Source organism: Acanthochromis polyacanthus, chromosome 8 (genome assembly GCF_021347895.1).
Source record: "Acanthochromis polyacanthus isolate Apoly-LR-REF ecotype Palm Island chromosome 8, KAUST_Apoly_ChrSc, whole genome shotgun sequence".
In the NCBI taxonomy this organism is placed as follows: Eukaryota; Metazoa; Chordata; class Actinopteri; family Pomacentridae; genus Acanthochromis; species Acanthochromis polyacanthus.
The window spans coordinates 39999791-40139072 of NC_067120.1; the positions used below are offsets into that span (position 1 = coordinate 39999791).

The window sequence follows — 139282 nt, forward strand, 5'->3', positions numbered from 1 at the left end:
CATACAGTCTATGGACCTCCCCAGTTTTCCTGTTGGACATTAAAATCTGAGCAGCTAATGAGCCTAAAGATGTCTAACTGCACCTTTTTGTTCTTGTTTTAAAGTAGGGCTGGCCCGAATAGTGGTTTCTGGCCTCCGAATATTCGGGCCTTTTTAAAGATGAATATCTGAATATTTGTTACACCCCATAATATCCGACGGGGGTGGGGGGGTGGGGGGGTGGGGGCGGTTGTGGCGAAGACGGCCCGAATATTCGGATCCGTTCGTCTGGTCTCCCGGGTCCAAATTTTGCCTTCGTTTTGTCTTCAGTTAAACTGAAGAATTCCCAAACAGTGGAGGTCTTCAGCATCTTGTCTTTTGTTTATCCAAGGAAGTGAAGCGTGACGTCAGAGTCGGCAGCAACCCGGCCATTCGGGTGGTGGTAACAAACACGAACGGAGGAGCCGAGATGAGCCGAAGGCGACGGGAAGAGACGAGCTCCGAATATTTTCGTCTGTGGGGAGGAAGGGGTGATCACATAGACGTGTGTATATGTCTATGTGATCACACGACGGGATGAGCCGGATACCGCTGTAGCGAACGAATATTCGGATATTCGGAATATTTGAGTCCAGCCCTATTTTAAAGTTCCACCTTTATTGAGGTTGTTAGAAAGCAGGACTATAGATAAACAGCACAAAACTTCACCGTCAACAACTGGAAAATACCTGAAATAACCATAATTTGCTTTCTGAGGCATCTAAATTTCTTGAGATTCAACATTTTTTGAAGGCAGTATCAGTATCCTCTACATTTCTATGCCCTGCTGTGTTCTGGTGTCGGGTTATGAGCTGAATTTAACCATGAGCGTTAAGGGATCGCCTTGTTTTTTGGTGACAATCGCCTGCATCATTCCCCTCGGCGTGTGGAGATACCTCGAGCCTTTGAAGAAGTTCTCGATCAAAGCTCTGTTGATCTTGTCGCACTTCCCGATGGCAGCATCAAAGTTATTGCTCAGGACGCCATAGATGTTCTCCTTGTCGTTCTTCTTCCCGAAGAACAAGAACAAGGCGTAGCAGTCCTTCCCGACGGAGCTGCAGAAGTCCACCATCCTCTCGTAGACGTTCCTGTTGCTGGACTCCTTCTGGGCTATCTGGACCGACTCGCTGCAGGACTCCGGGTTCTCCTCGGCTTCATCCCGCTCAGGAAGGTGTAGAACCTGAACTGCGATCTCCACTTTGGGGTTCTTGGTGGGTTTCTCCAGAACGGCCCAGACCCAGTCGGCGCCCAGCAGGATGCGCTGTTCGGGCGTCATGGCCCTGCAGTTGAAGGAGTCTGTAATTTTCAGGTTGACGCTCTGGGTGATGTAGGTCATCAGGAACACCTGGTGGACGACGAGATGTTTGAAGAGTGTGAGTTTGTATCGCAGACTGCAGTGTGTTGCTTCAGGTGTAGTACTAAAGGTAAATTGTCTGTTCTTAAAGTTACTTTTCCAGTCTTTTGTCCAATCTCATCCAAAAAATGAAGGATAAACTTCACACGCATAGCTAAGGGGTTGTATTTTAACCCAAACTATACTATTTTCCTACATTGAACCATGTATTTCTGGTATCTAAACTCAACCAAGCTTCTAATATCTAGTTATTGTTGTGAAAGTATCAACTAATATATGGTATTTCCTGAAACTAAGTCTAATGACCTTTTTAAAGACTTTCTTCATGTCCTTTAGAATATCCTGTAATTATTTACCCACTATGATCAAATTCACGCTAAATTATTAATGCTAATGTTCTGTTTAATCAACTCAAAGCTCAAGAGCTGAGCTTTTAAGTCATTTCCAAAGCATTTATTTTCTACTTTTAGTTTGTTTGTTTTTTTGCTTTACTCTTTACTTTTTTGGGACTCTTCATCCTGGCAACCCAGAAATTGGAGGAGAAGCTTCAGACATTTTGTAAAAGGTTGTATCTGAACCCAAACCCGAATTTCTCCTCCAAATATTACCAGCCTGGTGTCATTCATGCCATCATATGTATACATCTGAAAGTAGATTTAGATTTTTCTCTTCTTCCCTAAGCTGATAGGGTCACTTATGATAACACATTCCTATAAACAGTGCTATACATACAAATAATTTGCACTAATGATAGAAAATATTGTCGTTGTGTTAAAGCCCAACAAACACAAGTTCACAAAAATTTCAATAGAGATCTCACAAAACACCAATAATGTCCTGGTTTGGTCCACTGGAGAACAGCTAAACAAGAAATAAATACTAAAATATTACCACCTTACAAAGTTGATGTACAAAGTAATCAGCGAAAAACTTGCTGTGTAAACATCCAAGAGATGTGCAGAAATGTTAGCAATGATTTGGAGGGAAATTATTTCCAATGTTTTATCCCATTTCTAAGGTAAATATGTCTCGTTAGCTGCTAAATGCACCAAGTAGCTGCAGATTTCACCTGTTTAGCAGTGGCTTTATCGGTCAATTTCGTTTTTTTAAATCTAAATAACAGCTTTCTGCTGAAATTTGGCAAAAATCAATGTCAATGACAGCAATAAAAATGAAACTAGTAAAGTTTTCATATGTAAAACCAAAGAAATGAATTAAAAGATGCTAAAATGCTCTGAAGAGTTGAATGGAACTGTAATAATAAACCAAACCTTTTAGTATCTCTATCAATAACTTGTCTTTTTTCAACATACTGTTTGTGTAGAAGAACAAATCTCATTATTTGTGTTTGCTGTCTTGCTGCTGTTTTTTTCCTTGGATTTCATTTTTGCTTGTTGGCATTTTGCTGCTGAACAAGTTCAGTGCAGTTCTTGAGTATCGATCATGAATTCTGATGATGGAGGTTCCTACCTGAGTGAGCACCTCGGGACTCGGGTGGAACTTGTCCTCGGGGTCTTTGAAGAGGAGGAACTCCTGGGTTCTGGTCGAGGCGATGGAGATGCATTCGCTGAACAGAGCTATGAATTCGTTGGGTTTGTCGGCTGGAGGTCTCTTCGGTGTGGCAAAGATGCTCTGGGAGTGGAAGTTAGACGAGTTCAGGTCAAAGTAGGGACGTCTGGGTGGGGGGCGTTTAAAAGAGCGGAACAGTTTGGAGTTCTGTAAGGGGTTAGAGGCGGGTTTACTGAACTGCTGGCCCATCATGGACAGATGGTGGAGGGCAGAAGGTCAGATGTTTGTCTCCCTGATCACCTGGAAAGAGAATTTGTACCAAGTAAATATCATAATAATAATAGTGGATTAGATTTATATAATGCTTTTCAATGCACTCAAAGCGCTTCACAATGGATCCATTATTCATTCGCTCACACATTCTCTCTCTGGTGGTGGTAAGCTACATTTGTAGCCACAGCTGCCCTGGGGCAGACTGATGGAAGCGTGGCTGCCAATCTGCGCCTACGGCCCCTCCGACCACCACCAACATTCACACACCAGTGTGAGAGCAGCACTGGAGGCAAGAAGGGTTAAGGACACAACAGCACATGACTCGGACAGAGTGGGAATCGAACTGCCAACTCTTTGATCATTGGACGACCCGCTCTACCACCGGAGCCACAGCCCCATATAGCCAGCGTTATCCAAAAATTAGCATTCTCACCATACAGCTTTGGAAATAATTCTTAGTCAGCTGTGAGCACCTTTTCTTGTGGTTCTTGTTGGAGCCATGTTGGTTTTTGTTGTAAAGCTGTAATGAACATCTGTTCTACTGATTCTAAGCTGGTTGGTGACGGCTCTGTTGCTGAATTCTTCCTCATTAAGCACCAAGATGGAGCCCAGGATCACAGAAAACAGCAGCTTGACTTCTCTGTTAGGTTCTAGAAGATGTTTCACCTTCATCCGAGCAACAGAGAGAACTGAAGACATAGATTTTATACTTCTTTAGCTTCCAGAACCACATGGTTAGTTTAAGTACTAGACACTGTTCCAGCAATAACTAGATAGCAGAAGTTTGGTTCAGTTTTAGTCCCAATATTTAGACATTTACAACTAAAGTGAAACTTCATTAGATCTTCAAAACTGAAGAAACTTCTTGGATGGTGTGATATGTCTTCAAGAACTTAAAAGAGAATGTGAGTTGCTTCTTACGGAAGCTTCTACGATGACTTTGACCTAAATGATGTAGAGAAAGACCAGCGTGGTTAATGAGAACGTAGTTTAGTTGTAAAGGAACTATAAAATGAGCATATGGTTGGTAACAGTTACATCCAGTGTTCTGATAGTTGAGTTCTTGAGGGACAAAAACCAAGACTCCGTTGGTGTTGCTCCTGTTCCACCAATTGGAACCATGTTTTCTGTCCTTTCTTTAGTTTAACTTTGAATAAACAACTTTGGCATATTAAACCAATCCAACACTCTCGTACAGCTGGAACTCAGTTGGTCTGATCTCTATAAAAGTCTCTAAAGATACTCACCAGGACGGGTCTGGAACTCTCTGAACCTCCAGGACCACCACCTGTCCTCCTCACCTGCCGAGAAAGAAAACGTCCGGATGGGTGTTGGTGTTAGACGGTGCTTTAAGTGAAGCTCGGGAGAAGTAAAATGAACTGGATTTCTGGTCCGGTAGCATCAGGGTGTGGTGTTTGGAGCTAGTCAAATGTTAGGAAAGTCAACAGCAGCTCCAAGCCTGAAGGGTTTGATGAGTAAACGGAAGCTTTAACCGTCTTTTTAGAGGGAATGTAGGTTGGTTGGATCGCTATTTATGAGGTCGTTTTAGCAGATTAAACAGGTGTTTCCCTTCATAAAGGAGGAGAAAATCTAGAAGTTGGTCTTTTATGAAGTTATATAACTGAATTCAGGTGTAGTACAAACAGCAGTATATTTCTGTTCTTGTAGTATCCTGAAGTTGGCCTTCTGATTCATTTACCACTCAAAGGACTGTTTTTATCAGTTTTATTTTCTAAACCAAACATCACAACTTATCGTACCAATCTGGTGTCATTTATGCCATCATGTGTTTAATTTACAAAAGTAGATTTTTCTTATCTTTCCTAAGCTTGTCATACTAAAACAGGAATGAAAACGGTTCTGGACAAACAAAAAGAGGAGAGAAAGGGTCAAATGAACCATCATGAACACAAAATATTCAGTAAAGATCTCAGAAAGCAGCAATGATATCCTGTTTTTCACCATTTGAAGCAGCTGAACAGGATGTAAACACTGAAATATTATCGTCTTATTCAGTTGATTTGGTGTACCAATAAACATCTAGCAGACATGAACACGTTAGCATTTATTTGGAGCAGATTTCCAAAATAGTTACCATATTTTTTCAAATTTGTGAAGGTAACATGTCTCATTAGCTGTTGAATTGAGTTTATCTGAGTTTTTCTTTGTTTTATTGAAAAAGAAAACCCTACTTCCTGCTGTGGCTAAAATCAATAAGTCTGATTAGAGCTGTGAAGATGAACCCAATCAGTGAATTAATCTTCTGTAAACCTCCTCAAAAAATGAAGTTAAAAGACACTAAAACTCTCTGTAGAGTTAATTCTATTGATTGATCTGATTGGTTTTTGATATTTATACATTAATCAGAGCACCTTGAAATGTATTTTAAAGAGCTACATATGTACTAAACAGAACATTTTGCAGGTTAATAAAACCCGTCAGTGTCTCTGGGGAGGTTTTTTATATAAATTACCTCAAACATCTACAAACTTTTCTGTATTAAAACATTAATATCAGCAAAAAAACCCAACATGCAGATACAGATCCATGTCTGCAACAGTTTTAGAGACTTCATATGATTCACAAAAACGTTTATTTAGAGTTTACATTGGCAAAAAATTCAAAAATTTATCACAAAGTTTTTATAAAGTGTTGAAGTACTGGACTGTTTTCAGTCTGAGGAAACTTAATTGGCTTTAAAAAAACAAAACCTGCAGATTTGCTTCATTTAGAAATGAGAACTGCTGCTGTTTGGTTGCACCAAATACTGTTTTTTATTTATTTATTGTTCTCTTTTCTGCACTTTGTATGAATTTAATTGATAATCCGTTTAATAATTTGCATGTATTTCTAAAGCATACTCGTTTCACAACATTTTTTCTTACATGCAGCCAAAAAAAACACACAATTCTGTACATCTGTTTCTGTATTATGTATAATTCTATCCATAATATCAGTCATAGCATCCTCTTTCCTGCGCTAAAGAGCAAAAACTCTTCTTGAACACAAACCTCATGTCACCTAAACTGACCGATCACCTTTCTTCTTTCATGTTTGCACAAAACAAACTCTCTAAGTATCACTAACGGCTCTAATAACTTATTTCAACATGCTGATAAATTTAGCTGCTGTTGTCTTTTAAAAAATGGCTAAATCTTCATTTGTAGAAGATTTTATACCTTAAACTTCATGTGTACTACTTAGCTTTTACTGTTCAACAAGGTTCATCGGACTCTGTTCTCCCTCTTTAAATATCAGCACCATCCACAGTAGTCAGTAGGATCAGTAAAGGGTCATTGCAGAGAAACAAGGGAAGCTGTAAAAAACAAGAAAGTCAGTAATGGCTCTATTTGTTCAGTTTGTTGTTATAGAAACTAAAAATGAGAAGTTTTACTGTTCTCAACATTGTGTTAAGTCTGTTTGTGTTTCAGAGTCCTCTGTAGGTGTTAACGAGGCATCAGCAGCTCCAGGTGTTAGCCGGCTCCAGGTGTCAGTCGGCTCCAGGTGTTAGCCGGCTCCAGGTGTTAGCCGGCTACAGATATTAACCGGCTCCAAGTCTTAGCTTGCTGTAAATGTTAGCCAGCTCCAGGTGTTAGCCAGCTCCAGGTGTTAGCCAGCCCCAGCTGTTAGCTGACTCCATTTGTTAGCTGACTCGAGGTGTTAGCCGGCTCCAGGTGTTTCTGCAGGTCTCTGGTCAATCGACAACATCAGCAAGTCGTCGTCTTCAAACTAGCGCCGTCTGAGCTCGTCTCATCTCCTTCCTCAGTTCGTCGTGCCCGAGCAGGTACTGGAGGCAAAGCATCATGGGAGTTGTAGTGGGTTAGCATTAGCTCAGCAGTTAGCTCAGTGTTTGCTACTGAGCTGGGATCAGAATATTCATTCTAGGGTCCATTTAGCCTCCTCATAATCATCTGGTTCTTCTTCTCCTGTAACTTGATTAATGACCAGAGTTCTACCTTCAGACTGAGAATATTTCCAGTGTTCCATAGAAGTGGGTCCAGATGTATCACTTTTTAATGGACTTTTTCCATCATTTTCACCTACCTCTATGGACTTCAAGTACCTGGGTGTCTCTAGTTCTGAATGTTCTAAGTGAGACTAAACTTAAAGACTGGAAGCAGGAAAGGAGGACGTCCCTTGGAGAAAGTTCTAGAGTAGACCTACCGACAACTGGAGAAAGTTCTAGAGTAGACCTACCGACAGCTGGAGAAAGTTCTAGAGTAGACCTACCGACAGCTGGAGAAAGTTCTAGAGTAGACATACCGACAGCTGGAAAAAGTTCCAGAGGAGACCTACCGACAGCTGGAGAAAGTTCTAGAGTAGACCAACCAATACCTGGAGAAAGTTCTAGAGTAGACCTACCGACAACGGTAGGTTTACTCTGGAACTTTCTACAGGGGATGTTCTCCTCTATGAACTTCAAGGACCTGGAACTCTGGAAATGTCCACAGTATGAAGGTAGAACTGTGATCATTAATAAAGCTACTGGAGATGAAGAATAAAATAGTTCTGAGGAGGTTTTTGATTAATGATACAAGGGGCCTAGACTTTAATGAAGCAACATCCAGATTGTGGCCAAAATTTATAGAGAATGTGATTTTTGAATTCAGCACCATAAGAAAAGATGTCTACAGACAGAAAACAACATGAAGGATGTACAGAAATGATCCCAAGTCAGAGCAAAGCTGTTTCAATGCAGAATGGGCAACAAAAAACAACAAAAATCAGCAGACGTTGTGATTGGTCACAGAGGGAAAAGCACAGGTTGAGAATTTTAATTTAGTTCTTGTTGGGTCTGAAATGAAGGAAAGTCTTTAAATTCATCCCATAGGAGGAAGATCTCATATAACTGAGTTGCTTGTAGGTAGATTTATCAATAGACAGAACCAGGCTAGCTGTTTCTTGGTATTTATGCTAAGCTAAGCTGCAACTGTTGGTTTCTCTTGCCACTGTTAACGAGCTCATCTCTGCATACATCCTCATGATTACTGTTAATAATAACACCTGTGCTTTTCATGCTGTGACATCTCTGAAGGTCTGCTTTATTACTTTCAGTCAGCTTCATTAATTAGTGACAAATTATTTCTGCAATTTTAAATGAGCAGTTTAATTCTCAGTGTTAGGCCCTATACAGTTAAAATCATGTTTAAATCTTAAATGTTTTACATTGAAATCAAACTTTTCAAATAATAATAGTAAAACAGCACCTTTTAAAAGTATTTATCAGTCCTTCCAGGATTTTGTGGGTGTTTTTCGTGATTGTTGCGGCCGAAAATGCCTGAATTCGCAGCAGTTTTTCTAAAAAATTGTGATAAAAGTTGCAATGTTTTAAGCTTATTTGTTGTGATTAAATTGTGGGAGACAGTGACAATTGCTAAAAAGCTGCATTTTTCCAGCTTGTAGAACATGTTTCAACACTGTAATTGACAATATTTATTCTGAAATTAATTATTTAACGTTCCAACCCATTTCCACAAAAGCTGGCACCACGGTGGGAAATTAGCAGCAGCCAGATACCGGTTTAACATGAAGTGGTTGGTAGATTTGCGGCACAAAATGATCATTTACTATTGAATGAATCATATTTGTACATATCTGTTAGTGGCTCCAAAAGTTAATTTCACATCCTGGCACACACATGTTCACACACACACGCTCACGGCTTGTCACGTCAACTAACAAGAACAGCACTGAGAGAGTGCAGTCCTCCACCAAGACTGGTGTGTGTTCTGCATGTGTACATACCGAATCGCGTGACCTAAATATGTAGCCAGCGACAGGAATTGATGGAACTCAGAAACACCCCCACAATTTAATCAACTGTTCCTTGTGTCATTTCCAATACGTCCACAGACGTAGATTTGTTGTAGGATAACAATCATGTGATCGTCAGCAGGCCGCTGAGGTAACGTTCATTTGTTGCCATGGTTACCGTGCTGCTATGAGACGCTGTGCCGCTACCTCAATGGGAAATCCTTCACAAATCCGTGGATCCAAACTTTAAGCCGTATCACTGCTGAAGTCTAATCATTTGGTCCTTGTGTCATTTCTGACCGACCCTGAAAACTTCCTTTAAATCCCTGAGTCTGTTTCTGAGTGATGTTGGTAACAGAGGAAGGATTCACACACGCTGATCGTCACATAACTCTTCTTCTTAGGTGGAATAAATAATCTAATTTACCTTCATTCTTTCAGTGCTCTAACGGATCTGGATGCAACAGTTTCCATCATGGTGATTTGTCTGGTCTGTTGTCTGATCATTTCAGCCGTTCTAATATGTTTCATGGTTTAAAAAAAAGTTTATAAATCGATTATTTTTTCTTTTCTTTTGTGTTCCACCACAGCATTGCACGGGTGTAAAACAGTTTAGCTCTGCTTTGGTGAAGAACATCAGTGAATTCATTGTTTTTTAAGGTCTAAAGCAGTAATTTTTGTTGATAAATGGGACATGTCTGCATCTACAAACCATAAACAAGGAAGTGAATTCAAACTCTTTCAATAAAACCGTTATAAACTCTCTAAAAAGTATTTACTCCTCTAAAAAGCTGATTTTGACTTTTGAAGGCTCCACCAAGGAACGGCGTAAGTTTGTAAATCTGTCTGTCTGTCCGTCTGCAACATTACTCATTATGGATTTGGATGAAATTTTCAGGGAAGGTCAGAAATGACACAAGGACCAAGTGATTAGATATTGGCATTGATGCGGCTCATAGTCTGGATCCACGGAGTTGTTAAAGATTTCCCATTTTTTGTCCTGCCTTTTTGGTTCCCTGTCTGTCACCTCTCCCTCATGTCTCTCTCTCTCCCTGCAACTTGCAGAGAGGAAGAGAACTGACATTTGGTTGTCAGTTCCCCCATAGTCTGAGTACCTCTACTTGGCTATGTTGTGTTAAAGCTGTTTTATATCGTAGACTACCGTTCTTGCAATCCCAGAGTTAATTCATAGAATTTAGTGTAGCCCCAGTTCAGCTCTCCGTTTATGTATTATTTTGGTTTCTTGTTTAATAAAACCCCTTCAATTAATCATTTATGCCAGTCTCTTTGTCTGCGCCTGGGTTCTACAGAGCCCCCCGTAACAATGTCACCAAAAACGTCACAGTTAAATATGTCGTCCAAAATATGACAAAACGTCACAGTGTAGTATGTTGTCCAAAATGTCATCAATAATGTCATAGTTTAGTATGTCATCCAAAATGTCATCAATAATGTCATAGTTTAGTATGTCATCCAAAATGTCATCAATAATGTCATAGTTTAGTATGTCGTCCATAATGACACCAAAAATGTCGTAGTTTAGTATGTCTTCCAATAAAAGACAAAAATGTCATAGTTTAGTATGTCGTCCACAACATGACAAAAATGTCATAGTTTAGTATGTCGTCCACAACATGACAAAAATGTCATAGTTTAGTATGTCGTCCACAACATGACAAAAATGTCATAGTTTAGTATGGCACCAAAAATGTCACAGTTAAATATGTCCTACAAAATATGACAATGTCACAGTGTAGTATGCTGTCCAAAATTTCACCCAAAAATGTCATAGTTTAATACGTCATCCAAAATGTCATAGTTGAGGATGTGATCCAAAATAGCATAGTTCAGTATGTTGTCCAACAAGAGAAACTGATGTGCCAGGGTAGCTCAACTGGTTAAGAAGGCGACTCAAAAGCAGTATAGTGTCAAAGACACAGGTTCGATTCCAGTGAATTGCCCTTTCCAAAATGGGGAGATTTAACATATCGTCCAAGATGTGACAAATGCCATAGTCCAGTATGGTACCAAAAACATCAGTTAAATATGGTGTAGTAGGTTGTCAAATTTCACCAAAAACGTCATAGTTTAGTATGTCGTCCAAAATGCTACCAGGGGGCGCCCGTATAGCTCAAAAGACTAAGTGGGCGACCCATGTGCAGCAGCCCGAGTTCAATTCCTGCCCTTTGCTGCATGTCTTCCCACTACTCTTCTACCCTGTTTCCTGTTAGCCTTCACCACAATAATCCAAATAAAGACAAAATGGCAAAAACAAGATATATTTTTTAAAAAAGTCGCCAAAAACGTCAGTTTAGTATGTCGTCCAATTATGACAAACGTCATAGTTTAGTATGTCGTCCTTGATGACACCAAAAACATAACAGTTTGATATGTGGCCAAAAACGTCATAGTTTAGTATGTCATCCAATAAAAGACAAAAACATCATAGTTTAGTATGTCATCCAAAATGTTACCAAAAATGTCATAGTTTAGGATGTCATCCAAAATGTCACCAATAACGTCAAAGTTTAGTATGTCGTCCATAATGACACCAAAAATGTCGTAGTTTAGTATGTCGTCCATAATGACACCAAAAATGTCGTAGTTTAGTATGTCGTCCATAATGACACCAAAAATGTCGTAGTTTAGTATGTCTTCCAATAAAAGACAAAAACGTCATAGTTTAGTATGTCGTCCACAACATGAAAAAAATGTCATAGTTTAGTATGGCACCAAAAACGTCACAGTAAAATATGTCCTACAAACTATGACAAAATGTCACAGTGTAGTATGCTGTCCAAAATTTCATAGTTCAGTATGTTGTCCAACTAGAGAAACTGATGTGCCAGGGTAGCTCAACTGGTTAAGAAGGCGACTCAAAAACAATGTAGTGTCAAAGACACAGGTTCGATTCCAGTGAAGGACCCTTTCCAAAATGGGGAAATTTAACATATCGTCCAAAATGTGATAAATGTCAGTTAAATATGTCGTCCAAAATATGATAAATGTCATGGTGTAGTAGGTTGTCAAATTTCACCAAAAGTGTCATACTTTAGTGTGTCACCAAAAACGTAATCGTGTAAATGGTTGTATTTATATAGCGCTTTTATCCAAAGTGCTTTACATGATACATGACATTCACCCATTCACACACTGGTGGTGGAAGCTGCCATGCAAGGCGCTAACCACAACCCATCAGGAGCAATTAGGGTTCGGTGTCTTGCTCAGGGACACCTTGACGTGAGCTCAACGGGCTGAGGATCGAACCAGCAACCTTCCAGTTATAAGACGGCCACTCTACCCACTGATCCATGCCGCCTCCTATGTGTAGTATGTCATCCAAAGTGTCACAAGAAACATCACAGTTTAGTATGTCGTCCAAAATACCACCAAAGGGCGCCCATATAGCTCAACAGGTTAAGTGGGCGACCCGTGTACAGGGGCTGGTCTCCGACGCAGCAGCCCGGGTTTAATTCCTGCCCTTTGCTGCATGTCTTCCAACTACTCTTCTACCCGTTTCCTGTCTGCCTTCACCACAATTATCCAAACAAAGACGAAATGGCAAAAACAAAATTTTATTTTTTTAAAAGTCGCCAAAAACGTCAGTTTAGTATGTCGTCCAATTATGACAAACGTCATAGTTTAGTATGTCGTCCTTGATGACACCAAAACATAATGGTTTGGTATGTGGCCAAAAACGTCATAGTTTAGTATGTCGTCCAATAAAAGACAAAAACGTCACAGTTGAATATCCATCCATCCTCTATACACCGCTTTATCCTCACTAGGGTCGCGGGGGGTGCTGGAGCCTATCCCAGCTGACTCGGGTGAAGGCAGGGGACACCCTGGACAGGTCACCAGTCTGTCACAGGGCTACATATACAGACAGACAGTCACACTCACATTCACACCTACAGGCAATTTAGAGTACTCAATTAACCTCAGCATATTTTTGGACTGTGGGAGGAAGCCGGAGTGCCCGTAGAAAACCCACGCACGCTCAGGGAGAACATGCAAACTCCATGCAGAAAGATCCCAGGCCCACCCCGGGATTCAAACCAGGGATCTTCTTGCTGGAAGGTGAAAGTGCTAACCACTACTCCACTGAGCAACCCACAGTTAAATATGTCATCCAAAATGTTACCAAAAACGTCATAGTTTAGTATGTCGTCCAAAGTGTCACCAAAAACGTCATAGTTTAGTATGTCTACCAAAACGTTGCCAAAAACGTCAGTTTAGTATGTTGTCCAAAATGTGGCAAAAAATGTCATAGTTTAATATGTCATACAAAATGTAATCAAAAATGTCAGTTTAGTATGTTGTCCAAAATATGAGAAAAATGTCGTAGTTTAGTATGTCGTTCAATAAAAGACAAAAACGTTATAGTTGTCCAAAATAAGACAAAAACGTCATTGTTGAGCATGTCATCGAAAATGTCACAAAAAATATCATAGTTTAGTATGTGGTCAAAAATGTCGCCAAAAACATCATAGTTTAGTATGTCGTCCGAAATGTCACCAAAAACGTCATAGTTTAGTATGTCGTCCGAAATGTCACCAAAAACGTCATAGTTTAGTATGTCGTCCAAAATGTGACAAAAACGTCATAGTTTAGTATGTCGTCCGAAATGTCACCAAAAACGTCATAGTTTAGTATGTCGTCCGAAATGTCACCAAAAACGTCATAGTTTAGTATGTCGTCCAAAATGTGACAAAAACGTCATAGTTTAGTATGTCGTCCAACAAAAGACAAAAACGTCATAGTTTAGTATGTCGTCCAAAATGTGACAAAAACGTCATAGTTTAGTATGTCGTCCAAAATGTGACAAAAACGTCATAGTTTAGTATGTCGTCCAACAAAAGACAAAAACGTCATAGTTTAGTATGTCGTCCAACAAAAGACAAAAACGTCATAGTTTAGTATGTCGTCCAAAATGTGACAAAAACGTCATAGTTTAGCATGTCGTCCAAAATGTCGCAAAAAACGCCATAGTTTAGTATGTCGTCCAATAAAAGACAAAAACATCATAGTTTAGTATGTCGTCCAATAAAAGACAAAAACGTCATAGTTTAGCATGTCGTCCAAAATATGACGAAAACGTGACATTTTAGTATGTCGTCCAATAAAAGACAAAAACGTCATAGTTGTCCAAAATAAGAGAAAAACGTCATTGTTGAGTATGCCGTCCAAAATGTCACCAATAACGTCAAAGTTTAGTATGTTGTTCAAAATGTCACCAAAAATGTCATAGTTGAGGATGTCATCCATAACGACACCAAAAACGGCATACTTTAGTATGTGGTCCAAAATGTCGTTAAAAACGTCATAGGTTAGAATGTTGTTCAAAATGTGGCCAAAAACGTCATAGTGTAGTATGTCAACCAAAATATGAGAAAAACGTCATAGTTCAGTATGTCAATCAAAAAATACAAAAACTTCAATTTAGAATGTCATCCAAAATGTCACCAAAAATGTCATAGTTGAGGATGTCGTCCATAATGACACCAGAAACGGCATAGTTTAGTATGTGGTCCAAAATGTTGCCAAAAACATCATAATTTAGTATGTCATCCAAAATGTGACCAAAAATGTCATAGTTTTGTATGTTATTCAAATGTCACCAAAAATGTCATAGTGTAGTATCTGGTCCATAATGACACCAAAAACGGCATAGTTTCCTCTGTCATCCAAAATGTTGTCAAAAAGGTCATAGGTTAGAATGTCATTCAAGATGTGACCAAAAACGTCAGTTTAGTATGTCGTCCAAAATGTGAGAAAAACGTCATAGTTTAGTATGTCGTCCAAAATGTCACCAAGAACATCATAGTATGTCGTCCAAAATATGACAAACGTCATAGTTTAGTATGTCATTTTGAAATGCAATTACAGAGAACTTTCAAAGAGGGATGAATACTATTTATAGTCAGTGAAATTTTGAATGTTTTTAATGATATTTATTCTAATTTCTTCCTAAAGGGTTCAGTTACTAACACCATGTCAGCAGGAAAACCAGCTGTGGCTTCTGCTACCGATAAAAACCGGAAGCATCAGATTCAACATCGGTGTTTGTTTCTCAGATCAGCGTTGTTCTAATGAGGTTTCTTTCTCAGATTCTCTCCGACTGAGCAACTCAAAGTCGTGACAAAACGGGCAGAAACCCGGAGAGACTCGGCTTCACGAGTCGTTGAGCAGCAGCTTACTGTGAGGTTGTTGATGCTTTCTGACAGAGCTTCTATCTGCAGGACGGTTCCCTCGGCGGTCGCAATCTGTAATGAACATGAACACGGAACACGTATGAAGCAGCTAAAGTCACATCATGTTTGGACTTAACCTTCTAAAAACATGATTAAATGAACCAATGCATGTTTGTGGCTGCGCACGAGGTCTGAACCTGCAGCTGCACACTGAGCAACATGCATCTCCAACGGGTTACCATGGTGATGACGGTCGGCCATCTTGGAGGAGGGGGGGAAGCCGGTGTCATAAGCAGCCATGATGATGAGGATGATGATGATGGAAGCAGGTTAGTGATGATGAAGGTTATTTATATCCTCCACGTGTCTGTTTATTTATTTAATCAGAGAAAAACAGCATCTATTGTACGTCTTCTCATTAAAAACACATTTAACTTTTTGGATAAAAAGGAGTCGACTTTACACTCATATAATTTTGTTTATTAAATGGTTTGATAGATCTTTACATTTACATAACCACATGTAGTTTCTGTCATCAGATAGTCTTTGCTATAAAAATACTATTACAGTCAAAATATGAAAATAACAAGTACAAAATCACCACCTCAGGTCTCCAGGCGTAACATGCTGTTTTATGATTGCAGTGACATAAATATTAAATAAAATAACCCTCCATAATGTTATGCAAATATTGCACAAGTTCATCTCAGACCTGAATTCAAACTGTTAGAAAATTAGGAGTTAAAGATGCTGATACACACCGATCAGGCACAACATTCTGACCACCTGCCTAACGCCATGGAGGTCCCTCAAAAATGTTCTGAACCATTGAGCCTGGACCAGAGGACTTCTCAGGGCGTCCAATGGGGTCTGGACCAGTGGATCTTTGGGTACTCTGGGTTGCAGTGGTTCCTCTGGGAATCAAACGTGTTCCACTGCATCCTGTTGAAGCTTGATCAGAATGGAGTCTAGCAGGTTTGGAGGTCAAATCAACATCCTGGGCAACTGTCATGTTCCTCATGATGTTCCTGATTGATGTTTTTGTGAAGTGGCGGGGTGCATTTTCCTGTGGGGGTAGGCCAGGGACATTCAGAAAACCCATTTGCATGGAGGAGTGTGTTTGTTCAGGGACGTTTATTTGGATGTCTAAGTGTCATCAATATGGACGCCAAAATCCAACGTTTTGCAGCAGAACACCCCCATAGAACCAGGATGATCAATGCTGTTCACTTCACCTGTCAGTGGTCAGAATGCTGATGCTTATCGGTGTATATAAAACCATGTGGCTGTTAGAACAGAGGAGTAATACTGGACAGGAGGTTCTGGAGGTGGGTCGGGTCATGGCACAGGCTGGAGGTCGGGTTAGTTGGTTCAGGCATCGGACTGGAAAACTTCAAGTGATTGTGGAGTCGGTCGCCCTGCAGCATGGCGGGTTTATCGGGCGTCTCTGAGTTAAGGCACCGGGTCGGGAGGGTTTAGAGGGGTGGGGAGGGTCTGAGGTATTATGGGCTGCAAGCAGAGGAAGCAGTAGCGGAGACGGCTGATTGGCTGACGGAAAGCGACATCACAGTCCATGTCGTTGCCGTCGTCATGGAGACGGGTCAGCCCTGCCGTCCTGGAGCCCCACCTGGTCCCTGGACCGGTCCGGCTCTCGGTCCAGAATCGGGCTGAGGCCCCTGAAGCCGGCGTAAGGTCGCATCTGTACGCCGTTCAGCGCCGACTGAGGCGACGACGACTCGATGGGACAAACGTAATCCGTGGATTCGTCTGGACGGCGCCGCCTCAGGTGGGTCAGGTTGGAGAAACCCAACTTCTTTGGCTGCAGGAAACAAGAGATAAAAAGTATTTTAACACAGTGTTGTTTATGGGTTGAATATGTGTTGCAGGAGCACTGGGAGCAGAGTGAAGCTGCACAAGAGGACCGCTTTAGTGGACAAATTTAATTAGCTATGGTTTCTGATTTTAGTACATATGTCTCAGAACCTTTTAATCGCTCTTCATCCTATAAAATATCATGTACAGATGTGATGTTTGGAGGGAATAATACTCCCTGGAAGTCCCGTTCTGTTAGCATGTCAACAGTCTTCTGCAATGTGAACTGAATCTCCTCAATTGTGTCAAAACAGTTTAGGTTGATTCTCCATTAAATCAAAGAAAAGTTTTTAGGTTTTTGAGGACGACATGCTGTTAGCTAGCTGTCTACCTGTGAAATACGTTCAACTTAGAGCAAGGACAACAAAATACGACTTCCAGGGGGCGCTACAACTTAAGAAATCTAACGAACTAACTGGATTCAAAGTTAGTTGCTAAAGTGCCTCACTTGTGCAGCTTTACTCTGCTCCAAGAGCTCATCCCACACTTGTAACCACCCTGGCAGGCCTGTTCTGTACCTTTAAAAATCAAAAATTGCACCTTATTTAATGGTACAAAACAGGGCTTCTATTGAGGTTACAAGTGTTGCATAAGTTCAGGGAGCAGAGCAAAGCTGGACAAGGGGACTACTTTAGAGGCTAACTTAAATAAGGTACAGTTTTTGTTTTTTAAAGGTACAAACCAGGACTTCCATCAAAGTTACAAGTGTTGCAGGAGCACCGGTAGCAGAGTAAAGCTATACAAAGTGACTACTTTAGCAGCTAATTTTAAATCTGGTGTGGTTTTCATTTTTAAAGGTAAAAAACAAGATTTCCAGGGAGGTTAAAAAGTGTTACAAGAGCACTGGGAGCAGAGTAAGGCTGCACAAGGAAGGCATTTTAGTGGCTAACTTTAAATCTGGTACAATTTTTGATTTTTAAACGTATAAAACAGGACTTCCACTGAGGTTACAAGTGCTGCAGGAGCACTAGGAGCAGAGAAAAGTTGCACAAGATGACTATTTTAGTGGCTAACTTTAAATATAGTGTAGTTTTAGATTTTTAAAGGAACACGACTTTCATCAAGGTTACAAGTGTTGGAGGAGCTCTGGGAGCAGATTAAAATTGCACAAAGGGACTGCTTTAGCGGCTAACTTTAAATCTAGTACAATTTTAGATTTTTAAAGGTACAAAATAGGACTTCCAGGGAATGTTGTAAGTCTTGCATGAGCACTGGGAGCAGAGCAAAACTGCACATAGTGATCACTTTATCGGCTAACTTTAAATCTAGTACGCATTTTAATTTTTAGAGGCAAAATTTTTTGATTGTACTTCATATTTGGGAACAAAACAGAGATGAAAGTAGAGTAAATAGCCTTTCACCCTGCAGTAACACCCACGCTGTGAGGTGTACATGACAATGATTGCCTGCTCTCAACACATTCGAGCATTTCCTCTGCCTTTGCTGCAGAAGTGAAACCAGGCGGCTGCTTCTATAAATGTTTCCTTTAAGCTTCCTCTTGCTGACAAAAGCCACTTTGATAATATCACAGAGCACTTTATCACTCGGTGGCTGCTGCCCTCAGGCAGGAAATCCACAAATGCTCATAAACAAACCTTTTTCTGTTTTTTAGATCCACAGTCTACTTTGCATAGCAGCTTAAATTACAAAACCATAAATGTTGGCGGAGTTTCTTAAGAAATTTAAGATGTGAGTGTCCCGGGTCATAAATGGGTCAGCTGTGAGTTTGAATTGTGTTTCTTCTGGTGGATTATTCTTCAGTTTTTTTCTTCAGCAGAAGGACTTAGAGATGAGGCTGAGTCTTAAAGCAGTGAGGAGGAGCAAAGCGGTCCGGCTTTACTCTGCTCCCAGAGATTAAACCGAGCCGACGCACCGAGGCCTCACCACGGATTAAGGTGCTTTCTATCCCACATGAAGGTTAACCGAGCGTGTGCTCCCATAAAGCAGCATTATTTATTACATAATGGATCTATTTTCTCCTGTTTTCCTACCTTGACTTTGGCAGTGATGCTGAGGGGGGTGTATCCCGCCGCCTCCATGTACTCCCTCTTCTCCTGCTGAGCCTGAACTCCCACCAGACTGTTGAAGTTGGTGTTCAGGTGGCGTCTCAGCAGCGTTTTCTGAGGCGAGATGTTCAGCAGCATCGCCAGCGTCTCTGAGTTAAACCGAGGCTCCAGCATCTGGCAGAGCACAAACCATACATGGCACAAAATGAGACACAAAATGGCCAAAATGAGACAAGTTGGCAAAAACAAGACATGACACAAACAAGACAAAAATGAGACAGCACTGGGAAAACTGAGGCAAAATGACACAAATGAGACAAAGCGGCAAAAATGAGACATGAAATGACGAGCGACACAATATGATAAAACAAGACACAAACTGGCACAAAAATGACAAACTGTACACAAAATGACACGCATGGCAAAAATGAGACATCGTAAAAATGAGACAAAATGTCACAAACGAGACACAAAATTACATATATGAGAGACAAAATAATATAAATGAGACAAAAATGAGACATGAAATGACAAGAGCGACACAACATGAGACACAAAACAACGACAACACAAAATGAGACATGGCAAAAATTAAACAAAACAACACAAATGAGACACACAAAGCCAGAATAATGTCTTTTTTTTGGTTCCATAAACTCCGTGCTGACATGAACTCACTATCAGGCCTCCGTGGACGCCGCTGCCCCTCAGGTTGGGAGCGTATTCTGCCAGATCCACGGACCTCAGCCACTCCATGACTCTGTGGTTGGACCACTGGACCACCTCACTGGGACTGAACTGGTTCTGAAACACACAAACACAACGTACTCTAAATACTAAAAACAACTCCTGTGTTCTTCTACTTTCTGTGGCATTTATCACAGCTTTAACCTACAGAACCACACATCATGTGTGATTAGTTCAAAGACCGTTGTAAAGCTGAATACCTGGCAGTTCCTCCTGCTTGCTGTTGTGATTGTATAAAAAACATTTACATCCTTTTCAAACCTGCCAGCAGGTAAAGCAAAATTACAAAAACAAACAGGAAGGAATCACCAGATTTTCAGCTTTACAGCGGTCCTTGAACTGGTTCCTCTGAGTGCTGCAGGAGCACTGGGAGCAGAGCGAAGCTGCACAAAGGGACCACTTTAGCAGCAACTTTAAACTTGGTGTGGTTTTGGTTTTTAAAGGTACAAAATGGCATTTCCACTGAGGTTACTAGTGTTGCAGGAGCACTGGGAGCAGAGTAAAGCTGCACAAGCTGATGGCTTTAGCGACTAGAGTGTAGTTCTTCTAAAAACTTGTCCGTGAACTAATCACGCATGATGTGTGGTTCTGTAGCTTAACATTGTAATATTGCAGTTATTTGTTGTCAGATGTAAAACATGATCTAAAGTTTGGAGATACCAAGCATCGTAAGTTTAGGAACGATGACAGGAGAATAAAAACGGTGAGCAGTACCTCGTTTCCAGGTCTTCGTTTCAGACAGTTGGGGTTGAACTTGTTGACGTGCAGGACGTGGATGGCACATTTGATGCTGAGGTGATGCAGCTGGCTGGTCACTTTGAGGAACAACAAGTCGTTCTGATGTGGAGAGAACACCGAGGAGATGTTTCAGCACTTTAAATCCTCAGGAACTTAATGCAGAAAAGGCTTTAAATGATGCAATAACCCTGATTTAGGTCTGATGCATGTTATAGTTTACAACAAGAAGACAGCTGATTATAGAGACAAAAAGGTATGAAACAGATGGAAAGTGATCACAAAGAGACACAAGATGACACACACAATGACTCGAAAGAGATTCAGAACGATGACGAAGAGAAATAATGAATATAGAAAGACACAATAACACATTGTAGGTTTTAAAATGACCAAAAATACTAGCAAAATATTTGTGAAAAGAAGCTAGACAACCACAAAGAGACATAAAAAACTGAAAAAAGACACCAAGTGATTACAAAGAGACACAAGACAACCATAGAGAAGAAACAGAATGACCACCAGAGCACACAAAACAACTGCAAACAGAACCCAAACAAGTCCAAAAGATGCTCCAGAAAAAAACACAAGGCTCCTACAAAGAGACTTAAGAAGGAACTACAGACAGATGCAAAAATAACTTGACACAAAAACTGACCAAAAAAAAATCTGAACTAATGCAAAGATACACAAAATACTACAAATAAACAAAACAACCACAGAGACATGAAATAACCATGTTGAGAAGCAGAAGACAACAAAAACAAGCAAAACAACCGCACAAAGATGTCAACCACAAAAAGACGTCAAACAACCACAAAGGAAAGTGAAATGACCATGAAGACGCACAAAATAATTGCAATTTTAGCAGCTACAAAAAGCTACGAAAGGATGGAAATGGAAATGGGGACAAAAAATGGCCCTAAACAAGGAAAAAAATACATTTTGAGATGTTAAAGGAACTAAACCACTCCAAAAAAGACTGCTCCGAAGAATAATACAACAAAATGACCATTTCAGTCTCAGTTTTTCTGATCTTGTTGCTTCTGATTTGGTCCTGAACCCTCTCTAAAAACCCTAAAACCTCGGCATCACCGGATCAGCTCACCACGGTCAGGTACTGCAGCATGTGTCCGTCCACTCGGCCTTCGTTGAACTGGTCTTTGTACTGAGGGAGGCCGATGTCGTCGAGCCAACCTGAAACACACAACAGCAGCGTTTGGACCTGAAGGACCTTCAGAACAGGATCGGGTTCTGGTTCTGTCTCGGTACGTACGAGTCACCCAGATGTAGTCCAGTTCTGAAGACTTCTCTGGATGTTTGCTGCTGAACGTCTTGATGCTCAGCTGCAGCTTCTTCCTGTGGAGAGGATTCTTCATCGCCAGCTCCTGTAGACACACAAACACAGAAACAGCTCATCCTGGTCCGGTCCGGTCCGGTTCCCCTGAGGAGGGACTGGATCATCTGATTAAATCACCCTGATGGCAGAGACTCGGAGGTTCAGGGAGGTTTGAGGTGAACAAAGCGACAGACTGAAGGCGAAACTAAAGAGGCGACGGATCGGCAGCGACAAGCGAAACTAAAAGCCGAGGAGACGGACGGAAAGAATCATCGATTAGACAAGAAGAACGGAGGGAAGAGCAGCTGGTGGAGGTGAAGCCATCAGGTAGAAACGGTTCAGAAAACCTGATTTATCTGAAACATCCCACAGAAAATCTAAGAAATCTGGCAAACCTCCACCAGAACCTCCTCAGAACATCTGGTTCTTCATCTAAAGTATCAGAGTTCTACCTTCAGACTGGGAATATTCCCAGACTTCCAGGTCCTTGAAGTCCATAGAGGAGGGTCCAGATTTATCACTTTTTAATGGACTTTTTCCATCATTTCTGAGCCTCAGAACTTCATCAGTCCAGCAGATAAACCATGACATTTAGGAGGAGAAACACATCTGAGTTCTGGGGAAAACATTGCAACTAAAATAGCTTAAAAAAAGCTGGAAAATCACCTCAAAAAGATCCTAAACTACCATGTAAGATTCAAATATGCCAGGAAAAATGCCCAGGATAACCACAAAAAAGACCAACCCACAAAACAACCACAAAACAGGTGAAATTGTGACAAAAATTCAAATTTGGCACAAGAAACATGCAAAATAACCACAAAAAGACACAAAATCACTCCAAAAAGAGCCGAAACTAAAGACTAAACTTAAAGACAGGATGCAAGAAAGGAGAACGTCCCCTGGAGAAAGTTCTAGAGTTGTTGGTAGGTCGACTCTAGAACTTCCTCCAGGGGATGCTCTCATCTATGGACTTCAAAGACCTGAAACTCTGGAAATATGAAGGTAAAACTCTGATCATTGATGAAGTTACTGGAGATGAAGAACCAGATGTTCTGAGGAGGTTCTGGTTGGTTTCCCAAACATATATCAGAAGTTTACCTTCTCCAAGTCTTGAGGACTCGCCGACAGCAGCGTCTGTCCGGTGCTGATCCACTGTCGACCCAGAATCCCGTACTGACCCAGCCCGACGTCCTCCAGCCAATCACAGACCTGCTCGGAACTCCACTTGGAGAACGGCGTCTTCAGATCCCTGAAACAGGAGAACAGGAGAACATCAGAACATCGTTGGTCTCCATGTTTGGTGGTTGAGGTAAAGTTCTGTCCGGTGTTTTAGCGTGTTCCGGTACCGTGTTCTCCCGGACCGGGCCAGTCGAGGTCCAGCTGTAGCTCTGAAGCCTCCTCTCTTGAAGTCTCCCATGTCGGCATCGTGGACCTGGACCGGACTGCCGGACTGACTGCGACGGATCCTGAGGAAACAGTCAGAGTTTCAGGAAGGATTCAGTCTGAGATGATTTCTGCAGATCTTCTGGACTTACTTCCCCCAGAGCTTCTTGATGCCTCGGTGGGTTTTCCTGTTCTCTGGAGAAACCGGACTCTGCTGTCCAGAATCCACTCCGGAGGACACTGGAGACTGATCCGACAGAACCGACTCCTCCGGCTTCTCTGACTGTCCTGAGAGTCCCAAAAAAAACACAAGAATGACTGAAGAGAAGTGGACCAGAACACAGGAGAACCATCCGCCTCCAGTTCAAGAACATTTAGAAGTTATTAATGATTTTTAACATTAAACTGCTTCTTAAAGATCCTCCAAAGTTTCCTCAAAGTGCACCAAACAGTCAAGATCTGAAATTACTGCTAATTTGTTTGGAATTACACAAATTACAGAAAACGTTTGTCCAAAGTTTTTCAAAAATTGTCCAAAATGACTTAAATGTGTTCAGAAAGAACTAAAAATCGTTAAAAAAAATGACAGAAAATTTTGCAGCATGACATAAAATTTGACCACAATGATTAAAAAATGATTCAAAATTTGTCTAAAATTGCAGAGAATTTGTTCAGAATTGAACAAAAATTGTCAGAAATTACTAAAATCTCAGAATGACTCAAAAATCGACCAAAGAAAGTTGTAAAGACACACAATGACTACAAAGAGACACAACTACTGCAAAAAGAAGTGAAAAAATGACTACAAAGATGCACAAAATACTGCTTAAAAGTGTAAACACAAGGAGATATTAAAAACTTCAAAAGGACATAAAACAACCACATAAATGGAATTTAAAAAATATTCACAAAACCTGAGAAAAAAATCTCAACTTCCACAAAGAAACACAAAACAATGGTACAAAGATGCAAAATGGCCACAAAACATTTTCAAAAAGAAGCCAAACACCAAAGACACACAGAACAATGAAAAACAGACAGAATGGCTGCAAACATGCACTGAAATATACACAAAGAAAAAAGAAACAGATTGACTACAATGAGACAGAACTCCTGCAAAAAGAAGCTAAGAAATGAAAAATGACTGTAAAGATTCACAGAAATATCAAACAACTGTGAAACAACCACAAAGACACACGGAAAACTGGAACAAGACACAAAACTATAGCAAAAGCAACTTTAAAAAAAACAGCAAAACAACTACAAAGCTGTAAAATTACTACAAAAAGACAGAAACTAACTGCACAGATACACAAAAATACTATAAATGAATATAAACAACCTCAAAGACACGTAAAACTACGGCCAGAAGAAACCAAAATGAGTTTGAGACAAAAAAACAAAACACTGAAAATCTCCTGAATCTGATCCGGTTTTTCCTCTAAACGATGAATAAGAACCAAAGATGAGCCTCGATACTAAATATTAAAGATGTAAGGAACATATTTAATCTCTCAACTGAGTAACACTCGAAGTACTTCCACCAGAAGTACGCAGTAGAAGTTTTTACCCACCGACTCCATACAGGTCGTGTTTTCCAGGAGATCCTGAAGCATTTAATGGAAACAGAAGAAATCCAGCAATTAGTCAGAGCCGCTTGTAGATTAGAGCAGGAAACTGATGTGATGGTTTCCAGGAAGCTAGAATTATTCTGATTCAGTCTTTGTTTGGAGTCAGTCTGTGAGAAATCCATCAGTTCCTCCAGAACCTCCTCAGAACCAGAAGATTCTTCAGTAGATTTAATGAATCCAAATCTAACCACTGAGTCCGTCTTCTTCTGTAGTTGTAGACAAATGTTGACTCTGTTTTGTTACGTTGCTCATCTTGGACACATTTTTATTTGACATTGGATTAATTTTCAGTTCTTGAGGATAATTTCTATGGAATTATGGACACATTTTTGGTAATTTTGGATAATTTCCAAGTCATCTGGGACCACTATTGAGTAATTTCAGCGATGTTTAAACCATCCTGGAATAATTTTGCATCATTCCCCGAGTTTTCTGTCAATCAGGATCTTTTTTTGAGTCATTTTGGATCATTTTCATGTCATTCTGAATAAATTCTCTGTCAATTTAAGTATTTTAAAGCATTTTGCACATTTTTTTGTAATTTGGACAATTTTCATGTCATTCTTAAGAAACTGAAGTCACACTGGACCATGTTCAGCCATTTTTGTGTCATTGGAACAAACTGCATGCTGGTCATCTTGGGCACATTCTGCAAGTTTTCAGTCAATTTGAATCTTTTTTTTTTTTAGTCATTTTGGATCATTTTCAGGTCATTTTGAACAAATTTTCAGCCAATTTCTGGTGTTTTTGAGTCATTTGGGACCAATTTTGCATCATTCTACAAATTTTCAGTCAATCTGGATCTTTTCGTGAGTCATTTTGGATCATTTTTATGTCATTCTGAAGACATTTTCTGTCAATTTACGTCAAGTTGTGTCATACCTCGGAGACTGAAGTCATATTGGAGCACTTTTAAGACATTTTACACCATTTTTGAGACATTTTGGATAATTTTTGTGTCATTTAGAACAAACTGAAGTCATTCTGGTCATTTTGGACAATCCCTGAAGAATCTTGGATACATTTTTGGGTCGTTTTGAATCATTATGTCATTCTGAACAAATTGTCAGTCAATATAAGTCATTTTGAGCCATTTTTGTGTCATTTAGAACACATTTAACTAATTCTGAACAAGTTTTCAGTCAATTTGCATCATTTTTTTAAGCATTCTGAATAATCTTGGAGTCCTTTTTGAAAAATTTTGTGCCATTTTAAACTATTTTTTTGTCATTTTGGATAATTTTGATGTTGTGCTGATTTTGAGGAGGTCGGGGGGGAACTTTTTTGCATATTTGTTTGATTTCATAGCATTTTGATACAACTCTTGCCCTGATGTTCAGCTTTAAAACCAGAATCTCTCTTGTTTTGAGGAGGTGATGCTACAAACTTCACTACATTTTTCGTCTTGAGTGTTTGAAGTGTTCGACCTTTTCATTTTCCTGCTGTTTACGGACGTTGAGCTGCATCCTGTTTACTCTGAACGTCTTCACCAAACCTCCTCTGAATCCTCTGCTGCTCTAATCTCTGTAGGAGCGTATATCTGCCTATTAGCTTCCGGTGCGTTAGCGTCGCTAAACGCTGATGCCGGAGAGCCGAGTATTATCTCCGACAGCTCCCTGAGTCAGAAGGGAGTCCTAATAATCCGGCCTTAAAGCTGCCTGATCCTGAAAACACCCGGACGGAGCTCCCCTCTCAGGCTTTACTGCCACGATCTGCTCTTATTCTCCGTTTGTGCGACTTTAAAATGAGAACATTAGTGTGGTTTTTCAGTGTTTCTGAGTGTGATACCTAAAGCCGGAGCGCTGGCACTCCTGCAGCGAACTGAAGCCAAACGGGGGAAAAGAAAAGCAGAAAAAAAGAAGAAAAAGAGCAAAGAGAAGGAAGCAGGTGGCGCAAAGTTAGTCGACAGTTAATCAACATTCACAAGTTACTGCATTAGTGGGTTTAGTGTGATAACCCTACGAACTGCAAGAAATGTGTTTGTTTATTAATATAGCACTGCATGGAGGTGGCAGTATTATTATGATACTGCCACCGCCGTGCTTGACGGTAGCTTGGGGGTTCTTGCGGTTAAAGACCTCTGCTGGGTCATAAATATACATACAGCAACTTAAATGATCAGTTTGATGATGTAGAAAGCCGTTTTAATCAAATTTTCTAACTTTCATGGCCTCTTAACTTCTCCTGATCGACTACAGCTGCTGACTCTGACCCGGTTTAAATAGAACCATTAGATCCACTCATTAGACTCAAACGCTGCAGTGGGAAAGTCTGAGGAGCTCCACATTATACAATAAAACAAATTCTGGGATCAAAAGTAAACTGTGTGACCAAAAACGGTCTGAAAATCTTATCACTCAGGAGAAGAAACTATACGAAAAGGAGATGAAAGGAAGAAAATCGAACTACACAACGTTCTACATCAACAAAACTCAATTTAAGCTGCTTTAAGTATATTTATGACCCAGAAGATTTAGTCTGATCTATGAAAGAACCAAAATTCATGATTACTTTTAGTGACAAAGCTTCAGAGGAGTCAGCAGCTGTAGTCGACTGTAAAGACTCACAAGAAGTTCAGAGGCCACGAAACTACGACGGTTTGATTAAAACGGCGTTGTCTTCACCCGAACTGATCATTTAAGCTGATGTTTGCATGTTTTTGACCCAAAACACCTTTAATAACTCTATAAAAGAACTAAAATGCTTCATTGTTCTTGTGACAAAGATTAATGTTCCAATGATTCCATGACAAGCCCTCTGAGGTAAATATTGGATTTTATAGCATAAAACTCACTCAGGCTGTAGTCCTGGTCGTGGCTTCGGACCGGAGAAAGCTGGACGGGAGATAAATATTCTCCGTCTCCGTTCATTTCCGCCCTCAGTTCGCTCTTTTTACTCAGTTTCATCGGCAGCGTTTGGTATTTGCTCAGCTCCATGTGAGGACTCTGCAGACAAACAAGAAACAAACAGCGAGTTAACTTCACAGCACCTAAATTCATCCATAATCCACGACGACAGCGTGGAACCAGAACACTGATTCACATGTAAAACTTCCTGTTTCTGTGTTTTTGTTGCCAGCTGATGCTCTCTTAGCGTTAAACCTCAGATGCTTTCATAAGACGACACCGAGGTCAGGGGATGGTTTCTCTTCTTTCTGCTCTGTTGCGTAATAATTTGTCCTTTGGGAGGTTTGAAGAGTCGGACAGAGGAAAGGCCAGCGGAGGGAAACGGCTGGGAGGCAGCGGTGACGGCGAACGCTACCGACAGCGACTCCAGGTGGGTCTTGAACCTTTGTGTGATCGTGTGTTTTACGGAGAATGTGTGGACGTGACGCTCAGCATCAGTATCTGCAGTAAAACTGATCTGGGAACAAGAGGTCGAAGGTTTGCAGCAGCGTTACATCACCGAGAGCTGCACAACAAACCGCCATGTTCACTTCAGACGCTTTAATGTGGTTCTTCAGTGGACAAAAACCATCAGCTGCTAACCGGGTTTTTATAGAAATCTCTCTTAATTCATTGTTTTCCATTACTTTCCCCTCAAAAATCACCTGATATTAAATTTTGGATAGATATTTTACCTCGTACATTCCAGTTTCTCACTCTGCCAGAAAGATGTTTCACCGTGCCATATGTATCTGTAAACAACTAGCCGACAATTTGCTCCTTTGCAAATAATTTTCAAATCATTTATTGTGGAATTTCAGAATTTATTGTGGCTTGTTTTTGCCATTTTGTGTCGGTTTTGTCATTTTGTGTCTCGTTTTTGCCATTTTGTGTCTCGTTTTAGAACATTTTTGTCTCGGTTGTGTCTCATTTTTGTCATTTTGTGCCTAATTTTTGTCATTTTTCTCTCATTTTTTTAATTTTGTGTCTTGTTTCACAAAATTTTTGTCTCGTTTGCATCTCATTTCTGCCATTTTGTGTCTCATTTTTGTCATTTTGTGTCTCGTTTTTGTCATTTTTGTCATTTTGTGTCTCATTTTAGAAAATTTTTGTCTGGGTTGTGTCTCATTTTTGTCTTGTTTACGTCTCATTTTTTCCATTTTGTGTCTCGTTTTTGCCATTTTGTCCTCATTTTGTCTCCACATACTGTAGATATTTCTATATCTCCATGTTTTTTCTCCAGACCTGTTTAAATATGAGGAATCCAGGGAGTGTTGCTGGAGCGCTGGGAGCAGAGTGGCGCTGCACAAGACCAACTTTAATCAACAAATCTAACCAGGCTTTTGATTTGATGAAGTTTTTGATTGCATAAGTTTTTTTCCCACAGAAGTTACATAAAAACAATGTGTAAATATGAAGTGTGCAGTTTTTATGCATGGACAGACTCGGTGTGTAGCTTCATGGAGATCAGTACCTCTGAAACTACGTCTGATTCAGTTTCAACTGGCTGGAACTCTACAGCCTAAAGCCGACAGACAGGAGAGACCAACACATAAACCAAGAGTTAGCATGTTAGCATCGGTCAACAGAACATCACTGCTCAGTTAGTCTACTATGAAGCAGAAGTAGTGGCTCGGATTAGATGATTTAGTTGATTAACTGGACGAGAATTAAGGGTTAGTCAGACCTTTCGTAAAGATCCACTCTGCAGCTCTTCAAGGCTGCTGGACATCAGCCGGCGCTGGTGCCTGGGAGAAGAAAACGACCTGAATCATCGAGTCATTAACGAGGAAACACGCTAAATCTCTGAATGAGACGAATCATAACTCACCAGGATCCATTAAAGAAACTCATATCTCCAGCTGAAACCAACGACGTGTCCATAGAGTTCTGGAAACTGCAGGAAACGGAACTCAAAGTTAATCCTAAGATGATTAAAAACAGACCAGAACCTCCTCAGAACATCTGGTTCGTCATCTCCAGTAACTTTATCAACGATCAGAGTTCTACCTTCAGACTGGGAATGTTTACGTCTCAACATAGAACTCTGAACATTAATAAAATCACTGGAGATGAAGTGAAAGCTGATCTTTAAATATAACAAAGTTCCTGTAGACATTCGTACCTGGAGTCCAGATCTCTCTGATAAGGAGACGAGGAGAGCATCAGAGGAGAAGATCCTCTGGATGACATCTATAAAGAGATAAACCATCAGAGATCATGTGTGGATGAACATGAATAAATGAGGATGAGACGAAGCCTCACCTCTGATCTGAGGATGTCTGAATGAGCTTTGTGTGTGATCGCTCTGAGCTTCAAACTACTCAGTTCTTCTTCACTGCTTCCTGGAACAGCAGAAAGAATAAAACATCACAGAGAGCTTTCATTTGCTCTTTAAAATCTGGTTAGAAGATGATTATTTACCCTGAGTTAGCACCATCATCTCCCTCATCTTCCTGTACTGACCCAGCAGGATGGTCAGCTCCTCGATCCGGCGATCCTATTGTCAAAAACACGACAGCTAAAGACGGATTTCTAACAAATGTCTAAAAATCTTCTCACTATGCATCAGTTTTGGACATTTTTCTTTGCTCCCATCTCATTTTTCACTGCAATACGACAAAGATATAAATCAGAAAAAAATCCTCACTCATTTTTCTGTCTCACTTTTGTCATTTTGTCATTTTCTTCTAATTATTTTGTTGTCCTGTGTGTTTCATTTTGTTTCTTTTTTTCTCATTTTGTCTAATTTTTCTCATGTTTTGTCTCGTTTTGCTAATTTTTCTAATTTTTTGGTCTTGTTTTTTCTCATTTTGTCTAATTTTTTCATGTTTTTAATTTTTAAAATTTTTCTCTTTTTTTGGCCTTGCTCTTAGTTTGTTAAATATTTTATAAATTTTATCTAGTTTTTCTTATTTTGTTTCCCATTTTTCCTCATTTTGTCTCATTTTCGTAATATGTCTCGTCTTGTTTGTTTCATTTTGTATTATTTTTCTTATTGTCTCATTTGTCTTGTTTTTGTCTGATTATTTCAATTTTTTGTCTTTTTTTCTCATTTTGTTTTATTTTCTCATTTCCTCTTGTATTTCTCTAATTTTTCTCATTTTCTTTCCAATTTTTCTTCATTTTGCCCAAACAGTTCCTTTTATTTTTCTCATTTTGTATTGTTTTCATTATTTTGCTTTTTGTATTGAATGTTTTACATCTCGTTTCTGATTTTGTCTCATTTTACTTATTTTTGCTTTTCTCATTTTTATCATTTTATCTAAATTTTCTCATTGTTTCCCGTTTTTTCTCATTTTGTCTAATTTTTTGTCTTTTTTCTCATTCCATTTTATTTGTCTCATTTTGCATCTTGTTTTTGTATTGTGTGCTTTGTTTCAGTGGTTTTGTCTTGTTTTTCTCATTTTTCATCTTGTTTTTCACATTTTGTTTCTCAGTTTTTCATTTTGCTTCAGTTTTCGTCTTAGTTTTCTCATTTTGCATCTCCTTTTGGTTATTTTGCTCCTCTTTTAGATATTTTGTGTCTTGTTTCTCTCATTTAATGCAATTTTTCACAATTTGTGCCCTGTTTTTTCATTTTGTGTTCTTGTTTTCTCATTTTATCTATTTTTGTCAGATTTCTCATTTTATTACTTTTTCTCATTTTGTTTCCAGTTTTTCCTCAGTTTGTCTAATTTCTTATTTTTTCCTCTCTTTTTTACTCATGTTTCTCATTTTGTCTATTTTTTTCTCATTTATGTCTCGTTTTACTCATTTGTGACTAATTTAAATGCAGGACTTTGTTTACTTGCATCATCAGCAGGTTTTGGTCCAAATCAGTCTTTTTATTGAGTTTTTTAATAAAATTTGATTCCAGGTGTCAGGTCAGATTTGGTTAATTTTCCGGACAAACTGTAAATCAAACTTCGTTAATTCAAGGACTATTGGAAATTTGACAATTCTTTCTGTATTCAAGTAGAAATTTAAATGATTAAAGTCGTGTGTTTAAAATGAACTAAATTCACCTTTTCATCGTTTGACGCCAGCAGAGTTTCCATCCCGACCTTCAGCCGCTGGTATTCCTGATCTAACGGAGAAAAACAGGAAGTTAAATCTGATCTTTACGCTCGTCAGTCCTGAGGAAACAACACGATGACCGGTAAACACGAATAAACAGGCGGAACAAACAAACAACGACAGCAAACAACAACAACAACACCTGGACACTCTGCAGACACACAAACTGAAGAAAAACACACAAAGCTGCACCAGATTTCATCCAACATCCTTTAAAACACAAACTTTAACCAGTTTCCTGTTCAGTAGAACGACACAAACTCTGGAATGAGCTGGAATTCATTCATTTGTAGAATTTATCAGGTGTGATAATAAAACAATGCTTTTGAAATGCATTATGTTGTTTTTTTTTAAAAACAGGTTTTAATTGTAGTTATTTCATAAATTTTTCCTATTTTGTCAAATTTCAAATAATATCTAGTAAAACTACTCATGAAAAGCATTAATTTACACGCTGACCCACAGCCAAATTTAAATAATCCCTAAATGAAAAAGCTACATTTTAACAAATAGTCATTTGTACTTTTGTTCATACAGGTTTTGACCATTAAATTACAGTATTTTTTAAACAGAAAATATTTTATTTTACAGATATTTGCCATTATTTCAAAGAACAATTACATACGTAAAGGTTTGTAGATAATTATTTTACTTATTTTTCTTATTTTGTTAAATTATATCTCATAAAAATTTACATGACCTCTAAAAAAGAAAAAAAGGGCAAATAGTCAGAAATCTGTATTTTAAAGAATAAAAATTTGTTTTTTTACCAATAAATTCAACTATTTTCAACATAAAATATTTTTATTTTACAAATATTTCTAGTTATTTAAAACAACATTTATGTCTTTGAAGGTTTGTAAATAGGAATGATCTTTTTAAACTGTCATTTTATATATTTTTCTTATTTTTTAAATTACAGATAACTAGTAAAAATCACAAAGTGTTACTGTACATGTGACCTGTAAAAATCAAAACAAACAAACAAACAAACACACACAACAAGAATTATTATTATTATTATTTAAGCGGCACAAATCCCTGCAGGTTTGTACAGAAAACGATCTGAAAGGACGTTGGACGAACGCTGAAGGTTCAGTTTCAAACCAAAACACCAGATCAGGACACAAAGAGGTCGCTGGTGTTTTTTTAGTGTCACGTTTGAGCAAAAACTCAGAACAGAAAACTACATTTTGGTTGTAAACTGAAGCCAGCAGCATCGTTTGTTCTTACATTTGTTAATGAGCTGCTTGATATACAGCTCCTCTACAGCAGAGGGCGGCGGTGAGGCAAACAGGAAACAGAAGAAACATGGGTTATTAGTCGCTACGGTAACCACGGGTCAAAGGTGAGCGGCTAGAGGTGTTGCCGCGCTGTGATTGGCCGGTTACCTCGCTCTGCGTCATCACTGCTGCTGCCCCCTCTGGCCAAAAGCTGCGTCTGCAGACACTCGATCTCTGCATCTTTGGAGGATAAAAGCTGCTGCAGCTCCGAGATTTCAGCCTGAAGATGCAGAAAAAGAGAAATCTGAGAAGAGAGATGGTCTGAAAGGTCAGCGAGGGCCACAGGTTTGAGGAGACGGAGCGGAGAAATTAATTAAAAGAAAAGGTGTTTTTTTAACTGTAATAATAATAATAATAATAACTAATTATTATCTGTTATTGTGCAGATTTGCCCAGTTTGGATAAAATCACTGAAAAAAGGGTGTGAATAAAATCAAATTTTTGAAAGAAATGTTCTTTATATTAAAGAATTAAAAATGTTTTCTTAAAAAGTCCAAAAAAACACAGTTTGATTAAATTACAGACAATATCTAGTAAAATCATAGCAAAGGCATTAATTTAAATGATTTAAAGAAACAGAGAACTGTAATTGTATTTTTTTTTATATTTGGCAGTAAAATTATGCATGTTTAATTAATTCAACTGTTTTTAACTAAATATGAACTATTTTATAATTGAAATTAACTACTTTATTTGATAAATTCATTAACAATAATTTTATTTAACAATTTTATTTAGCTATTTCAATAATAATTTTACAGATATTTGTCATTATTTGAAAGAAAAATCCTGTTATTTAACAAATTTTCTCTATTTTGTTAGCTCACAGATAAAATTGAGTAAAATCACAGTAAAAAAAATGTGTGAAAAATGTGTTTATATCAAAGAATTTAAAACAGAAATAGAAACAAAAGCAACAACAAAAATCCCTGCTTGGTTAAATTGCAGATAAAATCTAGTCAAATTCGTTAATTTAAAAAAAATATGAAAATCCACAAAAGGCCAAAACTGCAGATAATAGTCTTTTCTTTAATGTTTGACAGTAAAATTATATGTATTTAATTAATTTAAATCAGAAAAATCCCTTGTTTTCCAGATATTTGCAAATATTTGAAAGAAAAATTGTTTATTAAGAAGTGAAAATGCAAAACTTAGTGATTATGCTGGGATTAAAAAAATCTGTACTTTTCTAAATGATAATTTGTTCTTTTACAGCATGTGACAGTAAAATTTGACAGGAAGTACAGTTTTACAGTAAAAGTATTTTATTAATGTTCGAAAGTCTTTCTGCTAACAGATCAAACACAAAGAATATCATAAAATAAATGGTTCATGGATGTTTAACAGCTGCAGTTTATTCTCCTCCGTCTGTTTTTTATTTTTCTTTGAGTTTCAGATTAAAAGAGCAGAAATAAAAGGTGACAGATGTGAACAGCTGTGTTCAGATTAACACCTGCTCAGCTGCTTGCCAATAAAACAAACAAAAAAAATGACAACAGATGCTGAAAACGGAAGAGAAGCTGCAGAAAAACAGTTCAGCAGCTGAAACTGATTCATGTTTGTTCTTCATAAAGCTGTTTTTATACCTTCTGATTAGAGTTGGACAGTTTCTAACGCTACAGAGAGAAAGAAATGACGTACAAATGAAAGACAGCAGCTAGAAAGTCTGTTAAACCTCCAAGAAGACACACAACTGACGTTACAACCACACAGACCTACAGCATCCATGCAAACACTCACAAAGAAAAGACAGAAATGGAAAGAGACAGACAGGAAATGATGGATTCTCCTTTTTCTGCTTCTGCACGTCGATGCACAAACTTCTTTCATCTAAATCTGGAAGTTTTACTGAGTTTTCTGACAACAAAAAACTACAACAACCAGGATCAAGGAAAACAAAAGCAGCAAGCCGATGAATGAGGACGTTCGGAAGAAGAAGAAGAGGAAGAAGAGCTGCAGGAAAATCATAGAAACGAACACAAGGAGGCAATGGATGATGAGGAAGAGGAACAGGAAGTAAAAGAAGAGGAGCAAGTAGTGGAAGAAGAGGAACAGGAAGTGGAATAAGAAGAATAGGAAATAGATCAAGAGGAACAGAAAGTACAATAAGACGGACATGAAGAAAAAGAAGAGGAACAGGAAGTAGAAGAAGAGGAGCAAGTAGTGGAAGAAGAGGAACAGAAAGTAGAATAAGATGAACATGAAGAAAAAGAAGAGACACAGGAAGAAGAAGAAAAGGAATAGGAAGTGGAATAAGAGAAACCAGAAACAGATGAAGAGGGACAGAAACTAGAATAAGACAAGCATGAAGTAGAATAAGAGGAACAGGAAGTGGAGAGAAAGTGGAGGAAGAAAAGGAAGAAGAGATGGAAGCTCAACTGCAGAAAAATCAGAGACATGAACACGGGGGTGAGGAAGAGGAACAGGAAGTGGAATAAGAGGAACAAGAAATAGATGAAGGGGAACAGGAAGTGGAAGGGGAATAAGAGAAGGAAGCAGCGCTGCAGGAAAATCATAAAAACGAACACAGGGAGGTGAGGAAGAGGAACAGGAAGTGGAATAAGAGGAACAGGAAGTAGAAATAAGAGGAACAGGAAATAGAAATAAGAGGAACAGGAAGTAGAAATAAGAGGAACAGGAAGTGGAAGAGGACGTGGAGGCACCTGTGCGCTCCGCCAGCGCTCCTCCCACTGCTGCTTCTCCAGCTGAGTTTGATCCACGGTCAGTTTGAGGCTGGACAGCTGAGTCATGAGCGACTGGTAACAAACATGGAGAGAGTAAGAGATGGAGAGCTGGAGGAAGCAGAGGATGAAGGAGGAAGAGGGAAGCAGAGAGGGTTAATAGAAGGAGGAGGGAGAGGAAGGAAGCAGCGTGAGCACAGAGAAAGCAATGACCGCCTTCACATTATTAGACAAGCTGTTAGCAGAAGAAATTAGTCTGGGTACACTTTCACAGCCAGACTCTTCAGGTGTTTGTCCCCAGTCAGATCCAGATAACGGAATATTTAGCATCTGCTGCTATGGATTCCCAAATTGATATCATTTTCCTCGATAAAACATATCTCAAGTACATTAATGTTATTAAAGTCAATCCAGAAATTGTGTTTCTGCATCTAAAATATGTTGCAGATTAGTTATACTACCTGGTTCTAGTACTTCCCATTGTTTAATATAGCGACCACTACAGGCAGAGGGCATTGTGGGAATTTAGCTATCGATGGGCACCATGACAAAGACTTATGTGGTAGTTAATGACTGGGATTGACTTGATTAATAACATGGGTCATTAGTAGTTGAGAAAATATTACAAATTGACAACTCTAGCATCTTAATTCAAATTGTGTTTTCCCTTTATGACACCTGTGTGACAACAGGTGGAACAAAGAATCAGGTTTGTGCCGATACTGATCAGATTGTAAATTGGATGTGCATCTGCTGTTGCTGAGTCACAAGGGGATGACATTTTCCTCAATAAAACACAGCTGAAGCACATTAAAGTGATTAAAATCAATCCAAAAATATCATGTATGCATCCAAAATGTACTATAGACCAGCTGTAGTACCTGGTTGTTCCACCAGGTGGAGACTCTTCCTGTTTAATACTGTAGAGACCAGAGGAGGCGTCGCTCAGACTACAGTTCATGTTAAAGCAGAGAGCATTGTGGGAGTTTAGCAGCAATGGGGCACCATGACAAAGACTAATGTGGTCTCTAATGACCTCCAGTCAGAGCTCATGGATTTCAGACAAACTGGGATTGAGTTGATTAATAATGCTGTCCATGTGTTTGGCACAGTGGGCGGACACAGGACAGGATTTCAGGAGAATAAAGAACTTTATACTGTTTGGACTTTGTCAATAGAAAGCAAATCAAAACTTCTCAAAGTCTGCAGCTTTTCGAACGCTTCATTAAATACAGCAAAGTTATCGCAGATGAAGAATGAACTGATTTTTCCATCCATACCAGTTGGATATGTAACACTAATGCAAACTGAATCTGTTTCTTTTTCGGCAGCTGTTCTTGATAAAACATATCGTATGACTTGTGTACTTCCATGTCAGCTTACAGACGGTTTAACTAAGTACCTTCGTAGCTCTGAGTTTCCTCTCATACTGGCTCTTCTCTCCCTCCAGTTCCTCCACTTTGTTCTTCAGCTGCTTCACTTCTTCAAGCAAATCCTGCCGAAAGACAACAGGAACACAAAACACAGCACCTATGAGTCCGTTTAAATCCAGATTCCAGAGTCTAACTCTATGAAATTTTGCTGGAAGTTTCCCGGAAATGTGAGAATCAACGGGAAGTTTGTCGACGTTTCTGGGTCATGCCAACACATAAAGGGGTTCAGACACAAGGTGGACATTCAGTGCAGTTATGAAGGTCTCCAGAGCTGCACAGCACAGTGGTTAATACAGGAAACAGCTCCTGAACAGACCCACAGCGTGCAGTTATCAACCATCTGCTGCCGTCTGAGGGAAACTTGTCACCAAACACCTGGTCAGAGCAGGACAAAGCCCGCCAGCGTTTGTTAGTAAATGAAGGAACCACCGTCATGCAAGCAAACCACCTCAAATCAAATGAAAGAAACACAAATTCTGGTCCAAACCCCGATTTAGAAGGAGCTACTCTACGTTCCAGATGTTTCCAGTACTTGAGGAGTTAAACAAAGAAGGATTCCTGCTGCTGTTTTCAAGGTTTTCAGTAACTCCTCAAACGTATGGAAGCATCTGGAGAAACCAACCGAAACCTCTGCAAGAACCAGAAGCCAACATCCTGCATCCAGACACACTAAAGAGAGGAGGTTAGTTTGATTCGGTGGAGGATTCCAAATACCGGGTGGTGTGTTCTGGTTAGAAGGGAGGAGAGAAGAGGAGAAGGAATGATGGGGAGGAGGAGGAGGGTAAGTTCATCCATCAAGTCTCCCTACGTGAACAGTCTTTCCTCCACTCTGGTTCTGGGCGTCAGAACCGGTCGAGCCGAGCTCGGAGCCGGTCGACCCAACCTGAGGGCCTCGGCCCTGGGCTCGGGGCTCTGCCTGCTGGGCCTCCTCCAGGGCCCGTTTCTCCTGGATGCGAGAGCTGATCTCCTCCTGAAACCTGCACATCTGCTCCTGGAGCTCACTGATGAGGTTTACAACACACTGGGAGGGACGGTGAGGAAAAGAAAGGAGGGATGGAGGAAAGTCAGAACTTTATGGTTAATCAAGTCAGTTCTGGGAATGGATGCTGCCTGGAAACTCAAAGAATACCAACAAAACATCTGAAAACACAAAAAAACACATCATCAGAGACGTCTTCATCAAGTTTTCTGCTCCATATCCTTTCTCAGTTATTCGGTATTTAATATCTTCAGATACTGAGTCCTAATCTGACACCATTTCCCCCAATAATACACACTTCAAGTACATTAAAGTTATTAAAAACAATCCAAGTCAAGCAATTTGCATAGATCAGGTTTAGGTTCATGATACCAGTCACAGTAAAAATGTTTGGCCCCCAATTCTGATGTTTTTTTAAAACAGATCCGGATATCCCTGACTAGTAACTTGCCTAAAAATAACTTCTGGATTAATAATGTTTTCTCATACATTTTATAATCTATCAGAGAAGCAAATGGGTGCACAGTCATATATCCATTAATCAAAAATAGAGAGAGCATTGTGGGGGTTTAGCTAGCAGTGGGCACCATGACAAAGACTTCTGAGATGGTTAATGACCTCCGAACTCGGCTTGGTTGTAGCAATGTTCTAAAGGCTGATACAGCAGGTCCTTGGTTTTCAATGTCCTCGACCTACAGCGTTTCGTGGTTACGTCTCCATCTCCCATGAATCTATTTAGAAAGCCTTGTTCCATCATTCCGACATACGGCGTTTGCGATGTTAAATTTAGTGCGGGAACAGGTTGGCGAGTGGAGTGGAGGAATACAGTTTTGTTTCCATTCTCTGGTTGTACACCACCTTGGAGTGCTGCATTCACTGACTTTTTACCCTAAGTCAGACTCTTCTGATGGCAGTGACTGATATGTTAGCTCAGGTGAGTGACATAGGTACATATGTGAGTTCCGACTTTCGGCAAAAATCGTGTTAACTTTTTGTCATTTTGGGTCTCATTTTTATCATTGTGTGTCTCCGTTTTGTAATTGGGTTTCATTTTGCCATTTTTGATTTTCTCATTTTGTGTCTTATTTTGCAATTTGTCTAATTTTCTTAATTTTGTCTTGCCTTTACCATTTTGTCTCATTTTTGTCATGTCTCGTTTTTGTCATTTTGTGTCTCCGTTTTTTAAATTGTGTCTCATTTTTGCCATTTTGTGTCTCATTCAGTTACAAATCCGTGCCGTAGGAATGGAATTCCTAACGTAAGTCTCGACCCCCGTGTATACAATGAAGCTGACTTTGTGTTCCAGACCATGAGTCAGTTGATGATAAACTGTGCTACGATTGGCAAATGATTGATTACTGATTGATAATGCAGCCGATAACTGAAGAAGCAAACTATTCAAAATTTACATCTTTAGCATCCAGAGGTAAATTTTGCTCTCCCTTTCTAACACCTGCGTGACAGCAGACGTAAACAAAGGATCAGGCTTTGGTTCACGTCGACACCCAGATGTTAAAGTCCATTCCAACATTCAACATAAACAGCAAAATGTGGAGCAGACACAATAAATGGCTGCTGAGTTACACAAACACACTATTTTTTGTAGTTTTATTTATATTTTTTTAGCTCATGCTGTTGGAATGAGTCAGTGCTGAGATGCAGGAGAAGCGTGACGTCTCCTCATGTTACACCGAGTGAAAACTATCCAGAGGAACTGTCAGTGTTTCTGCTCCACTTCTCCTCAGGTGTGATGATGATGAAGTTCACTCTCAGGTTACTGAGAGGTCAGTGGAGATCAGACAGTAAACTGAGGAGGAAACACCTTCTGTCAGCTCACATGGAGGTCAGGTAGCAACACCGGAATAAATGTGGCTGTAAATACTGAACTATTCATCTGTAGAAAGATGTTTCACCATGCTGAATGTATCTTCAACAACCTGATCCTCTGTTCACTCTTTCTGAGCCATTTGTTGTGCGTTTCTTGTGGTATCACTGCATATTTTTTACTTTTGTATCTAATTTTTGTCATTTTGTATCTAATTTTTGTCATTTTGTGTCTCATTTTTGCCATTTTGTGTCTCACTTTTGCCATTTTGTGTCTTATTTTCTTAATTTTATCTCGTTTTTGTCATTTTATGTCTCATTTTTGTCATTTTGTGTCTTATTTTTGATGTTTTGTGTCTCATTTTGGTCATTTCATGCATCTTATAGACAGTTTTATCTCTGTGTGTTCACTATGTGCCATTTATTTGGGTGTATTGTGTCTTAATTTGTCATTTTGTGTCTCTTTGTGGCTGTGTTGTCTCCATATATTATAGATATAACAGTAGAAAGATGTTTCACCATGCTGAATGTATTTCCAACAACGTGCTCCTCTGTTCACTGTTTCTGAGCCATGCTGCATTTATTTTATTCATCCAGTAGCTTAGATTTTCCTGTCAGTCTCTCTGTGGAAACACTGCCTGCAGTTCAACCTGAAAACTCCCTGAATGTTTCACAGCTGAATCAGTCGTGAATTTATTATTTATTAGATATTTTATAAGAATTGAGAAACTCTGAGGTCAACATTGTGCATCATGTTTCTGAGCGGCCACCACAGGCTCCAGAGATTTACAAATGTTTGGCTTTTAGGAGTAATGTCCCCACCCTGAGCCCCACGGTTATTATGGGATGCCTGAACTCTGGCCAAGTCTGGTTCCTGCAGAAACGAAGACATCATGCAGACCAACGTAAAGACACATCTGACTTTCCTGTTGGTTTTTATCCTACTTAAGGACTCTCTCAACCTCACGGCATCGTTTCATCGTTGAACCACATCATTCCTGAAGAGTTGTCATTTCAGCGTCTGGCGTGGTTTCCTGAGGTGAAAGTGTTCGGCCTCCAGGAATGTTTGGAGAAGATTCCTGCCATTCCTGAAGCCGTCCGACCGGAGCCTCGCAGCTGTTGCCGACCACAAACACAAACCCGACAGAAACGCAGCTGAACGCCTCAGAAACACCACAGCTGAGGATCTAATTACTAAAACAACGAAACAGCAACCTGTCAGGGTTCAAACAGACTGAAAAACCTGACACCAGATCAGTTTTACATCCAGCCTGGTGCCATAATTAAATACTAAATCAGGTTCTTTTCCTTCTATCTTGTTAAACCACAGAGTGAATCCTGTCTGCAGATAATTCTGGTTTCTTCTGGAGGTAAAAATGCTCCTATCATTGTCCCAAGATAATAAAAGGAGCAACTTGTTCAACACGCTGATATGAGCCTTAAAGTTTACCCAGAATGCACTTTTTAAAGCTGTTTCCAACTTTAGACAGATTTATTCAAAAATTGTTATAAACACTTGTTCCAAATGACAGGAAAGTCATCCAAAATCACATTAAAACTTGTCCAAAATTACTCAGAATTGTTCAGATTAACTGGACAGTTGTCAGTAAGTCTACTCTAGAACTTTCTCCAGTTGTCGGTAAGTCTACTCTAGAACTTTCTCCAGCTGTCGGTAGGTCTACTCTAGAACTTTCTCCAGTTGTCGGTAAGTCTACTCTAGAACTTTCTCCAGTTGTCGGTAGGTCTACTCTAGAGCTTTCTCCAGCTGTCGGTAGGTCTACTCTAGAACTTTCTCCGGTTGTCGGTAGGTCTACTCTAGAGCTTTCTCCAGCTGTCGGTAGGTCTACTCTAGAACTTTCTCCGGTTGTCGGTAGGTCTACTCTAGAACTTTCTCCGGTTGTCGGTAGGTCTACTCTAGAACTTTCTCCAGCTGTCGGTAGGTCTACTCTAGAACTTTCTCCAGTTGTCGGTAGGTCTACTCTAGAGCTTTCTCTAGCTGTCGGTAGGTCTACTCTAGAACTTTCTCCGGTTGTCGGTAGGTCTACTCTAGAGCTTTCTCCAGCTGTCGGTAGGTCTACTCTAGAACTTTCTCCGGTTGTCGGTAGGTCTACTCTAGAGCTTTCTCCAGTTGTCGGTAGGTCTACTCTAGAACTTTCTCCAGTTGTCGGTAGGTCTGCTCTGGAACTTTCTCCAGGTGTCGGTAGGTCTACTCTGGAACTTTCTCTAGTTGTCGGTAGGTCTACTCTAGAACTTTCTCCAGGGGATGCTCTCCTTTATGGACTTCAAGGACCTGGAATTCTGGAGATAATTACAGTTTGAGGGTAAAATTCAGATGGGGGGGGGCACTTCAGCTGCTCTGGATTTAAGTTTTATCTTTGAATAAAAGCCTCTTCCACCGTCCATCTGACTCCTTTATTTAGTAAAACCTGTCTCATTGGTATTAAAGACTTCAGAATCGTGCTTCCTGTTGGCCGCTGTTGAGCTGAACCAGGAGACAGATCACTCTGATGGTGCTGCAGGGTTTCCAGTGTGTTCACTTTGTGCTCGCTGGGCAGCAAACAATACTTTGACTGTTCACCCCGTCGCCTTCCATCTTCCAATCTGTCCGTCACCGTCGTTCACGTCTTCCCGTCTTCCGCTGATGTTTATCACGCTCGGCTGGCCCACTGTGGGCCTCGGCGTGTCGGAAATGCTGTTTATTCGATCCGACGCCCGGCCATAACTTTACAAATCCACACATGCAGCCGACCGAACCACACGAGCCTCAGCTTCGGTGTCCGCCGGTGCCGGCGGCAGCAGCTGGATGTCACAATGAACAAAGTCGGCACAAAGAAACCAGTGAAGACAAGAAATGACTGCTCAGCTGGACTCAGCAGCAGTGGAGGAGTGTGGGCGGTATTATCTGTGTGTTCTGGAGGTCGGATTGCTTCTACGAGGAATGCATCGATTTTCACTTTGAACCCATAACTGATTCTTTGTTAAAATGAATAAAATACAATGTTTCCATATGTTGATGTTTTTAACACAAACTATGTAGCACTAAGAACAGTGTACTGCAAGACTTAGACTTGTCTTATGTATTGTTTAGTCAGAGGCACAAGAGGCAAGAGACACAAAAATACCCCAAAGAGACACAAAATGACCACAGAGATACACAAAATGATCAGACACAAAATGACCACAAAGAGACACAAAATGACTAGAAAACAACTATAAAGAAACACAAAATGACCACAAAGAGACACAAAATGATCACAGAGACACAAAATGACCACAAAACAAATATAAAGAAACACAAAATGACCACAAAGATGCACAAATTGATCACAGACACAAAATGACCACAAATAGACACAAAATGACTAGAAAACAACTATAAAGAAACACAATATGACCACAAAGAGACACAGAATAACCACAGAGAGACACAAAATGACCACAAATAGACACAAAATGACTAGAAAACAACTATAAAGAAACACAATATGACCACAAAGAGACACAGAATAACCACAGAGAGACACAAAATGACCACAATATAGCCACAAATTTAGACAAAATAACCACAAAGAAACCAGTGAAGAGTGAAAGCAACGCCAGGTTTTCAAAAGTCTCCATTCTAAACATCCTAAAATAAAAGCTGGTCTTCTGCTCGACTGTCTGAATGAGGCTTTGAGGTGGCTCTTTTTTATTGCAGGGTTTTCTTGGCAGTTTCTGTGTGGCAACATCTACAGAAGTGTTGTTGAAACTGTGTGGAAACGCTCTGATGTGTCCCAGCTTGTTTCAGATCCAGACACTTCTCTTTATTCGCTCTGCCAGGCAGCTGATGCTGGGTTTGTCTTTTTATGATCTGGTGACAGAGCGACCAAGACAGCAGGACCATCCTTCATCCACTCAACGCTGCCACAGTTCTGTGGGAAACTCTCCCACTGTTGATTGTTTCAGTTGGAAAACCAAACCTGAAAGACGACAACTGAAACAACCGACTGTGGTTTTGAAGTTTCTGCTGAAAAGTGAAACCGTTTGTCACAAGCAGTTAAGAGAAGCAGATTGTTTAGACTTGTTTTGAACCCTTATAACCTCAAAATTCAGTTTCTGTTTCATGTTTTCAAGGTAATAGGCTCTCAGATTCTTAACCTCTGAATCCTGTTGGTGAGTTTAAAAGACCGACTATGTTTAAAGAAACAACAAAACGACACTATTTATCAGAGTCAGAAACTGTAAAAACAATTTGTCTATAACTATTGCTACCACAGTGTTTGGTTCTGTAATGAAAATAAATCAAATCTAAGCCTTAAAATGTAATATTTAATGACGAAAATTAGACACAAAATGACAAAACAGACAAAATGGCAAAACCAAAGCTTTCTTGAGCGGCATTTTAGGTCGTTTTCATTATTAATTCCTCTACTTTTTGTGAAATGTAGTTTTTCTCTGATGTGTCCTTTAACTGTCTTTAAATTAGAGTTTTCTGCATGTCTTGTACAGTTTTTATCCCATAGTAGGTTCTCCAAAAATAAATGTACATATGAGCTGATCTATGTATAAAACACATCAACAGTCCAGGTTTTGTCCTCCCTGTGTGAACCCCCAGTGCCTCTACAACGACCTCCAGCTGATAACAGATCTGAGCATCAAACACGCCTTCCACCAATCAGTGGATCAGCTGTAAACGGCCGACAGGTGAGTTCACACAAACAGCAGATCAAACAAATCCAACAGTCCTTTCTCTGTTCATTTTCAAACTGTATCTAATTTTAGAAATGTATTTATACCAGTACAGTAAACTTGGATTAAACAGTTTTATATGCTATTATTATTCACAGTTACAAGTTTTTAATGTTGTTTAATCCTCCTGTTGTCCTCATTTACAGGCACCAAAAAATATTGTTCACTTGTCTGACAAAAAATTAAAAATTCAGAAAAAAATTCCCCAAATGTATAAAAATTAGCAAAATCTTCAGGTAGAAATTTCCAAAAAAATTCCTTAAAAGTTTTTGTTTTAAAAAAATATCCCCAAATTTGGCAAGAAATAAAAACTTAAAAAAATAAGAATACTAAAAAAATAATAAAAATAATATATAAATTGTAAATATTTTCAAAAAAATTTATACAAATCTTCCAAAAAAAAAACCTAAAACTGTGATTACATATAAATTAAGTTCTAAACTTTTCTTTAAGAACATTCAGAAAAAATAAACCACAATCCGGATTTGCCGGATTTTGGCTGATTTTTATGTGAATACTTTTTTTTCCCACCAAAAAATGTTCAAAAATTTCCCAAACATGTTGAAAATGTGGAAGTTTTCTCCACACTTTAAAACGGGTCAGTTTGACCTGCAGGGCGACATTAAGGTTAACATTACAGGAGTAAATTCACATTTTCCTTTTTGTAATTTTCCTCAGACTTTTACTTCAGAAATACAGGAAAACCCTGCAAAATAAGAAGGTAAAATTCTGTGACTCTGCAGATTTCCTTTACAGTCCACCTTAAAGTGAACATTAGTGTTTTTTTCTAGTAGCTCTGTCTCTACCACACGAAGGTCATCTGTTTTCCTTCAGTATGGTGTAAAAATGGTAGAAAACCCAGAGGAAAAGGACACACAGCTCCACTGTTTAACCTCTAACAAACTCAGTTTACAACCACAGTGAGAGTTAAAGAGTGGATCTGACCGATGACGGCAATTTAAACCAGAATCATTTGGAATACTTCATCTCTCTGCAATTTCTCTTCCCAAACATTCTAACGGGGACACTTCGGTCTGGGAAAGCATCTATTTTGGTTAGTGTTGTGGAGGCTTACCGACCACAGCGGCCAGTAGTGAATGTTGTTAGCGTTCCTCGTTGACTCAGAGAAAACCAGATAAACAACTGAAATGAATCCTCACATGGCAGGTCTCAATGTTCCTGATGGAACATGATCAGTTTAAAGCAAGAGAGACATAAAATAACAACTACTTTAGCTTATGTGTAGTTACAGTACAGATATGGGTAGAATAAGGACCGCCTGACTATGAATTATTGCAATAATACTGATAAAATATCTGGATTGTCTGATGGATTTGCATTTTGGAGTTGTGAGAAGTATTGGTGGAGAATGCGGGCATTTTTTACGCGACAGTCTGAGTCGAGGTTTATCTTTTCATGACATTTGGTTTAGTTGTTTCTGTTCTTACTTTGGACTTACAGTATATATCTGGGATGCAATTAAGACAGCCTGACTATGAATTATTGAAATAATATTGCTAAAATATTTGTATTGTCTGACAAATTTGCATTTTTAAGTTGCGCTAAGTGTTGGTGGAGATTGCGGGCGTTTTTGCACCGGCTGGTCCAAGCTGAGGTTTATCTTTTCATGACATTTGATTTAGTTGTTCCTGTTTTTACTTTGCAGTTATTAAAACCTCACATAACAAACCTATATTCTGTTGCTATGACCTTCGTAGGCTGTAACTCCCTGTACTTGACATTGATTGGTTGGTAGAAGACTGAAAACATTGTCATCCAGGTCATTGTTAAAAGCAAAGTCTGATTGGTCAATGCACCGTGTTTTTTATATTATTAAATGTAAGGCTTTGTTTACAACTGTGGCAGTTTATTTATCTCCATTAACATTCTCTCTGAACATACATGGAGAGTTTTTTTTGACTTCATATAACATCTTCGCACAATATTTCAATTAAAAACTCCTCTCTCAGTATGGCTAAACAGCTTATTTTAATTTCTTTTTTATAATGAAAACAAAAGCCCAATGCTGTTTCTGTCTAATCCACTTCATTAGGTGTGATCACAGTGATGTGAGCATGTTGAGTGGCTGCCAGTAAGAGCAGAGATATTAAAGGGGAGCTATAATAAATACCCTTAATCTGTGCTCTGGTGTTGGCTTAGGCCCGCTGCCCTGTGTGTTGTGGTTTGCATTTATCCTGCTTGAATTCAACACGACAGCATGTGAGGAGGGAAACTTGTTGTTAATCCCCACACCACAGATTCAGCACTTTTTCTCTTTTGCAGCATCAGCTCAGCAAAAACACACAGAAACTCTGAGGTTTTTTGGCTTTTCCTACCTCTGCTTTGTTCTGGTTGCTGTCAGCGGCGTCGGCGTCCTGCTGCCGAACGTCCTGCTGCCGAACGTCCTGCTGCCGAACGTCCTGCTGCCGAACGTCCGGCTGCTTCTCCTCCATACCGACCAGCTTCAGCTTCAGGTAGGACACCTCGTCCATCAGGTCCAGCTTCTGGCTCTCCAGAGAAGTTCTGCTAATCAGCTCCTGGTTAAAAACAACACATGTTCTGTGTGAGTCTGAAGCTGCTTTCACAGTCGACAGTGTTAGAACAACGTCACCCACAGATATCAGCAGGGAGGAAGCATGTTGGTCCACTGGGCTCAGCGTTGTTCCCACAGTAAGACCGGCCGGCGGGGCCCACAGAGCTAAATATACTCAGACACAGGCCTGCTACGACTCTATTAATATAACGCTGGGCTTCTTTGGTATGAGAGAGAAGAAGAAAGCATCGAGGACAAGCCCTGAACTGGACGTGACGTCTGTTTCTATCAGCTACTTTCAATTCCTCATCCTCATTCCTCTTTCCAAACTCAAACTTGAGTCACTGGATCGTTGTTGTTGAAGCCTCGGACGTCCAGATAAAACATTTCAGAGGAAAACCAACAAGTTTGATCAACCAGGTTCAGGTGGGTCATTCTAATCTGAAAAGGAAATCCTCCCTCACCTCCTCAGAACATCTGGTTCTTCATCTCCAGTAACTTTATTACTGATCAGAGTTCTACCTTCAGACTGTGGAGTCCATAGAGGTGGGTCCAGATTTATCACTTTTTAATGGACTTTTTCCATCATTTCTGAGCCTCAGAACTTCATCAGTCCAGCAGAGAGAACCATGACATTTAGGAGGAGAAACACATCTGAGTTCTGGTAAAAACTGACACTTGATCAGTTTAAATCCATCCAGGTCTCTCAGTCTAAACACACAATCTGGTTTTGTTCATTTTTTCTGCCACCAACTCTGAGCATCAAAACCCTGAAACAACTAAAATGTGGTGCAATATGACCAAAACTGATGCACAATGAATGCAAAAAGATGCAAAACAACCAAAATGTCACACAAAGTGACCAAAATATGACAGAAAATAACTGAATGTGAGAGAAAAACACCACAAAAAGACAGAAAACAACTAGGATGTGACGCAAAATGACCAAAAAGTGACGTAAAATGAACACGAAAAGATCACTACAAAACAATCACATCCATACAGATGTCAAAGGTTAGACTAAATCTATTTTTTCAAATTTTTTAGTAATTTTGGACAACTCAAACAACATCTTGAACAATAGTGAGTAACTTTAAAAGTAATTAAACTTTAAAAAGTGTATTCTGGGCAAACTTTCATGGCTCATAGCAGCATGTTGGTAGGTGTTGGTCAGAACAAGTTTTAGCAAAATAAAAACTAACTGTGATTTTTCTTTCATTTTGGACAGATTTTCGTATGATTTTGAACAAACACTGAGTCCATTTGGACAAATTTTGGACATATTTGGGTGATTTTGGGTAATTATTGTGTCCCTTTGAAGATGTTTTTAAATCATTTGGGACAGCTTTTGAGTCAAACGATTTTCAAGTCATTTTGGGTGATTTAAATGACATTTTGAACAATATTGACTACCTTTAAACGTAATTAAACTTGAAAAAGCGCATTCTTGGTAAACTTTAAAGGGGGACTTCGGTTTTTTTCAACCTGGGGTCTGTTTTCATGTCATTTCATACATGTGAGTGATGGAGAAATGAATTTTTGACATAGCTCCAGTATTTAGCCAGGCAGGCAGCTTAGCAGCTCAGCTAGCAGCTCAGCTAGCAGCTCAGCTAGTGAAAAGTATGGGGCAACTTGTCAAAGTCCGCCCTAACGTGCTTTTTTCCCCACACTGACCGGCTCAGATAGTCTCAATGAGTGTCCCACAACATACTAGAGATGAGAAGTGAACAAAAACCTCCACATTACCTGGTGATCACTCTTTGTTGTGGTCTGTATCCAAATCTCAGGACGCTAGAAAGCAAATCTTGTTCCGAAATCGCGCGATAGCTCGGTGGGGGATAACAGACTTACAGCTGTTTCTGTTTCCCCCACCGGTGTTTTGGCGCGAGCTATCGTGCGATTTTGGACTTTGACACGGGGGGGGGTCATACTTTTCGCTAGCCGAGCTGCTAGCTGAGCTGCTAAGCTGCCTGCCTGGCTAAATACTGGAGCTATGTCGAAAATTCATTTCTCCATCACTCACATGTATGAAATGACATGAAAACAGACCCCAGGTTGAAAAAAACCGAAGTCCCCCTCGAAGGCTCATATCAGCATGTTGATGGCTGGTTGTCTGTTTTCAGTGACTGGATGGAACTTGTTTTAGGAAAAAGGTCAGTTTCCTGTCTGAGTCTGAGTCAGACCAACTGACTCATTAACAGGAATGTAAGTCGTAGATTGTTGTGTCAGACTTTGGTGATGTTGAAGGTGGAGTAAAACCAAACTCAACACCTTCCAGTTCCTCCCTTCAGCCTACACAGTTTCAAAACTTTAACTGGAACAAACGCAGAGAAAATGATCACTGGTGGATGTTTCTGTCAAAGCAACAGACCTCTTATGTGTGAAAAATAGTGTATATTTACAGAAAATTGATTAAAATATTAAAATGAACAACTTAAAGCTTGGTTTTTGGTGGATTTTTACGACTTTATAGAGGTTTTTTTTCTCCCTGACACTGATTTAGGGACAGAATCAGATCTATTTTTAACAAAGCTGCTGATAATTCTACTACTAAACGATTAAAAGAGATCATCAAACTATTTCCTCTGTTGTTTTCTGAGACTAACTTGCTGGAAAATCGCTCTCAATGTGACCTCGATGTAACATAACTCAGCATTAAAGCAGAATTATCGCCTGCTGGTCGAGTTTCTCTGCCAAACATTAAAGCTGCAGTCCACGTCTGACTAGATTTATAGTAAATGCAGTGAAGACGGTGAAGGAGTTCTTAAGTCTCTTTTGTACTGTAAATTTCTAAAACAATTTATAGTTTATTTGTAAACTTTTGCTTCATTTTATTATGGATAACAACAACTTTAAATGACAGAAAAATGTGTGTATTTTACATTAAATTGTTAAAAAAGGTAAATAAATGATAGTTCATATTTTACACAGTAAAATGACATATTTTATTGTATATAAATCAGCAAACAATTTATTTGTTTTACAGATATTTGGCATTATTAGAAAGAACAGTGTATTTTTATCAATGAATAAATTATAATTTTACAGGTGATAGCGAGTAAAAAGGCAGAAAAAATGTAAATAATGTTAAAAATCTTTCTAAAAACCCTTTGACCATGAATCTATGCAATTTATTAAAATGTATTAAAATCCGTGAAAAAACCCACAGTTTTACAGATATTTGTTTTCTGAAAGTAATCTAATGTAAATTAAGGATTTTAAAATATCAAATAATTGAATCATTTTTAAAATGTTTTTTTCACATTTTCCACATGGACAGTAACAATTTAAAATTATATTTTTTTTCATTAATTTCTATGTTAACTTTAAACTTTACATTAAATTGTAAAAAAAGGTATTTTTATAAATGATATTTTATTCTTTTGCTGTGCAAAATTACACTATATTTTACTGTATTTAAATCAGCAAAAAATATCACTATTTAACAGGTAATTGACATTATTTGAAAGAAAAACAGTAATTTTATTAATGAATAAAAATTACTTGCAGGCAGTAGTGAGAAAAATAAAAAAAACGGGAAGCATTCGTATTAATTTACATGTTGACCATAAAAAAACAGGGCAAAGCTGTAAATAATGTTAAAGCTCTGTATTTTTCTAAACAGTATTTTCTTCTTTTAGAACCTTTTGATTATGGATGTGTTCATATTTAAAAAATGTATTCAAATTAAAAAAATATATTTTTCAGATATTTACTATTTTCTGAAAGCAACATGTATATTAAATATTTAAAAGTGGTAAATAATTATTACTCATTGTACAAATTTCCCCTGTTTTATTCTGAAAATATCTAGTAAAATCACACTAAACAAGCATTATTTTAATTTTTAAAAAAGTCTTGGTTATAGTTTTAGAGTGAGCTCAAACTGAGGGCAAAGATCGCTCGAAGATTTTTACATTTCTAAACATGGTTTTAAAGCCAATGCTGCAGTTTCTCTCTCTCTGAGTTTCAGCATTAAATTAATTAAATCAGTTTTGTCCTCACTGAGTTGTAGAAATCAAAAATACGGTCAAAAAAGAGCATCGACTGGTTGTAAAAAACACTGATGTAAAGCTGAGTGTTGTCGGTGTAAATGATGATGTTTCCGATTGGCAGAATGCAAAGTTTAAAAACTTTAAAAAGCGTAGGACCTAAAATAAAACCCTGAGGAACACCATCATTCATTTTAGAGCTCTTAGATGAGCAGTCCTTCGTGTTTACTAAAAAAAAACCTTCATCTGTGAGTGGATTTCAACCAGAAAAACTGGACCAGAGGCTGAACAAACTGCCTAAAAGAGCAGAGTTTTTGGTATTAGCCACACAGTTTGACCACAGAGTGACACCAAACACAACAAACCATGTCAGCAGCTCAGACAGACACTTTAAAGCCTTTAATCGCTGCAGCTCAGCAGCCTCTCTCACAAAATCTGCTTAGTCCTGGCAGCCGACCGTCACTCTGCAATCCAACACCAGCATCGTTACGGCGGGACGCTTTATCAGGACGCCGCCTCACATTTGCTTTCCTTTAATTACGACGAGCAACACGAGACAAATTATCGTCTCAGCAGCGTTTATGAGGAGGCCGAAGCTCCACGAGTTGGACAGCAGAACTCAGATCTGGATTTAGAGAGTTTAGAGTCTGAAGAAAGATGTCTAGAAATGAAAATAACTGACAGAAGGAATCCGTTGTATGATGTTGTTTTTGTTTGTAACACCTCCCTGAGTCATGAGATGAAGCTTGTCATCGGGTTTATCCTCAAATTACACTTTGATAAGACAAAAGGAAAACAACCCTCAGCCTAAACAACTAAAATGTGATGCAAAATGACCCAAACTGATGCAAAATGGACACGAAAAGATGCAAAACAACTAATATATGACAGAGAAAATAATTAATGTGAGTGAAAATGACCACATAAAGACACAAAACAGTCAAAATATTACACAAAATGATCAAATTATTACACAAAAACCCCCAAATGTTACACAAAACGAGCAAAATGTGACAAAACTAAATGTGATGCAAAATCAGCACGAAAAGACACAAAACATAATTCCATCCATCCAGATGTCACAGTTTAGACTGAATCATTTTCTCTATAACTAACTGTGAGCATCAGTATTATGGGATGTATTCTAGTGTGAAGAGCAAAATACCATAACTTTAAAACGGTCAAACTGCAGCAGTTTAACAGTGTGTGTGTGTGTGTGTGTGTGTGTGTGTGTGTGTGTGTCTAACACTGTGTAACCAGAACTGTGTAAACACACAAACGTCTGACTACAGATGATTTATGAGTCTAAATAAAGATGCCGCAGGACGTTCAGTCACAAGAGGAAAAGTACAACAACATGCTACACTGTACCACATTATACAGCTTTGTGCTTTGTGTATCAGCATGTTTTTGTGCATACTAGTCTGTATTAGTGTGTATTAGTGTGTACTTGTGTGTGACTCAGTGACTATTGTTGGTTCTAACAGGAAACAGTTCTCTCTGGTCAGATTTATTCCCTCCGGTCTTGTTTGTTTTTAGATCCACAAACTGCAAAAACATCAGATTTTCATGTTTCCTGCAGTCATTGAGCCAAATCTGAGCTTATAATGGTGATATTTACATTTAAAAAATCTCAAAAAATAAAATGTTTGGTCTAGCTGGATTCTGTGAAAAATGTAAAATTCTGCAGTGTCTGATGAAAGCATGAAGCTGTTAGTAACTCAGCTCAGACCAACAGAGATGGCACAAAAACTGAGACATTTCTGTGTTAGAATTAAATGTTATTTTTGTCCAATATAGCCAGCTATTTGGGTGATTCTCTCTCTCTCTATGTGTTTGTTTTAATACATTTCTTTAAAGAGGCTCCTTTTTATTACGCTGCTTTCAAGTAATCACTCATAATACTTAAATTTACTTAATTTCAAACAACTTTTCTCTGTTTTATTCTCCACTTTATCATTTTTCTTATCCGTTTGTTTTCTGCTGTTTTAATAAATCAGTTTTCTGTAATTTTATCCATCAGGTTTGTGCTGTTTTTATTAATTTAATCTCAATCTGCTGGATTTTATCTTTTACCTTTGTCCTGTCAGAGGAATAAACTTTTGCTTCTGAAATCCTCCTTGAGCCTTTTTTTGGGGCCACAAATGTCTGAGTTTGTCCAAAAATGTCGACAGGACTCAGTGAAGATGTGGTTCAGATGGAAACGTGATTAATCTGATGTCAGAACAGCTTCAGTTAGCTGGTGGTGTTTCTGTGTGGATCCTGCTGCAGCTTTAAATCTCTGGTTTTATGGTCACACTGAGACACCAGACGGCTGTTATCTGCTCTGAACGCCTCCAACAAGCAGCTTCTATCAGCTGCATGTTTAACCAGCAGCTACACACAATAAACTGGTTCTAATACAGAATCAAAAGAACCTGTTGATCAGCTGGAAACAAACCGCTGCTGGTTTCTGTTTTTCTCCTCCAACAGTTTCAGTATTTCGGCTGCAGACATGTTAATTATCTGCTGGTTTTATTTCTGCTCTGAGGCCTTTAGATCCTCGATAAAAACGACGACGAACAGAACAAAGACGCTGCTGAGGATCCAAACAGAAGAAGATTCAGTTTGATTCATCGCTGACGTCAAGAAAAACAACCTGAAGACGTTTAGAGCTGCAGAGGAAGAAAGCCAACTGAAGTTTTAGGGGGTAAATAGAATAGAATAAAATAGATTTCAGTTGCTACAGCAGAAAGACTGAAGTTCCCACTGCCATAAATATAGATAAATAAGCAAAAATATGTAGTAAGTAAAAAAAACAAAATCTGAAATGCAAAATAAGAAAACTATAAAACACCCAATAAAATCCAGCTGTGCCTGAAATCCCTCCATGTTCACTGCTTGGTTTCTATAATATCAGTTTGTTGGTTACAAAGATCAGCGTCAGCATGTTAGCATTTCCTAACGACAAGCTAACATGCTGACGCTACATACAAGCTAACATGCTAACACCTGCTATCAGGGGATTTAAGCACAGACGTAAATTACAGTTTTTAGAGCTCAGACAGCTGAGCAGACCTACAATTAGCTTTCTAACTTTCTGATTTATTGCTCTGCAGTGGGAACAGTCTGTCTGGAGGTAAAACAAACAAAACAAACTCAGTAAAACTGGGACTAATTTGTCTTTTATTGCCTGTTAATTTAGAACTGATGGACCTGCAGGACAAAAGTTACAGCTTCACTATGACTTGACTATCAGTAATATTTACTGGGAAGATTAGCAGCAGTAACAACAAATTCCAGCTAACATAAGGTTATTAGCTCAACATAAAGTCAGCTAGTCAGCTATTTCACTAATCTTACACTAAGCTAATATATTCATTCATCCATCCTCTATAAACCGCTTTATCCTCACTAGGGTCATGGGGGGTGCTGGAGTCTATCCCAGCTGACTCGGGTGAAGGCAGGGGACACCCTGGACAGGTCTAAGCTAATATAATATAATGCTATTAGTGTAACATAATGTCAGCTAGGGAGCTAGTGCTACAGCCAAATAATATAGCATAATGTTATTAGCTTAACATAAAGCCAGCTCGCTACCTATTTCACTGATGCTACACTAAGCTAATATAGCATAAATTTATCAGCGTAATATAAAGTCAACTAGTTAGCTAGGGAGCTAGTGCTACAGCAAGCTAATATAGTGTTTTTATAGTGTTATTCGTTTAACATAAAGTCAGCTACTTAGCTTGGTAGCTAATGCTACTGCAAGCTAATGCAGCGTAAGGTTATTAGTTTAGTATAAAGTCAGCTCATTACCTAGAGAGCTAGTGCTACAGCAAGCTAATAAAATGTAATGTTTTTAGTTAAACATAAAGTTAGCTAGTTAGCCACTGTGTGTTGCCTCCATAATTTCTGAAACATCGGCAAACGTCAAGTACTAAGCTAGCGTTAGCTACCGCTACAGCAAGCTTACATAGCATAATGTTAATATAATATAATGTCAGTTAGGTAGCTAGTGCTATGGCCAACGAATATAGCATAATGTTGTTAGCTATAAAGTCAACTACTTAACTGCTGTGTATTGCCTCCATCACTTCTGAAAACATCAGCAAACGCTATAGTAAGTGAACATGGCATAATATTGATACTGTAATATAACATCAGCTAGGTAGCTAGTGCTAACTGACGTTATATCAAAAAATAAAGCATAATGATCTTAATTTAGCATAAAATCAGCGAGCTAGCCTTTTCCTCCAAATAAATGTTTACCAATTATATCACTGTATTAGAGAGAAATGTTTATTTTTCTTCAAATTAATGGATTAGTCTTCATAGCTAACAGTTTTTAAAAAAAAGTTTATATATGTATATTCTTATTAAAAAACGAAGAGGCCCGTTTTGTTCTGTCTTAAATTCATATTAGGGTCAAAAAGTTCCAAAAAAACTTATTGTGATATTAAAATAATCGTCTTTAATTCAACCAACTGCCTTTAAAATATAGATTTGAGCAAACATTTACCATCAGTTTCCCTAGTTTCTGTTCCAGCAGTACCTCCAGCTGCACTGGACGTTAATTTCTATGTTATTTATTAATCAAACAATAAAGTTCTTTCAGACGTGTTTGTAATGAACAGCTACAGAAACACAAACACAACTGGACCAACAATAACGTTTTACTGAACCACAAACAGAACGAAAACCCAAACGGGTCACCTTCAAACTGGCTCTGTCGTCAGAACAAACCTTTAAATCTGCTTGTTTTGACGTCTGTTAGTTCTTAGATCTGAATCAGAGGATAAAACTCTGAGCCGCTCCTTTATTTACTCATTTACAGTCACAGCTCAGGACTTTATAACCGCTTGGCTACATGTAGATCCTGTTTAACAGCAGGGAAATATAAAAATCTTTGTATTGAGGCCTTTAAATAAAGGTCTGGGGGATTAAAACTGCTTTACTTATAATTATCTTCAGATTTCAGTGACAATACAACCTGATAACACTTAAAACAGCTGCAATGTTGGAAATATGAGCAAATAAATGCAGTTTAATGGTTAAAATGGTGACTTAGTCGGTCAAAGTGAATTAAATGAAACACTCAGAGGCTGAACAGTAACATTATAAACATATTCTTCAACAAGAAGATGTTTAAGAAGCAGTTTTAACTTCATCATTAGCCGCCTTTTAATCCTAACATTCTAATTCCTCGTAGATTTTAACCAAATATTCAGAAATTATGCAAATAAAACTCAATACAGGCATCAGTTTGAGGCAGTTCGACAAATTTTAAAGCTGCTGTCCGGAGTTTGAATCGCAGCGTCTCCCAAAACACTGTTGGTCCCTCCCTCTGATTTCTCCCCTTTATTTGTGCACGCGTGCAGTACATGAGAGAAGTGCCCGGAGTGCTGCAGCATCTCGCCTGTTTTGCTGTTTTCCCCTCTTCTACATTTAGTACATTTAGTAAATAATAAAGGAATTACGTTAGAATTCTGTATTGAGTCTAACTTGTCCTAATACCAAAATAACATGAATCTGCTAGGACGAACGAGTAAAGTTTCAATATGTGATTACACTCGTGTATCCCTCTGGATGACGTTGTTTATCAAACTTAGTGCATTTATGCATGTACACACGTGGACAAAATTGTTGGTACCCCTCAGTTAAAGAAGGAAAAACCCACAATTCTCACTGAAATCACTTGAAACTCACAAAAGTAACAATAAATAAAAATTTACTGAAAATTAAATAATCAAAATCAGCCATCACTTTTGAATTGTTGATTAACATAATTATTTAAAAAAACAAACTAATGAAACAGGCCTGGACAAAAATGATGGTACCTCTATAAAAGATTGAAAACTATTTGACCAGAGTGACATGATTAACTCAGGTGTGTCATTTAATTGACATCACAGGTGTTTCCAAACTCATCATCAGTCAATCTGCCTATTTAAAGGGAGACAAGTAGTCACCCTGCTGTTTGGTGAAAAGGTGTGTACCACACTGAACATGGACAACAGAAAGCGAAGGAGAGAATTGTCCCAGGACATCCGAAAAAAAATGATAGACAAACATCTTAAAGGTAAAGGCTATAAGACCATCTCTAAACAGCTTGAAGTTCCTGTGACAACAGTGGCTCATATTATTCAGAAGTTCAAGACCCACGGGACAGTAGCCAACCTCCCTGGACGTGGCCGCAAGAGGAAAATTGATGACAAATTGAAGAGACGGATCGTTGGAATTGTATCCAAAGAGCCCAGAGCAACCTCCAAAGAAATTAAAGGTGAACTCCAAGGCCAAGGTACATCAGTGTCAGATCGCACCATTCGTCGTTGTTTGAGCCAAAGTGGACTTCATGGGAGACGACCAAGGAGGACACCACTGCTGAAAAAAACTCATAAAAAAGCCAGACTGGAATTTGCAAAAATGCATGTTGACAAGCCACAAAGCTTCTGGGAGAATGTCCTTTGGACAGATGAGACCAAACTGGAGCTTTTTGGTAAGGCACATCAACTCTATGTTCATAGACTCAAAAACCAAGCATACGAAGAAAAGAACACTGTCCCTACGGTGAAACATGGAGGAGGCTCAGTAATGTTTTGGGGCTGCTTTGCTGCATCTGGCACAGGGTGTCTTGAAAGTGTGCAAGGTACGATGAAATCTGAAGACTATCAAGGCATTCTGGAGAGAAATGTGCTGCCTAGTGTCAGAAAGCTTGGTCTCAGTCGCAGGTCATGGGTCTTCCAACAGGACAACGATCCAAAACACACAGCCAAAAACACCCAAGAATGGCTGAGAGAAAAGCGTTGGACTATTCTAAAGTGGCCTTCTATGAGCCCAGATCTGAATCCCATTGAACATATGTGGAAGGAGCTGAAACATGCCATTTGGAGAAGACACCCATCAAACCTGAGACAACTGGAGCTGTTTGCTCATGAGGAGTGGGCCAAAATACCTGTTGACAGCTGCAGAACGCTCATTGACAAATACAGAAATCGTTTAATTGCAGTGATTGCCTCAAAAGGTTGTGCAACAAAATATTAAGTTATGGGTACCATCATTTTTGTCCAGCCCTATTTCATTAGTTTGTTTTTTTAAATAATTATGTTAATCAACAATTCAAAAGTGATGGCTGATTTTGATTATTTAATTTTCAATAAATTTTTATTTATTGTTACTTTTGTGAGTTTCAAGTGATTTCAGTGAGAATTGTGGGTTTTTCCTTCTTTAACTGAGGGGTACCAACAATTTTGTCCACGTGTGTATATGTGTTACATTGTTTATTTATTTCTATCTAGAGTTCAGAATTGCATGACTCCTCTGACGAAGAGTATGTCCCAGACGCCCCAACATCTTCCTCCAGAGGTCGGGCATCTAAACGAAGCCGTCAGGCGGGCTATGGAGGCCGTGGTCGGGGAGCGACGCGAGCACCCCGAGCCAAAAAACGTCCTGCAGTCTCTTGGCCTGACAAGCCGTGGGATTGGTAACTTTTCTGGAAGTTGCTGATCCCTGATGCTCTCTCCTCCACAAGCAAAACAAATGTGCGCGCGGTTGTGTAGTGCGTAGCTCGCCCACCTCTGCATGGGCTTGCTTGCTGTGCGCGTAACCGTTGATTGACAGCATGACAAAGCTGAAGCTCGAACTTGATTGGTCGGCAGCGACCGGCGCTTTTTGGAATAACATGGGGGTCTATGAGAGGAAGGCGGAGCTCAGGAATAAATTTTCATATCGCGTTATACTAACTTTATATTATAGTATCGAACTAGACTAACACATTTAAGCTTTGTTAAACAATGATACATAAATTGAAAACAAACGGAAACTCCGGACAGCAGCTTTAAGAGTTGGTTCATAAAGATAAATAGTATGAGATCTTGAAGCTAATTGATCAGCAACATATAAGAATTTGAACAGTTTTAAAAATTACTCTACTTTTACTTGTGCAATGAACTATTATTCTATGGCATTTTTTAGACCACATATTATACTCTGATGTTTTCTTGAACAACATACTATTTTGGCAATATACTGCACTATGACATTCTTTGAACCACATATCATACATGACAATTTTAGGCAACATCCTATCATTTTGCGCTTTTTGAACCACATAATCTATGGTTTATGGTCTATCATTGGTGTCTATGGAGTGCATGGGGACTGTCTGCAAATTGCAAAACTGCTTCAACAGCGAAGACAGACACATATTCAATAACTTCACTCTGATACACTGTAGTGTCACCAAAATCCCATCTCATCTACCGATTGACATCTGTGGTCCTATCTACTGATTCATATCTATGCTCACTCGTCTGGTCCGATGCAGTCTCCATGATGACGTTTCATGAGTACGTCAGAACCAGGTATGGACAGTTACGTACTCAGAAACGGCCACAGTATTCTTACCGCAAAGCTGCTGTCTTCTCCTCCGGCATCAGGAAACGTCTTCAAAGTTTCTTCATATCCAAACGAAATACAATCAAAAGATCAAACTAACGTCACTGGTGCATTCAGGTGCAGTCGGACAACGAAGTTGTGTTCAGGAGCGTCGGAAATTGGAGTATGTAGGACGGAAAGTGCGGGCCAGAGTTTCACAAACCTGGTGTTCTCTGGAGTAAAAACTCGAACTGGATTTCCCCAAAAGTTACATATTCCCATAACAGCAAAGCGGAACTTTTTTTTTTTTTTGCCCGTGTGATGTTTGGAATGAGGCGTGAGCGTGTGAAGGGACTGAGTTGTGTGTGTCTCACGGCCAAAGCGTGAGAGTTGGCAGCGATAGAATCTGTATTGAAAAAGTTCCACTTCCTCGGTTGTGAAGGCCTCAAGAAGTGAACGTAAACATGGACTCTTTCAATGGACAGCAAACACAAAACATCAGCAACACGGAAAATGCAGTGAACACATGAGAAACCTGGAAGCTGCTGAATTCAACATACGTCTGTGTCACAGATACCTGAAGTATAAAACTATTCTGGTCGTTGTGTAGCTGAGTGTTACCTGCTGCAGCATCTCCTCTGTGGAGGCCAGTTTCTGCCGATGTTCCTCCAAAGAACTTTCTAAATCTCTGATCTTCTCCCCTGAGCTTCTACCTGGTCGGTCAGGACGCTCACCTGAAGGAGACACAGAGGAGACATCTTCAGCTTTAGGAAGTTTAATGAAGCAAAGTTTTACCACAACTCAGATGTTTCTCCTCCTAAATGTCATGGTTCTATCTGTTGGACTGATGAAGTCCTGAGGCTCAGAAATGATGGAAAAAGACAATTAAAAAGTGACGAATCTGAGTTCTGGTAAAACTGACACCAGATCAGTTTTACATTCATCCAGATGAGAACCAGAATCACATTAAAATGATCCATAATTACAGAAAATGAGTCCAGAACGACATGAAATTTGTCCTAATTGACTTGAAAATGATCCCAAAGACACAAAAATGATCCAAAATGACGAGAAAAGATCCAAGTTGACATAAACTTGTTGAAAATTAAAAGAAAATCGTCCAAAATGAGTCAGAATTCACCCAAAATTAATCCAAATTGATTGAAGATTTGCAGAATGACACAAAATTAGTCCACAATGCTCCGAAATGACTTCAAATTTGTAAAAATTGACTCGAAAATGATCCAAAATTACAGAAAATTAGTTGAAAATTAAATGAAAATAGTACAGAATTGCTTGAAAATGATCCAATTTCTGAGTCAACAGCTGAATAAAATGATAGAAAAAATGGTTCTGAACAGAAACCAGATTCAGTGTTGAGACTGAGACACCTGGATGGATGTAAAACTGATCTGGTGTCAGTTTTTACCACAACTCAGATGCGTTTTTGATTACAAATTGGTTGAATTACATGAAAGTTGTCTAAAATTCCACAAAAATCGTCCCAAATTGTTAATAATGGCTCAAAAAAACATTAAAAATGATGAAAGATGTCCAAAATCGCACTAAATAGAATAAAATATTCTTTATTGTCATTATACAATACAATGTATACTGAGATTACAGAGCTTATCCTTAATTGTCCCAAATTATTAAAATTTGTCCAAATAGTATGAAGGTAAAACTTGATCTTTATTGTGGGTATTTCCGTCTACATACATGCAGATATATAAATTCTAGTCAAGACACACGAGTACGTCTGCTTTTATGGCCTAAATCAAAACAAAAACACAGAATCATCCCCTCCAGTCAGCAGCTGCTCTCAGGAATGTCTCTAAATTTACTGTAATCTGTCAAACTCTGATCCTCCGGCAGTTGTAGAGCCTGAAGCAACGTCTCGTCTCTCAGCTCAAACTGTTGCCAGCTTCAAACTCCACGCTACAAAGACGGCGTGTAGAAACAACAAGCAGAACCAAGCAGAGGATAGAAAAGCAGGTTTAACCTCATCATTAGCCATGCTTTCATTCTAACGTCCTAATTCATCATAAATTTAACCAAATACTCAGAAATTACATGAATAAAACTTCATGCAGTTCTGCAAAGTTCAGGAGTTGGTCCATCAAGATCAACAGTAAGACGTCCTGAAGTTAATATAGCATACTGTTATAAGGTCAGCTAGTAAGCTAGAGCTATGGCAAGCTAATATAGCTGAATGTTATTAGCTTAACATAAACTCAGCTAGTTAGCCAGATGGCTACTGCTACAGTAAACTACCATAGCATAATGCTACGAATTAAACATAAACTCAGCTAGATAGCTAGTGCTACGGCAAGCAACCATAGCATAATGCTAATAATTTAATATAAATTCAGCTGGTCAGCTAGATAGCTAGTGCTACAGTAAGCCAACATAATATTATGCTATTAGTTTAATATAAAGTCAGCGAGTTATTTTGTGCTACCAGCAGCTAGTATAGCAGACTGTTTTTAGCTGAGCATAAAGTCAGTTAGTTCGCTACGTAGTTAGTACTATGGCAAGCTAGTACAAAATGCTGTTATTTAACATAAAGTCAACCAATAGCTTGGTAAACTTACCTAGTTAATTGTAGTGCTAATTGTACCACTACTTGTAGTGCTACAACAAGCTAACATAGCATAATGTTATTAGTGTAATGTAAAGTTGGCTAGTTAGCTAGGTAGGTGGTGCTACAGCAAGCTAATATAGTACACTCTTATCAGTTCAAGATAAAGTCAGATAGTTAGCGAGAAAACTAACTAGGAACTACTCTTGGTGCAGCAGCCTGAGCTGCTATTGGAAAGGCAGCTCAAACTAATTTCATTCTATATGAAAGTGTGCAATGACAATAAAGTTCTTCTCATTCTCAATTAGTGCTACATTAAGCTAACATAGCATAATGTTACTAATGTAGTGTAAAGTCAGCTAGATAGCGATGTAGCTAGTGCTACAGCAAGATACTATAGCAGAATGCTATTAGTTTAACAGAAAGTCAGTTAGGTGGCTAGTGCTAGAGCCAGCTAATTAAGCATAATCTTATTAGTTTACAACAAGCTTGTATAGCATAATTTAATTAGTTTAACATAAATTCAGGTAATTAGTTAGATAGCTAGTGCTACAGCAAGCTATCACAGCATAGTGTTTCTAGTTTAACATAAACTTAGCTAGTGAGTTGTTGCTACCAGCTGCTAGTACAGCAGAATGTATTAGTTTAGCATAAACTCAGCGAGTTAGCTTGACAGCTTGTGCTACAGAAAGCTAACATAGCATAATGTCGGAAGAACCGAAGAATATACGTAGCTGAGTGTTTATATATCAAAAACTGTAAAAATAAACATGTTTTAACAAATGAAAACACTGTAGTTAATGTCCACATCAAAAATTGGCATGTTTAAAAAAATATTTTTTCTTTTATGATTGACAATAAAGTTGCACTATTTTCACTTAAAATCAGCACAAAACATCATATTACAGATATTTCTCGTTGAAGATAATATGTAGTAAAATCACAGAAAATATTAATAATTTACATTTTGACTGTAAAAACAAACAAAAAACACTATTTTTAAAGAGTATTTTTTCTTTACAATGTTTGACCATAAAATAACTGTTTTAGTTTTTACTGAAATCAGAAAAAACATGATTTTACAGATATTTAGGATTACTTTGAAAAAAGGACAGAAAAAACAGTAAATCAAGTTTTACAGTTTAATTTTACAGATTTTTCCTGTTTTGTTAAATTAAAACTGTTTATAAAAATCTGTACCGGCAGTTTCCAAGTATTATTATGTTTTATTACAACGATTAAATGGAAAACTACAGATTTATGTATTTAAAAGAGCTTTAAAATCATTTACAGATATTTGCTGCTATGTTTAGAGTAATATACTGTTTTTTAAATATATTTTGTGGTAACCTTGCTGCTTTTTTGATGGATTTTTTTTTTTTTTACAGTGCAGCAGATTCTAAAGTCCTGGAGCTGAACAGGAAGTCACAGTTCTTACCTCCTGCCTCAAACAGCTAAATCCTGAACAGGAAGTGGGATTCTGACCGTTTTGCACGTTAACGGACCGACAGCTGTGAAGGTGACGCAGGAGAAAGTGAAGCAAAGACGAACAACTGTCATCTAAAGCCCCGGTCACCTCCGCCCTTCAGCCAATCACAGACCCTCACCTGCAGGCTCGACCAATCACGCCCTGTCACCTCTGATCTCAGCCAATCACGGCCCTCCCAGGTGTGTGCATGGGGCTGTGGGTGGAGCCGGTGGAGCAGGGGGCAGGAAAACAAACAGCCTGAGGAATGTGGATCAGATCTGAGGTCTGTAATCAGAGACAGACCTCAGACCTGGACCTGGACCTGTCTGGACTTGTTCTGGATCAGAGCCGTCTCAGACAGAATAAACTGGACTAAATCTGGTTCACAGCAGCTAGTTTGTGAGTTTCTGGTCGTTTTTCTTCAGTTTAAAGTCTATAGAAACAGAAGAACCATGAAGGAGGAGCTTTTACTTGTTTTATTTCCAGCCGTTTGTCTTTTTCAGCTGCTCCATTTATTCTGACTGGTTTATTTAGCAGTTTCTCTGTTTTCTTAAATTGCAGATAATATCTAGTAAAACTGCAAAAAAAATTTATTAATTTGCCACAAAAAACTAAAAAACTGGCCAAAACTGTAAAAGTTTACATGAAAGATTTGTACTTTTACATATTTGTCCTTTAAAGAAAAAGTTTTCACTGGTAACTACATTAAAATTACATGGAAGTTGGCTAAAATTACACAAAAATATCCCAAATTTCTCAACCATTGTCAAAAATTGTTAAAAAAAAATGACAAAAGATGTCCAAATTACACTAAATTGTCCCAAAATTATACAAATTTGTCCAAAAAAAATGACAAAAATCTTTCAAAAGGACTCAGGATTTTCCCAAATTATCCCAAAAATGTTCTAAAGGAGCTGAAATTTTGTCCGAAATGATCCAAACATTGTTCAGAATTTGTCAAACCTCAGTTGTCTTTAGGCTGACGCACTTGGATGGATTTAAACTGATCTGGAGTCAGTTTTTACCAGAACTCAGATGTGCTTTTATTAAATATTGTCCAAATTACATGAAAGTTGTCTAAAATGACACAAAAATCAGCCTAGATTTCTCAATATTTGTCAAAAATGGCTCAAAAACTGTTAAAAATGAATAAAGATGTCCAAAATTACACTAAATTTCCCCCAGATTATGAAAATGTATCCTAAAATTAGAATATATAATATATTATATCCACACAGTCTGATGTTTATTGTTGATGCAGACATATAATTCTAATAAAAACACAGCAGTACGTCTATTTTTCTGCCCTCAATAAATCCAAATAAAAACACAGAATCATCTCAATTCACTGTCATCTATCAAAGGTTTTAAATGTGATTAAACTGCATTTAAAAAGAGAAAATCTAAATCAGTATTTTACAGATATGTTTAAGGGGGACTGACTGTTATTATTTTTTATTAATCTACATCTAATAACTGGTGAAATCCCAGAAATAAATGGTCACATCAATGTTAACCCTCAGAAAGAACAGACTTTTATATTTTGTTTGTTTTAATTTGTGTAAATTTGACCCCAGGTTTGATGATTGAACATAATTCTGCCGTTTTCTGCTCCTCTGGGCTCATTTTTCTGGATCATCAGGCGTAAAGTTGAGTAAATTCAAATTAAAATGAGTTCTGACCTGCAGCACCAGCGACTCCTTGTCTCCTTCTAGTCGCAGCAAACGTTCCTGGTACGTTTCATTGTTGGTCGGAGAACAAACGCTCACCTAGACCAGAGAAAACAACGAGAAGAAGAATCAGTTAAATCTGTTGGTTTGAGTTAAAATGCAGCATGAATAAATGATTTATGAAGGAACAGTCCAAATGAAGTCATAAATCTCATCAAAATACTCCTCTAAGTACAAGTACGCCCCCTGTCAAAGGTTCTAGGACACTTTCTTATTCAAATAAATTACAAAGTGTCCTAAAACTTTTGACAGGGGGTGTACATGGAGTTTTAAAGGTTTAATACTCAGAAAATACTGTTTCCTAACAAAAAAGTTACAGTTTTAAAGTTCTATTCCTCCTAAAATATGACTTTTCTGTACAAATAATTCATTTTATTGGGTTCATTTCACTAAAAATACTAGTTTCTAACAAACAGTTACAATTTTTAAATTTTTTTCCACCCAAAATGTTAATTTATCACCAAGAACTTATAGTTTAAAAGGTTTATTTCACACAAAAATTAGTATTTTTATTTTTAAAGGTCTATTCCACCCAAAATCTGGTTTTATAATTCATTTAATCAGGTTTATTTCACTCAAAATACTGGTTTCTAACAAAAACATATAGTTCTAAAGGTTTATTTTACCAAAAATACAGTTTTATGTAAAAGTATTTACAGTTTTAAAGGTTTATTTCACTTCAAAGCATTTTCATAGTTGTAGTAACATTTATTTCACCTAAACCAAACTTTCTAACAAACCACTGACAGTTTTAAAGACTTTATCTGAACCAAACAGTATTTTCTGGTGTTAAAGGTTCATTTCACCCAAACTGTGCGTAGTTTCTTCATTGTTTTCCCGTAGAGCAGCTTGTGTTCACAGTAAACAGAGATCGTTGTGTCATTTTACCTCAAACAGAGATTTTTAAAGAATAAACTGCAGTTTGATGTAAATATGTGGAAAACAGAAAGAGAAATCAGTTTATTTGTCATTTTAAAGTGCTGTTTGTGCTGCTCAGAGCCACATGATGCTCATCTGATTCATCTGCAAATAGAAAGGCAGCGTGACTCCATAACAGCAGAAAAAAAAACCTTCAGTCTGATGGAACGTTTCCTGATCAGAGCGTAAACACACGATTCAGTTAAAGTTGAAATCTGACTGAAGTGTTTAAAAAAACTTTAGTTTATATAAAAAGGAGCCTGAACTTCATAAAATCTCTTTTTCTGATTCTGTCAGCGTCAGAACAGAAAAAACTCAACAGTTCCTTTAAACTCAAGGTTCCATTTTATTTTATTCATTTTTTAAAAATCTTTTTGTATTTTATTTCATTTCAGTATTTTGCATTTTAAATCTATTTTATCTAACTTGTAGTTGATTTTTATTATTTTATTTTATGTTGTAAAGTTTGATTAAACATTATTTTTTAGTCTCTCAAATAAATTGTATTAATTTTCTAATATGGTTTTAAAATTATTTTTAGAACATTTTTTACTGTATTTAATAAATATTATTTCTGTTTTGTTAATTTTGATTTCATTTTGTTTTATTTAACATTTCAGACTCAAATCATTTTTATTAACTTTGTTGTCTATTTTTTAAATTACTTTACATTTTTAAATTGTATTTTATCATTGAATTGAAATTATTTTTATTTTGTTAAATTTGATTTATTCTAATATTTTTGATTATTTTAATCTCTCAAATACATTTTTATAAAAGTTTGTATTCCATTTTTAAAAAATAACTTTATTGCATTTTTAATGATTGTGATTTTTTATTTTATTTTATTTAAAGTTTTAGTCTCTAAAATCAATTTTACATAATATTATTTTTCTGTTGTTAATTTTATTTTATTTCATTTTAACATGTTCTCAAATTATCTTTTTATCTAAATCTGTAGACTATTTTTTATTATTTTACTTTATTTTCTGTTTTTAAATTTGATTCAATTTTATTTGTTTTATTTAACATTTTCATCTCTCAAATAAATTTTATCTATTTTGTGCAGTTTGTATTATCTTACTGTATTTTATTTTATTATTTATTAATATTACTTTAATGTTAAATATGACAAAACATATTTTATTAAATGCATTAATATATTTCTATTAAATTTTGTAGTGTAGTTTTTGTTGTTTTAATGTTTTTATGTGCATTATTCCAGTTTATCTAGTTTTTATATTTACTTGTCATTCATTCTTTTCCATATATTGTCTTTTTAAAATAGTTTTTCTGCTCTTTTTAAAACTTCAGAGTCACAAAATAAATCTCTAGTGTGACTCGTTGTTACTATATTATATAAAACGTTTTTCTGAGCTGCTGCTGTTTGAATTCTTTAAACAAAATGTTTTAGAAAAGTTGGATTTCCTGATCAGAGCAGCAGAACTTTATCTTCTAATAACTTTACAGCTGCTGTTGATCAGAGAAATGCTTATTTTTAAAAAGATAAATGTAAGAAGAAAAACAGTTTAGTTCAATTCTCGCAGAGAAAAGTCAGTAAAAAGTAGCTTCAGGAGCTGAAATGTAAACTCAGATGAACTTCAAATAGTTTAGATCAACTCCTTCAGCTAACACGAATTTAAAGAGTCTAGAAAGTTCTAATCTGCAGCCGGAGTTTCTCTTCCTGCCTCCAGAGCTGAATGGGGACTCTTATCTGATGCAGGAAAAGCTGCTTTTTCTGCACGGAAAGACGCGATAATTATCTTTAACGAGCGTCTGAGAGCTCAGAAAAAGTTTAATCCTCCGTCATCAGTTCAAGGAAATAAAAACTGAAATCAGAACAGAAACTCTACAGATTCAATAAAAGATGTTTGAAAACTGCAGAAAAACCTCAGAACATTTTTACCATTTATAATTATAAATAAGAGCAAATTAAATTCATCTTTCATGAAAAAACTCCAGAAAACTCAACAAAAACCAAATATTACACCAAAAAAAGTGAGATGAAACCATAAAGCCACATTATTTAAAAATAAAAAAAAAACACTAAAATGACAGCATTTATCAGAGCCACAAAGTATAAAAACAGAAAAAATCATCAGACGTTCTATATTCTGACAGTAATTGAACTGATCATGTGTGATTTGTGGTTGTTTTAAGAAAATTAAACATATCTAAACATTCAATTCTGGTGTTTGATGGAAAAAACTTTATTCTTTATGTCTCTCTGTGTCTTTTTTGTTTTGAAATCACTAAACTAATCTGTCAGCTTTAACCAAATTCTGTCAAAAACAAAAAAATTCTGCCCTCCTCGATGGAACTGACAAGCTGCTGGTCACTGAGCTGCAACAAACGAGCTTTTTTGCAAAAAATCTACAAGTTTTTGGCTGAACTGAAGGCAGTGTTTAGACAGAGCAGATGAATAAAATTGTTTTAAAAGTACAATAAAAAATGGCCAAAAATAAACACAGGATTATGTAAAAATCAATTATAAATAAATAAATAAAAACTCAGTGAACAGGTCATTTATTCTGTTAATCTGATTTATATTGTTCTTCAAAAAAGCAATAAATTTAAACTGCAAAAAAAATACAATTAAATACCAGATATATTTTTTTAGTAAAATAGAAGTGTGTGTTCCATTGAATCAGCTCAAAAATATGAGATAAAAAAAGCAAAACAAAAAAATAATAAATTAGATTTTAGTCAGAACTCATTTTGAATAAAGTTGATGCTGCACAGCAGAACAAATATTAAAGCAATTTAAGATATTTTTCCTGTGCAGACCTGAGCTTTTACAGAAAAGTCACAGTAAAAACAGTAAAATTTACCATAAAACAGTAAAGGCTACCTTAAAAATAGTACAGGTTGCAGTAGAAGCAGTAAAAGTCACAGAAAAAGCTCCAACGGTTGCAGGAAAAGCAGTAACAGTTGGACTCAAAACAATAAAACTCGCTGTAAAAACAGCAAAACTCAGTAAAAACAGTAAAAGTCGTGCACAGCAAAGATGGTCCTGATGACGTCATTTGGAGTTTAAACAGTTCTAATAGGAACACTTGGAGTTTAAATAGTTCTTAGAGGAACATGCAGCAGCAGAGCACCTGTTGAAGTGGTAGTTTTTGTTGTACTTGTCGTTCTAGTAGTTGTTGTTTTTATACTCGTAGTCGTTGTTGTAGTTGGTGCACTCCTTGCAGTAGTTGTACTTGTAGTTGGGGTAGTTCTTGTAGTTGCTATTGTAGTTGCTGTACTCATCGTAGTAGTCATACTTGTTCTTGTGGTAGTTGTTGTACTTGTTATTGTAGTTGCAGTACTTGTAGTTGTAGCAGTTGTCGACTGTACTTGTACATGTTGTCGTCCTTGTTATTATGGTTGTAGCTGCTGTTATAGTTGTCGTTGCAGTAGTTGTACTAGCCGTGGTAGTTGTACTTGTTGTAGTAGTAGTTGGTGTTGTAGCTATACTAGTAGTTGTAGTAGTTGTTGAACTTGCTGTGGTAGTTGTCATGTAGTAGTTGTGGTATTTGCTGTACTTGTTACAGTTGTTATATTTGTAGTTGCTGTTGTAGCTGCAGTTGTAGTAGCTGCTATAGTTGTTGTAGTTATTGTACTCGTAGTTTTTGCTGTACTTGTTACAGTTGTACTTGGAGCAGTGACTTCCCTGTAAACATACAGTCAGACATGAACACAAATAGTTTCACTGCAAAACTCAGATTCTGCTTTTCTTTAAAAACGTTTATTTTTTGTTGTTGAATCCAGCAGAGACTTTATGAGGTCAGGAAGCTTCTGGAGTCTTTAAACCTGAATCTAAAACAGTCGTAGAGCAGCAGGAGATCACAGCTGGTTATTAAACTACAGAAATAACTGCAAATAAAAGGTGAAACCACTAAAAAGCTGCTGAAGTCTGACTGGGAACAAAGAAAGAAAGAGTTTCCACCCTCAGAGGAGTTTCAGCAACAAACTGAAGCAGTGAAAAGTCAGAAATGATCATAAAACACATCAGAGATCATGATCCAGAAAAAGAAGAGACGCATCGAGCAACAGAGCTGTAGGTCATGTACAAAAAACACTGCAAAAAGTACAAAAACATTGCTAAAGCTACAAACCACCATTAAAAACACTGCAAAAAACTACAAAAAACATCTTTAAAAACACTGCAAAACTACAAAAAACATCCTTAAAAACTCTGCAAAAACTACAAAAACAATCTGTAAAAAATGACAAAATCTACAAAAACACTGTAAAAACTACAAAATATCTTTAAAAACATTGCAAAAACTACAAAAACAATCTGTAAAAAATGCAAAAACTACAAAAACATTGCAAAAATGACTAAATTTTAGTTTCTTTTTGTAATTTTGTTCTTTAATCTTGTCACTTAGTGTCTCCTTTTGTGTCGCTTTGGGTGGTTTGTGTTGCTTGTCTCTGTTTTTTGTCATTTTGTGTCTCCTTTGTCTCTTTTTATGTCTTGTTTTTGCTGTTTTAGGTCTCACTTATGTCAGTTTCTGTCCAATTTTAGTAATTTTGTGCCTCATTTGTGTCCCTTTGTGTCTCATTTATGTTGTTATTGCCATGTTTTCTCTCCTTTTATGGAAATTTGCAGGGTGTTGTAGATAAAAATCTGAGAACACTAGACAGATCTATGAAGGTGAAAATCTGATTCTAAACCTCCCAGACGACAGAAAACACTGAACTCGTGACGTAACCTCGTCCTGGTCCTCAGACTGAATCAGCTGCTTCACCAACAAAAATCAGCTGATAATAATTCTCTAATCTGACAACACAATCCTTGTGATTCGCATCTTAACAGCAGCAAGAGATGAAGGCACAGTTTGTCTCCAGGAAACAACACAACCAGAGCAGCACAAAGACACACAACGTTATGTCAGAAACACAAACTGTCCTTTCACAGAAGAAGCTGGAAACTCACATTTCTGAGCCACAACTGTCTGCACCAGTCAATGTGAGCCTCCATGTGTCCATGGGTCTCCTTGTTGACATTTCGTATCTTGTTTGTGTTGCTTGTTGATCTGTGTCATTTTATGTCTTTTTTTTTTTTTTAAATTTGAGTCTTGTTTATGTGGTTTTACCTTTTTTTTGTTGCAATTTTGTGTCTTGAACGTTGGTATCCATTAACCTCCACAGAAGTCTTTGTCATGGTGCCCGTTGCCAGCTAAACCCCTGCTTTGTGTCTTGATTGTGACATTCTGTGTCTAGTTTTTGCCACACTGTGTTTCATTTATGTTATTTTGTGTCTCATATATATTGTTTCGTCTATTTTTTTGCTGTTTTGGGTCTCGAATGCTGGTATCCATCAACGTCCACTGAAGTCTTTGTCTGTTTGTTGATTTGTGTCTCACTTGTGTGTTTTTTTTTCCTCATTTAGTGTGCCATTTGTGCTGCTTTTTAGTCATTCTGTGTCTTATCTAGGTCGTTTTGTCCATTTTTGCAGTTTTGTGTCTCAAACACTGGTATCCACAGAAGTCTCTGTCATGGTGCCCGTTGCCAGATAAACCTCTGTTCTGTATCTTGATTGTGACATTTTGTGTCGCATTTTTTTTTCATACTGTGTCTCATTTATGTTGTTTTGTGTGTAATTAGTGCCATGTTTGTGTCCCGAACAGTGGCTTCTCTTAACCTTCACAGAAGTCTCTGTCATGGTGCCCGTTGCTAGCTAAATCGCTGGTTTGTGTCTTCTTTATGTTGATTTGTGTCTCATTTGTGACATTTTGTGTCATTTCTACCATTTTGTGCCTCCTTTGTGTCAATTTGTGTCTCATTGTCACAGTTTTGTGTCCTGTTTTTGGCATTTTGTCTCTCATTCTTGTCATTTTGTGACACATTTTGTGGCTTGTTCGCGTAATATTTGCTTTTGTCTTGTCTGCCATTTTTTGGTGTTCTTGTTGTCTAATTTTTGGAGGGTTGTGGACATTTTTAGGACCTCAAAAATAAAAATTGCGACAGATCTGTGCTGATTTCTTCCTGTAAAAATCCAATTTGAAGCCTCCCAGACACCATGAACCAGCTGAAACTCTTCCTGATCCTCTGACTGAATCACCAACAATCAATCAGCTGCTAATAATTCCTTTAACCTGACTTTCTTAACCACAGAACAACAGCTCGACTCCTCAGCTGAGGGACATTACATCAGAACACAGTTGGTCTCCAGGAAGCAACACAACCAGAGCAGCACAAAGACGCACAACAGTATCTCAGAAACACAGACGGTCATCCGAGGCGTCGCTTTGAAGCAGTAGAACTCACCTTTCTGAGCCATGAGAAGTGTCTGTACAAGTCAATGGGAGCCTCCATGCTTGCTGCCCATCGCTGCCCGGCCTCTCCTCCTCTCTCCGTCCAGCTTTGTGTGTCTGTTTGTGTTGTTGGCTGCAGCATGTGAGTCCTGTCATGAGTGTTGCTCACAGCTGTGGAGGTTTTTACGACCTCCCCCTCCTCCGAAACCCTCCTCTGCTTCTTTTCCTTCTTTCAGTTTCCAGTCTTTCCCAACTTTCTGTCCTCTTTATTCCACTTCTAGCTGCAGCTCCGGTGTTCTGTTCTGTTCCTCCTTCTGTTCTTCTTCTTTCATTCCTTCTCTTTGAGTCTTTCCGTCCGTCTGACAGAACAAACGGCCGAGCCCAGAGGAGGAGGGGGGGAGTCTCTGGGAGGGTTCGTCCTCCTTCTTCTTCTTCTTCTGTCATCTGTTTGTGTCTCAGTTTCCTTTCAGTCAGTTTCTGATGTCAGACTCTGAACAAAGCAGCGACACAAACCAGCCAACCCCTCTACAACACCAGGTTTTTGTGTTTTCTTTGAATCAAGTTACAGTCACAGTGCTGGGAGGCTTCAAAACAGCACACAGACATTTGAAAAGTTATGCAAAACCCTGATGTTAAACTGCTCACTGGTTTTTCTGCACTGATCCAAGTTGTTTAATCTTCACCATCTGCAGATACAGAGTCCTAATCCACTGCTATGTTTGTAGATAATACACACTTTAAGTCCTGTTTACAGTTATGACATAAAAAGACATAAAATGGCACAAAAGAGGCACAAAAGATTAGGTAGCAAAGGGCCACCATGACAAAGACTGCCATGGAGGTTAATGGATACCAGCCAGAGCGTACAAGATACAAAACACTACTGAGACCAAAAAAAGATGACAAAATTAAGACACAAAAAGCCAAAAAGGAGACACAACACTGCAGAAATACATATAACAACAACACAAACATTTAGCTAGCAAAGGGTCACCATGACAAAGACCTCTGTGGAGGTTAATGGATACCAGCCAGAGCGTACAAGTCACAAAACACCAAAAATGAAAAAAATATGACAGAAGCAAGACACAAAATGCCAAAAAGGAGACACAACACTTCAAAAATACATATAAAAACAACACAAAAGCTTAGCTAGCAAAGGGCCACCATGACAAAGACTTCAATGAAGGTTTATGGATGTCAGGCAGAGCGTACAAGACACAAAACACCACAAATGAGACAAGAAAAATGACACAAGCACAGAATGCCAAAAAGGAGACACAACACTGCAAAAATACATATAACAACACAAACATTTAGCTAGCAAAGGGCCACCATGGCAAAGACTTAAGCTTCATCACAAACTGGGTTTAACTCAGCTTGTGCTTGATTTCGTATTTGTGTAGTTGACTCCTCGTGTCCTCGAACCAAAGAAAGTCAATTATTAACTTGAATTTTGTGGATTCGAGCTTTATGCTTTTGAAAATGAAACAATCATGTTTGTTGTTTCTGGAAAGAGTCCTCAACACTTTAAATCCACCATCTGGTAAGAGCCACAAGGGACGAAGCCCAAAGTGAATAATAAAGACGTAGAACACAGCAGCTTCCATTCCAACAGATTTCTGAAGTCATACATTCAGTCTGGGTGTGTTCGTTCTGCAGCCAAATAACAGAGAATTACATCACTTTGTCCACGACTGAAAACCTTTCAACCCTCTAAACTCCAAGCAGCAGTTTCTGGGTGTTTTTTTGCTCCAATGACATTTTTCCTCACTGTGTTCTCAGATAAAAAGTTCTGCACGTCCATGGAAACAGTTCAGCTGATGTTTGCGTCTCATTTGCATTGTGTTGTGTCTTCATTTTGTCCTTTTCTGTCTTTGTTTTGTCATTTTGTGACTTCTTTTTGTCGTTTTATTTTTTCTTTACCAGTTTGTGTTGTTAACTAATTGTTAACTGTTAATGACTCACAATTGACTAGAATATTGTGTTATCGCCCAAAATGTCTTCAAACATGTTTAATATGGCTAAAAATTCTCCCAAATGACTCAAAATTAGTCAAGAAATGACTCAGAAATGTCCAAAATCAAGGCAGAAATTATTTTAAATGATGTGAAACTTCTGAAAATGGGTCAGATTATCTATTGTTCATTATTATTGGCCAATCAAAATTGAAAATAAGAGCAACAATTCAATCCAGGCTGGTCTAGTGTCTCCATAAAGTTCCTGTAAGTGTATATCTATGGATGGATCCATATTTCCACTAAGACTTTGGTTGACATTCCGTCAAAGAACCTTAATTCTTGTCCAAAATTGTTTGAAATTTGTTCAAAATGACTAAACAACTTGTTGAAAAGGAGTCACAATTTGTTCAAAATAAGAAAAGTTGGTAGCCTAGCCACGCTAGACAACACACGGCAACGAATTTAATTCTCTGTCAGGGTGGGTCTAGTCATCCTCGGTAAGCCTCGAGGTTGGATTCTCCTAAAACTGGCCGGACCAATCACCATGAAGTGTAGAGTCAGAAGGCGGTGACGACAGAGGCGCGACGATTCTGACAGAAACAACCGGAAACAACTAGCCTAGCCGCACTAGACAACACACGGCAACGAATTTAATTCTCTGTCAGGGTCGACAACAAAAACGACAACAGTCGTTGAGCTCCATTAGCACCAACTCTAAATAATCTTTCTGTTAACATGTCTGTAATATACTTGAGCTTCACCCATTGACTGTATAAATAAGGCTTCACCGAACTACCGCATCCTCTGATTTCAGGCGCTCTAGGAGCCTATTCGTTGCGCTGATTGGTTGTATACCTACCCAATTGCTGCAGAGTGATTTGATAGACAACCTTTTAGCCCGCCTCCCTCCCTGTCGAGAGTTCCTAGACCCTTGTGTCTTCAGAGTTGGGTCTAGTGCGGCTAGGCTAAAACACGGCATAAATAATTCAAAATTCTCCAAAAATGACAGAAACTTCTCCAGGATTAGTCCAGAAGCGACATAACATTGCATGAAATCACTCAAAATCGTCCAAGATGACAACAACAATAATTTTGGTCTTTGAAATTGGGAAAACTCTCAGCATGTTCAATCCAGGCTGGTCTAGTGTCTCCATAAAGTTCCTGTAAGTGTATATCTACGGATGGATCCATATTTTTACTAAAATACAGTCTTTGGTCGACATTTCACCAAAGATGACCCAAGTCTTGTCCAAACTTGTTTGAAATTTGTTCAAAATGATTGAAAATAAGCTCAAAATAAGATAAAGACGGTCTAAAATGACTCGAAAGTGCCAAGAAAGACTCGAAACTTGTCCTAAAATACTCAAAAGCTGAACAAAATATGATAAAAATGATCTAAAATGAACAAAATGAGACAAATAATACTCAAAATACTCTAAAACTATAACAGTGAATAATTACTGGCTCTTGAAAATGGAAAAAAGTGGGAAGTCTCCAAACCAGATTGATATTATATCTCCATTAAGTTCCTGTAAGCGTATATAAATGGATGGATCCATATTTCTACTAAAATACAGTCTTTAGTCGACATTTCTCCAACTTTTGAGGCTCTAACTTCAGTAGAATCTGATGTTTGGAAAGTCTGACCAGACAAGGTTCCAGTTTTTAGACATTTAGACTTGAAATCTCTCTAAAATTATTCAAAATCATTCAGCATTAGTTATAAAATCAAATAGTTATAAAAACAATAGTTGAAAAATGATTCAAACATGTCCAAAATTGTCCCAAATTACTCAAATTAGCACCCAAAACAAACATCTTCTCAACTACATTTGGGGGAATTTTCCTGCAGATGATGGACGTCCTGCAGACAAACATCTCGGTGAGCATCTTAGAGCTTCCTGTTTACATGAGAAGCCTCGAGGCTGCAGGATAATTGCAGCGTCTTTGTAGCTGCAGGTCAGCGGGGAGGTTGGAGGGAAGGTAGACAGGATGAGCTGCTTGATAATCTGCCAGCAGCCTTTTGTTCTGCTGCCGTTAAAATCTGCAGCCGCAAGAAGAAGAGCTTTCTTCTGCAGAAACACAACCGTCCCTCGGGAAACTGCAGCTAACGTCTGTCCATTATTCAGCCTGACGTCTCTGGAAGGAAACGCTGAAACTCTTTTTTTTTTTTTTCAAACCTCCTAATCTACCAAAGAAACACTGACATGATCTGAACCACAGTTGATCTGCCGTAGCCACAAACTTTCCTTAATCTTATTCTGAACAAAGAACGGTCAATTTTGCAACACAAAATAAATTACTAACAAAACAGAATCTTTCACAACAAAAGTCTGGTGTTGGTTTACAGCAAACCGGAGCTGCAGCCAAACTAACCGACACCACGTCAAACTGATGAAACAACAGGAAAAAAATGCAAAATGAGACAAATAACTGCAAAAACGCTCAGAGAAAAGATCCGAAAGAGATGCAAAATGTGCAAAAAACAGTGCAAGTGGAGACAAAAAGCCCAAAAGAAGATGCAAATCAACCACAAAGACAAAACCAAAACTAAAAGAGATACAGATTCAATGGAAACAGACAAAAAACACCTTAAAGAGTCACTGTCGAATGCTACATGTCTGCAAAGAGACACAAAACAACCACAAAGAGACTCAAAACTAACGAGGAGAGATTCAAAATCAACACAAACAGCTGCAAAACCAAAGCTAACAGAGAGGAAAAAGCACAAAAAATGATTCAAAACACCAATCAGAAGACACAAAATGGTCACAAAGAGATATAAAAGACCAGAAAACCGACTGAAATAGTTACAAAATGAACACAAATGGTTGCAAACTGAGACAAAAACAACCACAAAGAGACACATACTGAGCTGAAATCAAACTAATTGATGTTTGCGTTTCTGCATTTTGGTCAAAAAGTCGAGTTCAAACATCGGCAGCTCAGCAACCAACATCTGGATCATCTAAAGGAGTTCTGGTTCCAGATCACCAGCTGATGTACTTTCAGCTCTGACATCATCACTGCAGCAGCAAATAACCCAGTGATTAATACGCTGCTGATTCTGCTTAATATGTTGATTTATAATTCCTTTATTTAAATGCAGATTGTACTCCCCTGCAACCACCTGATTGGTCAAACACAAAAGTGTGCAGCAGAAAAACAACAAGGTGTTCGTATATATCTATGGATGGATCCATATTTGTACTAAAACAAAGTCTTTGGTCGACATTTCACCAAAGATGACTTGAATCTAGTCGAAAAGTGTTTAAAATTTGTCGAAAATAACAAATAAAAATGTCCCAAATCAGATAAAGTCAGTCTAAAATGACTCAGAAGTGTCAAGAAAGACTTGAAATTTGTCCTAAAATACTTAAAGGTTGTATTAAGTAAGATAAAGATGGTCTAAAATGACTTGAAACTTCAAAAAGTAGTGCAATATTAGATAAATATTACTCAAAATACTCTAAAATTACAACAATGAATAATTATTAGGCCTTGAAAATGGAATACAGCGCAAAATGTCTGTTCCAGGCTGGTCTAGTGTCTCCACAAAGTTCCTGTAAGCGTATATAAACCGATGGATCAATATTTCTACTCAGACTTTGGATTATATTTCACCAAAGATGACTTAAATCTTGTCCAAAATTGGTTGAAATTTGTCCAAAATGACTTTAAAACTTGTTGAAAAGGGCTAAAAATGTGTCCAAAATAAGAACAGACGGTCTTGGTTCTTGACAATGTTGCAACTGTGGGTCTCAGAGGGTTAAAGCATGAGTAAAAATGTGCTTCCATTAAAACACTGCTGCAGAGAAACACCCTGAAGTTACATTTTACGGAATTCAAAGACACACATAAGAGCAGAAAAAGTGAAGTGGAGGTCTGAAACTGGCTCTGAGAGGTGGAGGAAAGGACCAGTGAATGGGAGGGAAGGAATGAAAGGCAGAAACAAAGAGAGGAGGGAGGGCCGAGAGCAACATGTGAGACATCTGCTGTTCAGACAAAGCAGGAGCTCAGAAAGCTGCTGAACCACATCCAAGATCCACTCCTCAGTCCGACAGCCTCCAGAGAGCGGCGGAAAGCGTCGGAAAGCGTCGGAAAGCGTCGGAAAGTGGGAGAAAGTGGGAGAAAGTGGGAGAAAGCGGAAGAAAGCGTCAGAAAGCGTCAGAAAGGGGCAGAAAGCATCAAAAGCGACAAAAAGCGTCAGAAAGCGACACAAAGCGACAGAAAGCGTCAGAAAGCGACAGAAAGCGACAGAAAGCGGGAGAAAGTGGCACAAAACAGGAGAAAGTGGCAGAGAGCATCAGAAAGCTTCAGAAAGCGTCAGAAAGCAGCAGAAAGTGACAGACAGCGTCAGAAAGCGTCAGAAAGTGGCAGAAAACAGGAGAAAGTGGCAGAGAGCATCAGAAAGCTTCAGAAAGCTTCAGAAAGCGTCGGAAAGCGTCAGAAAGCGGGAGAAAGCGGGAGAAAGTGGGAGAAAGTGGGAGAAAGGGGCAGAAAGCATCAAAAGCGACAAAAAGCGTCAGAAAGCGACACAAAGCGACAGAAAGCGACACAAAGCGTCAGAAAGCGACAGAAAGCGGGAGAAAGCGGGAGAAAGTGGCACAAAACAGGAGAAAGTGGCAGAGAGCATCAGAAAGCTTCAGAAAGCTTCAGAAAGCGGCAGAAAGCGGCAGAAAGCGACAGAAAGCGACAGAAAGCGTCAGAAAGCGTCAGAAAGCGTCAGAAAGCGTCAGAAAGCGGCACAAAGCGACAGAAAGCGACACAAAGCGACAGAAAGCGACAGAAAGCGGGAGAAAGCGACAGAAAGCGGGAGAAAGTGGCACAAAACAGGAGAAAGTGGCAGAGAGCATCAGAAAGCTTCAGAAAGCGTCAGAAAGCGTCAGAAAGCGACAGAAAGCGACACAAAGCGTCAGAAAGCGTCAGAAAGCGTCAGAAAGCGTCAGAAAGCGGCAGAAAGCGACAGAAAGCGACAGAAAGCGTCAGAAAGCGTCAGAAAGCGGCACAAAGCGACAGAAAGCGACACAAAGCGTCAGAAAGCGACAGAAAGCGTCAGAAAGCGTCAGAAAGCGGCAGAAAGCGGCAGAAAGCGGCAGAAAGCGGCAGAAAGCGTCAGAAAGCGGCAGAAAGCGGCAGAAAGCGGCAGAAAGCGTCACAAAGCGACAGAAAGCGACACAAAGCGTCAGAAAGCGACAGAAAGCGGGAGAAAGCGGGAGAAAGCGGGAGAAAGGGGCAGAAAGCATCAAAAGCGACAAAAAGCGTCAGAAAGCGACACAAAGCGACACAAAGCGACAGAAAGCGACAGAAAGCGGGAGAAAGCGGGAGAAAGTGGCACAAAACAGGAGAAAGTGGCAGAGAGCATCAGAAAGCTTCAGAAAGCTTCAGAAAGCGTCAGAAAGCGGCAGAAAGCGGCAGAAAGCGGCAGAAAGCGACAGAAAGCGTCAGAAAGCGTCAGAAAGCGGCACAAAGCGTCAGAAAGCGGCACAAAGCGACAGAAAGCGACACAAAGCGTCAGAAAGCGACAGAAAGCGGGAGAAAGTGGCACAAAACAGGAGAAAGTGGCAGAGAGCATCAGAAAGCTTCAGAAAGCGTCAGAAAGCGTCAGAAAGCTTCAGAAAGCGTCAGAAAGCGTCAGAAAGCGGCAGAAAGCGGCAAAGCGTCAGAAAGCGACAGAAAGCGTCAGAAAGCGTCAGAAAGCTTCAGAAAGCGACAGAAAGCGGCAGAAAGCGGCAGAAAGCGGCAGAAAGCGTCAGAAAGCGGCAGAAAGCGTCAGAAAGCGTCAGAAAGCGGCAGAAAGCGTCAGAAAGCGTCAGAAAGCGGCAGAAAGCGGCAGAAAGCGACAGAAAGCTTCAGAAAGCGGCAGAAAGCGGCAGAAAGCGGCAGAAAGCGACAAAGCGTCAGAAAGCGACAGAAAGCGTCAGAAAGCGTCAGAAAGCGTCAGAAAGCGGCAGAAAGCGGCAGAAAGCGGCAGAAAGCGACAAAGCGTCAGAAAGCGACAGAAAGCGACAGAAAGCGTCAGAAAGCTTCAGAAAGCGGCAGAAAGCGGCAGAAAGCGGCAGAAAGCGGCAGAAAGCGTCAGAAAGCGACAGAAAGCGGCAGAAAGCGTCAGAAAGCGGCAGAAAGCGGCAGAAAGCGGCAGAAAGCGGCAGAAAGCGTCAGAAAGCGTCAGAAAGCGGCAGAAAGCGGCAGAAAGCGGCAGAAAGCGGCAGAAAGCGTCAGAAAGCGGCAGAAAGCGGCAGAAAGCGGCAGAAAGCGACAGAAAGCGTCAGAAAGCGTCAGAAAGCGACAGAAAGCGGCAGAAAGCGGGAGAAAGCTGCAGGAAGCGGCAGGAAGCATCAGAAAGCTTCAGAAAGCGACAGAAAGCGGCAGAAAGCTGCTGGAAGCGGCAGAAAACAGGAGAAAGTGGCAGAGAGCATCAGAAAGCAGCAGAAAGCATCAGAAAGCTTCAGAAAGCGGCAGGAAGCTTCAGAAAGCGGCAGGAAGCTTCAGAAAGCGGCAGGAAGCTTCAGAAAGCTTCAGAAAGCATCAGAAAGCATCAGAAAGCGGCAGAAAGCGGCAGAGAGCATCAGAAAGCATCGGAAAGCGTCGGAAAGCGTCGGAAAGCGTCGGAAAGCGTCGGAAAGCGTCGGAAAGCGTCAGAAAGCGGGAGAAAGTGGGAGAAAGTGGGAGAAAGTGGGAGAAAGTGGGAGAAAGGGGCAGAAAGCATCAAAAGCGACAAAAAGCGTCAGAAAGCGACACAAAGCGACACAAAGCGACACAAAGCGACACAAAGCGACAGAAAGCGACACAAAGCGACAGAAAGCGACACAAAGCGTCAGAAAGCGACAGAAAGCGGGAGAAAGCGTCAGAAAGCGGCACAAAGCGACAGAAAGCGACAGAAAGCGACACAAAGCGTCAGAAAGCGACAGAAAGCGGGAGAAAGTGGCACAAAACAGGAGAAAGTGGCAGAGAGCATCAGAAAGCTTCAGAAAGCGGCAGAAAGCGACAGAAAGCGTCAGAAAGCGTCAGAAAGCGACAGAAAGCGTCAGAAAGCGGCACAAAGCGACAGAAAGCGACAGAAAGCGACACAAAGCGTCAGAAAGCGACAGAAAGCGGGAGAAAGTGGCACAAAACAGGAGAAAGTGGCAGAGAGCATCAGAAAGCTTCAGAAAGCGTCAGAAAGCGACAGAAAGCTTCAGAAAGCGACAGAAAGCGTCAGAAAGCGACAGAAAGCGTCAGAAAGCTTCAGAAAGCGACAGAAAGCGGCAGAAAGCGGCAGAAAGCGTCAGAAAGCGACAGAAAGCGTCAGAAAGCGTCAGAAAGCTTCAGAAAGCGACAGAAAGCGGCAGAAAGCGTCAGAAAGCGTCAGAAAGCGACAGAAAGCGGCAGAAAGCGGCAGAAAGCGACAGAAAGCGGCAGAAAGCGGCAGAAAGCGGCAGAAAGCGTCAGAAAGCGGCAGAAAGCGACACAAAGCGTCAGAAAGCGACAGAAAGCGGGAGAAAGTGGCACAAAACAGGAGAAAGTGGCAGAGAGCATCAGAAAGCTTCAGAAAGCTTCAGAAAGCGGCAGAAAGCGACAGAAAGCGACAGAAAGCGTCAGAAAGCGTCAGAAAGCGACAGAAAGCGTCAGAAAGCGGCACAAAGCGACAGAAAGCGACACAAAGCGTCAGAAAGCGACAGAAAGCGGGAGAAAGTGGCACAAAACAGGAGAAAGTGGCAGAGAGCATCAGAAAGCTTCAGAAAGCGTCAGAAAGCGACAGAAAGCTTCAGAAAGCGACAGAAAGCGTCAGAAAGCGACAGAAAGCGTCAGAAAGCTTCAGAAAGCGGCAGAAAGCGGCAGAAAGCGACAGAAAGCGGCAGAAAGCGACAGAAAGCAGCAGAAAGCATCAGAAAGCATCAGAAAGCATCAGAAAGCGGCAGAAAGCGGCAGAACGTGTCAGAAAACAGGAGAAAGTGGCAGAGAGCATCAGAAAGCGTCAGAAAGCATCAGAAAGCAGCAGAAAGCTTCAGAAAGCATCAGAAAGCGTCAGAACGCGTCAGAAAGCATCAGAAAGCTTCAGAAAGCATCAGAAAGCAGCAGAAAGCATCAGAAAGCATCAGAAAGCTTCAGAAAGCGGCAAAAAGCGGCAGAACGCGTCAGAAAACAGGAGAAAGTGGCAGAGAGCATCAGAAAGTGTCAGAAAGCATCAGAAAGCAGCAGAAAGCTTCAGAAAGCGACAGGAAAGCAGCAGAACGCGTCAGAAAGCAGCAGAAAGCTTCAGAAAGCATCAGAAAGCAGCAGAAAGCGGCAGAAAGTGGCAGAGAGCATCAGAAAGCGGCAGGAAGCATCAGAAAGCTTCAGAAAGCAGCAGAAAGCAGCAGAACGCGTCAGAAAGCATCAGAAAGCGTCAGAAAGCAGCAGAAAGCGTCAGAAAGCGTCAGAAAGCGGCAGAACGCGTCAGAAAGCATCAGAAAGCGTCAGAAAGCAGCAGAAAGCGTCAGAAAGCGTCAGAAAGCGGCAGAACGCGTCAGAAAGCATCAGAAAGCATCAGAAAGCGGCAGAAAACAGGAGAAAGTGGCAGAGAGCAGCAGAAAACAGCAGAAAACAGCAGCCTCTGCAGGACGAACCCATAACCAACCAGCAGCTCAGAATCTCTGCATAAAGTTCACAAAACTACAACAAACACAGAATTTATCAGGAAAAAACAGCAGAAATGCAGCTTCAGACTCACAAATGCTGCAGCTTGTTGGAGCAGAAACGTCTCAGTCAGAGTCCAGAAACCTTCCAGCCATAGACGTAAATTAACGTCCAGAAAGCAGAGGGAGGCCCAGAGAGCCGAGGAAATCAAGCAGAAAGTGAAATAGTGAGTTGACGTAAACAGAGTGTGAGGCCTCAGAGGAGGAGCTCAGGAAACTCATTATATACAGTCAGAACGGAGTCTCAGAGGAAACAGTAAAGTTCTAAACTACTGACAGGATCCTCCTTTACTACTTAAACATGCCGCTGCACTGCCTTACACTTCATCCACTGCTTATTCTGCACCTGAAACTAAACATCTGTGGCTGAATCTGGAGAATTCAGACGTTTCCACACCTTGACCTTCAAAAATAAACCTGAGGAGACATTTCACCAAAGATGAATGAATGAATCTCGCTTGAAAAATGTCCAAAAAATAAGATGAAGATGGGCTATAATGACTGAAAATTGTCAAAAATAAGATACATATTGGTCTAAAAAGACAAAAACTTGTCCGAAATGACAAAGATGAATAATTATTGGAACTTGAAAGTGGGGAAAAAGTGCAAAACCTTTGGACTTTGGTTAACATTTCACCAAGATGACTTGAATCTCGTTTGAAATTTGTCTAAAATGAATAAATATGTGTACCAAATCAAATAGACAGACTAAAATTACTCAAAAGTCTCAAGAAAGACTTGAAACTTGCCTTAAAATATTCAAAAATTGTACAAAATAAGATACATATTGGCCGAAAATGACCAAAGATTCTCAAAAATGAAAAAATTAAGAATTAGTCAATCTTGGAAGTGAAGAAAGTGCAAAATCTCCAACCCAGGTTGGTCTAGTGTCTCCATAAAGTTCCTCTAAGTGTATCTATATGGATGGATCCATGTTTCTACTAAAATACAGTCCTTGGTCGACACTTCACCAAAGATGACTTAAATTTTGTCTGAAATTATTTGAAATTTGACCAAAATGGATAAAATGTGTCCCGAATAACATAAAGATGGTCTAAAATGACTCAAATGTGTCAAGAAAGACTAGAAATGTGTCTTAAAGTACTCAAAAGTTGTACAAAATCAAATAAAGCTGGACCAAAATTACTTGAAACTTGTCCCAAAAGATTTAAAACTTGTGCAAAACAAGATAAATATTATTCAAAATACTCTAAAATTACAACAATGAATAATTATTGGTTCTTGAAAATGGAAAAAAAAAAAAAGCACAAGATATCCATTCCAGGATGGCATTGTGTCTTCATAAAGTTCTTGTAAGTGTATACATCTATAGATGGATCCATATTTCTGCTCAGAGTTTAGTTGACATTTCATCAAAGAACCTCAAATCTTGTCCAAAATAGCTTGAAATGTGTCCAAAATGACTTAAAAACTTATTGAAAATGGTTAACAATTTGTTCAAAACAAAAAAAGACACGGTAAAAAACTCAAAATCCTCCAAAAATGACAGAAAATTAGTCCAGAAGCAACACAACATTGCATGGAATCACTCAAAATTGTCCAAGATGGCGATAACAATAATTATCGGACTTTCAAATTGGGAAAACACTCAACATGTCCAATCCAGGCTGGCATAGTGTCTCCATAAAGTTCCTGTAAGTGTTTATAGATGGATCCATATTTCTACTAAAATACAGTCTTTGGTCCACATTTCACCAAAGACGACTTGAATCTTGTCCTAACTAGCTTGAAATTTGTCCAAAATAAGAAAAAAATTGTTCAAAATGACTAAAAAACTTGTCAAAAACAACCTGAAACCTGTCCAACATGATTCAAAATTGTCTAAAGTGACACAAAATATTCAGACTGATCTATACTTGTTGAAAATCAGACATTGACCAAAAAAAGACACAATAAGTCTTCAAAATTAATCCAATTGTCAAAAGCTTGTATAAAATTAAAGTAATTGGCAAAAACTTCCCAAAATTTCTCCAAAATGACAAAAGCCTGTTTAAAATGATTCCACATTGTTCAAAATTATATAAAAATGTTCAAAAACACCTAAAAATTGTTGAAAGGACTCCAAAAAACTCCAAAATGACTCAAAATTGGTTCATTTCTTGGATTTAGACAGTGACACCTGGGAATAATTACTAATTATTTTTTCATTCTATGAGTAAAAGTCTTTGCTGTTAGTGAATGTTTCCACTGAAAGCAAATTTAACCTCCTTTGTGCTCCAGAACACAGAGTTCTACAGCAGGCTTTAATCATGGTCTAAACTAGTTTGACTTCAACATAACGGACGTTCTTTTATAAAAGTCGTTTATAAGGAAAAGGAAGGAAGCACTGAGGGAGCAGAGGAGTCAGACTGAAGCTGATCTTCACACCAATATGGCAGAAGAACAGGAACTGATGTGGAGCTCAGCAGCTAAATTCCTCTGAAGCCTGAAGTCTGAACCGTCTGACCCTGAACCTCTGCCTGAACACATGAAGATGAGTGAAGTTCTCTAAACACTGTCCACCTTAAAGATCCACCTACAAAACATCATCTGGAACATCTGGATGCAGTAATTCTCTCTCATTCTTCAGGTCCAGACTCTTGTTCTCAGTTGGACCTCCAGAGCTTCCACCTTGTTGTCTTCAAACCATCTCTGATTCCTGTTTGCTTCAACTCATCATCTGGATGGAAACTGTTCTTCTCTAAGTCTCAGTTCTCTTCAGACCATCAGGTTGTCCTCCAGGATTTCAATTACCGTCTACCTTTACAAGCCTTCCAGGACCTGCTGCTGAGGAACACCATGATGCTGCCTCCACCATGCTTCATCATGATGCTGCCTCCACTGTGCTTCACATCATGATGCTGCCTCCACCGTGCTTCGTCATGATGCTGCCACCACCGTGCTTCACATCATGATGCTGCCACCACCGTGCTTCATCGTGATGCTGCCACCACCATGCTTCACAGTGGGGATGGAGTGTTTGTGACGATGTTCAGTGTTTGGTGTCCATCAAACATATCATCTAGTCTGATGGACATAAAGCTCCATCCTGGTCTCAGACCAAAAAACCCTTTTCCAGGTGTCTTCAGAGTCTCCACATGTCTTCTGGTGAACTCTAGTCCTGATTTATTTGGATTTTTTCCAACGGAGTCTTTCTCTTGTCTCCATAAAGCTTTGACTGGTGAAGAACAGACAACAGTCGTTGATGAACAGTCTCTAACATCTCAGCTGCTGAAGGTGGAACTCCTTCAGAGGAGTCATAGGAGTCTTGGTGGCCTCAATCACTGGTCTCTTTCTTCTCGGTCTCTGAGTTCTTGAGGACGTCCTGCTCTAGTCAGATTTATTCATGTTCCATCTTCCTTCCATTTCCTAATGATGAATTTAATGGACTCCAAGAGATCTTCAGGAACTTGAAAATGACATTCATGAATGAAACAACATTACAGTGGATTACGATCGTAGTTTTACCTCATCAAACTTGACTGCTTTTATCTGAGCTGTATGAAACCATTTCACGTCTCTAAAATTTATTTTCATGCATTTAGTTGAAAACTGCTTCCATCCAGCAGTAAAAGCCGCCTGCTGTTGGATGAACAGATGGATTCAGCCTCTTGGTGACGTTCAGTAACTCCGACTTTAGCAGCACAAAAACAGCAGAAACTCTGAACAGAACGAGCTTTAAAAAAAGACGTTTCAACACCAAACATCCGTTTCTTTTTGGCCACATGTTGGACGTCTGATTTCATTTTTCACAGACTTCTAGAACATCACATCCATGTCCAGGTTGTTCATCACCAGCAAGGTTTATCCTGATTCTAAGACGTGAAATATTATTCAGGTAACAGCACTGGAACATCTGAGTCCATGGACAGTTTAAATCATATTTAACAAAAATAATTCAGTAGCAGCATCAGGACTGTGAGGAAAACATCTTCTAACTCATCTGAAGATTCGAGTGTGAGGCCTTTTTAAAGAGATTTGTAACTGGAATTGACGAGCGGAAACAAGAAGGCAGAGTTTTAAGGAAGAACAAAATGAAGTGAACAGAATGTTGGTCTGGACTGAAGCTCATTTCTGCTGCATTTAACAGCAACAAACTCACGAGAAAGGAAAAGACGCAGACAATCCAACAACGCTCTTATATAACCAGGAATATAAACCTTTTAACTGAATGGGAAAAGAGATATGATGCAGAAGAAAATTAGTCATATTTCAAAATAAAGCTCGTAAAGCCAACTGTGAAATTTCATCACTTCACTCTGCATGTCTTGTTCAATAAATAGAAAAAAGAATATCTGTACCAATAAAAATAAGTTAAAAAAAAGATTTTTTAGCTCCTCAGTGCAACTGTGAAGCCAACAAAAATGAAACAAAACAGACAGAAAATGAGAGAAATGAGACACAAAGTGAGAAAAATGAGACACAAAATGAAAAAATAAGAGAAATTAAGAGAAAAAATGAGACAAATGATAAAAACAAAACAAGAAACACGAGGCATAATTATCAAAAAACAAGACAAAAAAATGAAAAATGAGACCAAAAATGAGATACGAGACAAAAAAGACAAGAAAAATTAAATAAAATGAGAGAAACAAGACAAAAAAATTTGAAAAACAAGACAAACAAGAAAAGCGAGACAAAATGAGACGGAAATGAGAAAAGCAGGATACAAAATGAGAAAAACATAACACGATTATTAAAAACAAGACACAAAATGAGAAAAATAAGAGACAAAATGAGAAATATAAGACACAAAATGAAAAATAAGAGATTTGACAAAAACAAGACAAAAATGAGACAAATGAAACTAATAATGAGAAATATAAGTGAAAAACAAAACACACGCAATAAAAATGGGACACAAAATGAAAAAATAAGAGAAAAATATGAAGAAATGAGACAAAATGATAAAAAACAAACTCAAAACAAGAGAAATGAGTCACAAATACCAAATATAAGACCTGAAATTACAAAAAAATTAGATGAATGAGAGAAAAAAATGGGAAATGTGACATGAAATAAGAAAAAAAACAAGAGAAAGCATGAGAAAAACAAAACAAAAAGTAGAAAAGACAGACATAAAATAAGAAAATAAGAGAATAAATTAGATAATATGATGAAACAAATCAAACAAGAAAAATGAGACACGATTACCAAAAACAAGACAAAAAAATGAGAAAAATGATATAAAATTCAAAAAACAAGACACAAATAACAAAAGTGAGACACAAAATGAGAAAATAACAGAAAATAAAACAGCAAATTAGATAAAACGATAAAAACAAACCAAACAAAAAAATGTGTCACAATTACCAAAAACACAAGAAATAATGAGAAAAATAAGACATGAGAACAAAATGAGGGGAAAAATAACATAATATAAGGAAAATGACACATATTTTTACAGAAATAAGACAAAAAAATGAAAAATGAGAGAGAAAACCACAGAACACAGTTCTTTCTCCTTCCTTATGCTGTTCTGTTCCCACAGAGGTTTAAATTACAGAAAAAAATGAACGACGAGACAAAGAAAAAAATCAAACTGCAGCTATGAGTTCAATCAGCTGAATTTAACAGCGACAAGAACTACAGCCATCAGAAAACCAACAAGATGAAACACTTTTACTCAGCCAGGAATCTAGAAACTCTGATTTGGACCTGAACACACCACAGTGCACACTAAAAGCAGCCAGATTTTCAAAATAAAGCGCCCGGCGCTGCTCCTTACCGCTCCGCTCTGCAGCCAGTCCACCAGAACCTGAACCGTCTCCGTGGGCAGCTGAGCTCTCAGCGTCTCTCGGTCCTCCTGGTTGGGTTGCAGCTCCAGAGCCAGCTTCAGGTCTTCGGCCAGCTGGACCACCTGCAGGGGACCGGTGCTGATGGGGGAACCCAGGTCCAACATGCTGCTGGAGAACTCCATGGCTGCTACCTTAGAACCTGCAGAAGAACCGAGAACATCCGGAACATGAGCAATGACGTACTGAACACTGAGTCAGACGTCCTCCTAAACATCTCCAGAGTGTCCATGTGTCACCTGGATCCATTCCCTCATTCCAACATCTGGATGCACTTAAATGATCTGAACAACTTCATGAAGCTTCATCCAGCAGAACGCTTTAACCTCCTGGTATGTAGCACGGCAAGATGACCCAATTAAAGTGGAAAATATGATAAAAACTGTTTAAAGTTTTTTACCCAGAATGCACTTTTGAAAGTTTTCTCTGGTGAATTGTCAGAACACAGAAACACATCCAGAAAAAAACGAGATAGAAAAGGACATAAATTAGACGTAAATGGAAAAAAAAGACACAAAGAGAGTAAAACAAGTCACAATTAATCAAAACAAGACAAAAATCTGATAAACGAGCCAAAAAATTTGGCAAATGAGCCAAAAATGCAAAATAAACGACATACAAAACAACAAAAACAAGGTGCATAATACCAAAAACAAGACACAAAAAGACAAAATAAGAGAAAACAAGAGAAAGATGACAAAAGATTAGACCGATGAGACAAGTAATGAGAAAAATAAGAGAAAAAACAAGACACACACAACAAAAGCAGGACACAAAATGAATAAAATCCGAGAAAATACGCTCAAAAAACTTTGAAGAAATGGAACAGAATGATAACTACAAGCTGAAAACAACAAGAATTAGCCACAGTTACCAAAAACGAGACACGAAATTTAAAAAACGAGACAAAACATTATATGGACAAGGCAAAAAATGTGAAATGTGATACGAAATAAGAAAAACAAGTTTCTAGGACTCCAAACTGTTCACACTAGGCTACATCCCATAATACTGAAAGCTGGATATTTAACAGCGTTGAGCATCACAGCAACTCAAAGTTGTTGAAAATGACTCCAAATTTGTCCGAAATGAGGGAAAAAAATGGAAAAAAAACGACTCAAATATTGTCCAAAAATTATTCAGAAATGATCCGAAATAGCTAATAACTCAGAACAGCTCAGAATGACACAAGAATTTTCCAAAATGACAAAATTCTGCCCAAAGTGACTCAACAATTGCCCAAAATGATTGAAAAAAAGTTTCTGAACAGAAAACAGATTAAGTGTTTGGAATGTGATCAACAAGTTCAGATTTACATCCATCTAGGTGAGAACCAGCATGACATTAAAATGATCCATAATTACAAAAAAATAGTAAAGAATGACAGGAAATTTCTCCTAAATGACTCTAAAATGAACCTAAAGACACAAAAATGATCCAAAATGATGTGAAAAGATCCAAGTTGACATAAAACTTGTTGAAAATGACAAGAAAATTGTCCAAAATGAGTCAGAATTCACCTAAAATTATGAAAAAATGATCCAAACTGACTGAAGATTTGCAGAACGACACAAAATTAGTTCATGCTGCTTTAAAAATGTTAGAAAATGCCTCAAAATTTTAGCAAAATGACTCAAAAATTATTCACAATAACTGAAAACTTGTTAAAAATGAAATGAAAATTGTTTTAAATTGCTCAAAAATGATCCAATTTCTGAGTCAACAATTGTCTAAAATTATAGAAAATAAATGGTTCTGAACAGAAACCAGATTCAGTGTTCAGACTCCTGGATGGATTTAAACTGATCTGGGGTCAGTTTTTTTTCTCCCAGAACTCAGATGTGTTTCTCCTCCTAAATGTCATTATTCTATCTGCTGGACTGATGAAGTTCTGAAAAAGTCCATTAAAAACTGATAGATCTGGACCCACCTCTATGGACTTCAAGGACCTGGTACTCTGGAAATATTCATGAAGGTAGAACTCTGATCAATAATAAACTCATCATTAATAAACTGATCATTGATAACTTGTGATCATTTTTCCAGCTGCTGTCTCTTGGATCTAGTTTCATATCAAACATTTTAAAGCTGCAGCTCTCTGCTCTATAGAAAATAAAATCAGTCCCACTGACGTCCCCGAAGACGTTCAGCCAGAAACAAAGGAACGCTCTTATTATGGGATGTAATATGAGAGACGAGTACAGACGCTGCTGATAAGTGGCTCTAATTTCCTCGCTGCTGATTGGCTGATGCTATCGCTAACTGGCTCTTTAATGGTTTTCTATTTGTGGTTGGTCGGAGCCGGAACATTAAACAGCAGCAACAGAACACAATGTGGATCCTACATCTGGATCATCTGCAAACATCTGGATCATTTGTAAACATCTGAGTCATCTGTAAACATCTGGATCATCTAAACATCTGGATCATCTAAACATCTGGATCATCTGTAAACATCTGGGTCATCTGTAAACATTTGGATCATCTGTAAACATTTGGATCATCTGTATACATCTGGATCGTCTGTAAATATCTGGGTCATCTGTAAACATCTGGATCATCTGGATCATCTGTAAACATCTGGATCATCTGTAAACATCTGGATCATCTGTAAACATCTGGGTCATCTGTAAACATTTGGATCATCTGCAAACATCTGGATCATCTGTAAACATCTGGATCATCTGCAAACATCTGGGTCATCTGTCCACATCTGGATCAGTTGTTTGTCATGCTATGGGCCTCTGGTGCTGCTGTGGTGGACTTGTGGAGCCAAATCTCCATGGTAACTGATATTGTGGAGTCAAATCTCCATGGTAACTGATATTGTGGAGCTGAGTTTCTATGGTAACTGATGCTGTGAAGCCAGATCTCCATGGTAACTGATGCTGTGAAGCCAAATCTCCATAGTAACTGATGCTGTGGAGCCAGATCTCCATGGTAACTGATGCTGTGGAGCTAGATCTCCATGGTAACTGATGCTGTGGAGCCAGATCTCCATAGTAACTGATGCTGTGAAGCCAAATCTCCATGGTAACTGATGCCGTGGAGCTAAAGCTCCATCTTCTCGGTTTTTTTAGCTGAAGTACACACTGAAAGCGGTTCCTGGTAGCTATGAGCTAATGTGTGTTTGTTGGTTTTGTTTGTTGTGTTTACACTTGGCTAAAGAGTTCAGTTTATTTTGTTGAGCTGGTTTAGAATGACTCTGTTCGTGTTTGATTGGTTTTATTTGGTTCTTTATTTTAGACAAAATGCTTTCTTTGCATCATCACTGTTTTTAGTATTTTCTGTTAATTTTGTCATCTAGCTATGAATTTCTTAACCTCACCAGTACCATCTGTTCTGTTTTTTGTTTTATTCTTTTGTTGCACCCTGGAGAGCTGGATCGTAAAACTCTATTAATCAGACTACAGTGAAATATACCAGTAATGTTTTTAAACGTCTCGTTTTGTTGACCTTCAGCCCTCCAGATATTCACTTTATTCTCACATATTTTGAAGAAAAACAATAAATTCTCACATTCATCAAACTGAAAAACATAAAAAGTAATATCAAATAACTGTTTTAAATTCATCATTTTTTTCTTTGCTAAGGTCATTATTTTCATTTCATAAAATTAAATGGAAAATTTAAATAAATAAATAAAAATGTCACTTATCAGCAGCAGCCGCCTTGAAATGACACACATACTGGAACTTTACCAAGAAAAATAACAGAAAAATACCTCAAACACTAATTCTATGATTTTAAAGAATTAAATCCCTTTAGTACAGAAATAGTAGTAAAAATAAGTTTAGTTTCAGTGATTTTATTAGTTAATATTATCTGCAATTCAACAAAACAGCACATTTTAATAATTAATAGTAGTTTTTTTTTTGGGTGTGTCTTGATTCTGTTCACTTCTCTGGTATACAACGCTCATATAATTAGGGAACTTATTAATATTTCTCGTGGTTTTGCTTCCATCAGAGACTTCAGTGAGGCGCTAACAGGAGGAGCTTTATCTGGACAGATACTTTGTTTTCCCACATTAAACATTTACTGGGTAAACCTCGTCCCTGAGCAGCAAACACAACCTTTGTTTAGCCAACAGAAGCAGAATGAGTTAAAGATCCACCAGATCTTCACTCATTAACCTGCTGGAAAACCTCACAGCCTCCAGAAAAACCTGAAGCCACGAATGAAAACCTCTCTGCTGTTTTAACCCCACACGGATTAGTAACCGTCCAAACCCACCAGCAGCTTTTAAACTTCTGGTGTCTTAAATAATGACGCATTTATCAGAAAGAAACTGAAAGAACGAAATTATTTTTGATTTGAATTTGCCGACGGTTCTTGAATGCATCGTCTGTGAAGCTCTGAACCAAATCTAAGCTCCAAAATTTTTCGATTCCTTGCGGCTCATTTAAAAAAATAAAAAATGAAAAATGAGACAAAAAATGAGAAAAAAACACGCAAAATGAGACACATAGTCAGAAAAGACACAAAACAAGAAAAAAGACAAAAATGAGACAAAAAATCTAAAAACACAGAAAATCTAAAAAAAAGAGCAAGACATAAAATGAGAAATAAGTCACATAATGAGAAAAACAAGGTACAAAAACAAGAAAAAAATGAGAAAAATGAGACTTAAAATAAGAAAAAAAGACAAAATCAGAAAAATAAACCACAAAATTTGGAACAAAAGATTAATTATTAATTTAACTTTCGAGCTCCAATCAGACTGAAGCTTAAAATGCAGAACAAACAAACAGGAGATTAAAGCAGAAAAATAAAAATAAAACAGATAAAATCAGTCCTATAAACATGATAAAGTCAGATTAGTGAAGTAATAAAAGTGAGTTCAGGTTTCTATGACATCACAGAGACGACGCCTACCGATTGGCTCACCTGCGATGATGTCATCCATCTGCTCCAGCGCCGCCTCCAGCATGTGACTGGCCTCCGTCTCCATGGCGACGGCGGGCAGCATCAGGTCTCAGCTGTTCTTCTACAAAACAAACAAATAAAAGTGTTTTTTAAATTAGACTGAATGGTTTAAAACCAACCGATGGAGTTGAAATAATCTGAAACCAAACTGCCTGAAAATATTTCAAAGCTTAACAAATGACGACAATTCAGGCGTAGAAAAGAAGAAAACCAAAGATTAGAAATAAAATGAGAAACTTCGCAATAAAATATGAAAATGCAGAGTTGGTGAAATAAATAAAACATTAATCAGAGTGTTTTCAAAATAAAATGATCTCCTGAAACCAGAGGGTTGAAAGCAAAACGACATGAAATTAAAAACTGGAACCGACCAAAAAACATTAGGCCAGGTTTCAGGAGATCACTGCGTAAAACTGGATTAGTTTTTAGCAAAACAAACCACAACATGAGAAAAAAGAAGCCACGAAATGAGAAAAATGAGACACAAAATCAGAAAAACAAGCCACAAAATGAGAAAAATGAGACGCAAAATGAGAAAAATGAGAGGCAATATGAGAAGAGAAGCAAAATGAGCAATATGAGACAATATGAGAAAATCAATTAATCAAATTATCATCCATCCATCAATCATCATCCATCCATCCATCAATCATCATCCATCCGTCCATCCGTCCATCCGTCCATCCATCCACTATCCATCCGTCCGTCTGTCAGTCCGTCTTACAGACAAACTGACATGAGTCTGAGCGAATCAGGATGAAGGACAGTGATGTAATCGGCCTCAGAGAACAAAACGCTGCCACGGCAACGTTCATCCACATTAACTTCACATCGCCGTGACGACCGGCATGAAAACACAGCCATGAGGCCACGAGGCCAGGTTCATGTAGAAACCCGCTGATTAACGGATTAATCTTTTTAAAATCAGACCTGTAGGAGAGGAAAGAAGCCATCACTGGCTCAACAACAACAATAATAATAATACCAATAATAAAAACAATAATAATAACTGATTAATCCTCTAAGTTGTTTCTTGGTGGGTTTTTCTGATATTTTGTCGAATTTTTTTCCTCACTGTGGGATCATTTTTCACTTTATTTGTTGAGATTCTTGTGTCTTTTTTTGTTATGCATCTTATATTTTCACTTTTTGTCTAATTTCTGCTGTTTTTATCTCATTTTTTGCGAAGTTTATGTCTTATTGTTGTCCTTTTGTTCTCATTTCATCTGATTTTTCTTGTTTTGTGTCTCATTTCACTTATTTCGTGACATTTTTTGTCACATTTTTCTTATTTATTGTGTAATTTTTGAGTTGGTTTTGTCATTTTGTTGTTTTTTTTACTGTTTGTAACTTATTTTTGTCAATCTTATTTTCCTTGCTTTGGGTCTCATTTCTCTCATTTTTTGTCTCATTTCTCTTGCTTTGTTCAGTTTTTGTTTCTCGTTTTTTTTCCCATTTTGTGCTCTATTTTGGTCATTTTGTGACTATTTTGTGTCATCTTGTTTTTGTCATTTTGTGCTCATTCCGTCTCATACACACACTACAGATGTTTTTCCAGACTTTTCCTGTCTGTTCTGCTCATCATCTGTAGAAAGATGTTTCACGGTGCTGGATGGATCTCCAACAACACAAAGACACATCCACTGTTTCTGAGCCATGCTGACTTTATTTTATTCACCCGGTAAACTTCACTTCAACATATTTCCACATTTATTGACATGAAATCTCTGCATATAAACACAGCAGATGGAGCTGAAGCTGCATGTCGTCGTTCTGTCCTTAGTTTCACATTTTCTGGCCTCTGATTGTGAGTCTGAAGCTTTTTGTGGTTTTCTAAACGCTGAGGGTGACGTCTCCATTCAGACTCTACAGACCGACTCTGTTCAACTACTGATCTCAACACAACAACGTGGCCTTTGTCTCTAATAAATAAATAACTACAGTTCAACACCGAGGAGGAACGTGTACGATGCAGGAACAAACTGCTCAGACAGAAACACAGAACAGGAAGATCCGGCTGCAAAAAAGAAACTGAACATCAGCTGTAGGTCTGCAGGATCAACGAAATATTGATCCAAACAGGATTTCAGCAATTAAATGAACACAATTAAAGGTAACAATAACATTAAAATACTAATAGAAAACAGATAAAAGACATTAAAAAATACTCTGATTTCACTCAACGCTGCTGCAGACACTGATGGAGACCAGCGAGATTAAATCAGATAAAAAAATAAGGACACAAAATAAAATTTAAAAAACAGGCATTAAATTAAAAAGGACGCACTAAATGAGAAAAGCAAGTCCCTAAAAATCAGAAAAATAGATAAAATAAGATAAACAGGAGACAAAAGAATAAAAAATGAGACGTACAAAACATTTTACAGAAGATGTTTCTGAGACACACAAAAAGAAGACATAAAATGAAAAAAAAACAACAGGCATGAAATGAAAAAAAAATGACAGAAAGTCTGGAAAAACTAGTCCTAAAAAATTAGAAAAATGACATAAGAAAAGAGAAACAGGACACAAAATAAATTAAAAAATGAGACGCACAAAACATTTACAGACGATGCTTCTGAGAAACAAAAAGAAGACACAAAATTAAAAATTAAAGACAATAAAAAGAAACACAAAATAAGAAAAACAAGTCCTGAAAAAATGACAAAAAAATACATAAAATAAGAAAAAGAGGACACAAAATAAGATAATAAAAAACAGGCACCAAATGAAATACAAAAAAAAAAGGTAATAAGGAAAGCAAGTCCAAAAAAATTAAGACAGAAAAGAAGCAAAATGAGCCACAAGAAAGAAAAATGAGACAGGAAGAGGAAGAAAACCCAGAAGAGCAGCCAGAAACTGTTTGGTATCAGTGGATTAACTGCTCGTTTTATAATGGTCAGCTTTGAAAGAACAGGAGGTGATTCCTGAGGGGTTTTACAGCGGCTTTAGTTTGCTGTTTCAGAAGAGTTAAAGCTCCAGAATCTCCTCTTTGTCTCTGAGCAGCGACACACCTTTAACCCCCAAACCATCCAGAAAAACCAGTCAGTCAAACACTCAGCACGAAGCCGGTTTCTCTGCAGACAAGTTAAAAAGAAGTTCTGGAAACAAGTTTATAGAACATTTATGAGCTGTTCCTAGTGGGACAGAAACTTCAAAATAAAAGCCCTCAGATGCTGCTAAAAACTGACACCAGATCTGTTTTACCTCCATCCAGGTGACAACCAGAACGACAATAAAACTGTCCAAAATGACTCGAAAATGATCCCAAATTACAGAAAATTAGTTCAGAATTAAATTAAAATTGTCCCAAATTGCATGAAAATTATCGAATCTGAGTTAGCAAATGTCTAAAATTATAGATAAAAACGGTTCTGAACAGAAACCAGATTCAGTGTTTAGACTGAGACACCTGTATGGATTTAAACTGATCTGGAGTCAGTTTTTACCAGAACTCAGATGTGTTTTTTAGTAAAAACTGGTCAAATTACATGAAGGTTGCCTAAAATTACACAAAAATCATCCCAAATTTCTCAATATTTGTCAAAAATGGCTCAAAAAACTGTTTAAAATGACATCATTGTCCAAAATTACACAAAACTGTCCAAAAATTATTGAAATGTGTCCAAAAAATGACAAAAATTTTTCCAAAATGACTCAGTATTTCCCCAAATTATTCCAAAAATGTTCTAAAGGAGCTGAAATTTTGTCCAGAATGATTCAAAAAATCGTATAGAATTGATCAGAACTGTTTTATCTTCAGACTGAGACATCTTTATTTTATTTATCAGTTTTGTGACTAATATTATTGTGTTATATATTATTATTATTATAATTATATTAATATGGAGGTGTCAGATGCACTGTGCTGAGGCTAATTTATGATGAGAATCTAACTGAAATATAAAACCAGACCATAGCAGCTAAAATCCCACATTAAGCCGTTCATATTGTATGTTTACTGTAGAGAACGATGACATGAATCTCTCATGTCTTCTGCCCTCATGATCGACTGCAGTCATGTGACGCTTCGCTTCATTAACTTCTCTGAGGGCAAAATAGATTGTGACTGGAACACGGAGAACACAGCGGTTAAATGAAAACAGGATTCTGTCCTGCAGCAGCTTCACTTCACACGTCGTCTAGCAGCTCCGAGGGTTTAAAGACCAAGCATCCCGCGGAATGAAAACTCTCCTGCTGCCTCTTACTGTCCTGACAAAGCAGATTTTACACTCTGAGGCGTTCAGGAACAGCTTGGAGCAGCGGGAAAACACAGTGATAATCAGTCTGCGTCTAAAAACGATCCGAGTTCAATTCAGGTCGTTTCAAAATGACACGAAAGTAGTCCAAAATTATCCAAAAATGATCCAGAATTACTCAAAAATTATCCGAAAAGGATACAAAAATGATCCAGAATGATCCAAAAATGATACAGAAAGATCCAGAATGATCCAAAAATGATCCAGAAATGATACAGAAAGATCCAGAATGATCCAGAAATGATACAGAAAGATCCAGAATGATCCAAAAAATATATATAAAAAGATCCAGAATGATCCAGAAACATCCAGAAATGACCCAACGATCCAGAGTGATCGAAAACCATCCAACATAATCCAAAATCATGCAAAAAATATCCAAAATTATATAGAACGATTCCAGATGATCCAGAATGATCCAAAAAATGATATGAAAACGATCCAGAGTGATCAGGAAATGATCCAGAATGATCAGGAAATGATCAAGAATGATCCAGAAGTGATGCATAATGATCAAAAAAATTATGCAAAATGATTCAGAATGATCCAAAAATGATTCAAAATTATCAAGAATGATCCAAAATGATCCAAAAATCAAGCCGAAATGACCTAGAATGACCCTCAAATGATACAGAATGATCAGAAAATTATCAAGAATGATCCAAAACGATCCAAAAATGATAGATCATAATCCTCCTTCAAAAATGATGAAGAATTGCATCAAAAATTTGTTCACAATGACATTAAAATGGCCAGAAATGACAAAATCCTGCCCAAAATTGCTCAAAAATGATTTCAGATTGTACAAAATTAGTCAACATTTATCAAAAGCAAAAGAAAACATGATGCTGAATTAAAACAAACAGGTTTACTGTTTAGATTGTGGCCCCTGGATGGATGTAAAACTGATGTGGTCAAAACGTCATGAAGGATGTGGAAATTTACATCATTTGTCAAAAATGACTCAATATTTCCCCAATATCCTCAAAATTTGTCCAAAATGTCTCGTTTTGTTGCAATAACAGATGTTTTTGTATTTTGTGCCTCGTTTTGTGCCATCATCATTTTCTGCATCTTTTCTGGGAGTTTTTCATCTTCTGTGTGTCTTTTGGTCAGTTTAACAGCTCTTCAGTCGTTTTTTTGTTGTTGATTTGCTCGTCTTTACACTAATCCTGCGTCTGTTTGTGTTGATGTGCTTCCCCAAAAAGTCCAGGATGACAAATGATCTTTTTAGATTTTCTATTTTAATGTCTGAAGTCACACACAGCTGATGAGAATGACAGGAAGGTTGGAGAAACGACCGACGGTTCAGAGATTGGATCGCAGTGGGACGCTACAGAGTAAATGCAGAGAAAACACTTAAAATAGATTCATTTTTAATCAGATTTAGTCTTTAATGAGGAGTTTTGTTTCCTGCAGAGAAGAAACATCGATGTTGTTCATGAAGTTGATACAAACAAAGTCTGACAGCTTCATTAATCTCTTCAGATTCTTATTAATCACAGAACAGTGATACATTTCTGCCTTTATGAATCAACTGTAAGTTTCCTGCTGAGTCGTCTAGAGAATCTCCAGTAACTTTATCAGTGATCAGAGTTCTACCTTCAGACAGCGGATATCTCTAGAGTTCCAGGTCCTTCAAGTCCACAGAGGAGAAGATCTCCTGGAGAAAGTTCTAGAGTAAAATTCTACTCTAGAACTTTCTCCAGTTGTCGGTAGGTCTACAGCTGGAACTTTCTCCAGTTGTCGGTAGGTCTACTCTGGAACTTTCTCCAGTTGTCGGTAGGTCTACTCTGGAACTTTCCCCAGGTGTCGGTGGGTCTACTCTAGAACTTTCTCCAGTTGTCGGTAGGTCTACTCTAGAACTTTCTCCAGTTGTCCGTAGGTCTGCTCTAGAACTTTCTCCAGTTGTCGGCAGACCTACTCTAGAACTTTCCCCAGGTGTCGGTGGGTCTACTCTAGAACTTTCTCCAGTTGTCGGTAGGTCTACTCTAGAACTTTCTCCAGTTGTCCGTAGGTCTGCTCTAGAACTTTCTCCAGGTGTCGCTAGGTCTACTATAGAACTTTCTCCAGTTTTCGGTAGGTCTACTTTAGAACTTTCCCTCTAGAACTTTCTCCAGCTGTCTAGAACTTTCCCCAGGTGTCGGTAGGTCTACTCTAGAACTTTCTCCAGTTGTCGGTAGACCTACTCTAGAACTTTCCCCAGGTGTCGGTAGGTCTACTCTAGAATTTTCTCCAGTTGTCGGTAGACCTACTCTAGAACTTTCTCCAGTTGTCGGTGGGTCTACTCTAGAACTTTCTCCAGGTGTCGCTAGGTCTACTATAGAACTTTTTCCAGGGGACGTCCTCCTTTCCTGCTTCCAGTCTTTAAGTTTAGTCTCACTTAGAACATTCCAGGTCCTTGAAGTCCATAGAGGTGGGTCCAAAAAGACCAGAACATTGTACAAAACAGCTGAAATTAATCAAAAATGCTTCAGAACTTTCCCTAAATCACTCAAAACTTGACTAAAATGACACAAAATGATTCCATTGATTCCACTGAGTCATTTTTAGAAGATTTTTGTCATTTTTTGGACAATTTTAATAATTGTAGGACAATTTAATGTCATTTTGGAAAATTTTTATCATTCAGAACAGTTTTTGAGCCATTTTTGACAAATATTGCATTATATTTTTGTGCAATTTTAGGCAACTTTCATGTAATTTGATCAATTTTTAATAAAAGCACATCTGAGTTCTGATCAAAACTGACACTAGATCAGTTTTACATCCATCCAGGTGTCGCGGTCCAAACACTGAATCTGGTTTCTGTTCAGAACCATTTTTTCTATCATTTTATTCACCTGTTGACTCAGAAATTGGATCATTTTCAAGCAATTTAGGACAATTTTTATTTTGTTTTCAACAAATTTCCTGTAATTCTGGATCATTTTTGACTCATTTTTGACAATTTTCTTGTCATTTTCAACAAGTTTTACGTCAACTTGGATTTTTACTTTTTTGGATCAATTTTGAGTCATTTGGGACAAATTTCACGTCATTCTCAACTCATTTTCTCTAATTATGGATCACTTTAATGTCATTCTGGTTCTCATCTGGATGAATGTAAAACTGATCTGGTGTCAGTTTTTAGCAGAACTCAGAATTCTCCTTTTTATGGATTTTTTCCATCATTTTTGAGCCACTTTTGTGTAACTCTGAACATTTTCTTTCGTCTTTTGGATGAATTTTACTTTTGTTTTGTTCAGAGGAGATCAAACTAAAGTCTTTGCTGATGTCTTCAGATTCTTATCAATCACAGATAAATTCCTCTGAGCAGCTTTGACTGATCAGCAGAGTTTCCAGGTGAGTCGTCTCTGAACACACCTGGCAGGTATGAAGCAGGTAAACATTCCTGGAGAGCACGTCAACGGAAACACCTGAAGGTTTCAACGGCTCAGATCCAAAGACACGAGCAGAGAAACGGTGATGACAGACTCCAGTTTAACGAGCTAAAAAATGCTCCAACACTCAGACGGAGCAGCTGGTTGACGAAAAGCTGAAGAGAAGCTGAACATGTAGGAGCATTTCTGACAAAAAAAAAAAAAAGTCCAAAATGAGGATAAAATTTCCGCACATGAGCGAAATTGTTCAGAAAATGTGCCTGTCCTTGGTCGGTTTTGTTAGAAATGACTGTAAAATCTGAGCGCTGTTGACTCCCTGAAGCTCAGACTCATGTTTCTGATTCTCCACAACACCGTCTGCATCAAAACAAAAGAAATAAACTGGATTCCTCAGGTACGAAGCTGAAATAGTTCGCTGAACATGAGCCTGCAGAATATTATCCAGAGAATCAGATCAGTGACATCATTTAAAAAGTCCATGTGATGCATTCTGGACCACTTCTAAGTCATGTTGGACAGTTTTTAAGTCGTGTCTGGTTATTTATACGTTATTTTAGACCATTTTCTTGTAATTTTGGACAACATTAGGAGACATCCATGTCTGTCAAACATCTACAGAAGCTGCTTTTGTTCTGAAAAGTGACAAATCTGGAATGTTTTGGACAACTTTTCAATCATTTTAGGTACTTTTTGTCATTTAGAACAGTTTTTCAATAATTCTGGACCCTTTTTTGCTATTTTGGAAGTATTCTGAACAATTTCTAAGTCATTTTAGGCCGATTTTTTTGTCATTTTGCAGATTTTTTAAGTCATGTCTGGTTATTTTTTAATTATTTTTTGACCATTTTCTCATCATTTTGTACAACATCGAATGTTTTAGGCAGTTTTTTTGTTATTTGAGCTGTTTTGTTGAATCATTTTGGACTTTCTTCCTCATTTTGGACACTTTTTAAGTCATGCTGGGCATTTTTTAAGTAATTTCAATCTGTTTTGTGTCATTTTTAAATCATGTTGGACTTTTCTGTTATTTTGGATTTTTTTCAAAGCATTTGGAACATTTTTCAATCATTCTGGACAAATTTTAAGTCCTGTCAGATTATTTTCTGTTATTTTAGAGTATTTTCTCGTCAATTTGGAACAACCTTCTGTCAAACATCTACAGAAGCTGCTTTTGTTTTGCAAACTGACAAATCTGGAATCTCAACATTTTACATCCCAGAATCACCAGGAGGAACTCGACTCTGGACGGAGCTGGAACACCAGAAAGTCTGTGAACCTGAGGAGGTCAAACGTCGACACAAAGAGACGCTCAGGCCGAGGTGTGTGTGGGAGAGTTTCCTCCTCGTTTGGCTTCGCCTGTTTGGATTATCGTCAGCGGTTGGAGGCTGAAGCCCTGCAGGCCGACTGTCAGACAGGAAACCCAGCCAACAGGAAACACCAGATTCTCCACCAATTAACGTCAACGCCACAGAACCAGTGACATTTAAGACGACCACGCTCCGCTCTGTCCTTTATAAAACCCACCTCTCAGTCCAACGTTCTCTGCAGCTAAAGCCAACAACCCTGACTCCAGAAAACACATTTCTACACCATCAGACTGCATTCTGGATTATAATGTGGAGTAAATGTCTTCCATGCTCCACATAGGGCTGGGCAATAAACCAAATTAATTCGATTAATTCGCCTTTTTAAAACCTGATGATTTGAAAATTTGCCAAATCGTAAAATCGAGGCGAGCTTAAATATATAGCAATACTTGTGCACTAGCGTTTGCTTCCGCCTCTCATCTCCTTCCACCAAAACACTCACATCCCCGTCATGGCGGACAGAACAGCAGACGAAGAGTTGGTTGTGAGAAAAGGGCCTCATGTTACATCGATTATATGGAAGTGGTTCGGCTTTGACAAGACTGACACAGAGCAAACTACAGTCATGTGCAAGGTTTGCAAAAGTACTGTGAAAACGAAGAGCAGCAGCACAACTAACCTCTTTCAGCACCTCCGGTAGAGGCATCCTAAAGAATGGGAAGAGTGCTGCATGGCTAGCACTAGCCATAGCAAACAGACCACAAAGAAACAACAAAAATCGACTAAAATCGTAATCGTCCAAGACGACTTAAAAAAAAAAATAAAAAAAATCGAGATTTTATTTGTTGGCCATATCGCCCAGCCCTAGCTCCACATAAAACCAACTAAATATGGTAAAGGTCCTCTAGAACCTCCTCAGAACATCTGGTTCTTCATCTCCAGTAACTTAATGATAAGAGTTCTACTTTCATGCTGGGAATATTTCAGAGTTCCAGGTCCTTGAAGTCCACAGAGAGAACGTCCCCTAGAAAAAGTTCTACTCTAGAACGGCTCCTTAAGAACATTTTGGTATAATCTGGGGAAATTACGAGTACTTTTGTGAAGTTTTTGTCATTTTTTGGTCATATTTTAACAATTTTGGGACAATTTAGTGTGATTTTGGACATTTTTTTGTCATTTTCAACAGTTTTTTTGAGGTATTTTAAACAAATATTGAAAACTGTGGGATGATTTTTGTGTAATTGCAGACAACTTTCATGTAACCTGACCATTTTTTAATAAAAACACATCTGGGTTGTGGTAAAAACTGACCCCAGATCAGTTTTCCATCCATCCAGGTGTCTCAGTCTGAACATTAAATTAGTTTCTGTTCGAAATCATTTTTTTCTATAATTTTATTCAACTGTTGACTCAGAATTTGGATCATTTACAAGCAATTTAGGACAAATTTTAAGTAGTTTTCTATACATTTTGAAGCATTGTGGACTAATTTGTATCGCTCTGCAAATCTTCAGTCATTTTGGATCATTTGTGGGTAATTTTGGGTGAATTCTGACTCATTTTGAATAAATTTCTGGTCGTTTTCAACAAGTTTTATGTCAATTTGATCTTTTCTTGTCATTTTGGATCATTTTTGTGTCATTTAGGACAAATTCCATGTCATTCTCAACTCATTTTCTGTAATTATGGATCATTTTCAAATAATTTTGGACAATTTTAATGTCATTCTGGTTCTCACCTGGATGGAAGTAAAACGGATCTGGTGTCAGTTTTTAGCAGAAGTCACATTTATCACTTTTAATGGACTTTTTCCATCATTTCTGAGCAGAACTTCATGAGTCCAGCAGACAGAACCATGACGTTTCCATTCGTTGTTTTCTACAGATCAGCACTAAATCTGGTTCTACGAGTAGAAACAACAGCTGAATGTGAGCGACGAAAAGAAGGAAATCATTCTGACAGCTGATGATGTCTGGATGCACAAAACACCATCACACACTGATGCACAACCCTGTACAGCAGCAACACAACAAGAAGAAGAAGAAAAGCGCTCAGAGAGCTCAGTACGCCGCCATACAATTTTCAAGTCATATTGGACGTTTTAAAACTATTTCAATCTCTTTTGTATCATTTTGGCCAGTTTTTTTGTGGACGATGCAACATTTCATCAGCTTCACTTTACATTCAAAAATTCACCAAAAATATAGACTTTGTTCTGATCAGATTGTGTAAAAAACAAAAAATTCTGCTCTTTGCGACAGAACTGTGAAGTCATGAATGAAGCAGCTGCGACCAACAGCAGCCTGGAAACAATTCATGGAGTTTTCCGCTGAACTGCAGGCAGTGTTTAAAAATTAAACTCAAATGTAATCGTTAAACGTCTTATGTGTAGAGTCTCAGTTTACTCCCACTGTTGGATAAATGTTGATTCCAGGGTTTCTAAAATAATTCCAGAGATTCATGGCTGCTTTTTTCTTCTTTTAGAGCCTTTCCTTTTTGCTTCGTTGGCCTGAATCGGTACAAAAGTCAAACTGAGCTTCTGTAAGCGGATCCTGAAACGTGATAATGTGATCCTTTATGGCAGCTCGACTCGCTGTAACTTTAGTCTGCGATAGAGAGACTCTGTGGAGGAACAAGTTCTACCTCCTGATGGATAAAAAGCTTCTCCAGAGGCTGAAAACACATCATGTGGTTTCCATCCGGAGGAGGAACGACGTTTAGCGCCACCTTTCTGCTAGAAACCATCTCCTGACCAAGATGCTGCAGAAGCAAACGCCCTGCAAAAACTCTAAATCCTACCAAGTCTGTTTGTCTTGTTTTTAGTCTAAATGTCTCATCCCACTTGATTTAAGAAAAATTCACTTAAGAGACATTTCAGCAGAAGGAGGGACTGGTTTTAAGACAATGCATCTGAAATATCTTGTTAAGTCAAACAATCTGGAAATGATCCTGTTTTACCCCTCGTGTCGTCCTGTGGGTCAAATTGGCCCATTTTAAAGTTTAAAAATGTGGAAAAATAAAAATAAAAATTCACAGTGAAAACTTGCCCATTTTCAATATTTTTGGGGAAAGTTTTGAACATTTTTTGATTGGAAAAAAGAAATGTCAAAAAAAAAGTTTCTTTAAGAACATTCACATAAAAATCAACCAAAATCCAGCAAAATTCGCTGGATTTTGGTTGATTTTTATGTGGATGTTCTTAAAGAAAATAGAAGTTTTACTGGTATACATGGAATCACTTTAGGATTTTTTTTTTTGGAAGATTTTCATTCGTTTATATTAAATATTTACAATTTTTATAGATTTCTTTTATTTTTACATTTTTATTTCTTGACAAATTTAGGGATTTTTTAAAAATAAAACTTTTAAGGGAAACCTTTAAAGATTTTTCTTAATGAAGATTTTGCTTTTTTTTTTTTTTATAAATTTGGGGAATTTTTGGCTGATTTTTAAAAAAATTTCAGACAAGGAAACAATATTTTCTGGTGCTTTAAATGAGGAAAAAATGAGGAGGGTTAAGACGCTTAAGCTTGACAATCCTGGTAAAATAGAGCTTAAAATAAATCTTCCCAGCTATTTCTAAGATCTCAATATTCTAAATATCACATCTTATTTCAAGAAATCTTACAGACATTTTTACTTGTTCTACTGGCAGATTTTTTTCATTTATTTCAAAGTAAAAGTTCTTCGAAATAAGATTTTTTCCTGGTTTTGAGAGGGGCATTTTTCCAGTGTGGTTTACATCATGCAGGTTCCTCCTGGACTAGTAAGAGGAAAACCAGTAGAGGTATTTTATTTTGAAAATCTACGGTTTGGTTTTGTTGTGCATAAGGCAGATTAGACTTGTTAATTCAGCTTCTAGACCAAAACAAAAGACAAACATGAAGATCTGAAGGTTTTCTCCATGATAAATTGTGCAGTTTGGATGAATTTTCAACAACATTGATGCTTTCTGAACCTGCTGGAAGCGTTTAGTGTTCAGACGGTGAAATAATCAGCTTGTTTGGAAAATGTGTTTGGTCTGAATCATTTTTGGAGAAAATTCTCTCATTGCAGTTTCCCGTTTTCTGATTCGGTCCAAAAGAACTTGAAGCTGATCCAAAATTACTCAAAAAAATCTCAAATTATCCAAAAAATGCCTAAAATGATTTTTAAAAACAGCCTGATATGACTTTCAAATCGATGTAATTAACTGATAACTTACAAACTAATAAAAAAAATCTAAAATAATTTCAAAATGATCCAAGATGGCAAAGAAAAGGTTTAAAATGACTTAAATAGTCGAGTGTCATTTAAAAGTTGAATGAAATATCCAAATAAAAACGTCCAAAATGATTTCAAAACTGCCCAAAATGACAAAACAAATTTCCTAAAATGACTTAAAAATATCCAACATGATTTAAAAGTACAAAATGACAAAAAAATGTCCAAAATATGAAAAGAATTGCCTGACGTTACTGAAAAACTGTCCACCGTGATTTAAACATTCTCCAAACATTAAGGAAAGTTTCCAAAATGACACCAAACAGAGAGAAACTACTTAAAGCTTCTCCAAAATGACAACACAACTGTCTAAAATGGCAAAAAATGACTAGATTACTTAAATCACATGCAACAAATGCCCCAAAATGACTTAAAAACCGTTCAAAATGACAAAACAAACGACCTAAAATGCCTTCAAAGGTGTCAGAAAGTCTGTCTGTGCAGCTTCTTCTTTACTATTTTGACGATAAACTGAAAATCTTTGGAGCAAATAATCGGTAATTAATGGACGGTGGGAGGACCAATCAGCCGTCAGCAGCTGTGGTTCAGGTTTTCCCGTCATGCTTTGCTGCGTGGTGGCAGAATGAGTCCACCAGGAATCTGACTCGGCAGGTTTTTCTGGCTGCTGATTGGTCGGTGTCACATGACGTCTTCCACACGTCTGCATTAAACGCTGCTGACATGTTTTCACAGCCGGAGGCCTCGTCAGGCTCCACGAGAGAAAAGAAACGATCCAAAGCAAACAGACGAGCTCTGTGTCGACGTTCTGGTGTCCGGCTCCGTCCAGAGTCCATTCGGGGATGGAAGAAGTCCTAATTCTAGGGTTGTCATTTTGCAAAACAAAAGCAGCTTCTGGAGATGTTTGACGGGCTCAGATGTCTCCTAATGTTGTACAGAATGATCAGAAAATGGTCTAAAAACACCTAAAAGTAATACGACATGACGTAAATTTGTCCAGAATGACTAAAAAACCTGAAATGAGTAAAATGACTTTGAGAAGGTCCAACGAGATCATAAATTTTCCTGAATGACTGAAACATTCTCCAACGTAACGGCAAAGTCGCCAAGAATAACAAAAAAATGTCCAAAACTACATTTTAAAAATGCCTGAAATTCCTTTAAAGCCGTCCAACGTGATTTTAAAGTTCTCCAAAATTACACAAAACAGATTGAAATTGCTTTAAAATTGTCCACCATGACTTGAAAGTTGTCCGAAATCAGAAAAAACGTCCAAAATGACTCAACAAGCAGCCTAAAATGACTTAAAAGTTCTTTGTTCAAAAAGAAGATTTTTTTAAAAACCGACCAAAATGACTAAAAGGAGCGCCAGAACTCAGGGCACTGAGAAAGGTGTGATTAAATGTGTTATTTTTCTGAGCACATCACTTTTTCTGTAATTAATGAATCAAAATAAACACGTTAAAGTCCCAGCACTGATAAAAATAGAATACTTGTGGCATTTTTTAAAAAGATGTTTTCGTCTTTAACATCCAAAATATGATTTAAAAAAATACAATAATCCATTAATAACATTAAAACATTGAACACAAGGCTGCTGCTAGTTATTGGTATAAATCATGACTTATCTGTAAACCGTCTTTAAGCTCCTGTTTTACCTGAGTGTCAATAATCGATGGTTTACACTAAATACTCACTGAAACATCATCATCATCATCACCTTCATCATCTCTGCTGGTTCTTCGTCATAAACCACGTTTCTGAAGAGCCTAAATTAAATAATGGCAGCTTTTATCTGCTCTGCTGACATAAAGGCTGATTTCCTGCTTTAGTTCGGTCGATAACTCTGAGAGCAAACAGACGTTTACCAGGATTTAAATCAAACTAACGGCTCTGTTTAGTTCATTCCTCTCTTCAGGCTTTCTGTGTTTACTATTAGGAAGTTCTTCTTTATCAGTGTTTGAGTGTAAAATTTTACTTTACAGCATTTAAACCAGTTTAAGTGTCTTTATTTCTCAGATATTTATTGTTATTCTCACCATTATCTCATCGTTTCTGAACCTTTCTGGCCTCGTTTTCTCAGTTTTCTCCAGAATCATTAAATGTTTTTGTGTTTCTCTACCGACTCGTCTTTTTCCTTTGGTTTTCTGCTTCCTGTTTCTGCTCTCAGAGCTGTAAAGAGCTTTAATGAGCGTTTAAAGCAGAGCAGAGCAGAGAGGCTGTGATGTGTGAGGACCAAGCAGCAGATGCTTCAGCAGTGGGAGGCTTCACCTATTAGCATATCTTCCTCCTCCTCCTCTTCCTCGTTACTCACGCCGGCACTAATTGATGATGTGGAATTACACAGCATGTGTCAGAGCAGCTAAACATCATGTGGAGCTGCAGAGAAACACACACTTCATGTTTTCTACCCACTAATCCACTGCTGCTGCTGGACTGGTCCCAGGACACGTTCCATGATTTATTCTGACACGTTAAGACAGAAATGGAACCATTTCACAGCGTTATTATCAATAACAATATTATTTAAAATGAATATAAAGCTTATTATATGTAGTTTTTTAGGACTCTGCATTCATTCAACACTTTTGTTTTTGCTCCCATTTTTTATGAGATGAACTCAAAGATCTAAAACTTTTTCCACATACACAATATCACCATTTCTCTCCAATATTGTTCATAATATTCTATCTGTCTAAGGCTACGTTTATACGAGGACCATCTTAACAGAAAACGCAAAACTGGCATCCTGTCATTTCACGTTTAGACGAGCGGTTTTGAAGGAAATCTGCGTATATACGTGACTCTATAGTGTGTGGAATTCGATTGGATATGCATGCCAGGCAGCTGGGTGGTGCTGTGATAAAACTCCGCCATGTCTACGCGCATGCGTACTATCTCCCTTTTCGGATCTCCGCCACGGTAAATGTTCATGAATGGAATCTGTACAGATTCTGTACGTTTGTTGGTACGACTCCTGTAGTGTACATAGAGCTGCCAGAGTTGCTTGAAGGTACGAAGGATGGAAATAATCACACATCTTTGTTTATGTCCTTGTACCGGCCGGCAAACCAAAGCACCGGCGCACGTATGTGACGTAATCGCGTACGGGACGTGGTCAGATCTCGGCAAAGTTTTGCGTTTTGCTGTTTAGACGGAAACGTAACGGCGGAGCGTTTTCTACTTTTCCACTCTGGAGGCCGGTTTCAAATTTTTGCATTTTTAAGACCCCAAAACGCCGTCCTCGTATAAACGATAGGGTGTTTTGTTGAAATATTTTGACGTTTTTACCTGCAAGCGTCCTCGTGTAAACAGCCCCTAAATCTGTGATAGTGAGCACTTCTCCTCTGCTGAGATAATCCATCCCACCTCACAGGTGTGCCATATCAAGATGCTGATTAGACACCATGATTAGCGCACAGGTGTGCCTTAGACTGCCCACAATAAAAGGACACTCTGAAAGGTGCAGTTTGGTTTTATGGGGGGTCCACTCCTCTTCAATTGCTGTGTGAAGTTGCTGGATATTGGCGGGAACTGGTCCATGCTGTCGTATTCGCCGATCCAGAGCATCCAAACATGCTCAATGGGTGACATGTCCGGTGAGTATGCTGGCCATGCAAGAACTGGGACATTTTCAGCTTCCAAGAATTGTGTACAGATCCTTGCAGCATGGGGCCGTGCATTATCCTGCTGCAGCATGAGGTGATGTTCTTGGATGTATGGCACAACAACGGGCCTCAGGATCTGGTCACGGTATCTCTGTGCATTCAGAATGCCATTAATAAAATGCACCTGTGTTCTTGGTCCATAACAGACGCCTGCCCATACCATAACCCCACCGCCACCATGGACCACTCCATCCACAACACTGACATCAGAAAACCGCTCACCCACACACGCTGTCTGCCATCTGTCCTGAACAGTGTAAACCAGGATTCATCCGTGAAGAGAACACCTCTCCAACGTGCCAGACACCATCCAATGTGAGCATTTGCCCACTCAAATCGGTTACGACGACAAACTGGAGTCAGGTGGAGATCCCCATGAGGACAACGAGCAGCAGATGAGCTTCCCTGAGACGCTTTCTGACAGTTGGTGCAGAAATTCTTTGGTTCTGCAAACCGACAGTTTCAGCAGCTGTCCCAGCGGTTGGTCTCAGACCATCTTGGAGGTGAACATGCTGGATGTGGAGGTCCTGGGCTGGTGTGGTTACACGTGGTCTGTGGTTGAGGCTGGTTGGATGTGCTGCCAAATACTCTGAAACTCCTTTGGAGACGGCTTATGGTAGAGAAATGAACATTCAACACACGAGCAACAGCTCTGGTTGACATTCCTGCTGTCAGCATGCCAATTGACCCTGTGCTAAGCCCATCCCACAAATGGCTGCTGTCCAATCCTACCTTAGCAACTGTAACTAGGCCCAAGAGGTCTGTCAAGCTTTCAGCAGAAGACAATATGCCGAAGCGGTGTGCGTACGGTACTTGCAAGTCCGACACTCGTTATCCGCAAAGCTTGGAGGGTGGTGTTGATTTTTTTGCATTCCCCAAGCCAAAGACACAAGAAGAAAGGTGCCGCGTGTGGATTAAGCAGTGTGGGAGACCGCATGATCAGCGGAATCCCTCCAAAATCAATAAGAACACCTATGTCTGTTCTAAGGTAAGTTGCTAGCTAACATTAGCTAACCGTAGCTCTGTGTGTTAGGTCAGATAACATTAGCAGAGAAAGACGTCTCAATGGAAGGTTACTTCTCTTAAAACTTGAGCTACCTGCTTCCTTTGTAGCATCAATCTACGGGTCTCTGCCTACGCTCACGTCTGGCTTTGGCGACAACAACACATGAGATCGGTACTGCACTAATGTTGTAACCCCTTGGTTTGTGCCACTGTTGTGGCAAACTTGTGCAAGATATTGCTGGGCTTTGCTGTGCCTTAATGAGATCAAGTGTATCGATCAGCCCCTATATGTGAGCAATATCCTGGTGCGCTGTAAACAAACACAAATTTACCTTAGTAAGAAATGGGCAGACACATGATAATGACAGTTGACATAACATTAATTTAAATGTATATAATACATATCGGCTTACCCTGCTGTACAAGAACATTGCTGTTCTAATGATTATTTTTGACATGAAGTGACAATACATGGGGTGTTTGGAGCTTACACTGAGATCTGTGCGCTTTTCTCTCCATTTTAACGTCCTCTTCATTTGCACTCCGCCAACATTTAATTTGGTGAATGTTGTTCTCAAAAGCATATTGGAGACCCTTCTGTCTGCTTCTCTCTGATATCGCTGTAGAATATGTCCAGAAATTTGCACATATCTCCTGAGAAATATCACTCACCGGTACCGCTAAAAACTCCACATTTCATGCTAGGAGGGAAAGCTTGACAGGCGTAGCAACAGTAACCAAGGGGGGCGGGGCTTAGAGAAGGGTCAATTGCACGCTCCCTCAAATCTTGCCACATCTGTGGCATTGTGTGATAAAACTGCACCTTTCAGAGTGTCTTTCTATTGTGGGCAGTCTGAGGCACACCTGGTCACTAATCATGGTGTCTAATCAGCATCTTGATATGGAACACCTGTGAGGTGGGATGGATTATCTCAGCAAAGGAGAAGTGCTCACTGTCACACATTTAGACAGATTTGTGAACAGTATTTGAGAGAAATGGTGATATTGTGTATGTGGAAAAAGTTTTAGATCTTTGAGTTCATCTCATAAAAAATGGGAGCAAAAACAAAAGTGTTGCGTTTATATTTTTGAGTGTGTTTCATGTTGTTCTTCCCTATAACCTCTCCTCTGGAACAGAACTCCAGATGTTCTGCTCCATTTATTCCTTTAAAGCTGCTCCTGCTTCACATTCACAGTTTAAACCAAAGAAATGCGTTTTATTTTTTAATATTTAGCAGCTCTAATAATCACAGAGCAGGAGGTGATTAAAGCAGAATCTGAAGCTGCAGCATTTCTCCAGAACTACAAGTAGTTTCACTGAGAAAAAGACACAGAAATAAAGAATAAAAGCCTCCATTCCTTCAAAATAAAAGCCTCCCAGCCGCTGACAGCCTGAAGAACTTGTTTGGTTTAATTTCGAAGCTGAAATATTCACGTTTAACCGGATGCACGATGTTTAAAAGACGTTTTAGACAGAATCAGACCAAATAAAGACACAGATCCGTCAGTTACTCACAGTTTGAGGAGGTTAGTTTTAGTTAGCCGGAGGTGAAACGGAGCCGCTCATGGTTCCTATGGAAACAAACAGGTGAGTCCGAACAGGTGAGGCGAGTCCACAGTGACCAGGAGGTGGATAGGAGGTTAACAGGTAGTGAACAGGTGAGCTGCTTCCTCTGTCTGCTCTCCCTCTGAAGCCTCTCCAACAGATCAGCTCCATGTGACGCTGTGCTGCGTTCATGGCCGCGTGGGAAAGTCTGGAGATCACATGGAGCTGCGTTCACGGCCAATAATAATCACTATTATTATTAATACACTGCAAAAAATGATAAAATTATTATCATGAAATTATTATTGCTATTATACACGATTAATTTAAAAGTTAAGACCTCAGATTATTGTACATAATTACATTTTAATGTATTTTTTAATAGAAATATTTTGATTAGGACTCCCATATCTGACTGATTGAATTATTAATCAATAAATGATAATAATTTAATACAATTCAAAAATAATGTATGATCATCATCATTGTATGTCACTGTATTGTATTTCTTTCTTTATGTTGGTTGTTTTCATTATTATTATTAGGTACCACAAATATTAAGTTATTATTATTGTTGATCTGATTTCATCATAAAGGTTTAGATGTGCTGTCATAAAAATGTAAATTGTGAGGAAGGTTGTTTTTATGGTGCAAGATAAAAAAAGTTATTTATTATTAATCATTTTTATTGTTGGTAGTAGTATTATTTGTATTATAATTATTGTTTATGCACAGAAATGTCCTTGTAAAAACAAAATGCCAGAAAATATTTAATTTTTACAGAGTTGTCCACTTTTACTGAGTTTCCTTTTTTAAACTCTATCATCAGTCGTGATCATATTTTACTAAATATTTGTTTATTTTCAGGATTTTAACTCTTTAAATATCACTTTATATAATGCCCCAGTTTTTCTGTTTTCTTCATGAAAAAACACAAAAAATTACAGTTTTCCTTCTCGTAAATACTAAATGTTTTTTTATTATTGTTGTTATTGCAAGCTTGAAAGTTTAGCTGGAAAACCTGCAAAATTATGTATATATTACAAAAAATGACCTAAATAATTTAAATATTACATTTAAGAGCCTGTAGTATAATAACTGTAATCAAAATATAATTTATCTTTTAAAATACCAGAATAATTTAAGTATTAAAATCAGAAAACATGAGAATAAAAGCAGTAAAATGTTGATTTAATTTGAATCAATCCTGACCCCTAGTGGAGGAGCAGCGTAACAGCAAACACCTGAGCGACTGTCCAAAAGCTTCCATTCGATTTATATCATTAAATATGTTGTAGAGATTTAATGATAATATTTAGAATAGTCAGATTAAAAATATAATTACATAAGGATTTATACGTGAAAATATTTAGTTTTCATGTTATTTTTCAGGTGAATTATTTCATTATAAGGTGTTACTGCATTATTATTGAATATTATCAGAGAACTGAAGACGTGTTTTCTGCTTTTTACAGTTTATTTCCTCTGATTGAAACGTGAGAAATTATTAGTTTTGCGGAAAATCAAGACGCAGCGGTTGTGAGATGATTTTATTTTGGTATTCACAGTTTAAAATCAGTGATAGATTCACTACAATCATTTCTTTTGGGTCAAGATTTTCCTTTGTTAGATTCTATGTTATCTTCTACTTTACGTGACATCTAAACGTAAAACCCAGGAACGTTCATGAACATCTGATGCCAAATAAAAAGGTTCAGAGAGAAGATAAAAAGCTCCCACACTGCAAATCTCCAACGTTCTCTTATTTATTGCACCAAAAACATCCTAATTGGTGCAATAAACACGAGAACTTTGGATCCCTGCAGAGTCTGACTTTTAAATCTGCTCAGATTGTTCAGATTTGATGCAAAACAGGAACGAGTTTGTCAGACAGACTAGAAGCCTCGGGGAGTGAATGATCCCTGAGAAGTGATGTTCAGAAGAAAACCAGCTCAGCTCTTCTTCCATCATCTGGAGTCCAACTTTATTTACAGCCACACTGACAGAAAACACAGAAACAGCCTCATTTCATGCTGTCACTGATTTATGGAGTTTAGCTGCGACCTGCAGAAGTTAGGAGGAAAAGTCAGAAACATAAAAAGAACCAACAGCGCCCCCTGGTGGTCTGTTGAGGAAATGCGTTGCTTCAGACTTTATTAAAGATCCAGAACCAGGTTCGACAAACACATTTTGGCAGAATTTGGAGAATATCAGATGCTTTCAGACCGGAGATTTTTTTTTATTTTAGGCCTCAAAAAGTCTTTTTAAAGATTCAGTATCTCCAGAAATAAAACTCCAGCAGTCATGAAATGTGTAGAGAACTCACACAGAATATTTTCATCAGATAAGAATGACTGAATGGATCCAACAGAGAAGAAATATTTCATTATTGGACCTTGAAGTCAGAAAAAAATGCAACTTCTTAAGGCGACAGTAGTGTAGTGTCTCCAGAAAATTCTTATAAGTACAGATATGTATGGATGAATCCATATTTCTACTATAATACAGTCTTTGGTCGACATTTCACCAGAGATCACCTGAGTTTTGCCCAATATTACTTTAAAATTGTCCAAAAGCACTCAGAAATTACCCAAAACTAGACAGAGATGGTCCAAAATGACTTGAACTTTGTCCCAAAAAGAGTTGAAATTTGCACCAATGAAGTTCATCAGCTCAATGTGCTGCAGGTAGAGAAGCTCAACAACTTTGACTGCAGCTGGAAATAGAAAGTCAACTGAAATAGAATCCTGCACCGACACAAACATCCTGAAACTTCCTGCACACTCTGCAACCTGACATCAACCTCCAACAGATCATGTCAACATTAACTGCACTTCTCCATCATTCAGTGTGGAGCTGCAACACTAAACTATACAGTGAGAACAACACACTTTACACTGGTTCCCAGTCCACCTCCCAGTAACATGGTCCAGTCAGAGTCTCTGCACACCAGCTGCTCCTTCAACATCTGGATCATCAGAACTCACTTCATCCTCTCAGAACCAAACTGATTTAAACCACAAATCTGGTTTTAAAGGCCGTGGCTTCCACCTGCAGAGAGAAGAATAAAGAGCAGAGGAGATGAATGAGTTTGATGAGCAGCTCATCAGGACTTCAGACGTGTTCAGAGCAGCAGCTTCATGTTAACGTGTTGGAGTGAACACACTGAGCTCCAAGCTCACACACCTGCACACACTGTCAGCATCAGGTGTGTTTCTCTGCACATTTCACTGCAGTCCACAGTGGAAACAAACTGCTGACAGTCATCAAGCTTCATTACTGCACAAACTCTTCACTCATGGATTTACTGCTGCTCCATTTAAACCAACAGTCTCTGAGTGTCCATCAACATCTCATCTGCTCCAGAAAAACTCAGAGTCTGGCAGCAAAGGGACACTAAATATGTTCAAATGCTTCTGGAAGCTTCAAAACCTGCAAAAATACTGAGAGTCAAACAGGACATTTCTAAAATAAAGAGATTTTTTAGCAGATTAAAGTAAAGCTAAACAGTCATTTTATGGTCAAACATTAGAAAAGAACAAATTAATATTTGAAGAAATTCAGATTTTTCATCTTGATGTTATTTACATTTCTGGTCTGTTGTTTAATTTTACATTCACATGGAAGTTCATTATTTTCTGTGATTTTACTACTAATTCTGTGTAATTGAACAAAATGATCAAATATCAGTAAAACAGCAGTTCACTGATTTACCATTTAAGAATCCTTAATAAACATCATTTCCCTTTAAATAGCAGCACATATCTGTAAAGTATTGATGTTTTTACTGATTTAAACACAGTAAAAAATGTTTGAAATTTTAGAGGAAAACATTATAAAAGAACACACTGATGTCTGTAAAAGTCCATTAAGTGAAAGGATTTACAGTCTGATCCTCTTTTTATGGTTTGTGGTAAATTTACGTTTTTTCTGCTGATTTGACTCCAAATTCTGTGTAATTGAACAAAATGATCCAACATATCCAAAATGAGAGTAAATGTTGAGAGAATGACTGAATGCAAAGATGCTGCTGTGAAATAAGAGGCGCTGGTTTGCAGGCTTCAGTCTCACTGATCTCAGAGCTGTGACAAACATCACACTGATCAGCTGATCACTGTTGGAATGAGACAACAGACAGTGAGATCAGATCTGATGGACACTTTGATGAAGGAGGACCACTGTCTCTGCACATCTGGAAGGCTGTCAGCTGGAATCAGCTTTATTTCCTCAACACATCAACACAACAACAACAGTCGGCTTCACATCCATCAAACACACCATGACAACAAGCTTGTGGCTCCTCTGATTGGCTGACTGCTGTCTCTGTGTTTCTGTCTCCATTCTGCTCTCACAGCTTCACTGAGAAGCTGCAGGTTTACAGGAGACACTGGATCTTTGCTTTGATACTGACTGTGTTTAGTAGAAAACTGCTGGAAGCAGCAGAGACTGATGGAACCTTCTACTGACCTCAGAGTCTGCAGGCTGCAGTCTGGACTCTTCACAAGATCTAACAGATGTTTCACTGATGGATACTGCAGGTCGTTATTGCTCAGGTCCAGATGTTCCAGATGGGAGGGGTTGGACTTCAGAGCTGAGACCAGAGAATCACAGCTGATCTCTGACAACCTGCAGTTCTCCAGTCTGAATAAAGAATAAAAGATGTGAGATGAGGAGACAAAGTTCCTGCTTGAAATCATTCAGAGTTTCATCATGAGTTCAGAGCTGAAGAAATCTGGATTTCTGTGCATCAAGTCAAGCTTAAATCTCCTTCAAATCTTCTTTTCATACGTGCAGCTTCATCAATGAGATCTGTTCATTTATTCTACCAGAGGAGAAGCTGCTGGACCACAGAGGACAAATACATTTGCTTCCAGGACAGAAAGGTGAAAAGCATCTAAAGGTTGAGCAGCAGATAAAGCCACTGTCTTTACTTCAGTCATCTCACAGCTCCAAATGCTGGAAAGGATGAAGGAGAGAGTTTGTGCCACTGGTGAGCTTCCAGTTAAAGTGTTCCAGTGATGTGACACACAACAGGTGCTGACAGGTGAGGAGAGTTCTTCTACTCACTGACTTCTAACAGCTCAGCACAGAGAACTTTAAGGACACTTTAGCTTTGACTCTGGACTGAGTCTAGACTTTATGACTCCCTGCTACATTTAAAAAGAAAAACTATGTGGATGATTCACAGCAGTCATTAAAACTGATGAGAAAAAAGAAACATTCACCCAAAGATGAGAACTTTGAATCACTGAAAACATGATGTCTGACCTCAGAGTCTTCAGGATGCAGTCTGGACTCTCCACAAAACCACTCAGATGTTTCACTCCTGAATCCTTCAGCTTGTTCCAGCTCAGGTCCAGATGTTCCAGATGGGAGGGGTTGGACTTCAGAGCTGAGACCAGAGAATCACAGCTGATCTCTGACAAACCGCAGCACTCCAATCTGAATAAAGAATCAAAGATGTGTATAAAATCATTGATGATCCATCAGATGTGTTCAGGTTCTGAATGTGCAGATCAACATTACTTTGTCCTCATCAATCAGCTTTTCTCTAAAAGCAGCACAGTGAATTTGTCCTTCTCTTATTGTGGATCATCATCATGTCAGCCTTCTACACACATCATCCACATGTCAGCACAACATTCATCCACCTATTCATGTCCACACATCAGTAACATGCTGCATCATCAACAGGATCAGGATCAGTCAAATAAAACTCAACACAAACCAAAGAAATATTTAGACTTCATTCACTAAACTTTGTCTCTTCAAACTGACCTGAGTTCAGAGGATCTTCTGGATCCAGATGTGACTCTTCGGCTCAAATAAAAACATTCATTTACTGTAACAGCTATAGGTGCGGTGTGCATAGTTTGTGTTAACTGACGATAACTTCAGTTGAGTTATTTATCAGTTATTAATTCATGGAATTTAAACACTTTTTACATGCTAAATTTAGTAACCTTTGCAATATTGTAATGGACATGGATGCAGCATTTGGTTAATTCCAGCTCATGTACTCATAAGAAATAAGGACAAAAATAGGAGCCTGTGCTATCTGTGTGATGCTCGGTACTGTGTGGGCAGACGGCCTGAGAGTCGAGAGGAGCTCACAGTTTTTCTGACTGTGTTGGGACTGTTTAGATTTTGTGCATATTTAAAGCCATGTCTGGACAGAAAATGTGTCTTCTATGTTTTGTATTTTTTTGTTCAATAAACGTAAAATGATGAACTTCTGTGGAGGACACATTTTTTGAAATGTGTCAGCCGTAAGGTCCTGTGGATGGTTCTGTTGGAAAAACTACAACAACAAACACTCAATATTTTATACACTTTCTGCTACAAACGCACCACTTTTGTCACAACAAACTGAATTTAGGACAAAAACAGAAAATGTGAACCAGAGCAGATTTACCGCTTCATGGATGGAAGTTCTGTTGAACAGAAATGAGCTTCAGTTGTTCATTAAACACATCAGATCTGCAACAGTAACAGACAGTCAGTGAACTGACCTCAGAGTCTTCAGGATGCAGTCTGGACTCTCCACAAAACCACTCAGATGTTTCACTCCTGAATCCTTCAGCTTGTTGTAGCTCAGGTCCAGATGTTCCAGATGTGAGGGGTTGGACTTCAGAGCTGAGACCAGAGAATCACAGCTGATCTCTGACAACCAGCAGTTCTCCAAACTGAATAAAGAATCAAAGATGTGTATAAAATCATTGATGATCCATCAGATGTGTTCAGGTTCTGAATGTGCAGATCAACATTACTTTGTCCTCATCAATCAGCTTTTCTCTAAAAGCAGCACAGTGACTTTGTCCTTCTCTTATTGTGGATCATCATCATGTCAGCCTTCTACACACATCATCCACATGCCAACACAACATTCATCCACCTATTCATGTCCACACATCAGTAACATGCTGCATCATCAACAGGATCAGGATCAGTCAAATAAAACTCAACACAAACCAAAGAAATATTTAGACTTCACTCACTAAACTTTGTCTCTTCAAACTGATCTGAGTTCAGAGGATCTTCTGGATCCAGATGTGACTCTTCAGCTCAAATAAAAACATTCATTTACTGTAACAGCTATCGGTGCGGTGTGCATAGTTTGTGTTAACCGACGATAACTTCAGTTGAATTATTTATCAGTTATTAATTCATGGAATTTAAACACTTCTTACATGCTAAATTTAGTAACCTTTGCAATATTGCAATGGACATGGATGCAGAATTTGGTTAATTCCAGCTCATGTACTCATAAGAAATAAGGACAAAAATAGGAGCCTGTGCTATCTGTGTGATGCTCGGTACTGTGTGGGCAGACGGCCTGAGAGTCGAGAGGAGCTCACAGTTTTTCTGACTGTGTTGGGACTGTTTAGATTTTGTGCATATTTAAAGCCATGTCTGGACAGAAAATGTGTCTTCTATGTTTTGTATTTTTTTGTTCAATAAACGTAAAATGATGAACTTCTGTGGAGGACACATTTTTTGAAATGCGTCAGCCAGAAGGTCCTGTGGATGGTTCTGTTGGAAAAACTACAACAACAAACACTCAATATTTTATGCACTTTCTGCTACAAACGCACCACTTTTGTCACAACAAACTGAATTTAGGACAAAAACAGAAAATGTGAACCAGAGCAGATTTACAGCTTCATGGATGGAAGTTCTGTTGAACAGAAATGAGCTTCAGTTGTTCATTAAACACATCAGATCTGCAACAGTAACAGACAGTCAGTGAACTGACCTCAGAGTCTTCAGGATGCAGTCTGGACTCTCCACAAAACCACTCAGATGTTTCACTCCTGAATCCTTCAGCTTGTTGCTGCTCAGGTCCAGATGTTCCAGATGAGAGGGGTTGGACTTCAGAGCTGAGACCAGAGAATCACAGCTGATCTCTGACAAACTGCAGTCCTCCAATCTGAATAAAGAATCAAAGATGTGTATAAAATCATTGATGAGCCATCAGATGTGTTCAGGTTCTGAATGTGCAGATCAACATTACTTTGTCCTCATCAATCAGCTTTTCTCTAAAAGCAGCACAGTGAATTTGTCCTTCTCTTATTGTGGACCATCATCATGTCAGCCTTCTACACACATCATCCACATGTCAGCACAACATTCATCCACCTATTCATGTCCACACATCAGTAACATGCTGCATCATCAACAGGATCAGGATCAGTCAAATAAAACTCAACACAAACCAAAGAAATATTTAGACTTCATTCACTAAACTTTGTCTCTTCAAACTGACCTGAGTTCTGAGGATCTTCTGGATCCAGATGTGACTCTTCAGCTCAAATAAAAACATTCATTTACTGTAACAGCTATAGGTGCGGTGTGCATAGTTTGTGTTAACCGACGATAACTTCAGTTGAGTTATTTATCAGTTATTAATTCATGGAATTTAAACACTTTTTACATGCTAAATTTAGTAACCTTTGCAATATTGTAATGGACATGGATGCAGAATTTGGTTAATTCCAGCTCATGTACTCATAAGAAATAAGGACAAAAATAGGAGCCTGTGCTATCTGTGTGATGCTCGGTACTGTGTGGGCAGACGGCCTGAGAGTCGAGAGGAGCTCACAGTTTTTCTGACTGTGTTGGGACTGTTTAGATTTTGTGCATATTTAAAGCCATGTCTGGACAGAAAATGTGTCTTCTATGTTTTGTATTTTTTTGTTCAATAAACGTAAAATGATGAACTTCTGTGGAGGACACATTTTTTGAAATGCGTCAGCCAGAAGGTCCTGTGGATGGTTCTGTTGGAAAAACTACAACAACAAACACTCAATATTTTATGCACTTTCTGCTACAAACGCACCACTTTTGTCACAACAAACTGAATTTAGGACAAAAACAGAAAATGTGAACCAGAGCAGATTTACAGCTTCATGGATGGAAGTTCTGTTGAACAGAAATGAGCTTCAGTTGTTCATTAAACACATCAGATCTGCAACAGTAACAGACAGTCAGTGAACTGACCTCAGAGTCTTCAGGATGCAGTCTGGACTCTCCACAAAACCACTCAGATGTTTCACTCCTGAATCCTTCAGCTGATCATTCCTGCTCAGGTCCAGATGTTCCAGATGTGAGGGGTTGGACTTCAGAGCTGAGACCAGAGAATCACAGCTGATCTCTGAAAACCTGCAGTTCTTCAATCTGAATAAAGAATCAAAGATGTGTATAAAATCATTGATGATCCATCAGATGTGTTCAGGTTCTGAATGTGCAGATCAACATTACTTTGTCCTCATCAATCAGCTTTTCTCTAAAAGCAGCACAGTGAATTTGTCCTTCTCTTATTGTGGATCATCATCATGTCAGCCTTCTACACACATCATCCACATGTCAGCACAACATTCATCCACCTATTCATGTCCACACATCAGTAACATGCTGCATCATCAACAGGATCAGGATCAGTCAAATAAAACTCAACACAAACCAAAGAAATATTTAGACTTCATTCACTAAACTTTGTCTCTTCAAACTGATCTGAGTTCTGAGGATCTTCTGGATCCAGATGTGACTCTTCGGCTCAAATAAAAACATTCATTTACTGTAACAGCTATAGGTGCGGTGTGCATAGTTTGTGTTAACTGACGATAACTTCAGTTGAGTTATTTATCAGTTATTAATTCATGGAATTTAAACACTTTTTACATGCTAAATTTAGTAACCTTTGCAATATTGCAATGGACATGGATGCAGCATTTGGTTAATTCCAGCTCATGTACTCATAAGAAATAAGGACAAAAATAGGAGCCTGTGTGATGCTCGGTACTGTGTGGGCAGACGGCCTGAGAGTCGAGAGGAGCTCACAGTTTTTCTGACTGTGTTGGGACTGTTTAGATTTTGTGCATATTTAAAGCCATGTCTGGACAGAAAATGTGTCTTCTATGTTTTGTATTTTTCTGTTCAATAAACGTAAAATGATGAACTTTTGTGGAGGACACATTTTTTGAAATGTGTCAGCCGTAAGGTCCTGTGGATGGTTCTGTTGGAAAAACTACAACAACAAACACTCAATATTTTATACACTTTCTGCTACAAATGCACCACTTTTGTCACAATAATCTGAATTTAGGACAAAAGCAGAAAAACAAACCAGAGCAGATTTACCGCTTCATGGATGGAAGTTCTGTTGAACAGAAATGAGCTTCAGTTGTTCATTAAACACATCAGATCTGCAACAGTAACAGACAGTCAGTGAACTGACCTCAGAGTCTTCAGGATGCAGTCTGGACTCTCCACAAAACCACTCAGATGTTTCACTCCTGAATCTTTGAAGATGTTACTGCTCAGGTCCAGATGTTCCAGATGTGAGGGGTTGGACTTCAGAGCTGAGACCAGAGAATCACAGCTGATCTCTGACAACCAGCAGTTCTCCAATCTGAATAAAGAATCAAAGATGTGTATAAAATCATTGATGATCCATCAGATGTGTTCAGGTTCTGAATGTGCAGATCAACATTACTTTGTCCTCATCAATCAGCTTTTCTCTAAAAGCAGCACAGTGACTTTGTCCTTCTCTTATTGTGGATCATCATCATGTCAGCCTTCTACACACATCATCCACATGTCAGCACAACATTCATCCACCTATTCATGTCCACACATCAGTAACATGCTGCATCATCCACATGTCAGCAAAACTGAGATGATCAGGGCATTTATTCACACTTCAACAATCTCAAACATCTTCACACTGTTTTCAGGAAAATACTCTAAATTTACCAACAAAAACTTCAAACTTCAGTCAAGGATTTAAACTGAATATATTGATAAACCATCAACAGTGAACTGACCTGAGAGTCTCCAGTTTACAGTTTGGACTCTGCAGTCCATCACAAAGATGCTTCACTCCTGAATCCTTCAGTCTGTTTCCACTCAGATCCAGTTCTATCAGATGGGAGGGGTTGGACTTCAGAGCTGAGGCCACGACTTCACAGTGACTCTCTGAGAGTCCACATTTAGAAAGTCTGTAATGAAACATAAATGATAAAACATGTTGTTATGAAAGAGGACACTTTATGTTTCCTTCATGCATTTGACAGCAGAACATCTGGACTGGTCCGGTTGGACATTTACTTCTTCACATCAGTGCTTCAGCTGATCTTCTCTGACTGTTTGACATCAAACTGAATTCTCGTCAGCCTCTCTCACACCTGCACACTTTGAATCTTTCTTTGCTTTCATCTGCAGATGGAGGACAGAAGATGGACTTCCATTCAGGCTTCCATACTGTCCACAGTCTGTCAGTGTGATCTGATCCCACGTCTGACTCCACAAAGTTCTCAGGAGAACATCTGGATCAGGAGAACATTTTCTGTCCTGTTTTACTGGACTCAGGATGTTGTGACTGAGTTGAGTTCAGTCAACAGTTCCAGTAGAAAGATGATGATGTCTCTGCTGTGGACCTGCTGCTGTCAGCTTCACCTCCATCACTCAACATTTACAGTCTGCTGTCAAACGCTACACAAACCAAACGGATCACACCTGAACACCATGAATATGAACATCAGGAAATATTCTCCTGTGATGACAGACCACTGAGTCAACTTTAGTCCTCAATGTTCTTTAGAGAGATTCTGGAAAACTTGTTGAGCACAAACACAAAGAACAAACCACTAAAGTTGTGCCTGAATCTTTAAAGGCACAAAAACTGAATATTACCCGTAACACTGATAACAAAGAACGATATAGTTTAATAAGATAAAACCTAAAACAATGTGAAATAAAAACTAAGAACTCAAACTAATTCAGATTCAGTTCACATCAGTGACAGCAAGAATTCCTTCAATCATTTCTGTCAGACTTCAGAAATGTTTGTTAAGGACACAGATCTGATTCTAAACTCTGAAAAGGAGAGAAATCTGTTTGATTAGAAAAGATTTCAGAATCCTCATGTGATAATAACTTTACTGTTTCACTGAAAACTGGAAAATGTTTCCACATAAAGAACCTCTACAGTTCTTCATGAGTTTCTGCAGATCTGCATGTTTCCTCCATCAGCCAACGGAAGAACCTCAGAAGAAAAAACTGTCCGATGGAATAATTTTTAGAATTAAACAGAAAAACTGTCTTCATTCATTTATCAGCTTTAAACACAAGAACATGAAAAATCCACATTTTCACAGCGTTTGAAGCAGCCGAAGAACATCTGAGACTAAACACAGCTGACATGATGTTTGAAATAAACAAGAGGAACGTTAAGAAGAATGAGATGTTCTAGTGAGAACATGTGAAGAACTGAACTACTGATCTACTCTGACTGATCATGTTCATCACATCTGGACTCACCGAGCCTTTCTGCAGTTCCTCACAGCTGGAATCAGTCTCTGTTTTCCCTCATCTGATGTTCTGTACTTGTCCAGGTCCAACTCCTCCAGAACCTCCTCTGACATCTGCAGCATGTAGGCAAGAGCTGAACAGTGGATCTCAGAGAGTTCCTTCTCTGATCTTTTCTCTGACTGCAGGAACTCTTGGATCTCCTGATGTACTGAGAGATCCTTCATCTCCATCAGACAGTGGAAGATGTTGATGCTTCTGTCTGGAGACATTTTATAACTCTTCATCTTCTTCAGGTTACTGATGACTCTCTGGATCATTTCTGGATGGGTCTCTGTCTGACCCAGCAGACCTCCTAAGAGTCTCTGGTTGGACTCCAGACAGAGGCCATGAAGGAAGCGAACAAACAGGTCCAGGTGACCATTTCGACTGCTGAGGGATTTCTTCATGACTCTGTCCAGGAACACATCCAGGGATGAGATGTCTGTGTTATTATCCTCCTCTTCCTCATCGTCACTACTATCATCATCATCATCATCAACAACAACATAAAGATTATTCTGCTCTTTTCTAAGGAACTTCTCCAGCACCTCAGTCTTCCTGTTGGTGTGACAGTGGAACATGTAGACTGCAGCCAGAAACTCCTGAACAGTCAGATGGACGAAGCAGAACACCTTGTCCTGGTACAGCCCACTCTCCTCTTTAAAGATCTGTGTGAACACTCCTGAGTACACTGAGGCTGCTTCCAGATCGATGCCACACTCTGTCAGGTCGGACTCATAGAAGATCAGGTTTCCTTTCTGCAGCTGCTCAAAAGCCAGTTTTCCCAGAGACTCAATCATCTTAATGCTGTCTGGACTCCAGTGTGGATCTGTCTCTTTTCCTCCTTCATACTTGACCTTCTTGATTTTGACCTGAACCACCAGGAAGTGGATGAACATCTCAGTCAGGGTTCTGGGCAGATCTCCTCCCTCTCTGCTTCTCAGCAGCTTCTCCAGAACTGTAGCAGTGATCCAGCAGAACACTGGGATTTGGCACATGATGTGGAGGCTTCGTGATGTCTTCATGTGGGAGATGATGCTGCTGGCCTGCTCCTCATCTCTGGATCTCTTCCTGAAATACTCCTCCTTCTGTGGGTCGGTGAACCCTCTGACCTCCGTCACCATGTCCACACAGTCAGGAGGGATCTGATTGGCTGCTGCAGGTCGTGTGGTTATCCAGAGGCGAGCAGAGGGAAGCAGCTTCCCCCTGATCAGGTTTGTCAGCAGCACATCCACTGAGGTGGACTCTGTAACATCAGTCAGGATCTCATCGTTGTAGAAGTCCAGAGGAAGGCGACACTCATCCAGACCGTCAAAGATCAACACAACCTGGAAGTCTTCAAAGCTGCACATTCCTGCTGCTTTGGTTTCATTGAAGAAGTGATGAACAAGTTCCACCAAACTGAACTTTCTCTCTTTCAGCCCATTCAGCTCTCTGAAAGTGAATGGAAACATGAGCTGTATGTCCTGGTTGGTTTTGTCTTCAGCCCAGTCCAGAGTGAACTTCTGTGTTAACACTGTTTTCCCGATGCCAGCCACTCCCTGTGTCATCACTGTTCTGATTGGTATGTCTTTTCCAGGTGAGCCTTTAAAGATGTCTTCTGGTTTGATACTTGTTTCTGCTTTCCTGGATGCTGCTTCAATCTGTCTGACCTCATGTTCATCATTGACCTCTGCAGTCCCTCCCTCTGTGATGTACAGCTCTGTGTAGATTTTATTCAGGAGGGTCGGCTGTCCTGCTTTAGCGATGCCCTCAAACACTCTCTGGAACCTCTTCTTTAGGTTAGACTTGAGTTTGTCTTTACACTCTGACAGAATCTCTGAATCAAAGACAGGAAATTACACAAATGAGAAGAAACTGTTAAAAATGTATGAATGAAAACATATTCCAGCAGGTGTGTTCTAGATTCATTGTATTGGACTATCAGGTCTTCACTGGGTGGAAGGTTTTATTGTAAAATCATCCTTTGTGTCTTTGAATCAGAAAGGATGAAGCAAACACAGACTGAGTCCCAGCAAAGAGGAACAGTTTTACTGGGGTTTGACAGACACTAAAATAGGAGTTTAACGACAGCAAACAGAGTCAGAGGAAAAATCTACACACATACACACATTTATATACAACTGAGGACATCTGAAGGGTGAAGAAGTGATCCATGAAAAAAACAAGTTCAACACAGACAGGCTTTCTTTGTGTAAGTGGGACTGACAAAACCTAAAACCTCAGGCAGAGATAATGGGTATCATGAAGGTGGTTATCATCTTTCTTTGTTAACCAGGTTTTCTTCTTCAGACAGTGTGTCCAATCACATAAAATGGATCTTTTAATGAGTCATGTGACTCTTCTTCTGCACAAAATGAACAAATCATGTGTCACCAACTTCAGTCAACAGGTTGTTATAATGTAGAACTATGAAAAATATTCAAAAATATAACTACAAATGATTCCAGAGAGTAATTTTGGTATTAAACTGTTAATGCTGTGAGTTACTAAAAGTATTTTCCCCACTCAGTGACTCTCAACACAGCTGTTTATTTTTAACTTACAGCTGAACACTGGAGCTGTTAAACTTTAAACTTCATTCATTTAGACACGACACTAATATTTAAGTCTGTCCCATTATAAAGGATATCACTAATGTTTACACCCAAAGCAAAGTGAAATTAATGTTATTGAATATTTTCTGTCATAAATACCAACAGACTCATCAATTTTGTGAGCTTTGTTGTATTTACTGCAGCTACTTCGGACCAAACATGAAATACAGATTTAAGAATTTTCTGCATAAGCAAGAGAATGCATGTGGGTTGCCATGGCAACATAACACATACAATGCGTTATTTAGTGCAGTCACTAATGTACAGATCAACAAATTTGCAGATAAAACTTCATCTGAGTATCTGGATCACTCAGAGAGAATTGTCAGAAGAAGAACTGGTGAAAGGAAGACGCTTCTTGCAGCTGATTCAATTCCCAACTCTGACCATGACCTCCTCTGGAGCAAGTTAGCAGAAACGCGAATTAGGCTGAGTGTTGTTCCGATCCGATGCTGGCATTGGATTTCATGCTGATATTGCGCTATTTTAAGGTATTGGTATCGGCGAGTAAACAGACCAAATCACCAGTGCGACTATTAAATTGCAATATCAGACGTGAAAGGGCAGTCAGGCTCCACTACTTTTGCTAATGCTGCTATGACAGGAAGTCAGTTCTTCTTCGCTGATTTGACAGGAAGTTGCTACAAGCCGTAGCTACAGTAAAGCATGTTGGCTGTTTGGCAGTATTTTCACCTAGACCAACCAACAAGTAAGACTGCAAAATGTCAGATTTGCAAAAAGGATGTTTCGAGAGGTGGCTCTCATGTAGGGGCATTTAACACGAGCAACTTGATAAAGCATTTGAAAGCGCACCACCTCGAAGAACACCAGAGAGTCATCGAAGCTAACACCGAATGATGGAAGCAACAAACTATAGAAGATTCTTTCACACGGAGAGAGAAGTTTCCCAAAGAGTTTCAATGTGCCACCGGAATAAGCAATAAAATTGTGGAGTTTATTGTCTTGAGTGACCAGCCACTATCACTGGTCGAAAATGTGGGATTCCACTGCATAATGGAGTATATTGAGCCGCGCTACAATTTGCCTGGCCGCAAATACATTTCAGAAACGGCGCTCCTTAAACTGTACATGACAGTGAGTAAGTGCATTTCCAACAAACTTAAAGAGATTCCAGCTGTCAGCTTCACTACAGACATTTGGAGCAGTGACGTTTCCTCGTCTTTACTTAGCTTGACAGCTCACTGGGTGAATATGCAGATGCAGTCATCTTTTACACGTCAGAGTGCCATGTTGCATGCTCGCCAGTTCCGTGGATGACATACAGCCCTTGCCATTGCCGAGGCACTTGGGGAGATGCTCGATAAGTGGAAAATAAAGAAATCCAGTGTTCATGTTATTCTGCGAGACAATGCTAGCAACATGAAAAGGGCCATGCAAGAGTTTGGCGTGCCTAGTTTGGGATGCTTTGCCCACTCGCTGCAGCTGGTGGTTCATGAGGGGTTGTTGTCACAGAGAAGCGTCAGTGACACTGTGGCTCACTGTAGAAAAATAGTTGGACATTTCAGGCACTCTCCACTAGCTACAACGTATCTTGAAGACATACAGAAAGATTTACATATGCCCAGCAAACGTCTTCAACAAGACGTTGCAACCAGATGGAACAGTACTTTCTATATGGTGGAGAGTGCATTGGAGCAGAAATGGCCAATTTCCGCATACGGAGCAGAATACGACCTCCCTGCGAGCCTGACTCCTAATCAGTGGTCTCTTTTGGAAAAAACTGTCCTTGTTTTGAGCCCATTCGAAGAGCTTACCAAAGAGATGAGCTGCGCTGCCTTGTTTCTGTCTGAAGATGTCATGATCCTCCTGCTCCAGTGCACTGGCTTAATCAGCCAAACGATGAATGGCTGTGTGGAGAGCGCAGCTGGCAGGAATTGACAATCACCGCTGCATATAAGCCTACCTCCTTGCACAACTCACTGCTGGTTCATTGCTCTATGCTTCATCTGCCATGCTACACCACGAAACTCGCTACAACCTGCATGCTGCTTCCTGGACTCTGTCTCCCTTTTTGGACTGCTTTCCTGTTTCCCTGCCATTGCCACATTCTCTTCACCTGCTCCATTCGTTTTGCCCACCTCCGCCTTTGGACTTTCAGTGAGTCTCCCTGCTCCCGTGATTTAGTTTAGTTTTATATTTAGTTTAATTTGGCCTTCGGGTCCGCCCTTGGTTTAGTTCAGTTCAGTTCTCCTTTCTGCTTTTCCCCTCCTGTTTCATTTAAGAGTTTTCTGTTTGTTTCCTTTGTTAATTCAATTAAATCATTATTAATTCACCTCCCGTTTGTGCCTGCTGCTTGGGTTCTCCTCCGATTCGTGACAGAAGTCGTCCCTTCTGTGACTGTTCTAAAACGGCTGCTTTCCCATCAGTGCCATGACGATTCAGGAATAAAAACCATGAAATCAACACTACTTGAAGCAGTCAACAGACGATTTCAAGCTTTTGAGCAAGAGCCCCTGTATGCAGTTGCTACTCTCCTGGACCCTCGTTTTAAAGACGGGTACGGTGTCTATTCAATTTTAGCTCATAATTAAACTGTATTCTAATTTGCCTGATAATTTGCTTTTTTTGTTAAGCCAACAATTTATTTTAAAAATTACAAAATCACATAATTAAATGCATTGTAATGTGTTAAATTCATGTAGTGCTTATTTTGTGACCACACTCCAAGAAGATTACTAGCAAACAAATCATAGGCAACATAGTACATTACAGCTGTATGGCTTTAAGCCTTTGAACACATATTGGGGGGTAATCTTGCTCTTATTGTTTCTTCTGTGTTTTGTTGCTTTGAGATACTTCTCCTGCACTGATCACATCAGAGATGCAAAGGAAGCCCTGACAAAAGAGATGGAAAAGACTGAGCCATCTGATACTGAGACCACCACAGAAAGCCCCAGGAAACGTCCACGAATGGAGGCAGAACCCGAGACTCGCAACAGTAATCAGAGTGGGCTGAAGGGAATATTTGAAGAGATTGTCCAGGAGCATGAAGAACATGGCACACCACTCACCAGTGCCCGTGCTCAACTACAAACATATCTAATGGAGCCAACTGTCCCACGCTCAGTCCTTTTCAATACTGGGCAAACAACCTTGTTTGGTTTCCCTCCTTGGTTGTCACCGCTGCAAAGTTTATTTCTGCTCCTAGTACAAGTATAGATAGTGAGAGACTGTTTAGTGCAGCATCCAACATTATTGATGAGAAAAGAAACAGGCTTGGAGGTGAGAGCAGAAATGCTCATTTCCCTTAAGAAGAACCTCCCAGTGTACCTAAACTTGTGAGGGGAAAAAATGGTTTCTTGAATCCTATGTTTAATCAATGTTCATTTTGCTCATTTTAGAGCTTGTTCATTTGAAGTATGATTTTGTATCTAGGTGCACACTAAAGCAGATATTTGCACATTGGTACTGCACTTTTTCATGCTTTAGATTAGATTTATACTGAAATATTGTTGGTGTTTTTTTTCCCCCAATTGTTGAGCCCGGTCTCACGGGGATTCGTGAAACTGTCACGTAAGTTTTAGTTTCGGTTTCGTGCGCACCAACACGATTTCGTCATGTTTTTCGCGCCGCTCACCACGAAATGCGCACCAATGTATTTTAAACGGCGGACTTTTCGTGCCACTCAGAACGTATTTCAAAAGAATGTGTATATTATATTTTTAATGTAAAACCGTGGCGAATCCAACGCTATATTTTGCATGACATCGTCCCTAAACATAACCATAACCTAACCATAAGCCGGTGGTACACTTACCAATTTGCATAGGAATTTCAAGAATGTCCGGCGGCCGCAAACGCAATCACACAAGCAGTATACGCCGATGGACAGCTTAGATCGTCATGAATCCGCCGGTATAAACCACTTTCAGATGTGATTACCACAGCGAAAAACATTTCGTGGTGAGCGGCACGAAAAACATGACGAAATCGTGTTGGTGCGCACGAAACCGAAACTAAAACTTACGTGACAGTTTCACGAATCCCCGTGAGACCGGGTTGAATTGTTATGGTCCTTGTGAAAACTATTTGCAAGTTGTTATTGCACTTTTTCATACTTGAATTCTTACAATTCTCAAAGTTTTTTGTTAGAGTAGACATTCTTATGTTGATTTGAAACACTTGATATAAAGTTAAAGAAAATAGTATTATACGCGATATTAATGTTGCACAAACGTTAACTTTTTTTATTTTTATAAAGTTACTGTCAAGTTGTTTATGACAAAATAAACAACATTCATTCAAATAATATACTGTCAGATGTTTTTGTTTTTTATACTAGTTTTGAATCTTAAAATTGTCCAAAATGTAAAGGACAAACAGGTTGAATGGTAAATACAGTTGTAGTGTTTTTTTGTTCATACACCTCGGTATCGGCGAGTATTCAAGCCCAAGTATCGGATGGGAAAGGAAAAAATGGTATCGGAACAACACTAATTCGGCTTCTTTCTATTGATTTCTGTGGAGATAATTTTGTGTATATGTGTACTGAGAAATGTGTTTGTGTACATTTAGAGGTCTTAGAAGTATAACGTTCTGCAGATCACCAACTCCACTCACACATGGACACACCTTCATGTGTACAGATGTGTGGAATGATGGTTGTGTAATATTTTAGTGTTGTGTGTGAAGTCTGACATCTTTCTTGGAAAATGTGCACATTAGTTTGCCTTAAAGCCTTAAACTCAGAGACTGGAGACACCAGCTGCAGTGTGTTTACTTTGGTGGTCCACATGGACAAAGTGTGTCTGGGATGAATCTCGGGTCTATTTTCTGCAGTTCATGAACTCATTTTGACTTTAATCGTATTCATGTACAGACTGTTATCTAATGTTTTATCTTTATGTCAAATTTTGGGCTCAGTTTTTGTGTCGTTTAGTTTTCTACTGGTTTTTGATCAGTAACGTGTCTCCTGTATGTAGAGACGTGAAGAATCAGGTCAGAAAATATTGGCTGATCCAAGCCAGTGATTCCCAGCTGGATCATGTTTTTTCTGTTTTTCCCAGATTTAGTCACGTCTGATTTGTTGGTCGCAGTTTCACAAAGGGACTTTAAATTAATGGTTTGTGCTGCTACTGTGGATATTTTTGGTCCTATTGTTGCTTATTCCAGATGTATCATGTTAATTAATCATTCTAACATCTGTGTGTTCTTCTTGGTTTCTCTGGAACATCCCACTTTTAATCTTCACCTGACTTACCTTCTTTGATGGCTCTTGAGATTTTCGGCACCAAATCATTTCTATTCATCTTCTTTGAAACCTCCTGAGTGACTTTAAGGGCATTTGTAGTACCATGGGTCTGGACCATTAGATCCACAGTGTCGCCCCTGTTTGCCTTCTCCAGTCGACACTTTGGGATTGATTTGGAGTCTTCTCTGAGCTTCTCCTGATTCAAGTACCATCTGAAGTTTTTAAACTCCTCTTCTACCAACTCTTCCAAAGTCTCCAGAAGGACTTCTTTAGCCATCGTCATGTTTCATCCTGTAAAGATCCAAGAGATATGAATAGATATTGACAAAAATAAATCACTGCTATGAAAACAGCTGCACAGTTTACTTTCTGATCCAACATCAGTCTACATGATTGAAAGAGCTGTTGTATTTATTTTTAATTGTAAGAGAAACTGGTTCGTTTTTTGATTTCTGAGATATCTGGGGATCACCATATCACTTGTCTCAAGCTAGCTCACATCCAGTGGCAAAGAGGAGAAACAAGTTTAAGATGCCACATCTGTGTTTGGTTTCAAAATATCAGGACCAACAATGAGAAGCCTGAGGTGTGAGGAATCCAAATGAAGTGTTGGTGGTGGTGATGAGTGAGGCATGTGTGTGAGTTACCAGGCAGAAATAAATGAGGAAAGAAACTACAGGAAAGAGGTGTGGATCCTCAGAGAGAGAGACGATGTTTAGAGCAAAGTAACCAGAGTGGAGGCGTACAGAGGTAGAACCAGTTCAGTCTAATCATCCTCCCAACACCTTAATACGGTCAACATCTTAACTGTACAGTACTTTAAGATCCCAGTTTATCAAGGAGAACCCCAACAGAGTTTCTTCTTCTGGACCTGGTTCTCTGCTGCACCAACACACCTTTAGTTACTGACATCTTTAAATATCTGTCCAGTTTTAAAATGTAGAAGAACAAGTGAAGCAGTTTTCAGTAAAGATCATTCACCAGATAAAAGCTTCCACAGCAGTCAGTATTAAAACACTCCTGTGATTTAAAAACACCAAGAACACAAAGAAGGTTTTCTGACAGCAGAACAATAATAACATTAAACTAACACTCACCATGTTGTCCTCCTCTGTCGACTGTAAAACGGACTCTGAACTGTTCGTTTCCTTCTAATGTTTTTGTCTCACTCAGAGCTGCTCCTCCTCTGTTTCCTGGAGATCACATGACTACATCTAACTACAGCTGTGTGGTTTCCTTCCTTCAACATGTTCTGATGCTGCTCAGCTGAAGACACATTTACTAACTGTTCTGGACAGACTGATCAGAGACACGCTGCTGCTGCAGTTGTTGTTCCAGCACTGAAAGAAGAACGCTGTCAGCTGATCAGCATGTTTTCACTGATTAGGATCAAACTCTGTCAGGTGTGATCAGTGAACTGGAGCTCTGCAGAGTGAACCAAAGCTGTGATGCAGTGACACATCCAGAGCTGTTCACTGTCTTTATGGGCATGAAGTTCAGCTATATCACCACAAACAGTCGCTGTGTGGCCTCACAGTCCACTTATCTCTGAGCTCAGCTGCTGCTTATCACCCTTCAACCATTAAACACTCGTCCACACAACACACTGCACACACACGTGACATTTACGCTCACTGAACATCCATCCAACTTCCTGTCCTCAGACCACGTTAGTGTTCCACTTCATGGAGCTCACTTTAACTGCTTTTAGTTACGCCGGCTGCTTTTATTCAGACTGACAAACAGGTGAGTCCGAACAGGTGAGGCGAGTCCACAGTGACCAGGAGGTTTAGAGGAGGTTAACAGGTAGTGAACAGGTGAGCTGCTTCCTCTGTTTGCTCTCCCTCTGAAGCCTCTCCAACAGATCAGCTCCATGTGACGCTGTGCTGCGTTCATGGCCGCGTGGGAAAGTCTGGAGATCACATGGAGCTGCGTTCACGGTCACACTGTAAAAAGATAAAATAACTACAGAATAATGATATTTTAAAAAAAGAGTATAATACAATGCAAATAATAATGTAATATTATGACAATGATTATTATTGTCAGTTTCAAAAGATGAATATTTGAGTTAAAACCTGAGATTATTATATACAATACAAATTTTGATTTTTTTACTCGTGTTTCTGTGTTTTGACTCGACCAGAAAGAAAAGAACAAAATCAGAAATTGAATGGAATTAAAATATAAAATATTATAATCATTTCCACAATCCTGGATCTCTATTTCAATGAGAAATCAGGAAAAAAAAACACAACAGAAAACATGAGATTAAAAACATTAAAATGCTGATTTAATTTGAATCAATCCTGACACCTAGTGGTGGGGCAGCGTAAACAACAAAAATCAGAGCTACTGTCCAGGTGGACGTTTTCAAAGCTTCAATTAAATTTACATCATTAAATGTGTTGTAGAGATTTAATGATAATATTTAGAATAGTCAGGTTAAAAATATAATTACATGATAAGGAATTATACGTGAAAATATTTCATTTTCATGTCCAAAATAGCGGGCTGCACAGTGCAGTAGTGGTTAGCACTTTCACCTTGCAGCAAGAAGATCCTGGTTCAAATCCCGGCCTGGGCCTGGGATCTTTCTGCATGGAGTTTGCATGTTCTCCCTGTGCATGTGTGGGTTTTCTCCGGGTACTCCGGCTTCCTCCCACAGTCCAAAAATATGCTCCCAAATGAAAAATGAATCCAAAAATGGTTAAAAAATGTCCAAAATCACTGCAAGAGTTCCTTTAAATTGTCCAGAGCTACTCAGAATGTATATGTGTAGATGCAGAGCTCCTGTTTCTGAGCTACCAGGTCACCCAGCTGCTCATCTTTTATCAGGAACTAACCAGAGATCCCACATCTCCCTGCTCCTCTCTTCACTGTCTCCTGATCATTCCTCATGTTCATTTTAAAATGCTGCTGCTAACTTCTGAGGCTGTGCGTCTCCAAACACAGTGGAATATCTCCGACATCCTTCATCCTCACGCCCCAAATAGAGCTCTCAGGTCCAGCCAACAAAAATGACTTGTCTCACTAATCGAGTATAAAACTTGTGCTGACTGTACATTCTGAGCTCTTCCTCTACAGCTGAGATCAGTCGACTCCTGTGAAGCTTTTCATGAACGTTTTTATTCAGACTGTTGGTTGATCTGTAGCTGCTCTGTTTATTGATTTTGTTGATGGATGCTTTACTGAAATGTTTCTTAGCTGTTACTCTCCTGTTTTATCAAATTATTCTCTTTATTATTGTAGTTTTATTGTTACTGAGAAGCACTTTGTGATTTTCTACCTGTGAAAGGTTCTCTAGAAATAAATTTTACTGACAAGACGTCAACCAGAAAACTTCCTGTCAAGTGACTTGTTGTGGAAAATCTGGATGAGCTGCAGCAAAAACAGTCACAGAGCAACAGAATTAGTCTTTGTAATTTATTAAAGAATAAAAGGAGTAACGATTTATAATAAAGAAGAGAAATGCAGAGTGAATATTTGAGCTGAAAGGGCAGAGCTCCAACACCAGGATCATGTTCAGAGATGTGATCCACAGAAAAACATTCAACACAAACTGATCAGAGTATCCGTCCTTCACACAGTACAGCTTTGCTTTTCTCATGGAGACAACTCAGACTCCTCAGCTGAGGAGTTCTCAGTCTGTGTGAGGCCTTGGTGCTTGATGCTGCTCACAACATCATCACATATCAGGACTAAATCAGAGAAAGCTGCTCACAGTCTGTCCTGTTATGATCCAGACAAACAGTCATGTCCACACAGATACAACTCATCCAGGTACAAATGACATTTTACTGCAACAGACTGAAAAATGAAAGAGAAATCTGAAGTTACAAACATGACCACCAGAGGGCGCTGTTACATTTCAGATTTTGCACACATGACAAAACATCAGCGTCTCTAAATAAACTGCTTGGAATGAATGACAGAGATGAACAAATAAGTCCACAGTAAAAGACACATGATAAATATGTGAATAAAGAAAAACACTAAAAGAATGAACTGAGCTGTAAAAGAGCAGTTTATGGACTGTTGTTGGTGTTCATCCCTCAGATATTTGACTGGAAGAAAACAAGGTGGAATAAAGTCCTGACAACGATGTCAGAGAGAAGCTCCGCTGAGAGCTGACACATAACATAAGAAGATATTCACCAAACCAGAAAAACACGGAGACTGTAATTTTACTTGCAAGGGCAACACAGCACAGTGTAACAAGACACATTAGTGCGAGCTGCAAAGACTGCTCCCATACGAAGTTTATTTTATACACAAGCAGAGATGAAAACATAGCATAAGATAAGAAATAGCTCGAGTTACACAAGGGGGTGTGCTAAGCTGAAAGAGTGGAAATATACTGGGATGTGGAGACTAGGGAGAGAGAGAGAGAGATATGTGCAGATAGAAGTGAGTGAGTGGTATTCTATAAAAATAGTCATGTAAAACACTATGCACACACAGTTAATGCTCTAAGGCTTGATTATGATAAATGTATTTACAAATTCAATTCTAACAAACGATCAGCTCTGACAGCAGTGAAGACAGACTTTATTTAAAGGCTTCAAGGCTCTGATTGTTCTCTACAAGATGAGTCAGGATTATGTTTCATCCAGATGTTCTAAAAGCTCAGACTGAATTATTAGCAGCAGTGAGGTGATGCTAGCAGAAGCACAAAACTAAAAGATCATCATGTCAGACTCCCAGAAACAGATGAAGGCTGAAAACCTGGAAGTGAGACTCCAAGTGGGCAGATATCAGTCAAAGAGAATCAAATGTGGATTTTCAGCTCACAGTCAGAGTGTGTGTTCATGAAGCAGCCTCTGTTTGCTGCATGCTGCTGAATTACAGGAAATCTGACCAATAATATGATGGAACTCTTCCAGCTGGGACACTATTGGACTGCTTTCATGATCAAACCTGCTCAGTCATCATCCTGATACTGACCAGAAATGCAGAAAACCTCATTTTACGAGATTTTGTCACAAAGTTGCTCTGACTGGAACCAAACTCTACATTTTTAAAGCTTCTATTGGTGTCAATCACAGGAAAATAATTCAGCCCCTCAGGATGGAAATAAATGTTTTATGGTTGGTGGAGAATCAGAACAGAAACATTGAGATGTTTGGACCAAACTTCCACCTTCATAGAACTGTTTTGTATTGTTCTGTCACAGCAGGTTGAACCATTGAAGAGCAGATGTTCACATCAATGAGAAGGTTAAACTTCAGGACTGCATTATTTGTCATTATTTCAGACATCCAGCCACAGACTGGTATGAAGAAAACCACACATCAAATCCTCATGACCACCTTCTTTAAGGACTTTGAACTCAGAAACTAATGTTAGCTTTGAGCCCAGATTTTACAGGAGCTCAGCTCAATATTCATATTTTTAAAAACCCAGTAAAATGTGTTTCATTAAACTCTCTCTGGGCTCCAAGGCTTCAGCTGACATGTTTCCAGGACACTTTGTTCTCATCAGCTCAATGTGCTGCAGGTAGAGAAGCTCAACAACTTTGACTGCAGCTGGAAATAGAAAGTCAACTGAAATAGAATCCTGCACCGACACAAACATCCTGAAACTTCCTGCACACTCTGCAACCTGACATCAACCTCCAACAGATCATGTCAACATTAACTGCACTTCTCCATCATTCAGTGTGGAGCTGCAACACTAAACTATACAGTGATAACAACACAATTTACACTGGTTCCCAGTCCACCTCCCAGTAACACGGTCCAGTCTCAGTTAGTCTTTCTACCGCTGCTTGCTCGGCTCATACTTCAGTCTATCTATTAACACACTTACCTCCAGCAAACACGATGTTATCTTACGTCCTGATCTATGCATCACAACATCTCCAGAGAGAGAAGAAC

At 38.7% G+C, this 139282-nt stretch overlaps 4 protein-coding genes across 51 annotated transcripts in view; all 4 read right to left on the minus strand.

Moving 5' to 3' along the window:
* Positions 1-205: 205 nt before the first annotated feature.
* On the minus strand, positions 206-4802 carry rep15 (RAB15 effector protein). Its single transcript, XM_051952772.1, has 3 exons — positions 4402-4802; positions 2843-3181; positions 206-1363 (listed from the first exon to the last, which is right to left on the minus strand). The coding sequence occupies exons 2-3, from the start codon at positions 3131-3133 to the stop codon at positions 824-826; spliced, it is 831 nt and encodes a 276-aa protein (XP_051808732.1). The 5' UTR covers positions 3134-3181; positions 4402-4802; the 3' UTR covers positions 206-823.
* Positions 4803-4865: 63 nt separating this feature from the next.
* Positions 4866-113410, minus strand: ppfibp2b (PPFIA binding protein 2b). Its single transcript, XM_051952775.1, is given in 32 exon segments — positions 4866-6941; positions 15109-15174; positions 16730-16921; positions 18966-19154; positions 19659-19784; positions 20442-20564; positions 21571-21659; positions 21739-21850; positions 22903-23053; positions 23151-23270; positions 23340-23475; positions 24762-24794; positions 26607-26639; positions 27613-27763; positions 29178-29225; positions 29391-29451; positions 29535-29600; positions 29829-29896; positions 29969-30048; positions 30128-30203; positions 31711-31772; positions 33154-33265; positions 37129-37221; positions 37974-38180; positions 47027-47227; positions 60192-60274; positions 60277-60304; positions 65302-65383; positions 86609-86622; positions 88859-89067; positions 93816-93915; positions 113214-113410. Coding segments are annotated over 31 exon segments (3156 nt in total). The 5' UTR covers positions 93898-93915; positions 113214-113410; the 3' UTR covers positions 4866-6878.
* LOC127535259 (probable serine/threonine-protein kinase roco11) lies at positions 65302-72995 on the minus strand. The gene is made up of 3 exons (XM_051952774.1): positions 72526-72995; positions 69369-69922; positions 65302-65388 (listed from the first exon to the last, which is right to left on the minus strand). The coding sequence occupies exons 1-2, from the start codon at positions 72652-72654 to the stop codon at positions 69404-69406; spliced, it is 648 nt and encodes a 215-aa protein (XP_051808734.1). The 5' UTR covers positions 72655-72995; the 3' UTR covers positions 65302-65388; positions 69369-69403.
* Positions 113411-115210: 1800 nt separating the features above from the next.
* The window catches only part of LOC127535257 (NACHT, LRR and PYD domains-containing protein 12-like), a 76166-nt gene continuing 52094 nt past the window's right edge, over positions 115211-139282 (minus strand). For 12 of the 48 annotated variants that reach the window (XM_051952672.1, XM_051952693.1, XM_051952689.1 and 9 more), the window contains 7 exons: positions 123481-123654; positions 122244-122420; positions 121000-121173; positions 119756-119929; positions 118512-118685; positions 117711-117884; positions 115211-116294 (listed from right to left, as the gene is read on the minus strand). In XM_051952672.1, coding sequence (XP_051808632.1) covers positions 116240-116294; positions 117711-117884; positions 118512-118685; positions 119756-119929; positions 121000-121173; positions 122244-122420; positions 123481-123654 — 1102 coding nt within the window. In that variant the 3' untranslated portion in view covers positions 115211-116239. Of the gene's footprint in view, positions 116295-117710; positions 117885-118511; positions 118686-119755; positions 119930-120999; positions 121174-122243; positions 122421-123480; positions 123655-136815; positions 138546-139282 lie in introns of those variants that run through there. The other 36 variants (XM_051952712.1, XM_051952709.1, XM_051952704.1 and 33 more) reach the window with 18 other exon arrangements.

Coding starts and splice junctions, on each gene's coding strand:
- LOC127535259 (XM_051952774.1), bottom strand. CDS start 72,654: ATGCTGCAGCCAACAACACAAACAGACACACAAAGCTGGACGGAGAGA. Junction 69,923..72,525: donor ACTTCTCATGGCTCAGAAAG/GTGAGTTCTACT, acceptor GTATGTTTACAG/GGAAGTCACTGCTCCAAGTA.
- rep15 (XM_051952772.1), bottom strand. CDS start 3,133: ATGATGGGCCAGCAGTTCAGTAAACCCGCCTCTAACCCCTTACAGAAC. Junction 1,364..2,842: donor GTCCCGAGGTGCTCACTCAG/GTAGGAACCTCC, acceptor GTCGTCCACCAG/GTGTTCCTGATGACCTACAT.